The sequence below is a fragment of the Pan troglodytes genome, chromosome 17, assembly GCF_028858775.2.
Source record: "Pan troglodytes isolate AG18354 chromosome 17, NHGRI_mPanTro3-v2.0_pri, whole genome shotgun sequence".
NCBI lineage: Eukaryota > Metazoa > Chordata > Mammalia > Primates > Hominidae > Pan > Pan troglodytes.
Genome location: NC_072415.2, coordinates 73,733,368 through 73,877,546, shown reverse-complemented (window position 1 = coordinate 73,877,546; position 144,179 = coordinate 73,733,368). Strand labels below are relative to the sequence as shown.

The following is a 144,179-nucleotide window of genomic DNA, read 5'->3' as shown; positions in this document are numbered from 1 at the left end:
TGCACACCTGTAATGCCAGCTACTCAGGAGGCTGAGGCAGGAGAATTGCTTGAACCTGGGAGGCAGAGGTTGCGGTGAGCCGAGATCGCACCACTGCACTCCAGACTGGGTGACAGAGTAAGATTCCATCTCAATAAAAGAAATAATAATAATAATAAATTGTGTGTTTGAAAATTCTCTCTCCTCGAATAGCTTGAACCCAGGAGGTGGAGGTTGCAGTGAGCCAAGATCGCGCCACTGCACTCCAGCCTGGGTGACAGAGTGAGACTCCGTCTCAAAAAAGAAAAAAATTTAAAAAAAAAGAAAAAAGAAAATTATCTCTCCTCTCAGTTCCTATATTTTCTAAAAATAGCATATAAGCTGTAACTGAAATGATTTTTCACACAGAAAAAGGATATCTCTTCAGCTAAAATGGAAGTGGTCATAATTACAAAGAAATAGACCACTTTAAGTATAGCCTTTGTGGATAAATGCTTTGAGAAAAGAAGTTTTTACTGGGTTTTCCCACTGATTCCTCTTGTCATACACCTGATTCCACTCAATTCGCTAACTTGGCAAAGGATATGACAATACTGTACTAATATAATATATATAATGTACACATTACACAATAATTTATATAATATACTATAGCAATAGGTAACATCACAAGACTGAATATATGGATTCTTACAGATTCTACTAGAGCATTTTATTAAAAAGAACCACACAAAAATTAAACCATTTATAAACCAGGAATTATCTCTGAAATCTGTATGCTAAAGGATTCATACTGTAGTTTCAAACCTCTTTCCTCACTTCATTAATTAGCATTTTATTAATTCACTGAGAGTTACAACATAATGAAAAGAACATTGTAACTTAAATAAAGGTCCCTAGTCAGTTTGGAAATTAAACGTAAATGCCTGGGTTCTCTCTAAAAGTGAAGATGACAGGCCACCAACCAAGTGCTTTCACCTCCTCAGCGGAGCTGTACAACCCCGGGGTATTTGCTCGTTTCACCCTTCTTATTTTACTTCCTCTGTGTCTCTTCAAAAGACTTACCCAGTTTTAGAAAACTGGTGCCAGCCTCTGATCTAAGCAAATCATGACACAGATGGAATTGTTAATTAAAATCAAAAGCTAATAAATACCATTCCTTTTATTTTTGGTTGATTTTATTATCATTACTGCTTACTCTTATATTCTTATTTATTACCTATACTAGAATTGGTCATTAGTATAATGGTAGAATATGTGGCATGGGTTGTTACAATTCCATATCACAGTTACAGGAGTGGAGGGATGATTTCTAGAAAATTCTATGCTTCATTAGGATAAATGTGAGGTTGCAATAAAAGCCCATCGCTTTTATGACTCTGTTTTAAAAACAATCCTAAATAGACTACTTGTTTCTAGACAATGTACAGTTATTTATTTCACAGATTGTATTATTCCCTCATACAGAAATATATGATTTTCTGCTTCGAATTTTTAATTATTCTCTAAAATTAACTACCAGGGTTTACTCTTGATCCTTCAGGAGTCTCTTGGTCTTTGATAGCACCAGGTGAAGCTTGTGTTAAAGGGTTCAATTTAATGATTGGTTTATTATGTTGGCATCTGTTCTCCCCTCATTCCTTCTTCTCAGTCTTTAAATGTCAAGATCAAAGAGATTAATTCATAAAATATTTCATCTCAAATTTTATCTTTCATCTTATGCCAAAGTTTCTTAAAACTGAGACACTCACAATGATTCAGCATACATCTGCCAGAACAGAGTTGCACACAGAACTGCCCTCAGGCAGCCTCTGGGCGTTACCCCAGCAATAACAGCTGTTTCAGGGAGCTGAGTCTTTCCTTCCGGTGCGATGAAGTCTCCCGGTGCCATGTTGAAGGCTGAGATCCTTGGGTGGCGCCATGTTCCCTAGGAATACTCAAACTACAGGATGTGACTGACTGACTTCCCAACAAACTTCATTCATACTTTTATCTGTCATTGTACAGATCCAGGTACAGTTATACATTCAGAGAGTGAGTCGGGTGCATACAAGATGCAGCACCTATAAAGAGGTCAATGTTGATAAGGCATTTTTATCAAGTGCAACATAAGGAATTTCTTTGAACCACAGGCATGAACTAAAAACATCATGCTGTTATTCTACTTCATAGCTGCTTTTGCCTGGCTGTGTATTTTGTACACATTTTAAACTCTTTTGAAATGTATCTTTTTTTTTTTTCTTTTTCTTTGAGAAGGAGTCTCGGTCTGTCGCCCAGGCTGGAGTGCAGTGGCGTGATCTCAGCTCACTGCAAGCTCCGCCTCCCAGGTTCCAGCCATTCTCCAGCCTCAGCCTCCCAAGTAGCTGGCAATGCAGGCGCCCACCACCACGTCCGGCTAATTTTTTGATTTTTTTAGTAGAGACGGGGTTTCACCATGTCAGCCAGGATGGTCTCGATCTCCCGACCTCGTTATTCGCCCGCCTCAGCCTCCCAAAGTGCTGGGATTACAGGAATGAACCACCGCGCCTGGCCAAAATATATCTTTTTTTATTTGAAGTAAAGACATTTTTCCTTAATCTATGCTATCTATCACACACCACTATTAGTTTTTAAAGAAGCATTTATGTTCAAAAAATCAGTGTTTGTTAGGAGTAATACTAAATAATATTTAGCTTTCTAAATTCTCTGTTTTGCTTTTTTAATGATTGATTTGGGGGTCTGTTCTTTTGCCTTTTACAGATTCTCTCTCTCTCTTTTAATAGCTGGATACGTTCCTTCTGTTTTACTTTACTTGCCCTCATTAGGCAAATTTAATTTACAGAATTCTATTTGCAATTTTAGTCTTTGGACATTAAGAAATTTGGTGTATTCATGTGTGGTGGTTAGCTTATGCGACTTTTGGCATGTCCTGTGTGCAACATTCTTATCTATGCCTGTTTTCAGGAAACAGAAACTGCAGTCTAAATTTTGATTACATTGCATTTCCTTCTAGCAAATGGATTCCGTGCTGTTTAAAACAAAATATATTAATCAAAGATGTTAAACTACTTATATACTCAGCAATGATTTTGTGATTAAAGTTACACTCTACCAGGTTACAGTGAAAGAAAATTTTCTTATTCTTATGTAAAGCAAAATTTCAGTTTGGAGGACAGGTCTATAAGGGAATTAGTGATATTTGAGTAGACACAGAACAATTTCTTTTTCCTCCAAGGAGAAGCAGAAAAAAAAAAAACAAGGCAAAGCAAAGGAAAATGGAAGAGTGGAGGATGGCAGAAGGAGGATAAAAGATGAAGAGTGTGAAAAGGTACTGAGAGGGGTGAAGAGAACCAGAGTTTAGAGGCAGAAGGCAGAGGAACTCGAGGAATAAAATAATGAATGTAAAGACAAAATTACAACCCACGCTGTCCAATTACCATTGAAAAGCAAGTCCAAGGCCAGGCGCAGTGGCTCATGTCTGTAATCCCAAAACTTTGGGAGGCCGAGGCAGGTGGATCACCTGAGGTCTGGAGTTCAAGACCAGCCTGGCCAACATGGTGAAGCACCATCTCTATTAAAAATACAAAAACTAGCCAGGCGTGGTGGCAGGCATCTGTAATTCCAGCTACTTGGGAGGCTGAGTCACAAGAATCACTTCAACCTTTGAGGCAGAGGTTGCAATAAGCTAAGATTGCACCACTGCACTCCAGCCTGGGCAACAGAGTGAGACTCTGTCTCAAAAAAAAGGAAAGAAAAGCAAGTCCAGGAAAAATGTCAGAATGGTTTGAATTTCAGAAGAGAAAAAACTTACTAATGGAATAAGACAGCTGATCAGTTATGTGGTGGCATAGCCCATGTAGAATTCAGATAGAAGATAATCAGTGGATTCATTCAGGGACAAATCTATGCATTTAGGGAATTCATTTATGAATGAAGTACTAAAATTATTTCAAAATCTCTTCTTATTGACAACATTTATGTTTTTGTGACTAGAACCAAAGGCACCACATAAAAAGTCATGGCCAATTAACTTTCATGATTCTACTTGTTGGGAGTAGAAAGGACTGGCATCCTATGAACAACGACGTTCCTTTCAGCAGAACTGGCTGCTTCACCCTCTGGAAACATGAAGGGTGCCCTGGCAATGAAGAGCCTTTGGGAGGAGTATCTAATTTTTCACATCATTCAGTTCTTGGGAATCTGCTTATTCTTTTTCCTTGTTTATTTTGTTTATATTAGAGAAAGAATGGCTTTGTGCTCAGTCTCCGTGTGTTCCATTTGAACTAACCATTAGGCTCCCAGAATTTTATTTTTGCAGGAAGTAGTTTCTATAATTATATGAGTCTCATTTCCCCCAATAACATTTTTCTTTTTTCCTTATTTTCCTACAGACTTGACCAGGGACATAAGTGTAAATTTAAAAAAAAAAAAAAAAGAAAGAAAAAATTTTATCAGCATTAAAATGAAAAAATCAAAAAGTTGCAATATTTCAACGTATTATATACTTTCCCCTTGCTCCCCACTCCTATTTTTTTTATTTTTATATTTTTGATTTCTTGGCTTGATCAGCATTAATTGTCGTCTTGTATCTCTTTGGCTGCTTCTGGAAGTACTTAATTTGGAAACTATGGTGACTCAGATATCAGCTTAAGCACTAGGGGGAATTTACAACAAATTCTGGGACTGTTTTATTAGAGTCTATCAAGTCACTTGTATAGCATGGGGCATGCAAACTTACTCAATGAGAAATACTCTAGGCAACTAGTAAACGTTTAATAGTACAACATTACCAATACTTCCTAAGTAGTCACACAATACAGATTATTGTTTAGTTATGTCAAAATATAATTGCTATATCCCATCGAAAGCCATTAAAATCTAAATATGAGGTAGAGGAAATTGACAAACAATCTCACTGCATTGCACAGGCATCATCAGAATGATTCACCTGACCAAAGTGACCAATGAAATGGATTAAAGGAAGTGGTTAACATTAAATTTATTGTAGCAGTAAATTTAAAGCCAAATGGTAAAAAAAAAACTTCTTTAAAGTTCTGATAGGAGCAAAGAGATTGAACTAGTTGTGCATTGAACTGTGACCACCTCCTGCCCCCGCAACTCACTTAAAAGGAGAGATATAATTCGAATTTTTAAAATCTGGGGCAAATACTCAAAACTATTTCTCTGAATCAATCCCATCAGATAAAATCAGAAATGCAGAATGAAGCAAGATGATATCCCAAGGGTAAGTAAGTAATTGTCATTAGATAATTAAGCCTGAAAACAATATGACACAGGAATAAAATTCTTCCCATAGAGATAGAAAGCAAAGAGGAAAAAGAGGAGAGACACAGCAAAAGAAGGGATGGCCCGAAGAAGATCCTTTGGACTCCTTGCACAGTGCTTCTAGACAGGTGCACATTTTGGCAGAGTATAATTATAAAGTTAACAACTTAGCCAGCATTTTCTTTTATGAGAAAGAAACTTTTGATTCTCCTAACAACCTTGTGAAGGAGGCAATGTTGAATGTCTGTTTTGCGGAGGAGGAAAATCACCTCTGGGAGGTCACTGCCTTGCTCAAGTTTGTCAATTACTAAATGCACCGATTCAGGATTTCAACTTGGATCTGCAGACACTAAATCCAGCGCTTTTCCGATCATGTTTTCAGTGGGACCCCCTGAGAGGAACCACGAGTACCTGAAGGCAAAGGGTAAACAGAGCTGGATGATAAGAAGGTAGGAATTGAGAAGTGGAGAGGAGCACAAGCAAAAAAAGAATGAGCATAAAATAAAAACACATTTTGCCCCTTAAGTGATTTCAAGTATGGAACTTCTTTGTAAACCTGACAATGTTTCACAAATGTATTTGTAAATCGTGTCCAGTCTTATACAAGGAAAACGAGGGCAACCACTCCCCTGCCTTTTTTTTTTTCTGTTTCATCTTCTGCCATAGGAGCCCTGGCTCTGGGCCTCAAAATGAAGATGGGGGAATTGGTGAATAGAACGGGGCAGGATTGTGGTCAAGAGTGGAGGTCTTTTATCCAAACTTCTGAGTTTGAAAATTCAGTCTGACCCTTTCTACTTGTGTGTTAAATTATAAACCTAAGTCTCCGTTTCCTAGCTTTAAAATGAAAAAAAAAAAAAGTTAGTGCCTCTCAGGATTTGGATGATAATTAAATCGGGTCTTTTGTGTGACATCCTTTGCAGAGTGCCTGGTAGACACCATACACCCGGTGAGGGCTAGCTTAGGTAAACAAGTTTTTGTGAACCAACTTGGTGATCTAATCACACAATAGTATTGTTTTATTGGAAAAGCCATTCTAAATTTTGACAACCTATAAATGAGGTTCTGAGTAAGTTGTAAACTGCCTAAGAAATTGTGTTGATCTTAATTTTTAAATAAACGCAATTATTAGTATGCTATAATTTTAACCCCTGGAAACTGAACCAAGGAAAAATGGGAGGGATACCTACATGAGACAGTGGAAAGAAAAACACTGCTGAGAAGTACAGTTTAGACCGAGAGTGGTGGATCATGCCTGTAATCCAAGCACTTTGGGAGGCTGAGGCCAGAGGATCACTTGAGCCCAGGGGTTTGAGACCTGTCTGGGCAACATGGCAAATCCCCGTCTCTACGAAAAAATACAAAAATATCCAGGTATGGTGGCACGCCTGTGGTGCCAGCCACTTGGGAAAGAGATTGCCCTATTTCTCGTCCACTCTCCACATACTATCTTTTCTGGCTTTTCTTCATTCCGTTTATCCTTAGTGGAAGGAGGTTCATGTTTGCAGTGACTCATTTAGACTCTTTTGGGGATGGAATTTATTGGGAGATAGGCATTTAGACATTAACCAATGCAGCATCAAGCAAAAAAAAAAAAAAAACTATTTGCATGGAATTTACATTAACCATATACCAGTGAGTAACCACCTGCAACTCATACTTACTTCAGAAACCAAGGATGACTGTTTTCATTTAGAGTGGTGAATCAATGTTAGGCATTCTAACAGGAAAAAATTAGTTGGTCATAAAGATCTATACTCATCTCCCTGCCCTAATCTTCCCCCTTTAGGATCATTGTATCAAACTGTACTCACACTTGAGAATTTACCTACTTTTCAGAGATCTTAACATTGCTCTAAAGTGTTCCATTTTCATGACTCAACCCAAGGATATTTAAGTACACCCAGAGTGTTGAGAATATAATTATGTAGGTAGTATGAGTTTGTGGCAAAATCGTGCTCAGATTCCAATTCTGCCACCAACAAATTTAGTGTTCCTATAATAACCATGGGAAAGAAGCCTTCAATAGTAATAATCTATCTAACGTTAATAATCATTAATTACCAATAATAACTCAAATATCACTTTGTAAAAGAGGTTTTCCCTGATCGTCCTATGTAAAATAGATGCTTTCCAACCCTGTCACTATCCCATGTCCATCTTTTATTTTCATAGCATATAGCAATGATATTATTTCTACATTTGTTTATTTGCTCATATATAAATGTGTTTATTTACATATAAGAGCTGAGATTTTGATTTTTCAGCCATGGTCTTAGTGATTCTGGGCAGATGTTTTAACACCAAGCCCAGAGTGGGCTGAGAAGCCAGAAACAGGCCTCTAAGATGTCACAGACACTAACTTGCTATGAAAACTTGAGCAAGTCATAGAGTTGCCTGGTCTGCAGGTTTCTTTCTCTGCCAGGTGAGCTAGCAGTGCTGGCCCAGCCTGCCTCGCAGGATCAGCGAGGATCTTGTCACCAAAGATGGAGACAGGGTGGAGGGGAGAATGAGATGTTCCCAGCAGGAGAGAAACAGGTGTGAGCAATGAAGAACCCAGGAGAAGCACAAAAAGCAGAATAAATAAAAGGAAGGCAGGGATTTAAAGAAAGCTGCTGAGGAATGGTTAGGTTGGTCTAGATCACCACTTCCCAGTGCAAGAACACACAATGTGGCACAGCTGGAGCTACATGAGACTCAGAGGAAAGTGTCAGAGAAGCAAGAAAGGAGCAAAGATGAGCATTGCATCTGCATGTTGCAGCCTTGAGTGTTGATGGAAATAGATTCAGTTGGTTGGCAACAGGTCCGAAGGAAATGCCAATATGTAACATGTCAAAAATGCATGTAGAACAACAACAAAAACCTGTGAGGACCAAAAGAGAAAAGCACATGACTATGTTTTGAACACCTAAATTTTGAAAAGTACAAGCAACAAATTCTAATATGTGGGCATTTACTTTATTTGGGGGTTCTGCTTATTTTTGTAAATGGACAGGACACCACAGGAAGTAGGAGTGTACACGGTTACTTTAACCTCAAGCTTTCTGCATGTGTCATTCTCAAGCACAGAGCCTTTCTCTTGTAACTACAGCTGCGGAGGCTCAGTGGTTTATCTGTTCCAAGTGGATGTCCTTGCTGGGTAGGACAATGACCACACTCAGGTGATCCTCTATGTTGGGCATCTCAAGGACTTGTAAGGGAGGGTCCTTAATGGAGCCTCCTTTTAAAGCTAAATGGAGCAAGTATCATCTCCACAGGTCTGCTCTAAGACTACAAAAGTAAAAACAGTGAAATAATAAAGCCAATCTCTTTCTTTTGCTATTTAGGACATAGAACATTTATGTTTATTTTCATCCTCCAAAATTGCCTACAGTTGGTGGCAAAAGAAAACCATCCATCCATCTTTAGAAATATCTACGATTGAACGTTATTTTGATGACATAAAGAGGGGAGGAACGTAAACAAAGCTGCTACTAAAGTCCAAAGTATTCAAGTTCCCCAATATATTAATTTCATTCAGGTGTACTTTTTTGACTTCCAGATGCAGTTAATTCACTTCAAAGGGCTGGGAAATACCCACACCATAAGATCTTACCAGGATAACCATTTTTAAAGGACAAATAGGTCCTTTCAAGAGCATAATTTAGAAGTCTCTCCAGCTCAAGTAAAATCTGACTAATCTTAACTAGTCAGCAGCATTGAGCTGATTCTGATAATTTCTGGAGTTACAAAATAGCTAAGAATGTGACAAAGCACTAGGTGAGTTCTCATAATTGGACTACTTTAAGGAAATTTTGTTATGACCATAATGATACTTTATGTTTTTATCTTTGAAATGCTAGTTAACAGGTATATACACCTGCATTGTGTATATAAGCCAAATGGGAGAGATTTTTCTGTGAAATAAAATATTCTGTTTTGTTAGCTGCTTTCTCTAGCAAATCTATTTGCTGTGGGGTATGCTTACCCCTTTGAGCATCTCTTTATGAATCCTGCTAAAATACCCCATTTTCTACATACTGTGATTCCCCAACTGGGCTGATCCTTGGAAGGACCTAAGGGGCTCTTTGAAAATATGTATACTCAAGTTCATCATGCAAATCAGAATCCCCAGGAAGGTGGCCCTAGAATCTGTATTTTCAAAAATCACAGCCATAACATCTATATAATTTATTGTTCATTTTATAACCTCAAAATGTGAATGTGATGGTAATATTCTTTGTAAGGGCATTACTACATACTTCCAGATATGACTAATGTATTTGGCTAGAGGTTTATGTTTCTCCTTAATTTACTACTTATTTTATATGAAAAGTATTTATTCAGAAATAGAAAGTCTATTCTTACAGTTGACAAGAACAAATTTTAAATTTACCTGTAATTTCAAGCATTCCTTGGTGGGCTGGAATAAATGCGTTTGATAGCACAGTGGCTTAGTTATTATATACAGATCCATTCTTTCTTGTTAAATAACATGTCTTATTTTGGTTGTGGCCTGATATTTGGGACATTTTTGACACTTAGAAAAGTTGGGAAGGCTGAGGGTGCTAAGTAGAAGGGCAGTAAGCCTAGAACCTTCCACCTTGACTGTGCATTTTGTTCACCAGTTCAGCTTGGCTTTGTAGGGAGATCAAACTCATTTTAGAAGTGACCTGCCTGGTGCAGCAAACCACCATGGCACATGTATACCTAGGTAGCAAACCTGCACGTTCTGCACATGTATCCCAGAACTTAAAGTATAATTTTTAAAAAAGTGATTTGCCTGTTAGTTCCTCAGTTGTCTCTTGCTGTTATTTCCTATTGCCTGACCTTATTTCCAGTTAGCAAGAGGTAAGTGGCTTGATAATAGTTTAAGTGGTCTTAACCAAGACTTATTTTAAATACTTTCAAGGTCTATATTTCATAGCATTTTTTAATTGTACAACTGCATTGCTAAAATAGAATTTCTATTTTTATACAGGGTAAAAAACAGTGGAAAATTTTAAAGAAAAGTTCAACAAAAAATTAAATATTTTATAAATCAAAATCTGCTTTTTATTGCAAATGTAGCTAGGATAGCCACTTGGAAATTAATTTGCCTCCCTAAGGCCAGAAATAATTTAGCAATTCTTAAGGACAAAAATTTTGAGGATTACTTTTAAGAGATAAACAAATTAAGCCATAAGACTACATGAGATCACCTCATCCAATGTGAAAGCCATTGCTTTTGTTTGGTCTTTCTGAAGTGCATTTTTCTGGTTCTCTGTGAAGGAGATGGCATTAACCAACACCAGCTGATTGGGAGATATGAGGCTGTGGGGTGATAAGAGATCCTAGATTTCACCCGTGGGAAGTGAAACAAAGCAAGACCATACCTAATCAACAATTGAATATGAATTATTTTCACTGGTTTTGTTTTGACTTTAGATCTGTTTTTAATTGGCATAAATAATTAACACCAGATATCTTCATATGAACCAAAAACAAGACTTTTGAGCAAATATGTAAAGCATTCCCAATTCTATAATGGACAAGGAATGTGGAAGATGCAGACGAAAAGAAAGTGAGTGTATAGCCTATTTATCTATTTTATAGCAACATGCAAAATTGTGGCTGAAATTTTCTTGTCATACTGTTAATAAATGTTATACTGTTAATGTGTCTTTGTTTTTCTACCTTCAGTAAAATCCTTGACTAATAATAATAACATGGAGCAAAAATTCAAATGTAAAATAAAAGACAAAATCTTCTGAGAAAATGTAGCATATTTTCTTACATGTACATTTGCATGTACCCTATGACCCAGCAATTCCACTAGTAGATATTTATTTAACAGGAGTGAAAGAATATGTACACAAAAAGCCTTTTACAGGAATATTCACAGCAGCATTATTCATAATAGCTAAAGAAATACCTGAGACTGGGTAATTTATAAAGAAAAGAGATTAATTGGCTTACAGTTCTGAAGGCTGTACAGGAAGCACAGTGGCTTCTGCTTCTAGGGAGGCCTCAGGAATCTTCCAGTCACGGCAGTAGACAAAGAGGGAGTGAGGTGTCTCACATGGCAGGAGCAGAAGCAAGAGAGAGAGATGGGGGAGGTTCTACTCACTTTTAAATGATCAGATTTCATGAGAACTCACTATCGTGAGAATAGCACCAAGGGGATGGTGCTAAACCATTCATGAGAAACTGCCTCCATGATCCAATCACCTCCCCCCAGGCTGCACCTCCAACGCTGGGGATTACAATTCTACGTGACATTTGGTGGAGACACAGATCAAAACCATATCATAAACTCTGAAAAATTCATGCTTCAGCTGGGTCTGCCTAAAGTATGATCGAAATTGTTACAAACTAGCAACTGAAAGTTAGAATCCTAAACTCTTTTGTATTTTATATGAAACAAAATGCATGTATAAAATATATTTTATATTCTATATTAGCATGTATTTATCTATCTGTAATATCTTTTTAATTTTCCCATAGTTTTGCGTGCATTTATCTATCTGTAATATCTTTCTTATTTTGCCAAAGTTTTGATAGCACAGACAATTCTAGAGTAGATTAAATAAAGACAGAAAGAAAAGGTTTCGACTTTATTGATGGAAACATGTTTTATTCTAACTTACCAAGAGAAGTGGATGAGCTGCTTCTGCAAAAATTCCACTTGCCATGTGGGCTTGATTGCAGCTGGACTTACTGATTTCAGAGAGGAAAGCTTGAATACGTGAATAGACTCTTCTATCTTGATCACATAAGATAGTGTTAGAAAATACTTGAAAATGGGAATTGTGGTATCTGGTACTTTAGTATTAACTGAAGTTGACAAAAAAAGAACCAAATACTATTAATTCCACTATTTGTACATGTTTATTTTATATGAAAAGTATTTATTCAGAAATAGAAACTCTAATTTTACACTTGACAAGAACGCATTTTACATTTACCTATAATTTCAAGCATTTCTTGGTGAGCTAGAATGAACATGCTTGATAGCACAGTGAGTTAGTTATTATATACAGAACAATTCTTTCTTATTAAGTAGCATGTCTTATTTTGGTTGCGGTCTGTTATTTGGGACAATTTCTGGGCACTAAAAATAGAGGTTGGGAAGGCTGAGGGTGATGGAAGGGTGGTAAACCTGGAGTCTTTTGTCCTTATTGTGAATTTCATTGACCAGTTCTGCTTTACTTCTGAAAGAGATAATGCCCATTTTACAGGTGGCCTGCCTGCTAGCTCCCCTCTATATTGTCTATTGCTGTTATTTCTCATTACCTGACTTTATTTCCAGTTTGCAATAAATAACTTAAATTCTTGCTTTTCACCAAAATGTGCAGCCTGACAATCTGAGTGAACGTGGAGAGCAGGCATCAGAGCAACATGTTACAATCACAAAGGAGTAAAGGGTGACTTGGCACATCCCTGCCCAAGTCAGAATTCATCCTATCTTCCCCACCAGCTGGCCCAGAGCAAACAATACTGACGTATTAATTTTAGTACAGTTGACATCAGGAAAATGTATTTGCTGTGTGTTTTAATACGTAAGAATTATGAGCCATAAAATTTGGTCTTAGCAGCCCCACCATGGATGATACTGGGGAAGCCCACATCTTTTATGAAGTGACAGATGGCTGTAGACAAATGAAGGTATACATTATACATTTCCCCCAGAAATGAACATATATCAATTAAACTCATAAAGTCAAACCATCTTCATATAGTTACAATTTCAAAATATGACGTATTTATCTCTTTGTGGTTGACATTCCCATATTCATCTACATTTTTTGATCCTTATATTTGTTGAAAACTCACTATCATCTAGGGACTGTTTGAAGCAATTCTACCCTCTGGGTGGCTTTTGGGATTGCGTTATGAAATATCTGTGAGAATAATCTCCCTTTTGCACTTACTGCTCATGGGAGAGAATAGCTCTTTTTCTTCAAGACACATTGTGTCCAGCTTAACTATTTGAGTTTTTTACTTTGTCACCTCTTATTTCCAAATCTTAACATGATCAATTCTTTTAAAGAAGCATAGTAAGAGTTTGTGTATGTATCTACATTCTAGACGCAAAGGATGTATGGAACAAATACTGTTTATTTCCATAAACATTTAATCCCCATGGATTGAAGATGGACTGCTGTAATAGAAGTAAAAATGAAAACAGAAACAATACCTCCTCATTGGAAGAACTTGAAGTTCTTGTTAATTCATCCAAGTGGAGCACCTGCAATGGAAAACAAAGAACGATTTTCAAAGGCTTTGCAAATGTTATGCCAAAAGACCAGATAGTGACATAGCAGGCCATTTTCTTGCCATAAATGATACACTTTTTACATTTTTATTAATTTTCTGTTATTCATTCTACCTGTCTTTTTTTCTGTTTCTTACTTTTGTTCCTCATCTTTAAAAAATCATATTATTTTAAAGAAGAAAGGTGAGTTTGAAAATAAAACCTTTCAAGTGCTCTTAGGCAGTGTTCTGAGTGTCGGAAAGTTAAGAATGGGGGGTAGGCATTAACTCTTATATATGTATATTCACCATTACAACCCTTGCGTTAGAAAGCAAACTAAAGGTTTAAAAAGGGTTTAAAATAAATTCAGGCTTGCTTAATTGTATTTCACATTGACCTCAGAATTATATGCTGGGTATAAAAAAAACAGGACAGAAGAAAAAGTACTTTCTATATTATTCCATTTATTTGTAATTTTAGAATAGGCCACCCAATCTATGATGGTATAGTAAAAGCAAACTGAAGGTTTAAAAAGATGTTTTAAAACCAATTCAGGCTTGCTTATTTGTGTTTCACTTAAATTTGTTCATCTGTGCTTTGCTAGTTGTAAAACATAGTAGGAACCTCATAAATATTTGTTGAATGAAGGATGAATAAATAGTGAATGGATAAATGAATGCATTTTAATATTATTTGCAGGCAATTAATATTATTTATTATTCTCTGGCCATATACAAATAATGATTTGAATTCACATAATTGGTAATTATTTTCAGGTTGCCTTCACAAATATTATCTGATTTGCTCTGCACAGTATCCCTTTGAGACTCCAGGAGCTGGTACTATTTTTCTTCACTACTATTAACATGTTTCCTGTAGTACTGTAGTCACAAGGCAACTTGATATGGTTTGGATCTCTGTCGCCACCCAGATCTCACGTTAAATTGTAATCCCCAGTGTTGGAGATAGGGCCTGGGGAGAGGTGATTGGATCAACCATGGGGGTGGATTTTCCCCTTTGGTTTTGTTCTTGTGATAGAGTTCTCATGAGATCTGGTTGTTTAAAAGTGTGTTGCCCCTTCCCCTTCACCCTCTCTTCCTTCTGCTCTGGCCATGTGAAGTGCTGGCTTCCCCTTTGCCTCCCACCATAATTGAAGCCATGCAGATGTTGCCATGCTTCCTGTACAGCCTGCAGAACTGTAAGCCAATTAAACCTTTTTTAAAAAATAAATTGCCCAGTCTCAGGTATTTCTTTTCTTTTCTTTTCTTTTCTTTTTTTTTTTTTGAAATGGAGTCTTGCTCTGTCGCCCAGGCTGGAGTGCAGTGGTGCGATCTCAGCTCACTGCAACCTCCAACTCCTGGGTTCAAGTGATTCTCCTGCCTCAGCCTCCTGAGTACCTGGGATTACAGGTGCCCACCACCTCGCCAGGCTAAGTTTTGTATTTTTAGTAGGAGACGAGGTTTCCCCATGTTGGGCCAGGCTGGTCTCGAACTCCTCAGGTGATCCGCCAGCCTTGGCCTCCCAAAGTGCTAGGATTACAGGTGTGAGCCACCACGCCCGGCCCAGTCTCAGGTATTTCTTTACAGCAGTGCGAGAATGGACTAATACACAACTACTTGGCTTACTTGAGGTATAACCATAATTTCCTAAGGTCTCTATCAGATAACAGCTAAATCAAAAACCTGCAGATCTCTTCAGATGTTTAAACGCTGAGTGCTTTTATCATGTTTTGTGTGGTTTTTAAAAGTAGAAATGAAATACACAGGCAGCAGATACAGAACAGATATAATAACCGATATTAAAACAAGGAAGAGAGCTTGTTGTGCATGTGCTTTGAAGAGCAAGAAAATTATAATGGAGCAATGATTATAGAGAGGTAGACTCCAGCTCAATGTGAGGAACAACTTTCTAACCTTTAGAGCTGTCTGAATGTTTTTGAAAGGCTCGTGTTAGAAGACACAACGCTGCTCCATAATCTAGGGAATGCATGAATGGCGCCCCCTGGTGTTGCTTCCATCATCATCCTCATCATCATCATCTCCATTACCGCCATCATCAAAAGAAAAGTGCAATGATTAAGCCTGCAATTCTAAGCATTTGGCTCAATCTCTGAATGTTTTGGGGGAAGAATCATTAAGAGGAAAAATATGAGAATTTTTCTTCATTTTTGTATGGGAAGAAGAGAAAGAAAAGTTTGATTTGATTCTGTTCTTAGTCAGTTTGGCTGTCAGAGACAAATAATTATTTCCACTCCAGACTCTCTGTCTGACTTGTGCCCACAGCACTGCAGTCCACACCATATCTCTGGTTGCAAAACCTGAGGCAGCACAAGTGCAGCCAAGGCAGCCAGCCAGTCTCTCACGTTGAAGAAAGCGGGTGAGGACAGAGGGATTCTACCCTATGTATCCACATCCCAAGATGATTGTAAAGATTCCCACAGCTTCCTCATTCTCAACTATGTTTCCATCTCCACATATATATACTTACCAAACACATATTATGGGTGAGTCACTCAGGAGCTATTCTTCTAATGCACGGAAAGAGAAACAAATGGAACACAACAGCCTTAACATTTAATTTTTTTTTTTTTTTTTTTTGAGACGAAGTCTCGCTTTTGTCCCCCAGGCTGGAGTGCGATGGCACAATCTCGGCTCACTGCAACCTCTGCCTCCCAGATTCAAGCGATTCTCTTGCCTCAGCCTCCTGAGTAGCTGGGATTATAGGCGCCTGCCACCATGCCCGGCTAATTTTTTTATTTTTAGTAAAGACGGGGTTTCACCATGTTGGCCAAGCTGATCTCGAACTCCTGACCTCAAGTGATCCACCTGCCTCAGCCTCCCAAAGTGCTGGGATTACAGGCGTGAGCCACCAGGCCTGGCCAATTTTTCTTGTTTTTAAAAATAACATTAAATTCCGTGTTAGACTACAGCTTCTCAATTAACTTCCAGTTTAAAACCCAAATTGGGAGAAGCCTTGTTCCATTAGTTAATTATCCCCTCTAAAATAGAGAGATAATTAAGGCAAATGGAAAGATCCCTACTAAGAAATATTTTCTCCACTCACCTAAAATTCTCAATTGAGTTGCAGTACTATTTACCCTTAGAAGATTGTAAATTCTTTCATTAGATTATAAGCCTCTTGGGGACAGAAGCCTTATGAAATATTCTTTATGTGATCTATAGTCATTTGTTTATTCATCCAGCAATTATTGAGTCAATGGGCAAAAATAGTTTTGTAAAGCCTCCTTAGCGCTGGGTGCTAGAGGCACTGGTCATTTACTATGCACAGAGCACAATTCAGCACAATCCTGAATATTGTATACTTATCATCTGACTTGAGTTATCCACTTGTGTCTTAAAACACATTAATTTCAGTCCACCTGGCACCTAGATTGTGTTTTGAGAAAACAGATCACATAAGAGGAAGTAGAAGAAAGGAGGTTAAAAGGGCCCGAATTTTAGGAAGCATTTTGGGATGCTGACTTACACCAGGATGGCACTTGGTAGCTAAGAATGTACAGGAAGGGTTGGAGGTGTGGACTCCCAATTTTCCATGGGCCTGGTTGGCATCATTGAGTGTGTCTCCTCCTTCCAGCCTCAGCTATCCCTTCTTTGACTGCTCCACAGAAGAGAGCTATGGACACTGTTTTTTGTTTTTTGTTTTTTGTTTTTCCTGAGACGGAGTCTCGCTGTGTTGCGCAGGCTGAAGTGTAGTGGCACGATCTCGGCTCACTGCAAGCTCCGCCTCCCGGGTTCACGCCATTCTCCTGCCTCAGTCTCCTGAGTAGCTGGGACTACAGGTGCCCACCACCACGCCTGGCTAATTTTTTGTATTTTTAGTAGAGACGGGGTTTCACCATGTTAGCCAGGATGGTCTCAATCTTCTGACCTTGTGATCCACCCACCTCGGCCTCCCAAAGTGCTGGGATTACAGGCGTGAGCCACCGCGCCCGGCCTATGGACACTCTTACCTTTTACACCCTTTTTTGAGGGAGGCAATTTCCTAGGAAACTTTAGGTGAGAGTGGACCTTCTCTTGTGTTTACAGAGTCCAGTATCTATAAAATCTCCATACCATGACAGTGTTTGAAATTGTAACCTGATTGTCCTCTAGACATGACTGAAAGTGTGTTGTGATGCACCTTCTCCATGTGAGATGCACTGTTGCCTCTGGCTCCAAAGATCCCCACAGCCAGGGAGACAGGAGAGTCAAGGGACAAAATAAGAGATTCTCAGTTGTGTGGCCATAGCTAATTTCTTTAAAAGCATCAAAGCAGAATTGTGCATTTGCTGCACTGAAAGAGCCTCTTTCTCTACCTGCATCTGGAATACAAAGGCAAACATCAACAACAACCACAAAAATATAAATTGAAACACCACTATTTAACAGTTTATTTCAAATTAGGGCAAGACTTACTTTTATTTTGTCAACATAAGTGCTCAGAGAGGGGCTTTGGGGAAGCAAAAATAATGCAGATTTTATAACCAAATGCATTTCCTACTCTGCCATATTCTAATTTTATGGCCAGTTACCTAAGATCTTTTGGCTTCTATTTCCTTTTCTGGAAAAGTGCTTAAATAACAGCTTCCTTATAGGATTAGTGCAATGATTAAATCATGTGATGTTTATGGGGTTCCCAGGACAGTGCCTGCAAATGGTGGTCAAGTAATGCCATTTTGTTACTATTGCTGTTGTTATTGTTAGCTTAGTTTAGTTCCCTTTGTCAGGGTAATAACAAAAAAGACAATGTTATAATTTTGATCCCAATAGGCACATGACCTCACTGCATCTTGCAGAAGTACACAAAAGGGGCTGAAGGAGAGGGTAAGTATGCACCAGCCAAAGCCAATTTCCATCCACATTTCCCATTGGAAAAACATCTCAAAGTACACATCCTTTCACAGTGGGTTGGCAGTGCCATCAACATAAATAAAGGAGTATACTATTTTATCTGTATTTTTAAGGTGGGGAAGAATATAACTAAGTGTATTATCATCCTATAGAATGAATATTCTACTTTCTTCTTTGGAGTCATCTTCAAATATTTACTGAGAGACAGAGTTTCCTGTTCTAAGGTTTTTGGAACTGGCAGAGCTCACCTGGGCTTAATGCCTTCTCAAGTGGTTACTCACAGCCACAATAGGGTTTTGGAACTCTGAGTCTCTTCAAAGGAGCTAACATAAAGCCATGTAAGAGAATTCCAGGAAGAACATTCCTTCATTCCTGCCTTCCTTTCTCCTTTCACTAAATCCTCCCTTGCACTGGGAACTGTCTGGAGGAATAAGGCTAGAGAACAACTCGGGAAGTTCAGCATTGCTGCTGCTGCCTGGCACCTGCACTGAAGTCAGTTGCAGGTGGAATCAGGTAATGGGAGCCCATGCGCTGTGTTCTGCATCTCCCTTCCTTGCCTGAGGCTGCTGTGTTAAAAAACCATGGTGGGGTCTATGGCCTCTTGGGATTAGTGCTGGGACTAGGATGAAGGGAGACCCTAGGGTGTCCTCGCTCTACTGTGTGGACTGTGTCCTTGCAGGACCCTGAGATGCTGAGAGTGAGCGTCTCTTTAAGAATGAGCCACATTTTGTATAACATTTAAGGAGGCACTAACACTCAAGGCCATATGAGTACAGGGCTGGTACCTGAGAGTCAGTGTCTCCTTAAGTTTTGCACCATAGCAGCCTCCTTTGCCTCACCCTATTCCTGCCCCTGCTTGAGACACCTGGTCAGATCTTTGGATACAGCAGGTAGCAAGTCTTTTGGTGGCTGTATTGTTGTCTTATATCACATCACAGATGCTCCAGAGAGCTCCTAGAGTATCAGAATTAAAGTGATTCTGCCCTCTGCTATTGATGCAAATGGAGCACCTCAGTCAAGCAAAGTCAAAAAGTCTGAGGAAAACTGAGAAAAATGCCTTGTTCGTCCTGCAGGTTTTAAAAGGGGGAAGACACTCATTATGAAAAGATTCCTTTAAAAAAAACTTGAAAAGGAAAACTTGTGGTTGCTGGGTGTGGATGAGAATATTAATGGGAAAGTCATAATCCTTTCTTCTGAAAGATTTAATTTACGTTGTGTCTTGCCAGAATCCGGAGGCCCTGCAGCAACTCTCTCAGCCTAGGGATGTGATTCCAATAAAACTGGCTTAAGAATTCCTACACAGACAAGAGTCAGCTTAAATAATTTGACTGGCTGACTGGTTGACGTTTCACAGAGACCAGAAATTTTACCACTTGTTTGGAAAGCTAACACTCTCATCACATCAACACAGAAATAAAAGCCTCTAAGACACCATGTATCTCTGTTGCTTAGTTGTCCCAGGACTAGAATGTCACACAACTGGGAAGAAATGGGAGAGGGGAAAAAGTGGGGGTCAGATGGGGTTCAAGTCACAAGAAAATAGAAATAAAGGTAAAAGCATGGCCCTGTTTCTAAGAGCTTGCAAGATACTGACTTATTGGTTTTTCCTCCTCACTCAACTGTTTGAGAAGCCTGCCCCCTGCTAAGTCATATGGATCATTATAATTAGACCCACAGAATCTAAGAAGCATGTTTGCTCTGCTGTAGGGATGATCAGCTGAAATGCCCAATCATAGATCCTTATAATGGAAAGTTTAAATCAGACAAATTTAAGTTCTAATTCAAAACCTGTCTTTTGCTATGAATGTAGCAACTTACTTTTCTGCACCTGTATACATAAACTAGGGATAATATAAGATACCTTACACTTTTACAATGCTTGTTAAATGGTGACTAGAAAGCCTCTAAAGAGAAAAGTCACTCAATAATGTTATCTTCCTTCGCCCTTCTAAGAAATATAGATTTAACCCAAAGAGGAGTCATGGATTTGAAAAGAAAAGTATCTGCCCCCAAATCCTACAAATGGAGAAACTGAAGGGAGGGCTACCTGACTTGCTCAAGTCCACACATCTAGAAAACACCAAATTCAAAATTAAGAGCCAATTTTCCTCTAATTTTCCAGCACCTTTCCCTCTAATTTGACAGATAGAGACAAAATGGCCAGCTAAACGCAGCCAGGAAACATTGCCCCCACTAAGAGAGAACAAAATAGTCGGTAAACCGACATAGTTTGAGGAGACCTCTGGAGTGGCAACACCAACAGTTGATAGAGAAAAGATGCAGACACCAAGCCTGAAGAGGAGGAAGCTAGGAACCCTGTGTGGGGTTGCTGAATGCTAGGGCTAATATCTAGGCCTGAGCAGTTTCTAGGGAAGGGGTGAGTGTAGGGATGGAGGGGCATCCCACTGTTGCCAAAGACCTCTGGGATCTTAGCTACAAGAGATCTCATGCCCCTCATAAACATTTGAGCTGGCAGGAAGATCTCCCTGGAGAGTAGGCAGAGACCCAGCTCCAACCTGGGCAGAATCCAGGGACTTTGGCACATGTCACAGCTGTAGCATCATGCTGTCAGAGGTCCCCATCCCCAAGGGCACCCCATCTCCCTCTGAGTAGCTCTAGCCGCAGCAGACTGCAGGGCCGAGAGAGAGTGGGGCCAGTTTCCCAGCAGGACTGGGATGCTTCTGTTCTGCAGGCTCTCATGCCTGACAGGCCCTCCCAGGGACGCTGCCTGGCCACTCCCACAGAAGTCAGTGCACAACACAGCCTCCACTGCTCAGTATGAGTGCTCTACCAGTGGCTCCACCTGAGTACTTCCCTGTGGCCAGGAAGCACTTCACATCCCCCAGCATAACTGTTGCCTGATTCCAAGAGTCCAGAAGACAGAGCTTCAGTCCAGTCCTGGCACTCCAGGGCTGCAGTGTGCAGCTCAGGAGTGCCAAGCAGAGATCTATGGCTAACACTCAACTGGAGGAGGACACCCCCACTCTCAGAACACTGAGAGGGGTGAGACTCATGGGTTTGCAGGCTGGCATGGGAACAGGATGTGCCTCCCTACATAAGACCAGACCAGGGAGGGTGTGGCCTGTCTCCTAGCCATGATATCTACCTGAGGGAGCCCCGCAGCCCTGTTAACCCAATAAAAGAAACACAGACACAGTGCCAGTCTTTGGAGGGGGCTCTCCTGAGGCCCAGGAGTGAACCTAGTGAGGGGATCATCTCTCTGCATCCCCATCACAGAGCATGGCTACAAATGTGTGGAAATACGAAATAGCCATGCAGCTGAGTAAGGGCCTATCTGCTAGCCATTACTCTTAAGCCACATCGACTGGATCACAGCCCAAATCACATAAAAAATTATTTTTCCAATAAACATTCCTATGACACTCAGGGCAAGAATCCAACCACAAATAAAGATCTTGTACAGAGATTTAGCCCTCTGAAAGCATCCAGAAATAAAGCCAATTGACTATACTCAACTTACGCCATAGTTAAAGAAACACCAGCCCTTTCAGATGAAAAAGAAACAGTCCAAGATCTCTACAACTCAAAAATCCAAAGTATCCCCTTATCTACAAATGATTCCACTAGCTTCCCAACAGTGATTCTTAGGCAGATTGGAATGACTGAAATGACAGACATAGAATTCAGAATATGGCTGGAAAGGCAGTTCATTGAGCTTCAGGAAAAAGTTGAAACCCAAACCAAGGAATCCAAAGAATCCAGTAAAACAATCCAAGAGCTGAAAGACAAAAATAGACATTTTAAGAAAGAACCAAAGTGAACTTCTAGAACTGGACAATTCACTACAAGAATTTCCTAATATAATTAGAAGTGTTAAAAGCAGAATAGAATAGACCATGCCAAGAAAAGAATCTCAGAGCTCAAGGATTAGTTCTTTGAATCAATGGAGCCTGACAAAAATAAAGAAAAATAATTTTAAAAAATGAATAAAACCTCCAAGAAATATGGGATTTTGTAAAGAGATAGAATTTATGACTCACTGGCATTCCTGAAAGAGGGAAGAGGGTAAGCAACTTAGAAAACATATTTGAACATATAGTCCACAAAAATTTCCCCAATCTTGTTAGGTTGACATACAAATTCAAGAAATACAGAGAACCTTGGTGAGATACTATACAAGACCACCATCTCTGAGGCACATAGTCATCAGATTCACCAAGGAAAACATGAAAGAAAAAAAATCTTAAAGGCAGCTAGAGAGAAGGGGCAGGTCATGTACAAAAAGAACTCCATCAGGCTAGAAGCAGAACTCTTAGCAGAAACCTTAATAAGTCAGAAGAGATTGGGGGCCTATTTTCAACATTCCTAAAGAAAAGAAATATCAAGGCCAGGCATGGTGGCTCAAGCCTGTAATTCCGGCACTTTGGGAGACAGAGGCGGGCGGATCATGAGGTCAGGAGATCGAGACCATCCTGGCTAACACAGTGAAACCCCGTCTCTACTAAAAATAAAAAGAAATTAGCCAGGGGTGGTGGTGGTTGCCTGTAGTCCCAGCTACTCGGGAGGCTGAGGCAGGAAAATGGCATGAGCCCAGGAGGTGGAGCTTGCAGTGAGCCAAGATCGTGCCACTGCACTGTAGCCTGGGTGACAGAGCGAGACTCTTGTCTCAAAAAAGAAAAAAAGAAAAAAGAAAAGAAAAGAAAAGAAATTCCAACCAAGAATTTCATATCCCACCAAACTAAACTTCCTAAGTGAAGGAGAAATAGAATCCTTTTCAGACAAGCAAATGCTGAGGGATTTCATTACAACTAGACCAGCCTTACAAGAGGTCCTAAGAGAGTGCTAAACATAGAAATGAAAGAATGACACCTGTTACCATAAAACTACACTTAAACACACAGCCCAGAGACACTATAATGCAACTACCCAATCAAGTCTACAAAACAACCTGATATAAACACAATAACAAAATAAAACTCTCACAAATCAATATTAATTATGAATATAAATGGTCTAAATGCTGCACTTAAAAGGCATAGAATGGCAACTGGATAAAAAGGCAATACCAAACTGTCTGCTGTCTTCAAGAAACCCATCTTACATGTAAGGACACCCAAAGGCTCAGAGTAAAGGGATGGATAAAGATCTACCACGCAAACAGAAAACAAAAAAAAGGAGCAGGAGTCACTACTCTTATATCAGATGAAACAGATTTTAAATCAACAACATTCAGGAAGGACAAAGAAGGGCATTACGTAAAGATAAACGGTTCAAGTCAACAAGAAGAGTTAGCTATCCTAAATATATATTCACCCAACACTGAAGCACCCAGATCTATAACCAGTCCTTCATGACCTATGAAAATATTTAGACAGCCACACAATAATGCTGGGAGACTTCAACATCCCATTGACTCTGTTAGACCAATCATTGACACAGAAAACTAACGACGAAATTCTGTACTTGAACTTGACACTCAACCACTTGGACCTAAAAGACATGCACAGAATGCTCTACCGATCAACCACAAACTATACATTCTTCTCATCTGCACACAGACATATTGTAAGATCAACTACATGCTTGATCATAAAGCAAGTCTCAATAAATTCAAAAAATTGAAATTGTAGCAAGCACAATCTCAGACCACAGTGCATTAAAAACAGAAATCAATAGCAAGAAGATCTTTCAAACATACACATATACATGAAAATTAAACAAGTTGCTTCTGAATAACTCTTTTAAGGCAGAAATAAAGAAATTGTTTGAAATTAATGAAAATAGAGGCACAACTTAACCAACATCCTTGGAATGCAGCTAAAGCAGTGTTAATAGGAAAGTTTATAGCACTAAAATGCCTACATCAAACAGTTAGAAAGATCTCAAACTAACAAACTAAAATGGCACCTAGAGGACAAAGAGGAAAAAAAAAGAGAAAAAAACCCCCAAAGCTAGCCAAAGAAAAGAAGTATCTAAAACTATAGAGGAACTGAATGAAATTGAGATGCAAAAATCCATACAGAAGATCAATAAAACCAAGAGCTGGTTTTTTGAAAGAATAAATAAGATTGCTAGACAACTAGCCAGATTAACACAATGAAGACTGAAGTAAGTACAACCAGAAATGACAAAGATGACATTACAACTCATCCTACAGAAATACAAAAGATCCTCAGGGGCTATTGTGAATGAGTCTATGCACACAAATTAGAAAATCTAGAGGAAACCAATAAATTCCTGGAAACACACAACCTTTCAAGATTAAATCAGAAAGAAAGTGAAAACTTGGACAGACCAAAAACAAGTTCTGAAATTGAATCAGTAATAAAAAACTACCAACTAAAAATAGTCCTGGGCCAGATAGATTCACAACCAAATTCTACCAGATATACAAAGAATAACTGGTACCAATTTTATTGAAACTTTCCCAAAAATTGAGGAGGAGGGGCTCCTCCATAACTCATCCTATGAAGATAGCATCACCCTGATAGCAAAAGCTGGCAGAGACACAATGAAAAAAGAAAACTTCAGTTTAATATCTCTGCTGAACATAGACACAAAAATCCTCAATGAAACATTAGCAACCCAAATCCAGCAAAACATCAAGAAGTTAATACACCACAATCAAGTAGGCTTTATTCCTGGGATGCGAGGCTGTTTCAGCATACACAAATCAATAAATATGATTCATCACATAAACAGAATTATAGCAAAAACAGATAAATCTATTAAAAGTGGGCAAAAGACACGAACAGAGTGCACAAAAGAAGACAAATGGCCAAAAAACATATGAAAAAATGTTAATCCTCACAAATCATCAGAGAAATGCAAATCAAAACAACAATGAGACACCATCTCACACCTGTTAGAATGGCTATTATTAAAAAGTCAAAAAATAGCAGATGCTGACAAGGCTGCAGAGAAAAGGAAACACTTATACACTGTTGGTGAGAATGTAAATTAGTTCAGCCACCGTAGAAAGCATGTTGGAGATTTCTCAAAGAGCTTAAAACACAGCTACCATTACCCAGCCATCCCATGATTGGATACATACTCAAAGGAAAATAAATTGTTCTACCAAAAAGACACACGCACTCAAATGTCCATCACAGTGCTATTCACAAAAGCAAAAACATGGAATCAACCAAGATGAGCAGCAACAGAGGACTGGATAAAGATTCCATGGTATATATACACCATGGAATCCTACACAGCCACAGAAATAAACAAAATCATGTCCTTTGCAGCAACATGGATTCAGCTGGAGGCCATTATCCTAAGTAAGTTAACCCAGAAACAGAAAACTAAATGTCATATGTTCTCACTTATAAGTGGGCACTAAACATTGAGTACACGTGGACATAGATGGGAACAATAGACATCGGGGACTTCTGGGGGTAGTGGGGAGAAGGGGAGAATGGGTTGAAAAACAACCTGTTGAGTACTATGCTCACTACCTGAGTGATGGGATCCATACCCCAAACCTCAGCATCATGCAATATATCCATGTGATAAACCTGTACACATACCCTCTGCATCTAAAATAAAACTTTAAGAGAAAAAAAAAAGAGAATCTAAATTTTGGTACTGCATGGTACAATTTCTCCTTTGGGTATTCATAGGCATTTACAAAATTACTCATTCAGTCTTAGTTCTATCATCCTTTAAATCCTCACATTAACCTGAAAATGAAGATTGGCAACAGGAACAGCTCTGTACAATATTGGAAACCATGACATCAACAAGCTCATTCAGTAACTTGAAAGTGAAGTATGCAGCACTCTTATAAATTTGTGTCTCCCTCTCCACACCTATAGCCCCCCACACCAGGTGCCTCACATTGCCCTTTTCCTTTGATTACAACTAAATATTTTATCCTGTATAAAATCATCACCAGTTACAAAAATCACCTCAAAGAAAGTATAATTTAGTGTTCACATTTTTACTTCATCTTCAAGTTTTCTCAAGTTCTTCTTGGTAAGCCCAGAGTTGAGTCTGAAATACACAGCTACACCAGCACTCAGCTGGCTCCTCCCTTGTCTTCTTAGAATTTGGTTCCACAAGTCTTTTTTCCTTGCATTGTGAAGCGATTTAAAGTATTTATACAACAGGGTAGAGCATGAGCTAGCTGACGCATACATTGTGAGACACACAGTTTCCCTGGGTCAAAACAATGGCCCAAAAGATGTAGAAGAATATTAATGAAACATCTAATGTCATGCATTTTATACAACAAATCAAATGTTATTTTATAATTATAAAATATATTAGGTGTTAAAAATTAAATATGATACATACACACACAGAGACACACACATATTACATTATATACACCCTCTGACTATGACAATAAATTACTGGTGTTTAAAAGCCAGAGAGGAAGCACTTTGTCTTGGGAACTGGTAACAAATTGCTTTCCCTGAAATCTTTGTTGCATAAGGGTTTCAAACATATCTCACAACAAATGTAGGCAGGATTCCCACTTAAAGCAAACTACAAATCAGCTGCAGCCCCAACTCAGAGACCAATACTGTGTCTTCAGATATTAGAACTAAAGGCCTTAGAAAGCATTTCTTCAGGGATTTGGGATTCCAACTAAGAAATTCCAACAGTGATCCAGAATACATATTCAAGTGTTTCACAAAAAAACTTCTGCTAACTACTACTACTAATGCATTCTGATATTTCCTTTTCTACTGTATTATTTTATATTTTTAAAACACTGGTGGCAATTCTCTAAATTGTTTTTACAACCTACAGATAGGTTCCATCCCAACATTACAAAACACTGATATGGCCCAATTAACTCATGTTTTTTCGCTTATTATTATTATTTATTTATTTAAAGATGGTATCTTGCTCTGTCACCCAGGCTGGAGTACAGTGGCATAATCATAGCTCACTGCAGCCTTGAACTCCTGAAAGCAATCCTCCCTCCTCAGCCTCCTGGGTAGCTGGGACTACAGACATATGCCACCATACTCAGAGCACTTTTCAAAATTTTTTTCTTTTTGTGAAGATGAGGTCTCTCTATGTTGCCCAGACTAGTCTCCAACTCCTGGCCTCAAGCAATCCTCCTGCTTGGCCTCCCAAAGTGCTGGGATTATAAGCATGAGACACCATGAACAACTTCATTTTTCAAAAGAAGAATTAAGCACTAGATAAGTCCTTTAACATAGTGCATGGATAGAAAGGATGGCCCGGTGCGGTGGCTCACATCTGTAATCCCAGCATTTTGGGAGTGGATGGATCAACTGAGGTCAGGAGTTCAAGACTAGCCTGGCCAGCATGGTGAAACCCCATCTCTAATAAAAATACAAAAATTAGCCAGGTGTGGTGGCACGTGCCTGTAAGCCCAGCTGAGGTAGGAGAATCACTTGAACCAGAGAGGCAGAGGTTGCAGTGAGCCGACCTTGTGCCACTGCACTCCAGCCTGGATGACAGAGCAAGACTCTGTCTTAATACAAAACCAAAAAAAGAAAAAAAGAAAAAAAAAGATTAGTCTTCTCAAATTGTTCAGTGCATAGCAGTTAACTTCTATAAGGGGTAATTTTGTGTGTTTGTGTCCAATTGACCAACAGAAGATCCTATCTGTGTGTTGATATTAGGCATCTTGATTGAGTTGTTTCATTTCATCTGTATTCCTTAAGAAGTTTTGTCTTTCCTTTGACCCCTGTAAATTAAACAACTATATCCTGAACATATTTTTCTCTAAAATTAAAGATACATATTTTTGACTTTCTCATAAAGAATATCCCCAACAAATTATTAGCTAACACTAATTGGGTGTAATTAAAATCAAAGCCAGGCACTCATATTAACTCCTTTTAATCAAATTGTGCATGTATAAACATATACAGAAAGAAAAGCTTCTACTTTTTAAAAGGGAATCCAAACTATGGACCTCTACAGAGGAAGAAGAGGTTAATTAATGGAAGAAAAAGATTCATGGAAATAAAAAGTAAAGAGAAAAGGCAAGATTTAGATCTTTTGTATTTTCATAAAATGAGCCTGATTTGTATAAATAATGTAAAAATAGGCACAAAGTATAGTTACAAAGGAAACTAACCCAATAGTTTCCTTTATAAAACTTTATGTAACTTGATAGTAAATATTACAAAATTATTGTACACACAAGAGTAAAAGCTTAAGTTATGGTTTTCAGAAAACAGAAATGACAAATGCCTTCCCTCTCAAACAATTAAGCAGTGTTTGGCTTTACCCTAAGGAGTGTGAAAAGAAATGGCACAGAAGCCAGTAGAAAAATGCCTAATGGTTCTGCTTGTTTCTGAAATTTTCAAAAGGGGAAGGGAAAAAAAATGAAACAACCTAATCATTTACGACGTTAGTGAGAGACATCCAGGATGCATGGTCTATATTCTCAAGAAGACCTAGCTCTTTCAGAGAGCCAACTCACCTCACTGAAACACTCCAAATACCAGTACCCACTTCTAGCAAAGGAGCCATTTAAAACAGAGACAGGAGGCATGGGATCACTCGTTGAGGAGATAAGGACTTGTGTGGAAACACTTGAGTGAGAAAAGGGGACAGTATTCATCTTGCTCTGGAGAGAGATGAACTATAAAACAACTATTAAAATCTTCTCTAGGCTCAAAGAAACACACCTTGAATCAGTCCAGCAGTTTGAAGAACCTGACTTCTCTCATCTACAGTCTTAAGGAGGATTTGGATTCAAGGACGAAGAGGGAAAAAAAAGGAATTCATAATGAAAGAATAAATGCTATCAACTTCTCAAAGACCCTGATGCCTCTAGAGACACTGTTCTCTGATAGACCCAAGGAACAGATACTTTTTAAAAGGTTAATATTCACTAAATGTCTAGTCACAGAACCAGAGGTTATTTGCAAAGAGGTGGTTGGGTGTGGTCAATGACATCTATGCTATTATCTTTAATGAAACATTTACCGGTTTCTCTTGCCTATAAAGTCTATTGTCTATAAAGACTCTAATTAATAGTTATGAGTGAAGTGGTGCATCCCTGCCTATTGTGCAGGATGTTTAAAGGCACAGATCATCCTAGAGCCCTAGTCCCATAGAAAGTGCATCTATCTAGTGGTCCATGGCTCTTACACTTCACTTTCTTTGTGCTACGATGGATGGTTCCCATCTGGTATGCCCTAATTTAGGTATAAGTGACAGGGATTTGTAACCTAGGGAATCTATGAATGGGATTCAGGAGCTCTTTGAACTTCTTAAAATTATATACCTAAATTCTTTCTTTGTGCATTTTTGGATACCCCTAAATCTGATTTTCAAAAGGAGTGCTTAGTTCAAAAGTAAAGAACCGTTACAATAACAGCTCCAGTGGCCTTACAGGGATGCCCCTGCCATCCAGCTTCTCCCCTTCTTCTGTCTTCCCCTCCCCTCTGCTCTGGCTGGTGATGTTACGGTTGTTTAAAGATTGTCAAGTTGAATCTTGAGAAGTCCTCCCCTTTTACTGCCACTTTCATCCAGTCATTCACAGAGTCCTGACCAGTCAGGCTGCCTCCCAAATCTGTCACCTTCATTCACTATGTGCATTCCCAAGACCCATCTTCTAGGTTAGGCCACCATCACTTCTCACCTGGACCACTGTCCATTTCTCTCTGTCAAGTCTCGTAACACTCTAACCCCATGCCCACAAATCAGCAAACACAACCCTTCAGAAATTCAAAGCAGAGAGGTTCACTCCTCTCCTTAGAGCCCTTCAATGCCTTTGCAGTCATCTTAGAACCACAGCAAACTCTTCATCCTACTGTCCAAGGCCCTCTGTGGCCTGCCTGCTGCCCCTCTCCAACCCACCTTTCACTGTGCTTATGCCCTCTACATCCTTGCAGGAATCCGAGGAGACTGTATTCTCTCACTATGGGCCCTGGATCATGCTGTTGCACCCACTGGAACCCTCTCTCCTTCTCCTCCCATTCCTCCTACTCCTACTCATTGTTCCACATCTGAGCCACAGCATCCCTTCCTCCAGGAAGTCTTCCCAAACTTCGGGAATAGTGTAGAAACTCCTGTTTCACATGTTCATAGCTCATCTGCCCTCACTCATCACATTTATTTCCCTGCTATGCCTGTGGAAATTGTGACCACTCCTTCTAGCCTAAGACTAAGACTCTTAGTCACACTGAAGAGTATTGTCTGAAGAGGCACAACCATGGGGTGGGAGAATGGTATAATGTAAAATAGATTGTTTTTAAAATATCTAGAAAGAATTTCTGCTCCATCCACACCTCCCTTTCCATTCGGATCACTTTTTCTTTCTTCTCAATGAACTGATAATATAGAGTTATGTTATTTTGCTTTGTTTAAATTATACATCATTCATTAAGAGTCAAACTATTTGTAAAGGTTTAGTCACTTTAGTTTCACTAAAGTATTCTTATATTTCAAGGACAGTGGTATTCTTGTTTTGGTTCACAATGCTATAGGCAAGGAACAAAGAGTAACAAGGAATGTCCAACTATGCAATTAAGTTTTGTTAACCAGGCTGTTACCTGTTTTATTAGGTAAAACTTCTGTGGCTTTCTCTTTTGAAGGTGCTGCTGATATCTAACAGGAGGTTTAGGTTTATAAATACTATTCTAGCCATGGGTTTTCACACATTCTAGTTTTGTCTGCAGGAATAGAAATGAAATATTAGTGTCAAGAAATGTCCAAATGATTAAAGATACATATACTGCCTTTCTCTGGATAAGTAGCATCAATCAGTCAGTGAAGTTGTCTACAATGTGCCAGAGACTAAAAAGGGAGCAGAAGCTGTCTCTTCTCTCAGTGAGTTTATACTTAAGAGTTTATTATTTGGAGAGTTTACAATATTATTCCTGTTATAGAAACTCTCAGGAAGATTATTATAAATAATATCAAGCCAAGGGAAATCACCTAAATGTCTAAACTACCCAAACACGAGAACACATAGCCATTATGGACTTGTCCAAGTTTGTAAGAGGTGTGGTGTTCCAAGAAAATCTGAGGTCATCAACGATGCTTGATCAGTCAGTACGAATGCCAGGGAAGAAGTGAGCCATGTGACATTCTGGGGCATGAAATGAGAGGACTCTGAGCACAGCTGAGGCACAAGTGAGATTTGTAATGAAGTCCACAACAGCATGTTATGATGGAAACAGCACACATGATCCTGGGAAATTGCCTCTCCTCTCTGAACATTATTTTTCTTATGAAATAGGAATAACAATAATAATCATAGTAACTCCCACCTCACACAACTGTACTGACAATTGAGATGAAGCCTGGGAAATTGTTTTGTAAGTGATGAAGCAGGAATGGCAATGAAGAAAATGATTGTGAAGATGATGACAGTAATGCTTCGCCTGGGCATTGAGAGATGAATGAAACACACTTCCTCCTACCCCTCTAATAACAGAAGATCCAGTAGTGCTCCTTCCCCCACCTTAGAGATCAAGATTGTGCCTTCATATGGGCTTTGGCATATAACTAGCAGAACATAGAAAGTTCTCAGGAGCCCCTGGAGGAGGTGGGAATTAGGGCTGGATACAGTCTGCACTTGTGCTCTGATTTTGTTCCTTTCTTAGGACTCTAAGGGAGTTTTTTCATTTGAAATGAGAAAGGGATACCTACCATATGCCATTTTCTGTCCTTAAAGAGTTTGTTAGCTAGCGAGACACCACACAACATACATGCACATACATACGCATATAGACATGCACACACACAAACAACACATAGCAAGAAATCTGAACACAGCTCTCATACAACGATGCACAATGTGTTCTTTGAGTCCAGCTGAGTGAAAAGCTACACAGAGAACATGAACATGGCCAGTTTCTTGAACAATTAAATGAGTCTTATCAAACAGAGAGAGCGTCCCAGTCAGATGGGACAAGCTAAACAATGTGAGAGTAGTGGATTTGGTTTCCAAATAGTACAAGTTACCTCAGGTTAGAGTCTTTGGCAGAGAGTGGCAAAACAAATAGGAAAAGGAAGGGAGAGTAACCTTGTGGGAAGGCTTTGAATGTCATACTAGAAAGTTTAGACTCTATCCTGAGAGGGTGAAGAGCTGTCAGTGTTTTATAAGAATATGAACTTGATCTGATCTGTGTTTTAGGTAGAAAACTGGCATTTATAGATGAAAACATAGAATATCTCGACAACTTTAAAACTGAGAAAAAAGTAAGAGTCACAAGAGACAGGTAGAACAGATACGAGACGAATCCAGAGAAGAAATGCAGCCTAAACAAGGCCAGTGTTGATGAAAAAGACGAAAAGGGGATATATTCAAGAGTCATTTTCATGGTAACACCAATAAACAGTTCCATTGTGAAAAAGGAGGAAGATACAAGGATCATCTTGATGTTTCATGTTTGAGTTTTAGTCAAAGGACCACAATGAGCACCGAAGACTGGATAACAAACTCAAGGAAAGGGGTATGTGTTTCCTCTTAGATTTGTTTAGTTTCACCCTAGGACATTCAGGTGGATTTATCAGGAGGTAATCGTGAATCAAGATGAAGTTAAGCATATAGATAGTTCTCACCAGCAATTATTGAAGCCATGTGACTGGATGGAATTATATATAGAAAGAATTTTGAAAAAGAGGAGAAGAACCCTGCAAATAACTGTGGTTAATAAACAGATTAAAGAATTATGAACCTGAAAGACGAAAAGTCATCTTTGTATAAAAAAGAATCCATTACAAGGTCAGTGACATGTCCTTATACTAAAGTGGTCCCTATGTTCTTCTTTCCAACTCAAATCATGTTCTTGAAACGAATGACTATATTTATTCTAAAGATATACTGAGTGCCTACCATATGTCAAGTATTGCTCTGGGATTGTGAGGATACAAAAACAAATCAGACACGAATCCTGTCCCAGGAAGCATGAACTTCAATGGTAAGAGAGGAGCTGAACAGATGTTACCTTTGCTGCTGTTGAACCTGATGTTTGACAACATTCAACAGAAAAGATCGATGATTCCACAGGCACCACAGTTTCAGAAGCTGTTTCAAGCTTATGAAAGTTCCACTAAACTAAAGCCTAGATCATGACTACACAATATAGCCATTCTCTGAATAAGTTGGGACCCTTAAACATGAGATGGACATATGGGCAGGATCAACTAACCAAAATTGCAGAGAAATTTTGTATTTAGTTTGTCTATAGTGCTATGGTGTGAATGTTTGTGATCTCCCCAAGTCCGTATGTCGATACCTAACCCCCAACACAGTATGGCCACCAGCCGAATGCATGTTCCCATCGCCTATTTCCTGAGGTCATGCTTTGAACAGTAGTAGATTGGAATGGTGATCAGAAAAATCAATTCCTCTCTCAAAACATGCCACTTAAATTCACTCTCCATAAATGTCCTGAAAGCTGTAATAGTTCGGGTGCTACAGGTTAGTGGTTAAATTATTTTGGTCAAGAGATTTTCTACATATTCCAAGTCATGTCATATTTACTCATTTATATCATATTTTTAGATTCCACAATATTTGTTGAAAATTAGGTATCTGCCAGGTCTGGTATTAAGCACTGCAGAGCCATGCAGTAGGCTATCATTGATTTATACAGTTCCTATTCAGGTAAAAGTGTTTTTTGGTGAAAATATAATTCAGTGGACTCATTGTTTACAAACTCATAAGTAAGTTCAGCATGATCTACTGATTCTCAATTTATTTTTCTTCTGTTTATACAATTACAGATGGCTTATTATAAATATTCATATACACAAATCATTTCCCTCATGAATTTAAATACTACTGTTTAAAATTAGTTCATCAGTCTATATATCTGTATAAGAAATTTTATGTGTAATAAATGAGCCACATTGAATCAAATCAAACATATTATAAAAGAATTCTTGCTTGCTTGCTTGCTTGCTTTGCCTAGAAAACAAAGAAAGCCCTAGTTGTCCTACAATTGGTCAGAGGAAAACAATCACACTGTACAGGTATGTTGTATTTCTTTATTCTGATAAATAGAGAAAAAACTTATAAACTACACAGCATATGAAATATGATTCTGTAAATAACAACTGCCAACAGTTAAAAGATCTTTAATATTTGAAAAAACTATGTACATATTGTCTTATCAAAGAAAGACCAACATTTGTCAATTGAAGGCATTAATGAAATATTTTGGTTGGTCCCTAATCCCAATTTCATATTTTTTACCATCTAGATTATACACTGATTTAAAATCAAACATATGAAGGTAAACTCTAATATCTTCATAGGTCAACAAAGAAAATTTATCCTTCACACTTATTTCTAGAAAGCAGCTGGGCTTATTTCCTAGATTGTTTACAATGAAGCTAGAATATCTGCGATAACTGTAGAGTTTCAAAAAGGATCCCTAGGGCTACTTCTATGTTCTCCTTACCAGTTGAGCACTCTCCATAATTTCCAGACGGGTCATGGGGGAGAATGATAGAAATGAGCGTGGGAAGAAAGACAATGAAATTAGAAATGGGTGAGACATATGGTGGTAGAATGCTAAGAGCAGGGATCAGGACAATCAACCAGGTGTCTAGGAAGGGTCAAGTCACCAGTGTCATCTGCTGACCAATGTTAGGAAGAAATAAACTCAAAGGAAACACCACATTTTTCCAATTAAACTCAAATCTATTGACTTGTGGTGGTTCTTTGATGTTGTGGGGACTGCTATAATAGAAACCAATTAGATTTTCAAGGGCAAGAAACTTTGCCACTGAATAAGATGATGTCATCCTTCCTGATAACAAATAGGAATGGGTGGTCAGCTCTAAACAGCGTGGACTGAGGGAGTTGCTTTTCTACGATATTACTTCCTGTGGCAGCAGTAGCCTCGGTGCCCTCCTCAGTGACCTCTATGTAAGATTTGTGCATCATTCTCGATATATACAGACGACCCCCCGAAGCAATCCCAGAGAGATCTGCTTTGGATTCATCAAAGATATCTTTCAGCCCTAGGGCTCTCAAATATTGTTTCATTTCATAATTCTTCTCTATCTTGAACTGAGGAAAAAATACCTCAACATACTTAGAGGTCATTCGCCTTGGATTGGTCCATTCCATTAGATTCTGAAAGGTCAGTTTGTTTTCAATCTGTAAAAATAATTCAGAGATAATTTAGAATCATATGGTTAAGTGATAGATGAAACAATAGCTACAGAGATACATAGTTTTCTATAATTATCACTTCCTGGATATTTGTGTTCAAGTACATGAATGTGTCTTGGGAAGTCTTGAAACAGAACATGAATAAAATGAATAGCTCAAGTACTTTTAAACAAATCCCATGTTTAATTTGCTCTACTATGAGAAGGCATTACTTATTTGCACCTTAGGGCAATTCCACTCTCTGCTCACCCATGAGCAGATACAGCCAACGTGGAGCAATAGACAGGTGAAGGAACCTGGGAATTTAAGACCGTTAGAGGGAGAAAGGAGCCCAGTGGTCATTTAAATCAATATTTCCTAGCCATCTCCTCATCATGAAAGACAGATAAAATAATGTTTGCACAGCTTACTGGAGTAAACCAAAGAAACCCCATGTGGCCTGAGGCAAGGAGGCCAGAGCTCCAGCCTTGAAGGTTTGGGTGACCAATATCTCCCAGTACAGTTACCCATACTGTCTGGGAAGCTTGAATTCAAATCAATTTCTTGTTCTCAACAGATGAGGCAACTGAAGTGCAGGAGGATGTAGCTGGATATGCCTGAAGGCAAAGCAAGCAACCTTAGTTACACAGCTGGAAGAGTCCTTATCTCTCTCTCCAACAGCATCGCTGCCCACAAACAATTCACAAAGCCAATTCACCAGCTCTTGAATACTGAGAATTGATCATAAATTCTCAATTTAGAATAAGAAGATTTTTCATAAACATTGTTTAGAAATCTTACATAAGGACATTTCTTCCTAAATTCAGGCTCAACTTCAATCCTAAACAACTTTTTACTGATATTAAATTTAACTTGTATTCTTATCAAGGACCTAAATTTATACAATCAAATTTAGTCTAATTTGAATTTTTTGTTTCAGTTATCCAGTTTTGTGGTTAATCTGTAATATATTTTTACCCTGTTGGAATTTTTTTTTCATTTAGTGCACTGAGATCCAACTTCCTCATCATTATCTGGTTATGAAAGATTATGCAGGTATTTAAGATTGTATAGTATATAGGTTTATAATAGTCAGATTCAAACATTATTAGGTAAATCTATTACTGAAAAGGAAAATTCAGACAGTAAGTGCAAGAACAAAACTATATTGTTAGCTTGCTTTATCTGGGATACTTTTTCTGTTGCAGATTATTTCAAGTTAAACTAATTGCTGTATGCTAAAATCTGACTGTTTTGAAGATTATCAAGTGAATTATAGGTTTAATATGAGGACCAATATTTTATATGGTCATACTTTAGATTTAATAGTACCAATTTTATGGCATTTCTCTTGCTTCTCATGTCAAAATAATTAAGATGAAAACGTAATGAAAGAAAGTTGTTGCTAAAATTCTGTAATCTTTGTCTATGCGGGAAGTGTCATTCCAAAGCTTTAAAGTCATGTTTTTAAATCATACTCATGCCCCTTGGATGGTAGGCATGTCTGTTTCTTTATATTCATTCTCCTGTCCTGTTATTCCACAGCAAATATTCATTATTTTCCAAGTCAAAACAAAACAAATACTTTTACGTGTATGTAACTTTTCAGTGTAGCTGACATACATATATGTGTGTGCACATATATACACACAAATATGCATATCTATACATATGCATCTATCAGAAAAATTGACTAAATTCTGTCAGCCTCCCTTCCCTATCTCACATGCTTGCTATAAACATCAAACAAGATAATATAAATGAAGCTCAGAGCACATGGCCTGGGATGTAGTCGGTGCTGAATAAATGGCACCTATTATTCCTTTTTAATGAGAGAATAGAGAAGGGAGACGAGTCCAGGCCTCTGAGATTGCAGATCAAATTCAAAGAGCCAAGTTCAGGAGGAGGAAAAGCAGAAAAAGGGCTGAAAAAAGATCAGGCTCTGAGATTCAGTGGCGGTGTCTGGCTTGCACGGCCCCCACCGTCTCCCCATTGCACTGTGTTGGTCCATTTCTCCTGCCACATCAGTCACAGGGCAGTCCCTAAACTGTGCTTTTCACTTGAGACACAGCAGCATGGAGTGATGAAACTGCCTTTGCAAAATTATAACAGTAGGAAATCTGACATAGTTGACTCGATCTTGCTGCTAACCTCCTAACTGTTGTTGGTCATTATTTGGCATAGGCTAAGATAACTTTGGAAGAAATTTAGTTTATAGTTTGAATGTAAAGCAAGGATCATAGTAGCCCTTCCCAAAACTAAACCACCTTTGTAAAACTAATGAAAGACCACATGATTATGATTATGAGAGAGGCCTGAATTCTGCCACGATGTAGGGATAGTAAACATTAACCTATCATTGTTATGGAGGCCATAAAATTTGTAACCTCCTCAATGACTCTTGTAGATAGTATCACTATTGTAGAACCTAAGACTGGCCTTTTGAGATGTCTTTTCAGACTTTTACATTTCTGACACTAACTCCACTTGGACTCATGACTCATGACTAAACCGGTCCTCTGGCCCCCACAGAGTTCAGAGGTGGACTCAGTGCATGAGGACAGTTTTACACACGCTTGTGACTGCATCCCCACACAATCAACAGTGCTCATTCCCTAGACCGCTGCCCACCAAACTATCCTTGAAAACTCCTAACCTCCAAACCTTCAGGGAGATTGATTTGAGTAGTAGTGACCTCATCTCCCATGTGGCATGGTCGGCCTTGCATCAATTAAACTCTCTTTACTACAATGCTGTGCCCTCAGTGAATTGATTTTGTCTGTGCAGCAGGCAGGGAGACCCTCTTGTCCAATTACAGTGAGACCATACATTTTAATTCTAAAAGGCTCAGGACTCTATCATATCATACCTGCCTAAAGATGCTCAGTCTAGCAAAATTTCAATGACATGTAGAAGACTGTATTCATGGCCAAACACCAAAAAGGCCTAAACTCATGTCTTTTTAATTCCATAGCTGATATTTGAGAGGGCTCCAATTTGATCACTACTCAACTAAAATTATGCTAAACTGAGTTAAGTCAATCTCAGCAACTATAATGGTGTCTGGCTCATACTAGGTACTCCTTAAATATTTGTCAAATAAATTAATAAGCAGGTAAGTCTCTAGTATCTCAATACCCTGAAATCTTACAGTTTATCAGTGAAAACTGAATCAACAGTATCCTAAAAGTCTTATTTCCCAATAGTGAAAATGACAGTCGTAACTTACTTCAGAGAGGTCATTCTCAGGCAGCAGAACGTACATGTTTATGCCACCATTGTATCTGAGCTCAAGAATCTTCATTGATGGGTCCTCAATAACAGACAAATTGAACTTCCGTTCCTGATGCATCATGGCCACTGCCTTCCCAGAGCACTGAAAGTCAAGTCACAAAAAATTATTTATAATCCCACCTAATTTTACTTTATTAACCAAATACATATAAGAATATTGTACTTGGTCAATAAATTTTTGCTCAGTTGACCCTGCAGATTTTTTCCTGACATGTTATCAATAGTGGTTGCATTGGTGCAAATCTTAGTGGTAAAGCCAAGACTTCAAATTTGATGCCTTGAGTTTAAAATTTCCTAACTATGTGACCTTGGGTGACTTACTGTTCCTCTCTGTTCCTCCATTTCCTCATCTATAGAATGGGAATGACTATAATCCCTGCTGTACAGGATTGTTGTGAGGATTATGTGAATTAATATAGCTAGCACTTGGAACATTGCCTTGTACTTAGTATTTTAACTGAAAAGTCTCTATAATAAGTAATGAAAATTTACTAAACAACATTAAAATGAAAAATGAATGCTATAGGTTTTTTTTTTCTTCTCAGAAGTAAAATACAGACTAGTACTAACAAAATTACATGATTTAAGACCAGGCGCTGTGGCTCATGCCTGTAATCCCAGCACGTTGGGAGGTCCAGGCAAGAGGACTACTTGAGCCCAGGAGCTCAAGACCAGGCTGAGCAACATGGCGAGACTGCATCTCTACTAAAAATAAAATAAAATAAAAAACAGCTGGGTATGGTGGAACATGCCTGTACTCCCAGCTACTTGGGAGGCTGAGGTGGGAGGACCACCTGAGCCCAAGAGGTCAAGGCTAGAGTGAGCAGTGAGTTCACCACTACACTCCAGCCTGGGCAAGCTTGAGACCCTGTCTCAAAAAAAAAAAAAAAATACACTATTTAAGCATGAGGTCTCAGAAAAATAAAGATTCCTGCAAGGTATTTGATAATGTCCCTCAAATTCACTAGGGCAAAAAATAAGTAGCTCTTATCTTGAGAATATCATTTATAGATTTAGAGACACCACTGAGGTACAATAAATTTTCTCCTAGTAATATTACGATCTGCAAACTTGTCAACATTTCTGTAATATCCCCTTTTAGGAAAAAACATCCTACATGGGGAGGACAGATAATTCTCTGTCCTTGAACCAAAGGTCCTTCTCTCTCTGGAAAGGTTGCCTTTTTTGACTTAGAGTCCAATCCTCAGAAAGAACACATATGAAATCTACCTGCTTAGTGAGACAGGTCCACAGAATTGAGCCTGATACACATGGGGACTGGGATGTGATAGACAGGATGTCTCACTGGAGCAGGGAAAGAATCACACATCTGGGTTATGCTGGAGAGATTATGTCACCAATTTTTAATATGATAGAACTAACATTGATATCAGATATCTAGATTCCACAGCATATTACATTATAAGCTGTCTGCTATAGCTACATTACATAGGGTGTGTGGACTAGCAGGAAGAGTGTTTAAAACAATATTATGATATAGTAATGCTTTTTAAAATCAAAAGAAATTAGGAGAAAAAGAATAACACAGGAAACAGGAATGCAGCTTCTGTGAAGCAAGGCAGGGGCCCCAATACAACATTCCTGACTGCAAGAGCTTTGTTGTTTCTGCTGTACTAAGATTACTGTGTACAAATTGATTTTAAAACCCAAGAATATATGTTTTATAAAGGTTGGTAATAAGATGTTTTAGATCAAAAACAGAACTAAATGAAGAAATACATATGGCTTGTACTTGGAAATGCATAACTTTACTAAATATAACTTTTCCCCTTGCAAAAGAAAACACATTCCCTGCTGTGACTCAGGAAAATCATTGTTGGTAAATGATTTTAAGTATAGACCCCATGGTTAAAATAATGAAAAATGAAAAATACACTTTTGTCATATTTTTTCTTATAGGTCTCCAATTATAATATCTTAAGATACATTCATACCACTTCTTTCAATTTTGAATGTATTTTAAAGAATACCAATTTACAAGACACCTTTGGTGGTGTTTCATAGCCTGCATGACAGGGAAAATAGAAAGTTTGCTTTATAAAGCAACTGACCATACGATATTGGTAATGCAAAAGAAGAAATGGGTTAAAAACGGTGAACCTAGAGTTTACTATGTAACTATCACAGTCCTGCAAAGGAATACGATTGCGGAAAAGTTCTAAATTAAATAGGAAATTGACAACATACCTTGGGAGATTTGAAATGGCAATTTATGGTTTCGCTCTTGGTGAAGGCTGATTGCCACTTGCCTTTGAAGTACACAGCATTCACCAGCACCATTACAGCAGATGAGCTTATGCCACCTTCACCAATCACGTTCTTGATTTTGCCTTTTGAAAAAAAAATTGAGGGAAAAACGTTTATTTTAATATAATTTAAAAAATGATTTAAAAGACCATTAATTGGTATGAAGTTTTTTTCTTAACACATAATAACACCAATAAGAATATTAAGAATAACCTATGAGCAATTAATGTGTCCAGCACTTTCTAAGCCCTTTAGATGCAATCTTTGGTTTAATCCTTACATAATCCCTGTGAGGTAGGCACTATTATTGTTTCCATTTCCTGTTGAGGAAGCTAAGGCACAAAGAGATTAAGACACACAAGAAAGTGATAGCAATAGGATTCCAACCCAGGAAGACAACCCCAGGGTCCCTGCTCATAGGTACCAAAGTGCCTTTACTGCATTGACTAGGCCACCTTTTGCTACTACAGTACTTCAATCCATTGAAAGGTAATGCCCTCCTTCATTCCACATAAATGAAATTTTTGCTGGATGCTATGCACTATTCTGCATATTTGAATTACAAATGTGAAAGACATAGCCTGTGCCATCATTGAGCTCCCAGTCCAGCACAGAAGAGTCAACATCCAAAGAGCAGTTGTAACCCACCAGTAACATAGAGGTCTGATCTCAGTGCACTGTGGGAGCACAGATTAAAGTCACCCAACTTTTTCTGTGGCTATCTGCTTTAGCTGAAGAACAGTGGGGAGCAGGAAGAGCTTCCATAAAGCAGAGACTATTTATTCAAAGGCACAGAAACCTGAAAGAGCAAGGTGTATTTGTCGGGGAGAATAAGGTTGGCAAGATTGGAAGCAAGGGCCTGATAATGAAGAGGCTTGAATGTCTGGTAAGAACTGTGGATTATTTTGAAGATGATGGAAAATAATTGCTCAGGATTCATTGAAAGACAAGAAAGGTCATGGTCATGATGGATCTGATTTGCCTTTCAAAAGGATGGCTCTGGTATTGTGTAGAGGATGTGGGCTTCAACACCTGGGTAGGGTTGTTTAGAATATTGGCAACATTTTAAAGTGCTTCCTCAAATAAATATTGAGTAGATATGCTTAGAAAAATTAGAGTAATTATGCATAGATTTGCATGAGAAAGGAAGAGAAATAAATAACTAGTCTAAATAGAAAAAGTTCTTAGCAATCTGATACCCTTATGTTAAATATTAAATAGAATCCCACCTAGATTTTCGAAGAGTAATAATTACATAGTTTCTCTTGATTTATAAGTGCTATATATGAAACAGGTGATGGCTAAACATCAAAGTAACCCACTATGAATATAATGAGGAATGAATGAATAAAAAGAAAATTTATACACTGCATTCTTAGTCCCAGGACTAAGTGCATGCTGCTGAAAGTTTGCATTTAAAAGTGCAAGATATATTATATCATATTTCTGAGGCACAGCTAGGCTCAGTAAATACAGGTACAATATTTAGAGTACAAATCAAGGCCAACCCTTAGGTAATGAAACAACTACTAGCTTTGGAATTGGTTGATGAACAAAGCAAGGATTAATAAATTTCTTTATTTGCTTTGCACTAAACCAGAACATTAGCTGGAATTACGTTTTTAGTTGTGACAAAGACTTACCAATAAAGAGCTGTACTTTTTCTGGAAGGTACTACCTTTGTTACATAAATTATTTTGGTAAATAAAGAACATTTTAAAATGAGAGATATACTATACATCCTTGGAAAAAGCAATATCATGAAAATACATTTCTTTGACAGTAGAATGTTATAGCTTTAATAAGATTCAGTCCATAAAGCAATTATAAAGTATGAAAATCAGCCCTATCTTTAAAAATAGGTTGATTATTAAATGAAATGTTATGCTGTGGTCATTGAAAATAATAATGTGGTCATTGAAAGTAATAAGAAAATAATAACTCTTAGTTTTTGTTCACTAACTAGGGTGAGATATTGAGGTTAATTTATCAAATTAACTCAGCTTGTTATTCATATATGAAGTGGTCACAATAATATGTTTGTCCTGCAGGGTTTTGCCAATTAAATGAGATAATGTAAAAGACTGAACTTCTGAAAAGTACAAAGCATTCAAATTATTAAGATTATTCAAAACCACATTGCAGACAAATACTAAAGCAATTTTAAGTAGCAGCAATCATTACTTTGAACTAGGAGGAGCTGTTCCTTGTATGTACAAAAGACTCCCAGCTTTTGTTCCCAGTATTCACATATAACTGACAAATCTTGTAGAAAAATAGGGTATTTCAATACTCACCATGTGTTTCATTTTCAACCCACTTATTAATATTACGTCTAGTGTCTTCTAAATGATTCGTAAAGTCAACTCGCTCCACTTTGGCATCGTATAATTTTTCGGCACACTCAATGTAGTCCTATAAAGAAGAATATAGTTCTTGTATTTACAAATCATCACCAACTAAGTATATAAGAAATGTATTTTTGAACTTTTAATTTCAACTGCTTTATTCAAAGGTTCAACTCTGCCTCAAAAATGAGTATGTAAATATAGGGATATATGGAAATGGGACTGGAAGGGGATCTGGTGTATCTGAAGTTGAATTTGTACAGCAAATACTCTGTTTAAACTTAAGTTTATCTGAAATGGATTTGAGGAGGCTAATAGAGAATGGATAAAGCCCACCCTTTTATCACTGCGTTCTCATATTAAATAACTCAATAGCCTCCTAACCAGTCTCCCTGCCTGTGTCATCCCTTCCTGCTGCAAATTTTTCAAGGCTACATTATTGCACTCAAGACAAAGCCCAAGCTCTTGAACCTTGCCGAAAAGACTCTGCTGATCCCCACCCTGCTTACGTCATAGCCACTTTCTCCTTACTCTGCTGTCCCACGATACTACATTCCTGACAGTTGCTCAAAAATGCCATGTTTCCTCTCTCACTAGAGGTGTTTGAACAACATTCCTTCTGCCTGAAATGGCCCATATAGCTCATGATTATGTCTTACCCATTTTCTAGTTCCAAGTATGGCTGTCTCTCCTGGACAGATATCTTCTCTAGGTTCCACCCACATTTTCTTTTCTTTTCTTTTTTTTTTTTTTTTAAATTCTTTTTTTGAGACGATGTCTCACTGTTGTCCCCTTGCAGGCTGGAGTGCAATGGCGTGATGTCAGCTCACTGCAACATCTGCCTCCTAGGTTCAAGTGATTCTCCTGCCTCAGCTTCCCAAGTAGCTGGGATTACAGGTGCCTGCCACCACGCTGGGCTAAATTTTGTATTTTTAGTAGAGATGGGGTTTCACCATGTTGGTCAGGCTGGTCTCAAACTCCTGACCTCAGGTGATCCTCCCACCTCAGCCTCCCAAAGTGCTGGAATTACAGGCATGAGCCACCACGCCTGGTCCCACCTACATTTTCTAACAGTCTGTTTATCTTGATTTCTTTTCTTAACAGCTGTTATCATAATGCATCCTTTTTATCTTTGAGATTGTCTGAGTCCTTCACAAAACAGCAAATTCTGTGAAGTCAAGACTATATATGCCTTGCTTATTATTTTATTCCCAGTACCTAGCACATTGCCTTGGACATAATAGTTGCCTAAGAAATACTTGCTGTTCTTAATACAAAAAAAGTCATAATGATCTAATTTATCAACACATTAGTAATTCAATGAATATACACAAATATATTTTTGTGGAAAGATGTTCAGAATTAGAAGAGAAAGATGTATTACAAACCATGTATTGTTAGTGGATTTCCTGTTAAAGTTTATAGGATTTTCATCCTAATAATGAAGATTCACTAGTTGTCCTTTGTCTATCTGCAGGATAAGACTAGCTCTCTAATGCAAGCTTTGTGTGTGATTTCCTTGGATACAGCTCTTTTCATCTACTGATTAATTCATTCTTCCATCCACACATCCATTCATCCATCCACTTTGACACAAAGGTATTTTTTTTTTGTTTTTTTGTTTATTTGTTTTTTGTTTTTTGAGACAGAGTCTCGCTCTTTCGCCCAGGCCGGAGTGCAGTGGCGCTATCTTGGCTCACTGCAAGCTCCGCCTCCTGGGTTCATGCCATTCTCCTGCCTCAGCCTCCCGAGTAGCTGGGACTACAGGGGCCTGCCACCGCGCCCGGCTAATTTTTTGTATTTTTAGTAGAGACAGGGTTTCACCGTGTTAGCCAGGATGGTCTCAACCTCCTGACCTTGTGATCCGCCCACCTCGGCCTTCCAAAGTGCTGGGATTACAGGCGTGAGCCACCGCACAAAGAGTAGTTTTAAGTAGTCCATGGTCTAGGAAGGTTGATACATGCAAGAGATTGATACATGCAAGATGTCAGCAAGGAATAAAGATAGCAGTGGGGAGGGACAGGATAGTTATATAGATGTTGCTATTCTCTACCACTTCCAAGAAACTCAGGCCAGATGTAGTGGCTCATGCCTGTAATCCCAGCACTTTGGGCGGCTGATGTGGGCAGATCACCTGAGGTCAAGAGTTTGAGACCAGCCAGGCCAACATAGCAAATGCCCATCTCTACTAAAAATACAAAAAAAAAAAAAAATTAGCAGGACGTGGTGGCACATGCCTGTAATCCCAGCTACTTGGGAAGCTGAGGCAGGAGAATCGCTTGAACCCGAGACGCAGAGGTTGCAGTGAGCCGAGATTGCGCCAGTGCACTCCATCCCGGGCAACAGAGCTAGACTCTGTCTAAAAGAGAGAGAGAGAGAAGCTCTAGAAGAGCTAGAAGCCACTAAGCATTTATACTTTTTTAAAAAGTCCAACTAGTATGTCATGTTGATCTCCTTCTAAGACTTGTCTATGTCCTTAAAAAAAATACATAAAACTTAAGTGACATAAAAAATAAAATTTGGCCAGGCAAGATGGCTCATGTCTGTAGTTGCAGCAATTTGGGAGGCTGAAGCAAGAAGATCACTTGAGCCCAGGGGTTCAAGACCAATCTGGGCAACATAGAGAGACCCTTTCTCAACAACAAAAAAATTAGCTGGGCATAGTGGCATGCACCTGTGGTCACAGCGACTCAGGAAGCTGAGGTGGGATTATTGCTTGAGCCCAGAATGTGTTTCCTGCCATGGACACCCCTAAATGGGCTGACTGCTCCTCCATTCCATTTACAGCTCAGCATCCCTACCAATAGACACGTTCTCTTCTGTTTTGAAGCCTATCAGTCTAATGAACCTGAATATGTGGATTAATTGGGTAAAAAGTTGAACTTTGGAAATGGTGATGATATATTCAAGACATCTGAGAACATAATAAGTAGCAATGAGAAACAAAACCATCTTTGTATTGCTCAGTAGAAAGACACAAGCCTTTGTTTAGATAATGGATTTAACAAGATTCAGGTCCTTCTAACAAAGGCAGTTTCACTTACCTTATGAAAGCCATACACTTTTTCAGCAAAAAGCCCATTCACAATGCTGAGATCATAATCCTTGTGGGATGCATTTATATCAGAAAAAACTCTTTTCAGTTGAGACTGGAGCCCTGACTGTTATTAAAAAGATGTATAAAAATTTATTTTTGGACTGCAAAGATATGCATAATCTCACTTACACATAAAACAAAACATGCAAATTATACCATAAAAGAATTTTTTTAAATACTATAAAAATGGCAAACAAGGCCACATACATCTAAATCTTACCCTTTCTCAAAATAGTGTCTGTGATCAAATGAAATAATTTACTAAATACTTGGACTTAAAATTGTTAACATAAGGTAATGATTTTGCATAACATATGTATTAATTAATTTTACCAATGTAAGTTGTCTATGAATATACAAAGAAAAAGGCAAAACATTTAACTTCATCCTTTCTTGCCCAAATATGGCCAATATGCAAATAAAATATTACTAAAGTAATAAATAACAAGTAAATTATCAAAAATTTTACTTGAAAAATTCACAATCTGGAAATCTGAATAAAGCATGTTTCTTTGCTTTGAAAGGATAGTTCCACATTCTCCAACTTCCATCTCTTGGGTTCAAGCTAACCTCCCACCATAGCCCCACAAGTAGCTGGGATTATAAACTAATTTTTGTATATTTTGCAGAGATGGGGTTTTGCCATGTTGCCCAGGCTGGTCTCGAACTCCTGGGCTCCAGTGATCCACCCGCCTCAGCCTTCCAAAGTTCTGGTATTACAGGCATGAGCCCCTGCACCTGGCTCACCTTCTCTTTTTCTAAAAGAACATATTGTCTTTACCTGACTATTAGAAGAGTTTCCATATCCTGAGGCAGTGTTAACATGAAGCAACTGTAAACAGGGCACAAGGAAAGCAATCATTAGAATCAGAGGTCACGAGAACAGTTTGCAAGAGGTTTTAAAAATAAAAATATTCTTTCCCAATAAATGTGTCTAATTGCCATTCCAAGTTCATTAGTATCTTAGAGCAGATTCTCCCCATGACTCTGAATGCACATCAGCAGGCATACTTGGTTTTAATTTTTATTGCATTTTCTTTCTTTACCACAACTTGATTTTCTCTTAGGTTTACTAGGATTTTGGAATTTGTGTCAATTTACATAAATGCTATGGTGACATCGCTTCCAATTAAATCATGCTTGTCTGGTAGTCAGTCCACACACGGATATTAATGCCTCAGTGTACAGCTCTCCCAGTCTGACACTGAATGAAAAGCATATTTCAGCAGCGGAACTCAACAGTTTTCAATATAGTCAGTGAAATGTGACCACCTTCTTCACTATACAATGATGTAACTCAGAATACCTGTGGACTGGCCGGGTGCGGTGGCTCAGGCCTGTAATCTCAGCACTTTGGGAGGCCAAGGCGGGCAGATCACGAGGTCAGGAGATCGAGACCATCCTGGCTAACACAGTGAAACCCCGTCTCTACTAAAAATACAAAAAATTAGCTGGGTGTGGTGGTGGGCGCCTATATTCCCAGCTACTCGGGAGGCTGAGGCAGGAGAATGGCATGAACCCAGGAGGTAGAGCTTGCAGTGAGCCGAGATAGCACCACTGCACTCCAGCCTGGGCAACAGAGTGAGACTCCATCTCAAAAAAAAAATAAAAATAAAAATACCTGTGGACTATTTTGTGATTTATGGAATGAATAAGCCTCTTTCTGAAGTGACTGGGCAGCTATAATTTTAACATTTGGGCCAATACAAATTAGGTCATCAATTCATGTGTTAATTTAATATTTGTTAAGTTTTACCTACCAAATTTTCCTCTTATTTTTTGTAATTTTGGAATCATGGAACCTATCAACATTTCCCACCAATGATTATTCCTAAATTTCTTGAAATGTCATTTTATGCAAAAAAGCACTGTTTTACTTAAATAGGCTCTAAAACTCTATGTCATCACCATTTTTTAAAAATATTTATTTATTTTTATTATTCTTTAAGTTCTGGGATACATGTGTAGAATGTGCAGGTTTTTTACATAGGTATACACGTGCCATGGTGGTTTGCTGCACCCATCAACCCATCATCTACATTAGGTATTTCTCCTAATGCTATCCCTTCCCTAGCACCCCCAACCCACTGACAGGCCCTGGTTTATGATGTACCCCTCCCTGTGTCCATATGTTCTCATTGTTCAACTCCCACTTAAGAGTGAGAATATGCAGTGTTTGGTTTTCTGTTCCTGTGTTAGTTTGCTGAGAATGATGGTTTCCAGCTTCATCCATGTCCCTGCAAAGGACATGAACTCATCCTTTTTATGGCTGTATAGTATTCCATAGTGCATATGTGCCACATTTTCTTTATCCAGTCTATCATTGCTGGGCATTTGGGTTGGTTCCAAGTCTTTGCTATTGTGAATAGCGCTGCAATAAACATACGTGTGCATGCGTCTTTATAGTAGAATGATTTATAATCCTTTGGGTATATACCCAGTAATGGGATGGCTGGGTCAAATCCATATGAACACTTATAACTCTTTCTTTCTCCCCTTCCCTCCCTACCCCATGTTTTACAGTGTTTTCAACATGTAGAGCTTCCCCTAACTTTCAGCTTATTGAGAATACAAACTCATAATTAGAATTTGTACTATCTCTAAAATTCGATATTATCCCTTATATTTCTTTCTTATTGTTTATAACTACACATTGTCTCACACAAAGGAGGCACTATACAAATTGAGTTAAGGTAATCATTTGTACCAACCAAATTTAAAAACTATATTTTGTGTATCAGGCATAATTTTGACCATATTAGTCTGATAGAGGATTTTTCTCATAGCAGTGTATATACAGAATAACAGTGATTAAATGCTTCCTCCCCAAAGCTGACTGTTTTTAACTAATCCCACCATCATTGTTGTCATCAACCTCACCATGGTGGCTTCTGACAAAAGAAGAGAACTTTTCAGCACTTGCCCCCTCTGCTCCTTTAATTCAAAATTATTTTACGGAGGTTTATAAAATTTAAAATGTGTTTAATTTGGGGATTTTTATATTAAGTGGGCTTAGTTTAAAGAAAAATTTGTTAAATTCATAATATAATAAAACTGGAAAGCTTAATATTTTTCAGTTTAGAAACGTCCATACTTACAATAAAGCTCAAGAAGTCATTGCTGTTATTAAGTTGTAGTTTTTATCACCTAATTATTTGCAAGTGATTTTTTATTTCAATAGTGACTATGCATGGCATGTTTTCACCTATGGAAAAATTCAAAATCCAAAATTTTGAACTAGAACCTGCAGTGACTGAGTGACAGAGACCCTTGAACAATTCTGGTTCAACAGCCTGGGAACATCAGCATTTGATTTATAGAAGAGCTTTCTTAGTCTTTAGATAAACTGTCACTGTGAGCGTATGGTACTGAAGGACCTGTCATATCAGTCTACAAAAACATTTATGCATGTTATGATAAAGAAAAGATGATGAAAGCATAAGTCTTTTAATCTTCAACCTTTCACTATATTTTGAGAATCTTGCATCTTTGCAACATCTCTACTTGAAAATAGAATAAGCTCTTGGCCAACGTGGATTTTCAATGCCTTTAAAAATATAGCAGTTATCTCTTCCCAATTGAGAGAAAGAATTCAGAGAGAGAATATACTGGGTACTCTGTATCCTTAATCCTCCCTCAGTTTTTGAGTCAATTTTATTGCAGCTGCGACTTCATTGGTGAGCAGTGGTGAACAGTGGAGTTGGTCACTTGTTACTAGGAAAGGGAGGTTCAACAGGGACCTTCCACTCCATGGAATTATTTATTTGGACTACTATAAGAAAGGAAATAAAAGCATGTATCTTTATACTTTGGACTACATCATTATAATTGTTTCATCCTATGTCAGAAAATAGATGAAGTTTGTCTCTCAGGGCTCCCAAAATGAAAAGTTTCAAATGAAAGTCATTACTGTCCATCATCTCAGTATAAGATGGAGACAGAGATGAGCAGTGGCCAGCTTGAACTTAGGTGGTCCCTTTGTATCCTTCTTTCCTAAAATGAGGGGTCAGGAGTTGATGGGACCAGCCCGCTAATCTTTGAAACAGTTCAAGGAGGAAAGTTTAACCAGTAAAGGCTGAGAACATATTGGAAGTCATATTTGATTATGACATAATGTCTTGAGCAAAATATAAATGGCTATGTACATTTATATAAATATAAGTTATAAAATATAATTTGACTGATGTCTGCTCTTCAAAGTTTTAAACCTTCTACTTATTACAATCATGCATCACTTAACTACACGGATTCTTTCTGAGAAATGTATGGTTAGGTGATTTTGTCATTGTGTGAATGTTACAGTGTGTACTTATGCAAACCTAGATGATATGGCCTACTATACAACTTGGCTACATGGTATAGCCTATTGCTCCCAAATACAAACCTGTATAGCATGTTACTGTACTGAATACTGTAGGTAGTTGTAACACAATAGTAAATATCTGTGTATTGAATACATCTAAGAATAGAAAAGGTATAGTAAAAAACTGTATGAAAGATGAAAAGTGGTAAAACAGTATAGGCACTTCCCATGAATGGCACTTGCAAGACAGGAAGTGGCACTGGGTGAGTCAGCGAGTGACTAATGAGTGAGTGTGAAGGCCTAGGATGTTACTGTACATGGCTGTAGACTTCACAAGCACTGTACACTTAGGCTACACTACATTTATAAAGAATATTTTTGTTTTCAGTAATAAGTTAACTTTGGCTTACTTTAACTTTTTTACTTTATAAACTTCTTATTTTTTAAAAACATTTTGATTCTTTTGTAACAACACTAGTCTTAAAACACAAAGACATCATACAACTGTACAATTATATTTTTTCTTTATATTCTTATCCTATGAGCTGTATTTATTTAATTTTTTAACTTTTTAAACTTTTTTGTGAATAAGTAAGACATAAACACTTTAGCCTAGGCCTACACAGAGTCAGGATTGTCAATATCACTGTCTTTTTCCTTCACGTCTTGTCCCACTGAAAGGTCTTCGGAGCATTAACACGCATGGCACCATCATCTCCTATGATAACAATGCCTCCTTCTGGAATCACTCCTGAAGGGTCTGTCTGAGGCTGTTCCACAGCGAACTTTTATTTTTCATAAGTAGAAGGAGTACACTTTAAAATAACTACTAAAAGTATACTATTGTAAATGCATAAATCAGTAATAGTCACCATTATCAAGCATTACGTACTGTACATCAATGTATGTGTTGGGCTTTTCTACAACTGGCAGTCCAGTAGGTTGGCTTATGCCAGCATCACTACAAACACATGAGTAATGCATTTCGCTATGATATTATGATGGCTGCAACATCACTAGACAATAGTAATACCTCAGTTTCATTATAATTTGACGGTATTGCCCTCATATATGTGGTCCATCATAGACCAAAATGTCATTATGTGGACTGTGACTGTACCTCGTAAAAAGAATGTAGTAATTCATGTGAAGCCTTGCAGAGAAAGGAATCTCCCCTTCTCATTAGCCAAAATTTCTCTTAAGACAGACTGTAACTTTTTAACAACTCCCTGCAATTCTTTTTTGTTTTTTTTGTTTGTTTGTTTGTTTTTTAATAGTCCTAAAGCTACCATTGGAAAGAATTATTTAGGAATATGTGCATGGAACAAAAATATAAAATACCATGTTAAAGTGATTCAAACATACTAACATCTTTTCTGAGATAATGCTTGTGGCACCCAGGCAATAATTTCAAAATTATATAACTATCCAGAAGTCATTCTCCTTAACTTTTTGAATAAAGTTTTACTAAGTTTAAATATTTAACATCATTCTTTGATCATTACTAATATTACTCTCTTTTGATATGAATTTGGTTGATTTTCTGATATTCCTAATTGAATCTTAGTAAACAGAAGTGTCAAATATTGAAATGATACATATGTTTTTATCTTTACAAAAATCCAAGAAATTGTAGATTCAACAGTAAAACTACCACGACTAAAGACGCATAATGATGCTACAGGTGGAGCATCCTAATTCAAAATCCAAAATGCTCCAAATTCTGAAATTTTTGAGCATCAACATGACACAAGTAGAAAATTCCATATGTGACCTCATGTGATGTGTCACAGTCAAAACTTTGTTTCATTAATAAAAAGATTTAAAATGTAGTATAAAATTACCTTCATGCTATATGTATAGGTTGTATGTGAAACATAAATGAATTTCATGTTTATACCTGGGTCTTATCCCATCTCATGTATAAACAAACATGCTGAAATCTAAAAAAATCCCAAATGGGAAAAAATCCAAAATCCAAAACACTTGGTCCCAGGCATTTTAGATAAGGGATATTCAACCTACAGTAAATATTTATGTGTGATAAATATTAGATAAAACTTCAAAGGGCTTGTTTATCACAATTCTTCCTCTTCTTACTTTTCTTATCTAATTCTTTGGTGTTTCTATCTGAAATACAAAGTGTGCTATACTTTCATGTTCCCTCATGTGCTTATGTAGGGAAATCAGAATTTTTCTTTCTGATAAATGGTTAATGAATTCAGATGATGGCAATGAGGAAAATCATGGGTCTATACAGTCTAAGCAATTTCAGGACATTTGGATTAAGGATTTTTTTTTTTAAAAAAGGATACTATGAATCATCCTTGGGCTTCTACCTGTATATTCATGCCAAATTATAAAACTATTATTTCATCTTAGAGAGTGGTAGAATATGTAATATATTATAGTGATTATTTTTAAATGCTTTTTGTAAAACTCAGTTGCACTTTAGAAAATTCAAATTTGTACAACTTTTAAATAATATTGTAATCCAAACATAACTTTAGAAAAATATATATATGTGTGTGTGTATACATATATATTTCATAATGTATTTCAATGGAAACGTTGAGAGAAGGAAGTCCAAACATATGGCTCTCATACATATATAATCCAAACATGTGTAATCCAAACTATATATAATATATAAAATAATGCATTTCAAAGGAAATGTGTGGATGTGTGTGTGTGTGTGTGTATATATATATATATATATATACACGTATGTGCCATGCTGGTGTGTGTGTGCCATGTGCCATGCTGGTGTGTGTGTGTGTGTGTATATATATATACGTATATATATACATATATACGTATATATACACATATATTATATACATATATATGTATGACAATACATATACGTATACTATATATACGTATACTATATATACGTATATATACTTATACGATATATATACATATATACGTATATTATATATGTGTATATATACGTATACTATATATACGTGTATATATAGTATACTATATATGTGTATATATATACGTATATTATATATATACGTGTATATATACGTATATTATATATACGTGTATATGTATATATACGTATATATGTATATTATATATGTATATATACGTATATATGTATATTATATATGTATATATATACGTATATTATATATATATAAAGCATTTCAATGGAAATGTCTTGTGAGAGAAGAGAGGAGTAAGTAGCTTACGAAATAGGAAAATCACTTTTTAATACTTTTATATTCAAACACTATAAGAAAGAACAGCATTATTAGATCTAAATGAAAATAAAAACACACACACACAAAAAAAAAACAACAACAAAAAGAAACCATGAGTCTGAACCCATGACTTTGTCAGTAAATACGCTTTTCCAGCTCTTTCACTCAAATGGTGAGCAGCCTTCATGGCACTTCAACTGCATTGAACCTCAAGCACACTGATTCTTGACTTTAATCAAGTAAACATATATATTTACTCTATACTATATATTTAATAGAGTAAATGAGCCAGAGTTTCATGAGGAATAGCTGAGCTCCTTTTGGAGCTAAGATAACTCAAGACAAGCCCAGAACATCTTGTCAGAAAGCAAAAATATTTTAAAGTTATTGGGAAGGATTGTTTAAAAAGATTGAGTTAAAGAGATATCTACTGGTGAAGCTATGACACTTTGAGCATCAAAAAGAGAAAGAAACACAGATCCATGGGAATGCTTAAAAGAGACACACAGATGGAAGCCATAAATTGAGCTGGGATTCATTTAAAATAGAAATGTGTGATTTATGGTGACAAGGGTCGAGTGTAGTAATGAGAAACCAACTGAAGCAGGGGAGAAGCTGAAAATTAATTTCCTAGAAGACATTTACAGAGGATTAAAAATGTGTGCAGATAAATTAGATGAATGTTTTTGTGTCTGTAGTTGCCTTTTCTCCTCTTACATGTTTTTTCATGCAAGATCATAATAGTAAGAGTTATAAAAAGTCACACATGAGAGTAATTGATGAGGCAGTAAAGAGTACAGAGCAAACTCCAGCAGAACAGCAGCTCTCTCAGTTCACCATGACTCATGAGCTGTTGACCCTGGCCCACCAGGCATGAGGTGCAGGGCAAGGAGACTTCAGAAGGTGTACCAGACAGGAGCTGAAAGATTGCTCCTGACATGAAAGCACACAGTAGGTAAGAGCCGTGTGTCTTCTGTTGCATTAAAATCAAGCTTTAGTCATAGGCATGGTGCCTGTACATCATTGTCTAACACATTGAACAGTGACAACTGTAAGGTTTTTTTCTTTATTCGTTTTATCATCAAATCAGCATCCTCCATGCACAGGTGAGGACACTAGTGCCCACAGAGATGAAATGATTTTCCCAAGGTCAGAACTTCGACCCAATCTTCTAACTCCCAGACCAAGGCTATGTTTCCATGATACCAAATCATCTCACTTGGTTCTGAAACATTATGCATTTTTATGAATGAATAAATTTTTATTTGTTGAATGTTTTTCAAGGGCTTTATATTTATTTATCAAAATACCCACTTTAAAATACTGAAGCTTCACAGTGATGTACTTTGAGCTATATTTCAGTTTGGTGGCTTCAGAGCAGTTCTCAACTGGAGACTGATTTTGCTTTTGAGGGCATTCTTTGGAAATATCTGGAAATGTTTTTGGTTTTCATGATGGGGGAGGGGTATGCTGCTGGTAGTTGTTGATGAGAGGCCAGGGATGCTGCTAAATGATGCATAGGACAGCCCCTCACAACAAAGATTTATCCAGCCGAAAATGTCAATAGTGCCAAAGTTGAGAAGACCAGTTGTAGAAGATCATCCTGAGTTTGAATCTCAGGTCCGCCATCTACCAGCACACAGTATGGTCACCCCTCCATAAAATCAGGGTAATATTCCCACTTCAGTGTGTCAATGTGAATATCAAATAAGATCATATTCTTAGGGCTTATCCCAGATCCTGAACACTGATAAAGTTCTCAGCAGATAGTTGTTACTATCATCTCATTAAAGTGTTGTATCCTATGTACTAGGTTGTAAACCGCTCTAGCGCTTGAAAAAAACAGCAGTCTAAGACTCTGTAGTTGTTCTCTAGCAATTAATATTTACTGAGCTATTCAGATAAAGGAAGGAATTATTCTAGCTTAAATTATCCCACAAATGGTTTTCCATATGACCTGAGGTATGACAGGTTACAACAGGCACCAGATTCCTCTGGCAAGCCCTTCGGAACTAAAATAATGGGAGGAATAGTGGGGCAAGAGGTGGGCACAGGGAGGTGGGGGCAGAAAGGGACAACATCAAGGCCTCTGCATGCAGCCTGGACCTGGCATCTCACCTGCTGTTGAGCTACTGAGTTTCAGTGGCAATTTTCTGAGAAGGGAGGGAAATGACCATTCCACTTCCCTATAAAGTGCTCCCAGAGCTGTGTGCAAGGGTGTGTTAATAAGCACTCCCTGAAGGTGGCGGTGAAGGTGGTGATGATGACAATGTGAAGACTATTCAGGTAGGCTGCTATTATCTGGAATGTACTACGATGTTTTTGTGCCCAGGTAACCAGTGCTTAAACTGGGATGTCATTGGAATCTCCTTCTAACTCTCCTATCTCAACTGTATCTACTCAGGCAGTGGTTCTCAACCTTTCATGTGCACCTGGAGAGCTCATTAAAACCCAGAGTGCTGGGCCCAACACCCATAGTTTCTGATTCAGTACTTCTGGGGTAGAGCCCAAGCATTTGCATTTCTTTCTTTCTTTCTTTCTTTCTTTCTTTCTTTCTTTCTTTCTTTCTTTCTTTCTTTCTTTCTTCTTTCTTTCTTTTTTTTGTTTTGTTTGTTCTTTTGTTTTCTGAGACAGAGTCTCGCTCTGTCGCCCAGGCTGGACTGCAGTAGCGCTATCTCGGCTCACTGCAAGCTCCACCTCCCGGGTTCATGCCATTCTCCTGCCTCAGCCTCCCGAGTAGCTGGGACTACAGGCGCCCGCCACCATGCCAGGCTAATTTTTTGTATTTTTAGTAGAGATGGGGTTTCACCGTGTTAGCCAGGATGGTCTCGATCTCCTGACCTCGTGATCCGCCTGCCTCGGCCTCCCAAAATGCTGGGATTACAGGCATGAGCCACCGCGCCCGGCCAGCATTTGCATTTCTAACAAGTTCTCCAGGCGGTGCTGATGATCCTGGTCTGGGAAACACACTTTGAGAACCACTGCACTAAGGGAAAACATCAAAGCTGCAGTACTTGGAATATTTCTGCTGCCTCTTGGCTCAAAAACAAGTACTGCAAGCTGTGTGCTTTCTTCACACCCAAAGAGGGCCTCGTGGAGATGTGTGAAGATGTGACACCTTGTGCCTCATGATGACCTCCATTAACATGGGGACCATTGCAACGAAATGTTCTCGTGGGAAAAACAATTTGTCCCAATGATTAACTGCAAAAGCTGAGACTGACCTTATCAATCTGAGAGAGAGAGTCATCTTGAGCGCCCAAGCGGACCAGGGCCAGGGCAGCGAAGAGGCTCAGAGAGGAAAAGAACACATTTCCATTTCCTTGATTGTCATCCATCTCTCTGAACAGGTTGAAGCAAAACTCTGCATTTGCTGCAGCAAGGGAGGCCATTGCAAAATGGAGTGCAGCCTAGAGGACAATGAGAAAATGAAATTAGTTCCCAGTACATTTTCTAGGAATATTATATTTTTAGATTTATTTATTTTTTATAATTTAAAGCTTCATTTTTTTCAGCCTTGGAGGTAATCATCAAATAACTCTAACAAAAAGGGAAAAGTTCCCTTGGCCCAGTATCCTTGTCACTAATACCCTAAAACTATCTCTTCTCATTGGTGGACATTTCTGTCCTCAGTGGCCTGTGAGTGGCCTGTTTCCAACCCCCAAGCAGACACATTCATGGGGCTCACTATTTCTCAAATCACCCCAGATTTCTGAACTGAAATAGAGCAAAAGTAAATATTACAATATTAGACAGTCTATTTGAGGCACTACAGCCTTTGCTTTCTAAACCATCTGTAATTCAATACAATGTTAAATTTTTGAGGTTTAACACATCATTTTTAACCCATTCTTTCTATTAAGGCCTCTGTAAATTCTTAGAACAATCATACATTCTATTTTTTTTTTCAAAACTGTCCTAATTTTAAGTATTATGCATCATTGGTCCCATAAGTGCATTAATTTGTTTAAAACCATTTTCTGATTTTTTTGGAATGCAAAGTGTGATTATCAGAGTATGTATCAAGAACATGTACAAGACTTTTCAACACATAGGCCTATTTCTTCCTAGAGAACCCAGGGTGCAGTAACAAAGTGGAGATTATCTTCAAATTCATGATGTTGTTTCTGAAATACAGAGGGCTGCTACCACCATGGAATTCTTCAGGGATCCACTTGGGTAATTTTTTTTGCAGAATTTCTCCTCAACTCAAATTGATCTCAAAATCGCAGTTGGGGTTGTCTCAGACTAAATGAACTTACATGAATTCTCCAAATTATTCCTCATGAATGTCCAATGATATTACATCTGATGGTGTGGCAGGTGCCAGGTGTTGCAGATGCCAGGAGTCACAAACCCTTAGGGGACTTCATCCAAGTCTCAACCCTGTTGTTAATAGTTGTGCGAACTGGGTCAAGTCTTTAATTTCTCTGAACTTCTAAGTTTCATCTTGTTCAGTGAGATGATCTATGTACAGGATCTAGCATAGCGATTCTCAACAGAAAATCATGCTTCCTTGTACCTTTTGCTCCATAAGAAGAGCACACAGAGGCATCTGGGGACTGGCATGTTGTGGGTGAGGAAGGGGGTCACAAGGAGGGAGAGCCATGCAGTCTGAAAGAAGAACATTCTAAAATTGCCGTTGTGTTGGCTTTGTCACAGTTGCAAATACTTAAGTCCTTTTAAAATTGCAAATGAAATTAAAATAAGTTTTTTAACTTTAATTATGTCAAATAGGAGTTTGAGTTAAAAAATTAAAAAAAAAAACTTTTCTAGTACAATGCATGATCCAGAGTAGACGTTCAATGAATTGAAGCTGCTGCATTTACTATTCTCTCTGAAGTGGTAATAGCCTGTTCTCTCCTAAAAGACAGCAAACATTTCCAGAAAGAATGTCCCTGAGGGACCCATACTCTGCTCTTTGGAATTCCAAGCACAGAGAACACCACTGAGGCATGACACCCTACATGATGCTGTTTTTCAGGGTCTAATTCAGCTATATAGAATTCGTTATAAGTCATACTCCTCAGTTACACCCTAGGCACGTAAGGTGAGAAAATCATTCACACCCCACATATCTTTACTCTAAGAAAGAACACCTATGTTCTTTCAAAAGTTACCCAGAAAAAAATGTATGTTGATTTTATATCTAATCCAAGTAATCCCGGGTAAAAAGTTGTGGCAATTGTGATTAAAGCTACAGGAGAAACTCTTTGCAACAAAGGAGACGAGAAACAGTGAAAGTTGGGGCTAGGTATACAGGATGCGAATTGGCAGGAAAAGGGCAGCTTTATACAGTGAGTGATATTAGCAGTGCCAAAGGCCCTCAAATGTTTAATGGATTCAAATCATATTTTTGACCTAAAGATAAGTATTCCTTCTAAAATATGAAAAAATAAGATCAAAATTAACAAGTTTACAATTAAATATATGAAAATGAAATCTATGCTGATTTTTCTATTTAATTTAGTATTCATAAGAATTTCATTAATTTTAGAAGGAAATTGTGTGCTAGATTCTCTCCATCCTAAAGAATTTCCAAGGCTTCATGCTGGTTGCCGAAAATCAGACAGTAGTAAATGAAATGAATTGTTCTTAGGAAAGTAACTTCAAAAGCAAAGACATATTAATCATTTCAAAGTATTTACAGTGAAAAATATATTTAACAGAAGATTGGGTGTATTTTAATGTTTTCATAAAATGTGAGCTAGAGTTTTTAAAATAAGACCTGAAAGGTTTTTAAATGACCCTGTTTAGAAACCTGCTTGCACGGGCCAATGGGGGTCTGGAAGCTATCATTTCCCAAAGTGCAAAAATATACTTTAAGATACATTTTTCTTTGTTCAAGTTCCAATTCTTCTTGTTGTTTTACAAATTATGCCTTACTATTTTATCCTTTGGGGCAAAAAAAAATTATATTTTTGAATAGTATTCTTTAATTACTTTCTAAGCACCAATCACAAATTTTCATTTTCTAAAATTTCAGGCTTCCTATTTCCACGGTAAATTATTGATGAAACTATAATCTTATTGAACAAAAGAGAAGCTACACAAGAATGTATTCATTCAGGATACAGAGTACATAAATGTTTAGCTTAGGTAAGTTTTATGGCAGAGAAACCATACTAGAAAAAAAAATCACGACAGAGAAACATGAGCCAAGACATTCCTAGATAATTATGAATTCTCAAGTCATAACTCTTAAAATGGTAGGTGATACTAAATAGCATATACTTTAACATTCTTGTACAGACATGTTCATGTATGCTTAAAATAAATACAAAAAAGCATGTTCCATTTCACATAATTATTTTTATTATCTTTCTCTATGCAGGTGCACTGTTTAAGTTCCAGGAATAAAAGTAAGATTTGTTTCTCCTCTTCTGATATAAAGTCTGATTCTTATTGTCAAATAAACAATTATATTTAAGACTGAACTGATTGTTTTATACCTCCAAGTTTTCATCAGGTGACACATAAATAAAAATTAGCATGAGACCAAAATTGTGATTTTTCCTTTCCCTATAAATATTTTCAAAGCAACTTAAATAGATAAAACATTAACAAAAATAAACTAAGTTCAGGCAAGCCACCAACAGCCACCAACAGCTACCAATGGACTTGAGTCCCAGTTAAATAACTAAGGAAATTGAAAAGGAAAACAACCACATTAAAGCTACCTAAAGAAGATGTCAGTGTGACACCACCCAGTATTTCATTGTCTGGACATGGCAATGCAGGAAACTTCTTTTCAAATCATAAAAGAACTTGGCTTTATAGTCTGATTTTTCATTTTGCTAAAAATATACTATATTCTTCTGTTTCTTGCATAAATATTTTAGCTTAACAAACAAGCATGCAATTAATTTATAATTTTAAAGTTAACACAAATTAGCACGTACTCATGGATGTTTTTACATCCCAAACTTCAGACTTGAGGGTCTAAAAGTCCATGGCAGCCTGAAGCCTATTTGATTCCTTATGGTCTATTTCAATCTGAGAACTTTTTTATCCCTTTCATCCTTTAGCCAATATATTATTTGCATCAAAACAACAATAAAAATAGATATTTTCTCACTAAAGCTTCTTTTTAAAGTTTAATAAAAAGCAAAAAGTAGTTTTTAAATAAAGCATAAGAAAATTCAGGCACAAAACACATTCAATAAAACATGAAGTTATGATACTGTTTTATAGACCTAAACTTATTACACCTAACTGATAAATTATGTGCCTTAAATGCTTGATAAAAGTATTATCTAGTCTTAGGATACTTTTGCCTGTATATAGAAAATTAATTATAGTTCATGACACATTTTTTTAAAAAGCTTTTATATTTACTGAATTAGGATATACATATAGGAAAGAAATGAATAATCCCTTGAATGTGATTAATTTTTATTCTTATCAATAAGTCAAATACGATGCTATACAGATACTCCTGGAAGAAATATTTTAAAATCTTTGTATTTCTTTTAAAAACATAGTTTCAAATTTTGATAAACCTCTAATCAAATTAGTATATTATGCACTTAAAAGAGTTCAATTCTAATCTCAAAATCTATTATATTCCAACCTATAATGCCTTAAATAAGAACACAGGAAATATAGAATCTAGATTTGCACATAATCCCTACTTATCTCTTCAAAGATAGAGCACAAATTTTTCAGCTGGCATCCGATTCCCATGCCATTCTCCCATGACACCACTTAAATCAGTCATAGACAAGCTGTAAGGTGGAGAAGCAGACAAGAGGACCATTATCCAATCTGGATGTTGTTTGATGAGTTTAATGTCTCAGACACAAAGTAACCAAGATTTATTTCTCTCTCGCTCTCTCTCTCTCTGTGTGTGTGTGTGTGTGTGTGTGTGTGTGTGTGTGTCTTTTTTCAAAGGATCTGGCCAGACTTTAAATTATGGACTTCAGAAGTATTTACCTTACTGTCTTCATAGAGGAAGTTGGCCGCTGGTTGGGTGAGTCTGAAAGAGTTCCTTGCATTACTCTGAAATATAAAGCCTCTGACTCAGACACTCCCTACTTTTTTTTTTTTATGATGGCCATGATAGTTTTAAATAATGTCATTAAAATAAATATGTTCAGATGCTTTATAGAGCAATTTAAAAGAAGTCTGTAGAATATTAGCTATAGCTCTAATTCAAAGTAGTCAAATAGATATTTTTAATGAATCAAATTTTAGCATGAAATATTATTTCATTTGATATTTAATATCACACAGTATTTTTATGTAGTAAATTTAGATATTCTTACATTAAGGCACAACTGGCACTTCTTACATGTGGAAATTTAGTTACTGATTTTTGTTATTGTTTATTTGATTCCTCCCTGCTCTGATTTTGGTATTTGATGACTATGACCGAGCCCCACCTGGAATAATTCATATTCTGACATCTATAAATTCAACTGTCATAGAGGAGTAGCACTACAGTCCCAGAGAGGTGAAGAAAGCAAAGTGCTATAGAATAGAGTGGGCCTTTTCTCATCCATAAAATAAAAATTCACACCAATTACATTTTCATTAGTACACACACACATATATATATGTGTGTGTTGCTATGTATGTGTATAATCACTAACATGGTATTTATGCTGTATTTGGGGAACATTGTATTTAAGGGAGGTAGGTGAGCTGTCCCTCTCAGGAGAAGTAGGGTTGTACTTCACATAGTGTTTCTGACTTTATCTTACACATTATTTCCCACAAGTGTTTGCCCATACTGCCTTTATTTTCATTGTATGATTAATGCTAAAATTGAGTATGCTGACTGTTTGAAGCTCTCTAAGGTGAATATGCTATCAGAGACAGAGATGCGTTAGAAAATATTGAACACATGGAGAGGGATATCTACCCCCATCAGAAAAGAAATACATTAGTGATAGGAACTTAGAAACCAAACAAATATCCAAAAAATGAGCAAATTTGATAATTATTAACTCCAGAGAAAGCTTACATTGTGAAAAGTATATCATAGTACACTTTATAGATCAACTGTGGATAAAATTATCATAGTCTTAATGATTTAAACCCCCCAGTCCTTGTTAGACGTCCATTGGGACCCACTTCTTCCCTTTGTCTACCAGAGCTTCTCACAGACCTTGGTTTATCTAGTATACCCAAAAACTATGCTTCGTACCAGGACATGGTCTTTCAATTCGCACTATCTTAAGGCACACAAGAAGGTTTCTGACCACAAAACTCTACCCTCATCTTCTCAAGACTGTCTGAAATCACCACGGCAGTAGCCATCAGCTCCCACGCCACTGATAGAAGTAAGGTTTAGAAGGCAAATAAATCAGGCACGAAAGAATACACACAGTAAGATGCCCTTCATGAAAAGATCAAACCAGACAAAACTGTTTTTTAATGGATGCTTACATGGGTGGATAGACTAAGCCACGGATATAACTGCTTTAGTTACCCCTAGTGGGAGGGGAGGTTTTGTTGGTGAAAGAATGGACAGGGAGGTTTTAGAGGTTCTGGTGATGTTCTATTATTAAATTGTATGCATCTATTGAATTCATCTTTATGTAGCTACATTATATTTCATTATTTTAAAACTCAACAACAACAACAAAAAAAACATGAAGCCAAATGACCTAATGCCTCTGAGATAGGGTCATGGCGCATTGTGTATAACTGATAATTGATCTATTCCTGATAGCAGGTTTTGATGGACAATGGGCTGGGACACCAAGCCAAGGATACACAGGTATCAGTGAGGTAAAGAATAGGATGCAAAATAAGTCCAAGACTGACTGACATGGCCCAAGGAAGAGACCACGGGTCACAGTGTTCTCTCCAGCAGAATCCAAACCCAAGCACATTTGTGTATGGTGATACAAGCTGCCCCACCAGAAAAGCATCCCTCCAAGGAGGCGACCTGGAGAAATTTCAGGCCTCTGAGCATGATCATTGGCCATTTACATGTTCCTTGAGATTCGTTAGTGAACTTACCTCTTGCCTACAACAGAAGATAAGAGCAATAATGTAAATCAATAATTGGATAAGCAAATCAACAGTGTACTCACGCTAGCATCTGATACCCAGAAGCAGTGATGGGAATCTGGTCTCCTTTCTCTAGGTGATCGGTTCTCACTCACAAAGAAAATGTTTCCACACTTCTTAACACTGTTGAGCCCTAGATATTTTCCCCCATGCACTTAGGAAGGTGATGAAGGAGAGCTTCGAAGGGAGCCTGTTTTACCACTACCTAATGAACCAAAGTCAGCATTTCTAGACAAAAATTTGTTCTAAAATTCTGAGAATTCAGTTTTAAAGGCTGCCCAAAGGTGCAGCCGGCACCCTGCACAGGCAGCTGCTTATTGATGAGTAGACCTGGCTTCTGGGATGGCTTCCCTATGACTCAGAGCACAGCACTGTCTCTCAAGAATCTTATAAGCATTTAGGTTTTGAACCAGGTTTCAAAATAGTATCTGACTAAGGTGGTTGTTATGTAGTTCATTCAGTTTGTATGTGAATCAGATTTCAGGAGGCAATATTCCCATCTCTGTTTCTTATAATGACAATGGTTTTAGCGTAACCAAAAAAACAAATTTCAGAATCAACAATATCTGTCAGCCTGGGTCAAAACATACTCTTCTGTGAGAAACACACAAATAGACTAACTAGACATCAAATCAGCTAAGGCAAGATAGCAGTGACAACAGTGACTTGGTGAGTTTAGGGTGCCATTTTATTGCAACTTGCCACTCATCTTATAGCCTAATTTCTTTCAACCCTATCCTGTGTAAATTTCCCTAGCATAATGACCTAAAATAGAATCTCACACAATGTTTTTTATCATTCTCTAATCTCAGATTTTCATCTGGACCTCTAACCTTTTTAGCTGGCTTCTCTTTGTACTGCTTTCCATCCTTCCCTCTTTTTCTCAATTTTCTCTGGCTTGGAATTTTCCAGAGAAACATTTGCCCTGTTAGTTATTGCAACTGGCTTCTCTAAATGCTTACCTGAACTGAGCAGCTTCAGATAGGAGCTGAAACTTGGTGTGTTCATTCATTCTTGTCATCCTGCCAGCCTCTCCTCCACCCTTCTGATCTGGCAATGGAAAGCCACTTCTGCACCACCCAGATCCTTCCTCCTATAATACAGGCTAGAGTTTGTTAAAGTGGGTTTGCACTTTGAAAAGTGACCAGGTGTAGGGAAAGGTAGGTTGGGCCCAGTTGGTTGCCTACACCTTTGCCATCAGAACATGCCACACAGGGGCAAAAACACATTTCAGTTTCTGGCCGTAGCATCATGAGGTTGAGCTGTATGTTGCACCTACCTTCACCTGCTATGCATGGAAGTGACTGCAAGCCTGGTCCTTCTGCCTGAGTGTTTTCAAAAGTACAGCCAACGTTTATCCAAGTAACTGGGTTCTCTATTGTAAAAAGCTATTGGAATTAGAAGGTACCATCATCTTACAGTTGCTCGCCTCTCAATTTTGTGCAATTTTGCCTCTTTCCCAGGAAGAAGGGGGTCCTGTTAACTTATCCAAAATCGAATAGAGTAGTTATTGCTCACCTTCATGATTGTTTATGAGTAGAATAATCATAGAGAAAAGTAAAGCTGCAGAAAATCCCTGAAATTTAATTTTGATTTAGCAGTTGTGGTGAACTTTCTGAAGGAGAAGGTTGTTGTTAATATAAAAAAAAATGAGCCTACAAATGGATTCCCTGTTCTCCATATTCTAATTGCAGTGTTCATAGGCTGAATATTTTGAATCCCACATCCTTTCTATTTTGTACCTACTGAGGATATAAAGTACTTTCAAGTGGTGAAATGGTCAATAGGTAAAAGGCAAGGGACCCACGTGACACACATACTGGATAATCTTCTTGGAATTACCAAGAGTCATCCATAATTAAGGCTCTACTCACCATTGTTTTCTTCTTCACATTAACTCAGACATCCCTCCCACTACTGTGTTTGCAACAGTTGATTTACAATTAACCAATCCCAAAGTGACATAAGTATGAGAAGAAAGCAGTCATGTGGACTGGCGTGTTACATTAATTATTCTCCCTTGCCATACAATGATAATCCAAATTTCCATTGGCCTTGCCAGTTCATGCATATAGATGAGGAAACATGAACTGTAATAACCTACATTTTACTGTCTCTTGTCCTCACTTACCCACGGCTGAAGAGGGGTTTAAGGAAACTACTAGGGATTAATTCAGGATTACACGAGGTGTCAGTAGAGAAGGCTGTGAACTCTGGTTACATAGAGCTCTGTAGTTAGGCTGAAGATTTAAGAATTCTTTGGTGACCGAATACTAATGGCGAGGGCATGGTAAGGGGTGCTAGATTTAGTGTAGTGCCCAGAAAATGGAAATGACCTGGGTATACTTAATGTTCCAAATTAGGGATATTCTTTGCACATCCTAAAATATATAAACCTATTCCCTGGAAGCTGATGTCATTTGTGTTTTATTTGTTTGCTTGATATGGTTTTTGTTGGTCCAAATTCCAGACATTGAAATTTTTATATAAACTCTGTTTACCAAATCTAACTTTTCTAATATATCTATTTGAAGAAAATCTTGTAGTGGCAAGTTCCATGGCTTAATTGCAGATTCTATCATGTGAATTCATTCTAAGTGATTGCATGTTAGGTCTATTTTTACTTCTTGATGTATTCTTTGTCGTTTTACTGTGGGCAGGACATAAAGGAATTCAGTTACTCTATGTCTCTTGTTTACGTGTAAATATTTACCCTCTCTTCTCTTTTTGCTATAATTCCTCCTCCTTCTTCTGATTCTCTTTTACTTTTGACATGAATAATCTCAGCTTTCACTTGGCAATAAATAACATGATATAATATTGTCCTTATGCATTTAAATGAATGCAGTCAGTGGAACTTCCTATCATCTCTCTGATCAGAATTCCAACTGCAGGAGGCCTTGTTGGTTTCCACTTATTTGTGCTACATCATTTCATCACGTTGTCGTGGCCCCAACCAACATAATAATAAATGGAAAATTCTTGAAGAATCGAGTCTTGAAGAATCACTATTGTTATCAGTGCTACCTTTTCTATTTAAACCTTTTGGTTCTATGAGATTCATGAACAAACACAGGGAGGTTTCCTAAACAAAATCCAAATCTAATTTTAGAAGAAAATTAAAGTTCACTTTCTACCTCAGATTTCAACTTCCCAAAGAAATGCAGTAATTGGTCCCATTTCACCTCCTAAATTATTTTATCAACACGTTTTGAATGTCATTATTTGTCATGAAAAAGTAAATATTCTAAACCTTTAAATTTATTAAGCTTTACCTTGACCAGTTTCAGTGGCAAAGTTAAATATAAATGATGTATTTAATTTTCCTACAAGCCTCTATTTTCTTATCCTTTAAAATTATTGTTGTGTTTGTAGATGGGAGCTTTAAAACCTCTACCTATATTCTTCCATTTGCAGAGTGATGCTTAAATCCTCACTTTAATTTTAATTAAATATGCAAATTCAGTGGCCTTGAAAGTAAATATATATCCAATTTTTCCTTTATTAATAGATAGATAGATAGTAAGCTAAAGGAAACTTCAGACATTATTTAAGTTGAAGTCTCCCATTTTACAAATGAGAAAAGTAGGGCTCAGAAAGTTTGTGTTGTGTCTTTCTCAAATAAGAAGCAGTTGATGCTCTCCCTTCTCCCGCCCTCCACCCTCAAGTATATGCTTATTACCTAAGAGAGGAAATAATCTCTATACAACGTCCCTGCCGACATGCAGTTTACCTATATAACAAACCTGCACATGTACTCCTGAACTTAAAATAAAAGTTAAAAAAAAAAAGAAGCAGCTGAAATAGATCCTAGGGTGCCTACGATTTTTTTTTTTTTCTTTTTGAACCATGAAGCCTTCCTGATCATTTCTGGGCTTGTCTCCCACTACATCCTTTTAAACTTATCCTTAGAAGTCAGAAGACAATATGGCTGCTATCTTGACTTATTCATAAATATCCCCACAAAATCTGCTTAAAAAAATCAGTCCATCTGTTCTCATAAGGGTCTATGAGAAACAGAGAATCCCATATATAACCTTATCAAAAACAAAAGTAAACCCTTTCAACTCAGAGTAGTTTCCTGACTATTTTTGGAGTAATAAATTTCCAACCCGTGCGAACCCTTAGAAGGATGCCTTTAATTTATGGGCAGAGGTTGCAATAGCATGTATCAATTCTGTCTTTAAGAAAAAAACAATATGTTCTGTGTATGTGAAACATATAAGAACACATGAAATAAGTATAAACTAATGGGAAGTCTAATAAGATTAGGAAACTATTAAAAGTTTATCTTATTGTGGTCATTTCATTTACAATTCTATCAATCATTATAAATAAGATATAAAATAAAAGTAAAAACTGAGAATAAAAACTGGGAGCCGCCAGGATCCAGTCTATGCAGGAAACCATATTCAAAGAAAACACAAGTCCCATTTCATTCACTTAGGCTTCCTTAAAGAGACCTCCCTAAGGATTTCACAAAGCATGCCAACATCAAAAGTACTTCCTACATTCTTTTAAAATATTTCTTCCCATCCCCGAACTTTCACTCACATCAGCAACTAAATACCTTCCGTCTCTCTTCAAATGCACTGTTTCCTCACAACAATTATGCCTCCCTTTCCCTTTTGTCTCTTACTTTCTTGTACATGTTCACAGTATCCCCATTCCTAAAGCACCCAGTGCCATGTGACCTACCCACCCCACCACGCAAACTGCATGCACATCTTTTGGAAGTTCGGTTTTTCTTCCACTCTGGCAAGATCTTCTCAGACTATCAGCCCCCTTTGTTCCAACGAAGATGAATAAAATTTTATGGAATCTCTCTGTGTGAGTGAGTGTGTGTGTGTGTGTGTGTGCATGTGCAGACTGGAAATAAAATAAAGTAAGGTTGTAAAAGATTTAAACAACATAATCAGTATGTTAAATATGAATCTATTGAACTCTATACCCTAATAGTAGAGAACACAGTCATCTCAAATGCCCGTGGCTCATGCATAGAAATTCATCACATATAAGTCACAAAGAAAATATCAGTAACTTTAATAAAGGAAGAATATTACAAACAATACTCTCTGATCACATTCAATAAAACTAGAGTTTACTATCAACAACAGCAGAAAAACTCACATGTTCCTTCACATGGATAGTAAAAATCCTGTCATTAATTCCTGAGTAAAAGTTAAATAGAAACTGAAATTACAAGAATTTAATAATAATAATAATAATAATAATGACAATAGCTTCCAGTTTGCGTCAAGATATGAAAAACACACTCCACCATATTCTTTCCTGCTAATTACAACTAAAATTTCTGGACAAAAGCCATAGAGTAACTATGAGAAAACTCTAAAAGGGGAAGAAAAGAAGGAAGATTGGCCAGGAATCTCAGGACTTGAGGGGCCACTTAGTATTACATTTGTTGTTGTTGTTGTTGTTTTCCTTTACATTCCAGCCTAGGTGCTATTGCGAACCACACCCTGCAGCTATAATACTAATAGGGGCAGGGATAAAATCTCTCTAACCAGAGGTCCGGAAAGAAGAAGAATCCTTTGGATGATAATCACCCCACTACAAGCAGATGCCACAAGAGAAGCAACACCCTCTATCCTCCCCACTGGCCTGGTTGCTGTAAAAACTGTAGGGTAGAACCATAATGACAATCCCACTCTACACTAAGCAAACACAAGCAGAAGCGGCAGTGTCCTGCCTCCATCCTTTGATGGTGACTGCAGACACAGATAACAAAGCCCTTCCCCTTCCACTCACACTGTGTGCACAAAGTCGTGAGGTGGGATCCTGTCAACTACCACCCTGAAGAAAGTAGACACTAGCAAAAGTGTAGCACCCCTTCCCCTCCCAGGTAGAGGGTTTGAGGACAATCATAAAGAAGTGAGAGATGGAGAAAAGAATGATTTAAATTTGTATATGAAGTCCTGAGTTCATCACTGTTCCATTAATCTGTGAAAATGAACAGAATCAATAGAGCAAAAGCTTTGTTGACTAAATTATGATATAGTTTCAGATTGACTGCTGGGTAGTGCAAAAACAGGGCAGATGAGAGTAGGACTACAAAGATTTTGACAATTAAATTGCCATTAAAACCAGAACTCACCAATTATCATTAAAACCATTGCTGTCTATTTAAAAAGTAGATTTAAACAGGAACCAGAGTCTCATTATATAATACTCAAAATGTCCAGGACATAATACAAAATACTTGTCAAACCAAAAACCAGGAAAATCTCAATTCATATGGCAAAAGACAATCAGCAGATGTCAACACCAAGATGAGACAGATTTTAGAATTATCTGACAAGGATTTTAAAGCAGCTATTTTAAAAAGGTTCTAACAAGTGGTTTCAGACACTTTTATAATAAGTGGGAAAATAGAAAATAGATAGTAATAGCAAATAGAAATTTTAGAATAAAAAATACAATAATAAAAATCAAAATGTAGTAATGAAAATGATGGAAAAAATAAAGAAACTTTTAGAGAGATCAACAGAAATTTTTCAATCAATTTTTCTTTTTCATTTAATTTCAAATTTTCTGTTCATCTCTCTTCAAGAACTTGTGAGACACCAATAAAACATCTAACATTATGTCATTGAGTTGTAACTCCAAGTTATTTACCCAAGGAAAAAGAAAGATTATTTGCACAAAAGTGCTTGTACATAAGTGTTACAGTAGCTTCATTCATTCACGATAGCTAAAAACTTTAAACAAACCAAATATTCCTCAACAGGTGTTAAATAAAATAAAGATAAATTGTGGTATAGCCAGACAATGGAATACTAGTCCTTTTTTTAAAAGAGCAAATTATTGATACATTCAAAACTGTGGATGAATTTCAAAATCCCTAAAACAAAACCATAATCTGATTTATGATAACAAAGAGCTTAGTAGTAGACTGGGTCCAGGGCTGGAGGGAGGACAGATGGCAAAGGGACCTTGGGGAGTTTTGGGGGTGATGGAAACATTCTATGAATTGATGGTGGCAGTGGTTTCCTGGGTGTGGCAAATTTTTTTGCATTTGTCAGAGCTCATTGAATTACATTTTAAATCTATGCAATTTATTATGCATAATTGTAGTTCAATAAAGCTGACTTTTCAAAATCTTAATAGGAAGAAAGACATGCAAAATGTAACAAAAATATCTAATTATATCACAAATGTATGAAACAAACTCACTGAAAGGGAAAAGGCATGAACCTAAGTGACTTTGGAAATGAGTGGAGTTTGTAAGACTAAAGGCAAAAGACACTGCACATAAGCACTGTGGTCCAGTAATAAAGGTGTTTCTCACAGGAGTATAGGTAAATAATTCTGATATCATTATACATGTATAGTGGAATGGAGTGATGAAATAAATGGATGAAAGATGGTGCGAGTCAAATTTTCTCACTATTGGAGCAGAAGGTTATAGATAAGCAAGAAAAAAAGGGTAGAATGATCTACAGAATAAAAAAAAAGTGAAGAACAGTCTCAAACCAATAATCTATATTTTCACTTAAAGGAACTAGGACAAGAGCAAAATAAACTAAAAACAAACAGAAACAAGAAAATCATAAAGAAAAGAGCAGTAATCCATAAAAACAATACAGAAAATCAATTAATCCAAAAGATAATTTCCTAAATTAATCAATAAGATTTAGCCCCTAACAAGACTGTCACTAAAAAGAAAGAGAACATATAAATTCTCAATATCAGGAAGAAAAGAGACCTTCAGACTTCACAGACCTCACAGATATTAAAAGAATTTTTTTAAAAACACTAGGAATAACTTTAAGCACATAAATTTAACAACTTAGAAAAGCTAGACCAAAGCTGTGGAAAACCTCAAACTACCAAAACTCACCCCATATTAAACAAATCACCTGAATAGTTCTATACCTATCAAAATTAAATATGTAGTTTTAAACTCCAAAATAGAAATCTCAAGTCCCAGATGGTTTTCTTAGAGAATTCTACCAAATATTCAGAGAAGAGATAACACCAATATTACACAATCTTTTCCAGAAAATGAGAAATAACAGTTTCCAGCTCATTTATGAGCTGGAAAATCCAGAATAAAATATTAGTAAATCAAACCCAGCAATATATAAAAATTATAATACATCACAACCAAGAAGGATTTATGTTAGTAATGCAAGGCTGGTTCAATATTAGAAAGCCTGTTAGTATAATCTATTAACACTCCAAGGAAAAGGCGAGGGAGGAAACACAGTCTTTCTTTTATTTCCCACAGACTCAACTATAAGACCTGGACAGAATGTGTAGATGGATATTTGAAAACTCTAAAAAGCAAATATCAACAGATTGATCTGGGAAGAACAGAATTCTAAATACAATCAAGACAATGGTGAGCTTAACTTTTTTCCCCTCTATTATTCCCATCCTGAATAAATACATGTATTTATTTAACTCAGCCCACCCCAGAACTCTGAATTGAGTATTGTGAAGCAGACAGAGTGAAATTCAGGAGAAGCCCTCTGGTTCTGGCTTGAGTAGCAGAAAAGAGAGCTCTAAAAAGTTCGGCGAATGTGTGGGAAATCTCTGCATATTTTTTTTCTCTCCATTGCCTCTATTCTTTCACATCACAGTCCCCAGCTGGACCTGTGTAGGTCCATGGTTATCCAGCAAGAGTGGCCTGGAACGACAGCCTCTACTCTTACTCAGCATAGGACAGGAGAAGGCTAACCATGCTGTGAACAGAGATGTAGCCGTGGAGATGGAGAAAAGTAATGGATTTACGCAAAGTTGAAAGTGTATTTAGCAGAACTTGCTGATTGGATGTGGAAGGTAATGAAAGAAGTAGAAAAAAGAATCACTTCAAGGTTCTTTGGTTTATGTAACTAGTTGCTTTGCTTTTTACCAAAATGCAGATGACTAGAGGGAATTGAAAGTTGTTTTGATAATGGTTTGAGCAGCCTTTAGATGGTAATGTCAGACAGATAGTTTTATCCAGTTCAGGAAAGAAGTCAGGGCTGGGTTGGGAAGGTAGCAATCAGCATATAGATATATCTTTTTAAGTTGGGAGATAATAAGTCATCTTGTTTGCTTTGGGAATCATCTAGTGGAAGAATAATAGATGGTGAAGGAGAAAGGGAAAGATAATTTCAGAAGAACATTCCTGCAAAATGATCCCCAAGGGCATGAGCAAAAGTTTAGCCTTCAAGTGCAAACTAGACCACCTCAACATAGCATCCCTGAACTGGAAAGTTCAGGAAGTGCTATGCCACCATTCTCAGTAAGTTTTATTGTCCAACAATTTATTGAATGCTTACCCAAATGTAGGCCATGGGTATATACATTTTTGGAAAAAATAAAACATGATTTCTTCTTTTAAAAGTTAGGAAAAACAGGAATTTGGTAAACAAACATACACACTGTATCCAAGAATGTTAATACCCAAGGTTCATTCTCCCTCTTTTTCTTTTAAAGGAAACTAAATTTTGTTTAGTTGAAAGAAAACTAATGGGAAACGGGAGAAGCCATTGTGCCCAGTTTAAAAACAAACGAAAGAATTCCCTCCTCCCTTGTAGATGGGGAGGAACATGTGTCTAGATTCTGACAAATAGTCATGCAAGTAGAAGCTTCTGTCTATGGCTTCCAGGAAACTTTTCCAAGAGAGGAGTTACACAGTTGTTAGGTGCCCATTTTATCCTATGCTCTTCACTGCTCTTCCCTGGAATGTAGGATGCAGGAGGTAGAGCAGCATCCTTGTGATTGGGGACAGAGACACTGAAGGAAAGAACAAAGGAATTACAGAGACATCTGTCCTGATAGCCTTGAGCCACTAACGGCAAGACCAGCAACCCCTTACCTAACTCTAAACTTCTAATTACATGAAAAAATGCTGTTTTTCAGCTGCTTGAAACCTGTCAAATTAATCCTAATACATTAAACACATGCTATAAATAATAAGTGCTATGAAGGAAAAAAATCGGTTTCTAGAAAGAGAATAATAGGATGGGAATCACTTATTTAGATTGTAATGTCAATGGAGGCATTTCTAAGGAAATAAATCTAAGTCAGGATCTAAAATATAAGAATGGAGCTGCAGTGTATGAGCAGGAGAGGAAGGGAGAGAGCATTCTAGAAAGAAAGAACAGCAAGAAGAGTGGCATAGGATGAGGAAAACCAGGGACTGTGTAGAGGCTATAGGCCGTCAGAAAGAATTTGAATTTTATCCTAAATGGGAAGGGAAGCTAGTGAAATATTTTAAGCAAGAGATGGCTTATTCTTATCTTACTTTTTAAAAAAATAACACTCTAGCTGCTCTAGAAAACAAATCAGAGATGGACAAGAGTGGAAACAAAACAAACAAAAGACAGGCTATTTGAACAGACTAGGCAAGAAATAATAGTGATGTGGACCACGGAGTGCCATCAGAGATGGAGAAAATGTACTCCAGATAAATTTAGGAAGTAGAATCTTCAGGCTACACTGACGGATTTTATAAGGAAAGGGAAGAAAATGAAAAAAGCAAGATAACATCTGGACTTATGGCTTTGGTAATTGAACAAGAGTTTGTAACATTTTTCTAAGATGTGGAGTATTGCAGAGAATGAGATTTGGGGACTTAAGTTTGAGGTGCTTATTGGCTATTCACACATAGTTGAATCTACAATTGTGGGAGGTGACTATGAAGGAAAAAAACAAAGGAATCACAGAGAGCTCAGAATATTTTATTTGTCATAAACAAATTCTGCAATTTGTTTATGGTCTTTTAAATTTCTGTTGATAATTTTAACATAGATGTAATTTATATTTTACATAGTGAAAAATATATCATTTTTTCTGTGATTTATGTTTAGAAACTCCTTTCCTACTCTGTGATCCAATGCCTAATTACTCACCTCTTCTGGTAATTGATTTTGTTTTATTTTCTTGCCTTCTGTAATCTTTAGATATGAGGTGATGATACACACATGTAATAATAATAATAGTGGTTAATCAAATATACCACTATTATTTCTTTAAGCTCTCTTTTCCCAAAAGATGTGTGATGCCCATGCATCACAAGCTGTTTTAACTTTCTAACAGTCTATTTCTGAGTTACACTCTGCTCCATTCATATGTCCATTTTTTTTGCAAATTAAAATTGTTTAATAAGAGTATATTTCAGTGTTTATTTTTCGAGAGAAATACCTGACTGGAGAGTATAGTGGAATTATTAATTTCTATGATTTTAAAAACACATCGAGTCACCTGTTACCTAAGAATAGCCTTGGTGCTTGGGAACAGCCCCTCCTGAGAGATGAGTGAGAAGTTTCCTCTTGACTCTCCACTCAGCAGCCACATGGATAGGGACAGTCAGAGCTCAAATAAGCAGAAACATGAGTTCCTTCAAGAAAGGGCCAAACCACTTTGTCACTCATATGTTTATTTGAATATGAATTAGTCAGAAAACAATTTGTTTTTGAAATCCCCAGACACAGTAATTGGGCTAAGGCCCACAGAACAGTAGAGTGGTAACACCTTCTTAGTTTAGCAAACCAAATCCCACTGCCCTCACATAATCCTACCCAAGATATTGGGAACCACGGCTGTAAGTGATAGAGAAAAATTCATCCAAGCCTATCAGGTTAATAATCACTTATAAGAATTCAACTCTTGGGAAAATTTGTTTCTTTTCCCTGAAGGTTGAGTAAGCTTCACTCTAGGGCCTGCCTCTAATTTAGCTCATACCATAGAAATGGCATGCAGAGTTTCTGTTTTCATAACTTGGGAAATACTATACAATTGTATTGTAATGCAATTCTCTACAGTGACCCATTTAGTAACACAGGTCGAACTTGTTCTTTTCTGGGTTCATTGGCCTGAAATGCATTCCCAAGTCATGGAATTCTCAAAGAATAGCATGGTGAAATGTTAGGATTTAAGACATTAGAAATTTCCTTGATTTAGTAAAGTAATTAGTTCATGTTCACAGGACATGATTTTTAATAAAGAAAAGTAGCTACAATATTATTTACCCAATGGCCAATAATTTCTGCCTTATTAAACCCAAGTCAAAGGCACCAGTGAAAGCTGAAACTCATTCTTTAGCCTTTAACTTCATTCTCTGACTTTTTATTATTTAAGGTACTCTTTGTAAGTGCTTCATATTTCCATAACAGTTTAACATCAGATATTTAATTTTTGGATTAGTATCATCCTTTAGGCAGCACATGATGAATTTGACCACTACCAAATTTAGCTTCTGGCTGTGACTTCATCAGAATTATTTTAAAAGAAGACAAACCTATTTTTAGATTGTCTCATAAATGAAAGGTGGATTACTTACCAATTTTTTAAATATTACAATATTTAGACCAGCTCCAACATAAAACCATGTTAGATTGAAAATTATTAAATAGTTACATAATAACAGCAGAAATTCTAAGAACAGTTTATTCTAGTAACTAAATTACTTTCTGGACGATATATTAGTTGTTTCCATTGGTTAGCATACTATTTCTGCTTGTTAAAAAAATAGTAGCAGGAAAGTTGAAGCACAAAACATGGTAGAGATATAGAATTTTCAACAATTTCCTGTAATAACTCAGAAAAATTATGTCAGCACTTTGATTACGAAAAGCAGAGGCTCATATGTTATCAGCAATGGTGCCCAATCTCAGTCCAGAGCAAGATTTTCATCTACCTTGTAGTCTAACCCCAATTCACCCAAATCCACAGTTAAAGGAGTATGTTTTATGCTACACTATAGTAGCTGAAACCCCCCTTTTACTGAGGTAATCTAAAAATAGGAATATGACCTAACCTCAAGGCAAATGTCATCTACGTCTTAATCCACTATTATCTGCTAATATTAAGAACATGCAGGTAATTAAATTTAATGTTTACTTTAAAATATTATCTTGTTATATTTATATAACTCCTGTTTTATGATCAAATAGTGGTGATTGAGAAATAAAAATGAATCCAGAAGGCATTGCTGACTCTCATGAAAGATGTCATCACATTAAATGACTCTTCTCATAAACATTTGTACATGGAAAGTCAAAGATTAAAAAACTGCTCAAAACCACCGAACAAGTGAGTATCAAATGTGTCAGCAAAGATCAGGCCTTCTAACTCTTGTTAGTTTTCTGCTCTCGTCACTCCCCCAGAGCTATCATGGGGGGGAAATAAGGCAAATCAGATCCTTGGCATATGCAGTTCTCCTGACTGTGCCTGCAGCTAGAATCCTCAATACATATAATCTCGTCCCATTTCCTTTCATCTCATAAGCATATCCAGGAGGCCTCAGTGTCTTCAAGCACCTGATATGCATACCAATGCAGTAAGCTGTAAATCAGACTCAATAATAGTGGAATGTTCTGGGCAAGTGAGTTCTGAATCAACCTACAAAGACTGTCTCTGCAGAGATAAGAAAAATATGACAATCTTATTTTAGAGACCAGCCTGCACATTAAACCAAAGAAGATAAGTGTAGTGGAATTAATTTTAATAAATTTGCCCTTTGAAATCCTTCATCCAGTGGCCTTTTCCCCCTCCAGTCAATAGATTCATTCATCCACTCATTGACTGAATGAATTTTCTTCACAGACCTTGTGGGTGCTGGGCTTGGCACCACATTGCAGGGTTACTGTGGAGCAGAAGACCCAGTTCTTGCCCTCCATGGGCCCACAGTCCACTAAGGGAAACAACTCACAAGTAATTACGAGGTGGCATGAAAACTACCATAAGTGATGCTGTTTGGACAACATGGAAGTAGACGTCACTGAGTCCTAGAAGAATTAGGAACTGTTTTCCACAGAAATGTAGACCTGAAAGATAAGTTGGATCGGGTCAGGCCTAGAAGACAGAGAGGTGGCCCCAGCAGTACATGCCAGGTGTATTAGTCTGTTTTTGCACGGCTGATAAAGACATACCTGAGATTGGGAAGAAAAAGAAAAAAAGGTTTAATTGAACTTACAGTTCCACATAGCTTGGGAGGCCTCATAATCATGGCAGGAGGTGAAAGGCACTTCTTACATGGCGGCAGCAAGAGAAAATGAGGAAGAAGCAAAAGCGGAAACCCCTGATAAATCCATCAGATCTTGTGAGACTTATTCACTATCACGAGAATAGCACAGGAAAGACTGGCCTCCATGATTCAATTACCTCTCCCTGGGTCCCTCCCACAACATGTGGGAATTCTGGGAGATAAAATTTGAGTTGAGATTTGGATGGGGACACAGTCAAACCATATCATTTAGTCCCTGGCCCCTCCAAATCTCATGTCCTCACATTTTAAAACCAATCACGCCTTCCCAACAGTCCCCCAAAGTCTTAACTCATTTCAGCATTAACCCAAAAGTTCACAGTCCAAAGTCTCACTTGAGACAAGGCAAGTCCCTTCTGTCTATGAGCCTGTAAAATCAAAAGCAAGTTAGTTACTTCCTAGATACAATGGTGGCACAGGAATTGGGTAAATACAGCCATTCCAAATGGGAGAAATTGGACAAAACAAAGGGATTACAGGGCCCATGCAAGTTTGAAATCCAGCAGGGCAGTCAAATTTTAAAGCTCCAAAATAATCTCCTTTGCCTCCAGGTCTCACATCCAGGTCATGCTGATGCAAGAGGTGGGTTTCCATGGTCTTGGACAGCTCTGCCCCTGTGGCTTTGCAGGATACAGCCTGCCTCCCAGCTGCTTTCATGGCCTGGTGTTGAGTGTGTGTGGCTTTTCCAGGCGCAAAGTACAAGCTGTCAGTGGATCTTCCCATTCTGGGGTCTGAAGGACAGTGGCCCTCTTCTCACAGCCCCACTAGGCAGTACCCTAGTAGGGACTCTGTGTGAGGGCTTCAACCCCACATTTCCCTTCTGCACTGCCCTAGCAAAGGTTCTCCATGAGAGGACCGCTCCTACAGCAAACTTTTGCCTGGGCATCCAGGAATTTCTATACATCTTCTGAAATCTAGGCAGAGGTTCCCAAACCTCAATTCTTGACTTCTGTGAACCTGCAGGCTCAACACCACATGGAAGCTGCCAAGGCTTGGGTCTTCCACCCTCCGAAGCCACAGCCCGAGCTGTACATTGGCCCCTTTCAGCCACTGCTGGAGCAGCTGGGACAGAGGGCACCAAGTCCCTAGGCTGCACACAACACAAGGACCCTGGGCCCAGCCCACAAAACCACTTTTTCCTCCTGGGTCTCCAGGCCTGCAATGGGAGGGGCCACCATGAAGGTCTCTGACATGGTCTGGAGACATTTTCCCTATGATCTTGGGGATTAACATTAGGCTCCTTGCTACTTATGCAAATTTCTGCAGCCAGCTTGAATTTCTCCCCAGAAAATAGGTTTTTCTTTTCTATCACATAGTCAGGCTGCAAATTTTCCAAACTTTTTGCTCCGCTTCCCTTATAAAACAGAATGCCTTTAACAATACCCAAGTCACCTCTCGAATGCTTTGCTCCTTAGAAATTTCTTCCACCAGATATCCTAAATCATCATTTTCAAGTTCAAAGTTTCACAAATCTCTAGGGCAGGGGCAAAATGCCACCAGTCTCTTTGCTAAAACATAATAAGAGTCACCTTTGCTCCAGTTCCCAACAAGTTCCTCATCTCCATCAGAGATCACCTCAGCCTGGACTTTATTGTCCATATTGCTATCAGCATTTTGGGCAAAGCCATTCATCAAGTCTCTAGGAAGTTCCAAACTTTCCCACATTTTCCTGTCTTCTGAGCCCTCCAAACTATTTCAACCTCTGCCTGTTACCCAGTTCCAAAGTCACTTCCACATTTTTGGGTATTTTTTCAGCAACACCCCACTCCTGGTACCAATTTACTGTATTAGTCTGTTTTCACACTGCTGATAAAGACATACCTGAGACTGGGAAGAAAAAGAGGTTTCACTGGACTTACAGTTCCACATGGCTGTGGAGGCCTCAGAATCATGGGGGGACGTGAGAAGCACTTCTTACATGGTGGTGACAAGAGAAAATGAGGAAGAAGCAAGAGTGGAAACCCCTGATAAACTCATACGATCTCGTGAGACTTATTCACTATGACAAGAATAGCATGGGAAAGACCAACCACCTTGATTCAATTACCTCCCTCTGGGTCCTTCCACAACACATGGGAATTCTGGGAGATACAATTCAAGGTGAGAATTTGGGTGGGGACACAGCCAAACCCCACTTCAGGGGTAGGAGAGAGCATGGGAGCCCTTCCAGTTACCAGATGAGCTACTGGTAAAAGGCAGAGAGGGAGAAAACAAATAGAAAGAAAAAAATAATAATGGAAGAGGAAAGCCTGGTACTACAATAAAAAAGAAAAGAAGGATTCTTAAAAATTGGTTTTGGAAGGAAAAAAACCTACATATGCACCCAGAGAGGCCTGTGTGCTCTCAGTTAAGCTCCTTTGTCATGTTCTTCTGTGAAGGAAAATAGACATTATTTTCCAATTGTCAATTTTAATTGGAAAATTTTTGAACAATTTTAATTCTTTAAACAACAATGCTCCAGGTAATGGCATTACTGACCCTTGCCTACTCACTGTTTTTTTTTAATTCAGATTACAAATCACTTGGAAAAACACAATACATTTAGTAGTTAAACACTAGCTTTAAAAAACAAAAATGAGATGCATTAAAATATAAGATAGGATAGGATACATCAGAAGAGTAGAATAGAATAGGATAGATCATGAAGCCTACTCATAGCAGGAGCAAATATTCTTTTGTGTGTATGCACCCATGCATATGATCAAGTAGAAACGTATTAGGGGGTCATTATCAAAATTAGTTGACAGCCACTCACCAAGAAGTGGGTCCACATTTAGTGATGATTCCACTCAAGGCTTGACATCCCTTTAAATTTCTTCTTAAATATTTAAGGCTTAATATGAAAACTCTTGGACCCCACCACTCAGCACAGTTCTTGCTCTTCACGCTTTAGTACACTTGGACTCTGTGAGGATGCCTGTGGTGAGCTGGGCTTTCTGCCAAAGCAAAGAGTATAACTCTCTGAGTATTCATTCTTCTTGGTGAGGGGGTAGAGGGCTAGAAGGAGGTGGGACCATCACATGCTATCACCAAGATTGTCCTGAGGATTTCCTTTTTAAGCTTTATAGCAGAGACCCAGATAATATGACCTTCTGGTCATTGGAGGGAGCAGGGCCTAAAGAATTCTTTTCTTATTATAAAAAATATCCCTGAAATATCTTTCTACAGTCAACTGCTACCTCTCCAGGGGCCAGATACAGAGGATTTGAGACCAGCTGATAATAGACACATTATTCTTATTTAGAACCAGTTTCTACATGTGGGTAGATTTCCCAGTGCTTCAGTGAATCAGAGAGCATCTTTAAGAAAAGAGTTCATGAATTTTTGCTTCACTTTATATTACCTGATCTTTTCTAGACAGTAAAAAATTCAGTCACTATAAAATTGAAGTCCTATCAGGCAGAAAGTGAACAAGCATCTGAGGAAAAAGATATCTGTTCCATTGCTGTTGTTGATGTCTGCTTCTGGCCATAATTGGTTATTGGGATAAGTCATGGTAACAACGCTACTAAAAATTTCTGGAGGTTTATATCTTTTAACATTTTAAGATCACATTGATCATGCCTTTGTTATCTGCTATATAGGCCAAAGTTGGCAATGACAATGATACAGTATGTGTGTTTGTGCATGCATGCATGTACTTTAGAGAGAGAAAGAGGGAGAGCAGGAGTGATAGAGAGAGAGACACAGAGAGATACAGAGAAGCTACGCACCATGAGAATGTGGCAATGCGATAGTAACACAAAGTATGAAGAAATGCTTATTAAAATGGAAGGACAACACACCCTTCTGATCCTCCTGATGAAGCTACTTGTACTTGAGGGAGCAGATTAGGGATTCATAGGTAATCAAGAAAGGAACCCTTGGCAAAACCTAGGAAGGTAAACTAGATTCTGGACTTGAAGGGGTGCTCTGCTATTATTTTGTTTAGCATACTGCCAGTGCTTACAGTTAAATGAAAGATTAAGCAATGCACTGTAGAAGGTTACAGAATGTATTTCATTAGGAACTCCCAAGAGCAGAGATTGGTCAACTTTTTCTGCAAGATGCCAAATAGTAAATATGTCTGGCTTTGTGGGCCATGCATTCATCCAGCACAACTCAATTTTTCAGCAGTGACATTAAAGCAGACATAGGACATATGTAAGCAAATAGACATGGCTGTGTTTCAATAAAATTTTATTTATAAAATCAGGTGTCCAGCCAGTTTTGGACCAATGACCAGAGTTTGCCAACCCCTACCCTAAAGTCCTTGGCAAACAACACAGTTAAATATTGACAGATCTGTAACTGACCTTACAACTTTATTGCACCAGCTAAATCCAGCAACAGATAATAGCAAATTAGCATCTCTCTTGATTTTCACAAGCTTTGATATTATTAATACTACTTAGTTTTTGATTCCCATTTTGCAGCTGAGGATTGAGATTTCAAGTTATTCAATTGCTTTTCCAGGGCTATACATGTTATAATGGATGAGAGAGGATTTACACACCATTTTTTGGCTTTATAAGAATCAGAAAACCTGAGCTAAATTTTCATTTTGTGGCTGATTGAATTTCCTAGACAAAGAATGTGAAACTCAGAGTGAGAGAAAATTTTTGCAATCTATCCATCTTACAAAGGTCTCATATCCAGAAACCACAAGGGACTTTAACAAATTTACAAGAAAAAAAACAAACAACTCTATTAAACAGTGGGCTAAGCACATGAACAGATACTTCTCAAAAGAAGACATTCATGTACTACTAACTCTTAACATGGAATGGAAACTTTCAAAAATGGTGATAGCAATTGAAATAGGAAAAGGTATAGAATTTGAGTGAAAGAAGGCTTTTAATTCACTTTATTGCCAACTACAAAGAAATTAGAGTCTTTATAAGTTTCTTCATTTCTACTCACAGAACACACACACACACACACACACACACACACACACACACTAGCTACCCCAAGACCCTGGAAACAACTGGCAAAACCCAAAATACACGATAGAAATATGGGAGGAAAATAAAGTGCCAGGCCTTCCCACCCTAGATGATCCAGATGCTTATTAATGCCCTCTAATCTCACAGAATCTTCTTCTCAAGCTCCTCAAATAATGCCGAGCATGAAGGTGGGAACCTCTACCTATCCTCCACCCTGATCTCTACCAGGATGGAGTGGAGACCTGGGCCCACTCTGTTGGATAAGAGTGAATGGCTGTGTGGCTTTAAAAAACCTTTAATAAGAGACTGGTTTGGGCTTATTGATGCATTGCTGTGTCCTCACTTGATCCCTCTGCTGAGTCCTGCACATGAGTCTGGAACTAAACCACTCACAAATTGGTATTCCGTGTTCCATGGACAGAAAGACAAGTTACTCTGTGATGTCCAGGAAAATCCATTCCAGTTTGCCCAAACATTTTACACACCCACACAGTCTAATGATTTTCTGGTATCTGGTACATGGTAGAGTTTACAATTTCAGATTGAAACAGGTAAAAACATGTGGAAGAAAACATTTCTGGCCTTGGCTTTGTATCTGCTAAGGCATGTTCTTGTTAGTTAATACCTGTGTACACTGAGGAAAAGCACCTACTTTTAAACCTCAAAAGTTCATGTGTAAACACTAAATATATTACATATATGAGTGTGTGTGTGTGTAAACCCTATATATAATATTTATATTATATTGTATTATGCTGTAAGTGATGTATATGTATATATATTTATATATCAATGAACATTGTTACTATTTGTTTCCACCGTTCTTGACTCACTGTAATGACCTTATATAAGAACTTTATACTTTTTATTCACGAAATGATTCATTTAATGTCAACAGTTGAATAGAAGTTTTTGTTTTAGAGACAGGGTCTCGCTTTGTTACCTAGGCTGGGGCACAGTGGCATCATCACAGCTCATTGCTGCCTCAAACTTCTGGGTTCAAGCAATTCTCACACCTCAGCCTTCCAAGCAGCTGGGACTACAAGTATACACCACCATATCTAGCTATTTTTCTTTAATTTTTGTAGAGACAGGGTCTTGCTATGTTGTCCAGGCTGGTCTCCAATTCCCGGGCTCAAGCAATCCTCCCACCTCAGTCTCCCAAAGTGCTGTGGTTACAGGAATGAGTCACTGAACCTGGCCTAAATAGGGACTTAAAATATTCTTCAAATTGCAGATCTGTTAAGCATAGCTTGCCTCACTAATTCACCTTTTAAAATGATACTTTTTTAAGCGAATTTTGCTCAGCTAAACCTCAAACTTCAGTGTCTGCTACTGAAACAAGCTAGTTACAAAAAAAGAAGGCCAGTAGAAAGAAACTAAGCTCAGTTTCATGTTTGTCTTTAATTTTTGTCCCTATTCATGCCTCCTGCAATCCAAAAATTGCTCTTGACTTCTCATAAAGAAAAGCTGAAAACAAGGAGGACACGAAATGAAAAGGATCCATGAAAAATGTATTTTTCATCCATTTCAGAAGAAATAGAAGAAAAAAAAAGTAAAGGCCTCTAACTATAGCCTGAAACACCACCTCAACTTAAGACCTCAGTTTAAACAATGCTGGGCACTAGAAAATTGTTAGGACATTTTCCCTGCCTGTCCCTTCAAAGTCCGTGATCTAGAAATAAATTTGAAAATCAGACTACAGTGTGAAAACAGTGATGGTGGAAGTATTTCTAAAGTGCTTGAAGAAGTGGAGGAGTTACAGAAAGCTTTGGAGTGGAAATGATGCTGAAACTCCATCTGGCAGAGGGAAGGAGAGAGACTAGCAAGGTCTGCTGGGTGGAGGGTGGGGCTCCAAGGGAGGGACTGATACCTGCGTGTCCTGCCCACCCTCCTAACCTGAGTCTCTCTCGGGACCACCCTAATGACTAGTGTTACCTCTGACCAGCGTCTTTGCTCCTCTAGGGAACACCCTTAGACGACAGGGCTCGTACCTACTAAATGCCTCTTATGATTATCTCTTTGCCGGTGTTCTCCTCAGCGTTACCTATGGCAACGAGACCAAGTTCAGACAGGAAAACATAATCTGATTAGTTCTCCAAGAATGAAGAAGACAATCTGTTTTCATTTTGTAACAAACCCGAACCCAGCCTTCATTCATTCAACATAAATGAAACTACATATTCCCTTGGCGTGAAATTTATTTCTTCCTAATTCTATCCTCTATCAATCTCTAAACCACATTTCAGACAAATGGTAGACTTCACAACTCTTTAAAAAATCTTCCAGAATAGATTTATTTAAACTCCGTCAAGAAATCAATGCGATTTTATTTATTAACATAAGTAAACTACTATGCTTATATATTAGCATTAAAAACCCTGCCAAAGACTTTGGATGAAAATCTTCCAGATATAACTATGATTAAATACAAGATGTCCTGCTGTTACCATTTCTGTTCCATCAGCCACAGGTTTTAGAATCCTTTCCCTTCCCATGAGCAGCCCACACTCTAGTTTGTTTATATTGAGGGCAAAAATATTAGCAGAGATGTCAAGGTTGTAAGTCATTGTAGAAGACAATTATAAGATGGAGTTATTCTAAAGCTCAGCTATACATAGTTTGGGATTTGTTGGAGAACCTCTGATTCTGAATCATTCTATCAAGTACTCAAAAGTGCCTCATATTACTAAAAAATTTTTTTGAAACCTCAAACCTCTCAAAATTGTTGCTAAAGTTGCCAAATATCATTGCTAAAAATATAATCAACAAGGAATGTCCAACACATAGCAGACCTTTTAGGGAATTATCATCATGGTTGTATTGTGATCGACCTGGGAGTTGGCATGTAACTTGTCACCTGGGTTCTGGATCATTTGCTTAACAAAAAAGTAAAACTAGCTTGTAAATATCAATTCATTCACTCACATATATTTAATCAGTAGGTCTGTGACACCAGAGATAGAAAGCCCAGACACAGGTAGTAGATATAGTTGGTGTATGAGCTATCTTTTATAAGCTTAGGGGTCTATTCAGCAGTCGGTAGGCATTTTTTTTTTTCGTAAGGTAAGGAATAAAGCTGAATTTTCTCTATTAAATATGTTGGCCAATGTTATAGATGCGGCCGTCAATTGTCATTCTAATCCCCAAGATTAGTCTACAACAACCATGTGGAGAACAGAGATTGGCTGTGGTTACCCTGGAAAGGGGTATGTGTCTGCCAGAATCCCAGATGCCAGAGGTAAAGCTGTTACTTTGACAGCAGGTAAATGCTCAGGGCATGCAGCACCTCAAGCACTAGGGGCTGTCCATCCATCTTAGGGAATCTAAGCATACTCAGAAGCCTAGAATAACCCAGCATAAGCACTCACCTCCTCTCACTGCAGTCTGCGGCCTTCACAGCTGGGCTTCAGTTCCTTCTGCCTCCTACCTCCTAAGACTTCTCACTCCTCCCAGCACACCTATACCAAGGTTCAGGGAAAATTCCCAAGACTTCCCTTTGGCTCAGCTCCCAAGGGAGAGGTTGATGACAGCAGCAGCACTGGTGACAGCACTGAATGAAAAGTCCCTCCTTCATCCCAGACTGCACAAAGAGGAAAATCATGGAGGGAACATCAGGAAGGGACTCCACAGGGGCTTTCCTGTCCAGCTCAGAAAGGCACTTGTCATCTCCCGACTCTGCAGGAAGCACAGAGGAGTGCCCCCATGGTGTCGTGTTGCTCATCCTTCCATTGACCAACAAACCAGAGAAGCAAACATTCTAAAGATTGTCCTTTCACATTCCCTTTCCAACTGTGTGTGCCTGGACATATGGCAGGTTGTAGCCTTAGAGTCAGGAATCAGGGCCAGCAGGTTAGAACCAGGGAAGGACCCAGGAGGGAGCCAGAGCCAGGAGAACAGACTTTGGACAATCCAATCCTCCACCGAGGACCAAGGTTAGATGCCTGGGTTTTATCTATTTCCATGGCAGTCATTGACTAGGGTTCAAATGGTCTCCCCAAAAGAGGAGGTGACTCAAGTCACAGATCTCATGATAAGTTTGCAACATACAGATGGTTTTTACCAATATCAAGTGGCAATATACAGCTCTGGAGAAGCACTGACAGCCCACATACACAGCAGAGACCAGATATTCTGAGACAGACTCAAGATATACCTTCCAGAAAGTATGCCCTTGGATGCAAAATACATGAGGTGGGGTGTCACAGCTAAGGCTTAGAGCCACGCAAACCTGGGTTCCAATTCCAGCCCCACATCTTGGACCCATGTGACCTTTGAGAGGCTCTTCAACCTGTCTGTATCTTGCTTCACTTGTTTGAAAAATGGGGAAATTTTTCATAAAGTCATGGTTAAGAGTATTATAGGTAACATGTAAAGTACTTAGTACACAGTAAGCACTTGATAAATGTAGCTATTATTATAATAATAAGTTGAGACAGGAAAATCCAGGATGTATGAGTACTCCACCTACCCATATATTGCCTATTACTCAAGGCCACCCAAAGTTCCACCATTTCCATCATCTTCCATATTATTATGAGCCTATATTGAGTTCTTTATTTCTTAATAATATTCTTTTATCATATGATTTTGCTAAATATTTCCACTGCTGTATAATTTTAGATTGTCACTCATAAGTCACTACTTATATCACTTATAAGTCATTTCGTACAAAATCCTTTCCTAAGCACAAAAACCAAGCCATGCTGTTTTAAAATCTACATTGTGTTGAACATTACTACAAGAAACCTGGTAAGCACTTGATAAGTAGGTGCTTAATTAATTGCATTTTAGGTACTATTTTGGGTTGGTCATGATGATAAATATCCGTTGTAAACACCTTAACAGTTCCTGCATTACCTTTCAGAAAAAGATCTTTCATTTTTTGTACTGCTCCATCATCTTATGGAAAATACAAATTTTATCTATCTTATTAAAATATTGCCATTTTAACTTTGATATTGAATACAGTCATGGCTTCGTGAGTATGGAGACATAAATATAAATCACTATACTCTCATATATTCACTAGTAAAACCATTTCAATCTGTGGGGGGAAGGTGAGTTTGGGAAACACAAATGTAATTCTCACCCACCTCATCCTATTCTTGATATAATGTTATTAGAAATGACATAAAATTTGTAATAAGGGAAACTTCCATCACTGTTGATAAGGGAATAATGTCAGTACCAGAAATTTCACGGAAAGATAATTAGAGTTCACTTGCAAATCACCGTTACAGTAAGCAATGACCTTGAGGGAGCAGGCGATGGAAGCCCTGCCCTCCACACCTGAACATGAAAACAGAAGGATGGGCATGTGGGATGGTGCAGGCAGCAAGACCGACCGAGAATAGCTTCATATGGAATCTCTTTTGCTTATAAAGTGATGAGATTTGAAGGCAGAGTGACAAGGGATCCTAGAAATTCAGATAGATATAAGGGCAAAAAGCCCCTGAAGAGGGATTTCCTGAGATGACAAGACATGTCTTTATAGTGAGTAGTTGACTGACAAAAGTGGCCTTGAAAACCAGATGCGCAAAGAAATTCATCATTGACAAAGTTTTGGAAGAATGAATTCCCAATGTGGCTTGTTATAAATTAGTGAATAAAGCAGGGTTGTTACAGCCAAAAGTGAACTGGATGCCTAGCTACAGAGGACTCTGCACCTAGATCAAGGGTTTGGAAAACAACCAACACCACAAGAAAAAAAGGAAAATAAAACAAAAACAATCAAAACAGAGAAGTGACTGCACAGAAACAAATTCTCCTCCCTACTAGGCTTGCCCATGACCCTGAATCTCTTCTTCTGTCCTGACATTTGCAACAGTGAATTAGTAAAGTTTAATTACTTATGACATTTATAAAGGGATCAAAAAAAAATCAAAGTATGTGAGAGACCAGAAAAAAAATTGAAGAATATAATTAACAGGAAGAAATGAAGGAACACTTAAACAGCAGGATAGATATATCATGATTATGGAATGGAACACTCAATATTATAAACATGTCAATTCTCCCAAATTTTCCAACTTTTTTTTTTTTTTTTTTTTTTGCTATTCCAATCAAAATTTAGCAGGTTTTTTTGTGTATATGTGTTGTAAATTGCCAGGTTGATTCTAAAATTTTTATCAAAAGAAAGAAGGCCAAGAATAATGAAGACAATCTTGAAGTTTAAAAATGAAATTGGAGTCTTACATTAGCAGATGCCAACTATAAGGCTACAGTAATTAAGACTATGATATTGGTGCAAAGATAGGCAAACAGAGCAGCAGAATAGAAGAGGGCGGCCAAAAACAGACCAGCCAATTTCATGTTGCTTTCAAACAAAGTCACCATTAAGTAAAGGAAGAGGGACAGAGAGTCTTTTCAGTAAATGGTCTGGATCTACTGGATATCCATACCTTTTTCAAAAAATGAAGTTTAACCCATATTTTACAGGGGTCACAAAAATAAATTTCAGATGGCTTACAGATCTAAAGTAAAATGATTAAACAAAAAGACTTCTAGAAGATAACAAAGGGGAATATCTTCATCAACTTGGTTTAGACAAAAATGTTAATGGATCACAAAAAGCATTAACTATAAAGAAAAAGATTAATAAACTGACTTCATTAAAATTAAGAACCTCTGGTCATCATAAAAATCTCCTTTAAGAAAAGAAAAAGACATACCACAGAGTGGTAGAAAATATTTGTAGAGCTCCCAGATAGCTTCTAGATGGTGGAGGTTCCAGGAGGTTGGCATGCCCAGGGAGGACATGGAAGCTCCGTGACCCTTCCTATAAATAAATACATAAATAAATAAATAATTGGCAATAAATATTTCTGAAAAAGATCTATTACCCAGAATGTATCAAGTACTTCCACAAATCAATAATAAAAGAAAAGATAGCCCAGTAGAAAATGTCAAGCAGGAACTTCACAAACAATTTGAATAGAAACTTCACAAATGAGAAAATCCAAATGTCCAAAAGCTTATGAAAAAATTCTCAACATCATTAGTCACCAGAAAAATGCAAATTAAGACCACAGTAAGGTACCACTGCACACCCATTAAAGTGAGTATTTTTAGTAAGACTGGTAATACAAGTGTTGCTGAGGATGTAGAGGAACTGGAACTCTCATATATTGCTGATAGAAGTATAAATTACAGCAACTACTTTGGACTACTCTTGAGAAGTATTTTCTAGAGCCAACCTTAGGTCTATGTTATAATCCAGTTGTTTCAGTTCTCAATAGAAATGCGTACCAAATTAGCTGCATATTCTGCTTCTTTCATGGTTTGCACCTGTATACTGAGTGTCAAATTTCAGAAATGGGAAGAACCTAGTCTCCTTAAAATTCAGTATGTGCAAGCAAAATCTTGACTTTCTTTTTTTTAAAATTATACTTTAAGTTCTGAGATACATATGCAGAATGTGTAGGTTTGTTACATAGGTATACATGTGCCATGGTGGTTTGCTGCACCCCTCAACCCGTCATCTAGGTTTTAAGCCCCACATGCATTAAGTATCTCTCCCAAAGTTATCCCTCCCCTTGCTCCCCACCCCCCAACAGGCTCCAATGAGTGGTGTTCCCCTCCCTGTGCCCAGGTGTTCTTATTGTTCAACTCCCACTTGTGAGTGAGAACATGGCGGTGTTTGCTTTTCTGATCCTGTGTTAGTTTGCTGAGAATGATGGTTTCCAGCTTCATCCACGTCCCTGCAAAGGACATGAACTCATTCTTTTTTATGGCTGCATAGTATTCCACAGTGTATATGTGCCACATTTTCTTTATCCAGTCTATTATTGGTGGGCATTTCGGTTGGTTTCAAGTCTTTGCTATTGTAAATAGTGCTTCAATAAACATACATTATATGTGCATGTGTCTTTATAGTAGAATGATTTATAATCCTTTGGGTATATACTCAGTAATGGGTTTTCTGGGTCAAATGGTATTTCTAGTTCTAGATCCTTGAAGAATCACTACACTGTCTTCCACAATGGTTGAACTAATTTATACTCCCACCAATAATGTAAAAGCATTCCTATTTCTCCACATCCTCTCCAGCATCAGTTGTTTCCTGACTTTTTAATGATCACCATTCTAACTGGCGTGAGATGGTATCTCATTGTGATTTTGATTTGCATTTCTCTAATGACCAGTAATGATGAGCTTTTTTTTCATGTTTGTTGGCTGCATACAAAAATGTCTTGTTTTGAGAAGTGTCTGTTCGTATCCTTTGCCCACTTTGTGATGGGGTTGTTTGTTATTGTCTTGGAAATCTGTTTAAGTTCCTTGTAGATTCTAGATATTAGACCTTTGTCAAGACTTCCAAGACTATTGACATGACTGTGAGTCTAGAAAATTGATTAAGAAACCTCAGTAGTGTCTCTGTTCCAGATCCTATACACCTTCTTCATGAAGACAGTGTACATTGAAAGCCTAGAAGGTGGATATGAAGAATCAAGGAAGTAAGTAACCCTCAAATATTATTCCTAAATTTTGTCTCCTGCATTTCAATTTTAAAAATTAAGCAAATAATAAATATACATTAATAAGGAATTATTTATATAAATCCTGCTGTATCCTGTAAATGAATACAGTACAGCACTTAATAATTATTTTATAGAGAATGCTTATTGAGAGAGATATGCTCAGAATATGTTAAATACAAAAAGAAACTTAACATGGTATATATAATATGATCCTTTCTAAAATACAAATTTAGATATATGTGAATATACACATAGGAAAATTCTGGGAGAATATTTGCATAATTTTAACAAAGTTTAGAGTTGAGGGAAGAATTATTAATAAGCTATTTCTTTGAGGTTTTCTGTATTTTTACATGTTTATACCACTGTATAAATTTTTGTAAATAGGCCTCTTTATATTTTCAATGAAATTAAGAGTGTAGAACCTATTCCATTAATTATTGTTGGCATTTTCTCCCAGTATTTTCAGAGCATAGCTTCTCACTTTAGAAATATTAAAACTGAGGTGAAGAAAGCTTTGGTCTGGGAAAATAATTAGCCATCAGTAAACAATATTATATCTAAAACTGGTCAACAGATAGTAGATGTAGAGTAGATGTACATTCTTGATCATCTAAGAATGAAAAATGAAGCCAGCAGAATAGCAATTTGGCCAAATAGGTAACACAGCATAATTATAGAGCAAAAATAGAACCTGAAGTTTGAGGGCAAGAGGAAAAGCAGAATTAGCATTGTCTCAGAGAATCTCCTCAAAGGTATTTATTAACTACAAAGTTGGTGGGAAGTAACTTGGCACTGGAGAAATCAGCAATCATCAAACTGACCAAGTGATCGAGGTAAACATCACCCACCATGAGACACACCAACATTGTAAATACCTTGATGCGGTGCACTGAGGACACAATATTATGTCCTGAGTTTTTACCAAAAATGCATACCCTCATTTATAATTGGATAAGTCAATACTAATGGACAATCTATAAAGTGCCTAATCAGTACTCTTCAGACTTGTCAAGGTGACAAAACACAAAGACCAAGGAACTGTTAGAAAATGGAGGAGACTCAGAAGAAATAGTAACTAAATGTAACGGGAAATTCTGGGTAAGATCCCAGAACCAGAAAGGCGGCATCAGTTGGTGGGTAGGGGGCACAAATGGGTACGATTCAAATAAGGTGTTTAGTTAAGTTAATACAGTTGTACCAGTAGTATTTTTTACTCTAGATATTTGTACTATGGTTATGTAAGATGTTAATGTTTTGGTTAATGGGCTGAAAGATATAAGGCCACACTTCGTACCATGTTTGCTTTTTTGTACGACAAAGACTCTTCAAATTAAATAGCCTTTTAAAAATGATGTGCTCAGAACATGAAAAAATAAAGCGAATAAAATTTCAAATATCTTTGGGCCCCTACTGTAGGCCAGATACTGTTCTAGATGCAGTCATGAATGAGGTGGCCAAATTTCCTACTCTGTAATGTATACTCCTTTTATAGATTTGGCAGACAATGAATATATAAAGGGGAAAAATGGAGCTCTTACATTCATACTGAAAGAAAATTTAATCAGTAGAAATTTGTAATGATAGATATTTATAATGCCTAAGTGAAATACCCCATAAACTATTTTACCAGGAGAATCCAAGATAAGATTTAGAAATTAAATACCATATGCCTATCACATCCTCCTACCCCTCCTACAACTGATTCTGCTATCTAGTGTTTGGATGGTAAACTGCCATCCATAGTTCACTAGAATCTGTACAAAATCTTTCCACGTGTTTTGACCTGCCAGTTAGCATGTATGAATTAAATATGTTCATTTTCTTAATCAGAAATATCAAGTGTTCTCTACAGCTTTCAAATAACATTCAAATTTATCGATGTGGGATTCAAATGAGTACACAATCTGGTCTCTGTCTATCGAGTGTAAAGAAATAAGAACTCTGGGCCGGGCGCGGTGGCTCATGCCTGTAATCCCAGCACTTTTGGAGGACGAAGTGGGCAGATCATCTGAGGTCAGGAGTTCGAGACTAGCCTGGCCAGTATGGTGAAACCTCACCTCTACTAAAAATACAAAAAAAATTAGCCAGGTGTGGTGGCGGGTGTCAGTAACCCCAGCTACTTGGGAGGCTGAGGCAGGAGAATCGCTTGAACCCGGGAGGTAGATGTTGCAGTGAGCCAAGATCGTGCCATTGCACTCCAGCCTGGGCAACGAGAGCAAAACTCCAGAAAGAAAAGAAAGAAAGAAAGAAAGAGAGAGAGAGAGAGAGAGAGAAAGAAAGGAAGGAAGGAAGGAAGGAAGGAAGGAAGGGAAAGAAAGAAAGAAAGAAAGAAAGAAAGAAAGAAAGAAAGAAAGAAAGAAAGAGAGAGAGAGAGAGAAAGAGAGGAAGGAAGGAAGGGAAAGAAAGAAAAGAAAGGAAAGAAAGAAAGAAGGAAAGAAGGAAGGAAGGAAGGAAAGAAAGAAAAAGAAAGCAGGAGGAAGGAAGGAGAGAGAAAGGAAAGAAGAAAAAAGAAAGGAAGGAAGGAATGAAGGAAGGAAGGAACGAAGAAAGGAAGGAGAAAGAGACAGTGAGAAAGGAAGAATTGTGGAGTTTCTTCACCATTATATTTATTAACTTCCTATGTGATCTTGGACAAATCTTTCAAATTTGTTGGGTTTCAGATGATTTATGTCTAAACAAAGATGCTTAGACCAAATGATCTCAAAGAACTGTCATGGCCATAAGTATGATAAGCCCATATCTCTCTGAGCCCTTTTTCTCCTTCCCTAAGATCCTCCATTTGGGGTCTGATGCCCTCAACACCATCATCCCCTGTCCTAATGATGTCCTGCTATGTTTGACCTCCTAATCCTCCTCATGCATCAAAACTAGCTAAAGTCCTAACCCCTCTACAAAGCCTTTCCTGACAAAAACTTCTTTTTCATCTAAATTCCTATACTTACCTTGACTATATCGTCTAAACCCAAAAGTAAGAAACATGAATTTGCAAAGAATTCTTACTTGTAAATATTATATAAAATATTTTAAAGGGCTAAGAAAGAACAACTTTTGGTTATACAGTTAACCAATTACTTTAACTTCATTAAAAAATACTATGATACATCAAAGCTAGAAAAATCAGTGTGTGGCTCCTGATGCCCCTTCAGGAAAATGATACAGACTGGAGGTTATGTACCTAGGCTTTGGACTCAAAAGATCTGTAGTAGATGTATTTTTCAAAGATATTCACAACAAAATTTCCTATCCTACACAGTTTTCTAGAATTCTGCCACTTGCCCTTAAGAGTTAGAGTCTAATTAACCTCCCCTTCAATCTGAGCAGGTTTGGGATTTATTTATAACCCATAGAATGTTGTAGAATTGGAGCTGCTGCATGATTTCATATATATATGAAATATATATGAAATATGTATATATGAAATATGCATATATGAAATATATATGAAATATGTATATGTGAAATATATATGAAATATGTATATATGAAATATATATGAAATGTATATGTGAAATATATGTATGAAATATATATTTCATACATATATTTCATATGTGAAATACATATTTATTTTATATATATTATTTTATATATTATATATATTTTATATATATTATATATATTTCATATATATTTCATATATACATATTTTATATATAAAATATCCCTAGCCAGAACAACCAATCAAGCCCTTCACAAAAAAAAAAAAAGAGAGAGATAATGAAATGACTGCTGCTCTCTTAAACCACTAAGGTTTGGGGTAGTTTGATTTGCAGCAATAGTAACTGAAACGAAACTTGAGTTTAGATTCTGGTTCTTCGACTTACTGTGTGTCCTCAGGTAAATTGCTTAATCTCTCTGAGCCTGCATTGTCTAAACTTTAAAATATGGTTGATTGTATCACCTACCCTGTTGGTTGCGTTGCAGAACAAATGACAAATAACTATAAAACACTTAACACAAGCCAAGCACAGAGTAAAACCTCAATAAGTATCAACTATTATTATTAATAATTGGTATTTTTTATTATTCTCTGATGTAGCCCTTAGGATATTTGAGAACCTATGTTTTCCTTGCTTTATTTGGCCAAAAGCTTAAGTGACAACTGTAAGTTATACAGCTATGATCTCCTACTGAGCAATAGGCACATGTCTTTGGCAATTGCTGTTACTTCCTCACTGTATCTTTTCTTTTATTTTAAATACAAATAAAATTTTATTTGTATATCAAAGACTCTATGAAATGATGACATAATGTTAACAGAGTTGATGTCAAAACACAAATAGGTTTGAAGTTATAGATGATAAATCACTTTGTTTCATTCAACCTTCCCTCGATTACATTAGAGAGCATCCCTGGTATGCTCCCAGTTGAATCTTAAGTATGATGTATCTCACTTTATCTTTTCTACCCTGCTGCTGGGGAACTTATTTCCAAGGCATCAACCTCTGCAGCCACCTGCACAAAAGGGCCAGAATGGTTGTAATTTCTTTGAGGAAGCCTGTCCCTGGAGCTAAGGTGTAGCTGTTGTTCTCATCAGCCCAAGCCACGGCTAATGGTGTTCTTGCCTGTCCTCTCTCCTAGGGCCCTTTCCCTTGGAGCTGTCTACATAATGTGGAAATAAAAATCTTCAAAGGGAGCTATCCCATTTGGCTTGGTATAGCTAAGCAAACAGGTTTCAGGGTACATTACAGGCTCCCCACCTTCTCAGAGACTATTTAAATCCTATCCCATTCCTGACTTGCTTGTAGACTAAGTCCTCCCCAGATCTACCCCAGAAGACTCCAATTCCAACTTCATCCTATAATAAAATATAGATGTAATAATGTTAAATGGGACTTGTCTCATTTCTGAGTTTGTCTGCTGGTCCAAGGCAGATATTAGCAGGTAATAAGCATGCATCATGCTGTAAAGAAGGCTACCAGGGCATCCACTCAAGATAGGCCAAGACACCATGGGCCTGGTCTGATGACCCTGACCTCAAGGCTCACATCCAAGATACTGGAGAGGATGCTGAGGATTTTCCCCTGGAGGTTAGAGAATGGGGGTTTCTTTGGAGGAAAAGGGGAAAGGGATGCTGCTTCTCTCCGCGTGAAGGAGAGGGGGATAAATTCCCCATACCTTATACCATAGGTGGGGGAGCTGGATTTAAGAGAAAGAAAACACACATAGAGAGGGAGGTACTTGCCACTAGGAGAAATCGACATCTCCCAGGCAACTGGATGTTTGCTGGGATGCAGAAACCTTGAGCCTTGTGAAATAAGGAGATCAGGGCCGGGCACGGTGGCTCACACCTGTAATCCCAGCACTTTAGAAGGGCAAGGTGGGCAGATCGCTTGAGGTCATGAGTTCAAGACCAGCCTGGCCAACATGGCGAAACCCCGTCTCTACTAAAAATACACAAATTAGCCGGGCATGGTGGTCAGTGCCTATAATCTCAGCTATTCGGGAGGCTGAGGTACGAGAATCCCTTGAACCCAGGAGGCAAAGATTGCAGTGATCTGAGATCATGCCACTGCACTCCAGCCTGGGTGACAGCAAGACTCCATCTCAAAAAAAAAAAGAAAAAAAAAAAGACAGAGAGAGAAAAGAAAGAAAGAGACAAGCACTAAGTCAACAATGACCTCCCAGCACAAAGGCTAGAGGAGTACTATCAGACACAAAAGCTGAAACAGAGAGGATGCATCTGTATGGTGGGTGAGAAAGTTTGTAAAAGTCAAAGGTTCTAGGACCCGAGCCAGGAAAAAGCTTAGCCACAGGGAGGAGCTGATTTCTGCCGTGAGCAGTGCAGTGCTCCATCTAAACTAGTGTCGTTCATCTCAAAGGCTTAGTTGTGGGACTGAAGGAGAAGCTATAGAGAATCAGAATTAGAACTCAGGTCTCTAAACTGCAAATTTAACCCCACCCACAAATGTACTGGGTGTTACTACAGCAATAGCATGGAGGACGGGACATTGACTCTGAAGCTGGGGCTTCCTAGGCTCAAATCTTGGCTCTGCAACTAACACTGTGATCTAGGCAAACCACTGATATTGTCCAATTCTCTGTCTTCTCATCTTGGACTGAAAATAGCAATAAGACATGCCACGCAGAGTTACGGGACCAAATTAGTGAGATATGTACAACGGTGCCTGGCATGAAGTTATAATACTGCAATAAATGTTAGCTCTTGTTTCTGTTGTCATCCTGGGCTTCCACAAGGACAGATTGTATTTTTTATTCATCCCGTGTTACTGTCTCATCCACAAGGAGGAGCTCAATACACACTGGTTGACAAAAGGATTATAACTTTAATGTAAAAGCTGAATAAAATTTCAATGAATAATGGGCAAAACTCGTTACCTTATTTAATATTAGGAAACTTCGTTTTGGAGATGTCAGAAGATTCTTGATCATCCCTAACAATTCTTTTTTTTTTTTTTTTTTTTTTTTTGAGACAGGGTCTTGCTGTGTCACCCAGGCTGGAATGCAGTGGTGGGATCTCGGCTCACTACAACCTCTGCCTCCTGGGTTCAAGCAATTCTCCTGCCTCAGCCTCCCGAGAAGCTGGGATTACAGGCGCCCGCCACCATGCCCGGCTAATTTTTGTATTTTTAGTAGAGACAGGGTTTCACCATGTTGGTCAGGCTGGTCTCGATCTCCTGACCTCGTGATCTGCCTGTCTTGGCCTCCCAAAGTGCTGAGATTAAAGGCATGAGCCACAACGCTTGGCCAATCATCCCTAACAATTTTACAAGATTTGAATCGTATCCTAACGAATCAGCAACCACTAAACAGATAAGCTCTCTGTTATCAACACCTTGAATTCAGTTAGACAGTCTGGGCTTCCCCTTTCTAAACTGTAGCTTAGATCTTCTGGGAAACCAGCTCAACACAAGTTGTATTTTAAACCATCTGATATATGTAGTACACAGCCTTTTTCATCTCCTTGCTAAGAAGAGAATGTGTATGTAGAAATAAAACATTTTTTTCTACACTGTAACCTGAAGCCACCTTAACTTGCTTTTAGAACAATCTTATTAGAATTGTCAGTGGAGCTCTGTCATGGGCCAAGTTCAATGCACTAACTCCACCCAGCTTATCTCACTCAGGCCATTGCTCTTCACTTTGCAATTCTACAACATAGTAGGTACTAAAAGCATCAAAACAGTTAAAGAATGAATTCTGTCGTTCATTCAACTGATATTTATTGAAGATCTACCATGCTCCCGGAATTGTTGTTGCTGAGACAACACAAAAATATAAAACCCCTGCCCTCATGAAACTTACATTCTAGTAGGGAGAGATTGCCAGGAAACAAGATAAATAAGTAAAGTGTATGTCAAGAGAGAAGTAAATGCTAATGAGAAAAGTAAAACAGCAAAGAGGGATTGAGGGTGTGTACTGAGGTTGCAATTTAGATAGAAGCTGAAGCTCAGAGTCTGATATCTCTAAGTGGGAATTATGAGCATGGCCAGGGTCCCAGATGGACCCCTGTGATTATGCTGGAATTCGGGTGGCATGGAAGCACATGAAGAAGTGGTGAGGGAGCCTAATGGAGATTATTTGCATGAGGAAACAAGAAACATCCTGGAAAGAATTTATGCTCAAGTGAAGAGTCAGAGTCAGGATGTCCATGACCAAAGGACATGGTTCAGGCTGGGAGATGAGGGGTGATTATGCAAGCAGCCCACCTGTCTGCTCAGGTCATGTTCCTCTCCCCACCACAGTCTGAATCTCAGGGAGAAAAGGCACCATGGAACAGTTCAAAGAACTTCTGCAACATCTGAACAAGACTGGGAGGTCAAGTCAGCCCTGATTAGAATGACAGAATGGGATTACAGACAACAGATGGTGAGAGTCTTGCCACCCCAGCTTCTACAACCAGCCCAGACATACCTGACAACATCAAATTCTCAAGCCCTGTGGGCAGGAGCAGCAGCTCCAGGAACTCAGGGACATTTGGCCAGAAGCAGTTGTAGACATGGCAACATCAGGAGGGTCAGACCTTCATGAACCTGTCAGCTAAGTCATAGGCTTCACCATTGTTCTGTGAGCTCCGGACATGGGAGCAGATTTTACACTGAGTAAAGCATGAGGAGTTCAGGAAGAGTGGTGAATCTCAGAGAGGGTTTGGGGGAACCAGAAGAAGGAGGAGTGGGATTCAGAAAAACACACAGTTATCAGTGGGATCTAATCCAGACTATTAGTTTGTTGTCATCTGGAAGACACAGGCTGTAAGGGTGATACAAAGATTTAATCAACAAAAAGCAGAATTTGCAAAAACAAATCTCTGGCTCAAATATAGAACCTGGAGTCTCTAAATACTGCATGTTCTCTTATAAGTGGGAACTAAACAATGGGTCCACGTGAATGTAAAGATGGAAATAAAAGACACTGGGGACTCCAGAAAGGTGGGAGGGTAAGGGGGCAATGATTGAAAAATTACCTATCAGGTACAATGTTCACTGTATGGGTCATGGGTACATAGAAGCCCAATCCCCAATAATTGGCAATATACTCTTTTAACCCCTGAATCTGAAATAAATTTTTAAGAGAAAAAACCTGGAAACCCTGCCAAATCCCAGTCTGGTAAATTCCCACTCAACAGTTTGCTTTTTTGTTTTGTTTTTGTTTGTTTGTTTGTTTGTTTGTTCTGAGACAGAGTCTCACTCTGTCATCCAAGCTGGAGTGCACTGGTGCTATCTCGGCTCACTGCAAGCCCCACCTCCCAGGTTCATGCCATTCTCCTGCCTCAGCCTCCTGAGTAGCTGGGACTACAGGCGCCCACCACCACCCCGGCTAATTTTTTGTATTTTTAGTACATACAGGTTTCACCGTGTTAGCCAGAATCGTCTCGATCTCCTGACCTCATGATCTGCCCGCCTCAGCCTCCCAAAGTGCTGGGATTACAGGTGTGAGCCACCGTGCCCGGCCCCCCAACAGTCTTATTACCTCTTAACAAAGAGACTTTTTAACAATGATGGTCAAAGATTCTCCAAGACCGTGCTGGGGATTTCTTGGCATGGTCATTTCATGGTTATTGTGGGTGACTATGACTCATGTCCAAATTACTGGACAATTCCATCACCCAGTTAAGCACCTAATGGTGCCTGTCACTGTGACACCCAAATTGTCAGAGATGCTGTCTACACATAACCAAAATAAACCATGAATAGGTATTTTATCCCCACCTTCAAAATGTTCTAGTTCTGCCAAACTGATTACTAGCATGTAAAATGCTCCTCTGTGATTTATTTCATGTAGTTTATAATGTACCTTTCCCATTATAAATATGAGCATCTGGAAGCCCAAATGACTTTTCTAGAATGCAAATCTGACCAAGTCCCTATCTTAGGAAGAGAACCCTCACTCTTTGAAATTGGGTCTACTAAAAGGACCCTGCCTATAACAGTCTTCTCATGACACCGATTACCCTATGTCATTACTACCCTAAAGCTCTCTTCTCTGCCAAAATATAAATCCTCGCCTTATAAAGACAAGGACTGAGGCTTTGTGTTATTCACTGTATATCTCTGTGACTTAACATGGTATCTGGGCCAGAATTGGTGCTCAATAAATGTTTGTTGAAGAAATTAATCTGCTGGGTAGGGTGGTGCACACCTGTAATCAGAGCTACTTGGGAGAATGAAGCAGGAGGATAGCTTGAGCCCAGTAGTTTAAGACCAGCCTTGACAAAATAGTGAGCTTTTGTCTCAAAAAATAAATGAAATTGAATAAGGGTGTCAATGAATTTTTAAAATGAGAATCTTTTAAAGTCATTTACTCTTGAGCAGTAAATCTATTGTTGGCTAGAGGTGTATGTTCCTTTTTGGGTCCTGTTGAGGCCAAGCTGGGTACCTCATTGATCTCTGCTTTCTCTGTTGACACAAAGAAGGAACAAGTGCCATCAGTGGATAGGATAAAAGGGGAAGTTTCCTCTACAAAACTAAGGTACCAGAGGAAGAAGACAGAGGTCAAGAGAGTGTGATGTGTAAAACTACATCAGTTTTCTGCATAAAGTGTTTCAAAACATGGAAGAAAATAATAAAAGTGGAGAAAAATTAGAAAATCACTCATGTGTATAGATGCTACTGGCCTGAGTTTATGACAAAATGAGGTGGAGAACTGAGAAAATAAAGACTCCTAAATATCCTCACTTGTGTTATTGAGTTAAAGGGAAGTTGGAAAAGATTCAGAATAGCCAAGATAATATTGAAGAAGAGCAAAGTCAGAGGATGCCACAACCTGATTTCGAAACTTACTATAAAGCTTCCTTATAAACACTGGCGTAGAATTGGGTGACTAGTAGAGTGTCAGGGGGTTGCTGTTGCCAAGATAAGTAGGGCTTCTAACTAGCAGCCCTTTTTCCTGCTGCCTTTTGTAACCGATGGTCAATAGATACAGCAGCCTCCAACCATGGCTCAATATCCAGTAGTATTTAGGTAAGGTGACCATATCATTTATCCTCCAAATATTGATCTCCTCCAAATATATTGATCTCCTTTCTTTTGGGTAAATACCCACTAGTGGAATTGTTGAGTCATATGGTAGCTCAATTTTTAGTTTTTTGAGGAACCTCCAAACAGTTCTCCATTGTTGTACTAACTTACATTCCCACCAACAGTGTATGAGGATTCCCTTTTCTCCATATCCTTGCCAGCATTTGTTATTGCCAGAATTTCACTTTTGAGAGTGAAATGGGAAGCTATTTATCATTACACCAGGACAACAGGAGTAGACCAGGACGGAGGCAGGAATCCCAGGCATATAGTCACCTGTTAATTCAGGTATTTCAAGGGACAACATGTGGGGAAGTAACTAGATTTTCCAAAGGCAGGAATTTCTGAGGTCTTAGTCCCCAGAAAGTTCTCCCCATTAAGTCCTCACTTTTGCCATTCTATTCTGCTCCTGAAAATTTCTGAGAAAAAAAAAAAGATGACAGATCTAGAAGAAGTAGAAGGAAACAACTAGACTGAGCAGTAAGTACACAGACACTGTGCCACTGCCCAAATGGTGATTTCTTTTCCCTTTGTCTTTTAAATTTACATCAAGTTACCCTGGAGGAGCCTCTGAGCAGAAACACCTCATTAAAGTTACCTTTTGTGTGCACCATGCCCTTTCCATGCCCCACTGGTGCCCTGTGACTAAGAATCTGGTTTGATGCTGCTGACTGCCTGTGGGAAAACACAGTGCTTCCTGTCCATTAGAGGTGTGAGTATGAGTGCTGTCACAGGGAAGCAGCAATTTTCCTGAGTCACTATAATATCATAGGTACCAAACATGGATTTGGGGGCTCAGTGTTTGTCCAGGAAGAAGGAAAAAAAATTTATTAATCAACTCAAAAACTTTAGGTGTCAGAAGAAGTAAAACAATAGAGATAAAAAACAAATACTATTCATGAACTATGAGAAAAAAATAAAGACTTGTCTTTTGTTTTTTGAAATCCAGGTCAAGGAGACCTTCTCTCCACTTTCTCTCCAACTTCCTTTTCTAAATTTAAAAAAAAATTGTGGGTACACAGTAGTCATACGTTTTTATAGGGTACATGTGATATTTTGGTACAGGCATGCAGTATGTAAAAATCACATCATGAAAAATTGGGTATCTGTCCCCTCAAGCATTTATCCCCTGAATGCATAATGGATAAATGCACTACAAAAATCCAGTTATATTATTTTAGTTATTATAAAATATACAATGTAATTATTATTGACTATAGTCCCCCTGTTGTGCTTTCAAATACTAGGTCCTATCTGTTTCTTCTAACTATATATTTTTGTACCTATTAACCATTCCACCTCCTCCCCAACCCCCTACTACCCTTCCCAGCCTTTGGTCACCATCCTTCTATTCTCTATCTCCATAAGTTCAATTGTTTTGACATTTAGATTCCACAAGTAATTGAGAACATGCAATGTTTGTCTTTCTGTGCCTGGCTTATTTCACTGAACATAGTAACCTCCTGTTCTATTCATGTTGCTGCAAGTGACAGAATCTCATCCTTTTTTATAGCTGAATGGTACTCCATTGTGTGTAAGTATCACATTTTCTTTGTCCATTTATCTGTTGATGAATGCTTAGGTAGCTTCCAAATCTTGGCTACTGTGAACAGTACTGCAACAAACATGAGAGTGGAGATATCTCTTAGATACATTGATCTCCTTTCTTTTGGGTAAATACCCAGTAGTGGGATTGTTGAGTCATAAGGTAGCTCAACTTTTAGTTTTTTGAGGAACCTCCAAACTGTTCTCCATTGTTGTACTAACTTACATTCCCACCAACAGTGTATGAGGATTCCCTTTTCTCCATATCCTTGCCAGTATTTGTTATTGCCTGAATTTTTAATAAAAGCAATTTTAACGGGAATGAGATTTGATTTGCATTTCCCTGATGATCAGTGATGTTGAGCACCTTTTCACATGTCTGTTTGCCATTTGTATGTCTTCTTTTGAGAAATATCTGTTCGATTCTTTTACCCATTTTTAATCAGAGTATTAGATTTTTTTCCTATAGAGCTGTTGGAGCTTCCTATATATTCTGGTTATCAATCCCTTGTCAGGTGGGTAGTTTGCAAACATTTTCTCCCATTCTGTAGCTTATCTCTTCACTTTGTTGATAGTTTCTCTGGCTGTGCAGTAGTTTTTTTAAGTTGATATGATCCCATTTGTCCATTTTTGCTTTGGTTGCCTGTAGTTGTAGAGTATTAATCAAGAAATTTTTGCCCACACAAATGTCCTGGAACATTTCCCCAACGTTTTCTTGTAGTAGTTTCATAGGAGCATATTGTTTAATTTCCATGTGTTTGAATAGTTTCCAAAATTTCTCTTATTATTGATTTCTAGTTTTATTTCATTGTGGTTAGAGGAGATGCTTGATATTATTTCAATTTTTTTGAATGTTTTAAGACTTGTTTTGTGACCTAACACATGGTCTGTCCTTGAGAATAATCCACGTGCTGAGAAGAAGAAAAATGTCCTGAAGCCATTGGAAAAAGTGTTCTCTAAATATTTATTAGGTCCATTTGGTCTGTAGTGCAGATTAAGTCAGATATTTCTTTGTTTATTTTCTGTCTGATAGTCTGTCCGTGCTGAAAGTGGGGTGTTGAAGTCTCCAGCTATTATTGTATTGGAGTCTATGTTTCTCTTCAGCTTTATATATCTGGGTGCTCCAGTGTTGGATGCATGTATATATTTATAGTTGTTATATCTTCTTGCTGAATTGATCCCTTTACCATTATATAATAAGCTTCTTTGTCTCTTCTTAAAGTTTTTGTCTTGAAGTCTATTTTGTCTGATATAAGTAGAGCTACTTCTGCTCTTTCTTGGTTTTCATTGGCATGGAATATCTTTTTCCATTCCTTTATTTTCGGTCTATATGTATCTTTATAGGTGAAGTGTGTTTCTTGTAGGTGACAGATCATTGGGTCTTGTTTTTCATCCATTCATCCACTCTTTTGATTGAAGAGTTTGGTTCTTTTACATTCAATGTTATTATTGATAAGTAGAGACTTAACTCCCACCATTTTGTTACTTATTTTTGGGTTGTTTTGTGCTCTTCTCTTCCTTCTTTCTTTCCTTCCTGTCTTCTTTTAATGAAGATGATTTTCTCCTGTGGTATGCTTTAATTTCCTGATTTTTATTTTTTGTGTATTCATTGTATTTTTTTGAGGTTACCATGAGGCTTGCAAATACTATCTTTTTTTTTAATTATACTTTAAGTTTTAGGGTACATGTGCACAATGTGCAGGTTAGTTACATATGCATACATGTGCCATGCTGGTGCGCTGCACCCACTAACTCGTCATCTAGCATTAGGTATATCTCCCAATGCTATCCCTCCCCCCTCACCCCACCCCACAACAGTCCCCAGAGTGTGATGTTCCCCTTCCTGTGTCCATGTGTTCTCATTGTTCAATTCCCACCTATGAGTGAGAACATGCAGTGTTTGGTTTTTTGTTCTTGCGATAGTTTACTGAGAATGATGATTTCCAATTTCATCCATGTCCCTACAAACGACATGAACTCATCATTTTTTATGGCTGCATAGTATTCCATGGTGTATATGTGCCACATTTTCTTAATCCAGTCTATCATTGTTGGACATTTGGGTTGGTTCCAAGTCTTTGCTATTGTGAATAACGCAAATACTATCTTATAACTCATTATTTTAAATTGATGACAAGTCAACACTGGTTGCATAAACAAACACCCACAAAAAAAACTAATAAAACTCTACACTTTCACTTTGTCCTCCTGCTTTTTAACTTTTTGTTGTTTCTATTTATGTCTTATTGTACCACCTATGTCTTGAAAAGTTATTATTTTTGATTGTTTGATCATTTGATCTTTCTACTTAAGAGAAAAGTGGTATACACACGACAATTACAGTGCTTTACTATTTTGGTTTTTTTTTTCTTCTTTTTCCTTTCTTTTCTTTTTTGAGACAGAATCTTGCTCTGTTGCCCAGGCTGGAGTGCAGTGGCACAATCTCAGCTCACTGCAACCTCTGCCTCCCAGATTCAAGTGATTTTTTTGTCTCAGCCTCCCAAGTAGCCGGGACTACAGGCATGTGCCACCACCCTCAACTGATTTTTTATATTTTTAGTGGAGACAGCGTTTCACCGTGTTAGCCAGGATGGTCTCAATCTCCTGACCTCCTGATCCTCCTACCTCAGCCTCCCAGACTGGTGGGATTACAGGTGTGAGCCACTATGCAGGGCACTATTCTGTTTTTCTTTGTGGTTACTATCACCAGTGAGTTTTGTGCCTTCAGATGATTTCTTCTTGCTCATTAACATCCATTTCTTTCAGATTGAAGAACGGCCTTTAGTATTTCTTGTAGAACAGGTTGGGTCTTGATGAAATCCCTCAGCTTTTGTTTGTCTAGGTAGGTCTTTATTTCTCCTTCATGCTTGAAGGACATTTTCATTGGATATATTATTCTAGAATAAAAGATTTTTTTCCTTCAGCACTTTACATATGTCATGCCACTCTCTCCTGGCCGGTAATGTTTCCATTGAAAAGTCTGCTGCCAGACATTTTGGAGCTCCATTGTATGTTATTTGTTTCTTTACTCTTGCTGCTTTTAAGATTCTTTCTTTATCCTTGACATTTGGGAGTTTGATTATTAAATGCTTTGAGATAGTTTCCTTTGGGTTAAATCTGCTTGGTGTCTTTAACTTTGTACTTGAATGTTGCTATCTTTCTGTAGATTTGAGAAGTTTTCTGATATTATCCCTTTGAATAAACCCCTATCTCTTTCTCTACCTTTTCTTTAAGGTTAATAACTCTTAGATTTGCCCTTTTGAGGCTATTTTCTAGATTGGTATGCATGCTTCATTCTTTTTTACTCTTTTTTTTTATGTCCTCTGACTGTGTATTTTCAAGAAGCCTGTCTTCAAGCTCACCAATTCTTTCTTCTATTAAATTGATCAATTCTACTAAAAGGCTCTGATGCATTCTTCATGATGGCAATTGCATTTCTCGACTCAAGAATTTCTGCTTGATTCTTTTTCATAATTTCAATCTCTTTGTTAAATTTATTGGATAGAATTCTTAATTCCTTTTCTAGACTATCTTGGATTTCTTTGAGTTTCCTCAAAACAACTATTTTGAATTATCTCTCTGAAAGGTCACATATGTCTCTTTCTCTAGAATTGGTCCCTGGTTCATTATTTAGTTCATTTGGTGAGGTTATGCTTTCCTGGATGGTCTTGATGCTTATAGATATTTGTCAGTGTCTAAGCAATGAAAAGCTAGGTATTTACTGTAGTCTTTAGAGTCTGGTCTTATTTCTGGTTGTCCTTGAGGAGGCTTTCAGGGTATTTGAAGGGATCGGACCTGAAGCCCCATAATGCTGTCAGTTTTGCAGACTCATAGAGGTACCACTCTGGCAGTCTTGGATAAGACCTGGAAGAATTCTCTGAATTACCAGACAGAGGCTCTTTTTCTTTTCCCTTACGTTCTCCCAAACAAACAGAGTCTCTCTGTGTGTGTGTCTCTCTGTCTGTCTCTCTCTATCTACCTATCTATCTGTCTCTCTCTCTGTTTCTTTCTCTCGCTCTCTTTCTCTCTCTCTCTGTACTGAGCCATCTTAAACTGAGGGTGTGGTGATGCAAGCATCCCTGTGGCCACCACCACTGAGACCGTGGTGGGTCAGCACCTGAAGCCAACATAGCACTGGGTATTGCCCAAGGCCCTTTCCTTCACAGCAACAAGTTCCTCCAAGCTGCAGGCATGTCCATGGATGCTGTCTGAGAGCCAGAGATTGGAGTGAAAAACCTTAGCAACTTACTTGATATTCTACTGCTGCTAAGCTGTCATTCAAATCACAATACAAAGACTTTCTTGCTCTTCCCTCCCCTTTCCACAGGCAGAGGAGGAGCCTCTCCCTGTGGTGACCACCACCACTGATCCACACAGGTTCTGCAAGGCCACTGCTGATGTTCACTTAAAGCCCAAGGGCTCATTTGTCCACTTGTGATAAATGCTGCCAAGCCTGGGACTCATCTTTCAGGGCAGTCAAGTCCTGCCTGTCCTAGGGTAGATCCAGAAATGGTGTCCAAGAGCTTAGGCCTGGACTCAGGGACCCCAAGAGCCTACTTGTTGTTCTACTCCACTGTGGCCAAGCTGGTACCTAAGGTGCAAGACAAAGTCCCCCTTTACTTTCCCCTCTGCTTCTCAAAAAGATGGAGCCTTTCACTATAGCCACCACAGCTGAACGTGCTTGGGCTCACCTGAAGTCAGCACATTTCAGAGCCCAAGGCCCACAGCGTACTACCTGAGTATTGCTGCTGGTTATTCAGGAACCAAGGGCTCCTTAGTCAGCAGATTATGAATTCTGCCAGGCACTGGTCCTTCCCTTCAAGGTAGCAGGTTTCCTTTTGGCTCAGGTTGTCTCTAGAAATGTCCAGGAGCCAGGTCCTGGAACGGGGGCCTCACAACTCTGCCTGGTGCCCTATCTTACTGTGGCTGAGCTGGTATCCAAGATGCAACACAAAGTCCTCTTTGCTCTTTGTTCTCCTCTTGTTAAATAGAAGGAAAGAATCACTTTTATTGCTGTGAGCTTCACTGCCTGGGGTCGGGGGAGGGGTGACACCAGCACTCCCTTAGAAGCTAGTGTCTCCCTAGGTCACGTGCCACTCTAGAACTCTGGCTCTGAGCCCAGCTTAGCACTAGGAATTTCCTAGGAATTGCAGTCCTTGTGTCCTACATTGTCTTTCAAGCTTATCTAAAACCCCAAAGCACTTCAGCCTGTGGTGGCAAGGCTTTGCCAAGAAACTCAAGTTCCAACCACTGGGATGGGCGAATCCCCTCTGGCTAGGCCTGTTCCAAATGCTCACTTCGGGCAAGGGTGAGCTGGCTGAGCCCAGCACGGCCTTATTCTCTGCTCAGCTTTATTCTCTACTGTGATAGAGCAGTACTGAATTCAATGTAAAATCCCAAGTTGCTGCACTCTCCCTCCCTCAAGGGCATAGACTCTTTCTCCATGTTGCATGGGGAAAGGGTGGCATCGACAATTCAAGATTGTCTCTCCTGCCCCCCTCAATTCCTCTTTCCAGGACATGAAGTTAAAACCAGTTACTGTGATTGCTCACCTGATTTTTGGTTCTTGTGACACTGCTTTTTTTTTTTTTTTTTAGACTAAATTTCACTCATGTCACCCAGGCTGGAGTGCAATGGCGCAATCTTGGCTAACTGCAACCTCTACCTCCCAGATTCAAGAGATTCTCCTGCCTCAGCCTCACGAGTAGCTGGGATTACAGGTGCCCACTACTATACCCAGCTGATTTTGTGTATTTTTAGTAGAGATGGGGTTTCACCGTATTGGCCAGGCTGGTCTCGAACTCCTGACCTCCGGTGATCCACCAGCCTCAGCCTCCCAAAGTACTGGGATTGCAGTTGTAAGCCACCACACCCAGCCATGATAGTGCTTTTCTATGTGCAGATAGTTATTAAAATCTGGTGTTCCAGCAGGGGAAACAAGTGGTATAGGCTTCTATTCTGACATCTTGCTCTGCCCACACAAAACTCCCAATTTCCTTCTTTAAAAATCAGTGTTCTTGGCCAGACACGGTGGCTCACACCTGTAATCCCAGCGCTTTGGGAGGCCAAGAAGTGTGGATCATTTGAGGTCAGGAGTTTGAGACCAGCCTGACCAAGATGGTGAAACCCCGTCTCTACTAAAAATACAGAAAAATTAGCCAGGCATGGTGGCACACTCCTGTAATCCCAGCTACTTGGAGGCTGAGGCAGGAGAATCACTTGAACCTGGGAGACGGAGGTTGCAGTGAGCCAAGAATCACGCCACTGCACTCCAGCCTGGGTGACAGAGTGAGTTCCATCGCAAAAAAAAGAAAAGAAAAGAAAAGAAAAAATTAGTATTCTTAATTTTTTTGAAGACGTTTTAGGTTTAAAGAAAAATAGAGCAGAGAGTATAGGGTTCCCATATACTCCCTTAGTCCTTCCCTCCCAGTTTTTCCTGCTATTAACATTTTGCATTAGTGTTGTACATTTGTTATAATTGATGAACTAATATTATTATTAATTTAGATAGCTATTAACTAAATACAGTATTGTTGACTAAATTCTATAGTTCACATTAGAGTTCAATCTTTCTGTTGTATATCTATGGGTTTTAACAAATGTGCAATGGCATGCATTTTCCATTACAATATCATAGAAAATAGTTTCACTGCCCTATAAATCCTCTGTGCTTCACCTATTCATCCCTCCCTTCCTCTCCCTAGTCCCCTGACAACCACTAATCTTTATATTGTCTCCATAGTTTTGTCCTTCCCGAATGTTTTAAGTTGGGATCATATAGTATGCAGCTTTTCAGACTGGCTTCTTTTACTTAGTAATATGCATTTAAGTTCCTCCATGTCTTTTCATGGCTAGGTAGTTCATTTCTTTTCACTGCTGAATAATATTCCATTGCATAAATGTACCACAGTTTTTTAATCATTCATGTATTGAAGGACATTTGGTTGCTTCCAAGTTTTTGGCAATAATGAATAAAGCTGCTATAAACATTTGTGTGCAGGTTTTTGTGTAGACATAAATTTTCAGGTCGTTTGGGTAAATACCAAAGAGTGAAACTGCTGGATTGTATGGCAATAGCATGTTTAGTTTTATAAGATACTGACCCAAAATACCACCTTTTATACCCATAAGCAATGAGTGACATAGTTTCGGTTGCTCCACATGCTCATCAGCATTTGATGTTGTCAGTACTTCAGATTTTAGCCATGCTAATAGGTTTTAATTCGCAATTCTCTAATGACAGATAATGTACAGCATGTTTTCATTTGTTTATTTGCCATCTATGTACCTTCTCTGGTATGGTGTCCATATATTTTGCCCATTTTTAACTAACTGTTTTCTTATTGTTAATTGTGTGTGTGTGTGTGTGTGTGTGTGTGTGGTTAGGGAGACAGTGTCTTTCTCTGTATCCTGGGCTGAAGTGCAGTGCTGTGATCTTAGTTCACTGCAGCCCCTACCTCCTGGGCTCAACTCATCCTCCCACCTCAGTCCTCCAAGCAGCTAGGACTAAGGCAGGTGCCACAATGCCTGGCTAATTTTTTTTGGTGGGGGGCGGGGGATGGGAGACAGCATTTTTCTGCTTGCCCAGGCTGGTCTCAAACTCCTGAGCTCAAGCAATTTGCCTGCCTTAACCTCCCAAAGTGCTGAGATTATAGGCATAAGCCACCATGCCTGTCCTCTTATTGTTGAATTTTAAGAATTCTTTGTATATTTTAAATATCAACTTTGTTTTTATTAGACATATGTTTTGTAAATATTTTTTCCACTCTGTTGCTTGTGTTTTTATTCTCACGGTGTCTTTTGAGAGCAGAAGTTTTTAATTTTAATTAAGTCCAAATTATCCATTTTTTTATGAATCATACCTTTGGTATTGTATCTAAAAAGGCATTGCTAAACCAAAGGTCACCTAGATTTTCTCCCATGTCATCTTCTAGAAGTTTTGTAGTTTTGCATGTTATACTTAGGTGAATAATCAATTTTGAGATAATTTTTGTGAGGCATGTAAAATCAGATTCTAGATTATTTTTGACATGTGGAGATCCAGTTTTTCTACCACCATTTGTTGAAAAGATTATTCTTTCTCCATTGAATTGGCTTTGCACCTTTACCAAAGACCAATTGATTGTATTTGTGTGGGTCTCTTTCTGGGTTCCTTATTCTGTTCCACTGACCTATTTGTTATTCTTTCAACAATATGACACTGTCTTGATTACTGTGGCTTTATGTAAGTCTTGAAATCAGGTGGTAGCCATCCTCTGACTTTATTCTTCTTCTTCAATATTGTGCAGGCTATTCTGAATCTTTCCCAGCTTCCTTTTAACTCAATAACGCAAGTGAGGATATTTAGAAGTCTCTTTTCTCAGTCCTCCACTTCTCTTGTCATGAACTCAGGCCAGTGGCATCTATACACATGAGTGATTTCTTAATTTTTCCCCATTTCTATCATTTTTCTTCCATATTTTAAAAGATTGTATCCACAAAACTGCCTTTGTTTCACAGATTTGCTTCATCAAAGATATCTATAACTTCTGGTCAGAGATTCCAATCAGCATGAGATATCATTGTTACTGACGATTTTGATATGTCTGCCACAGAAGTAAACAGCATTATGCAACCTAATGCCAAGTCTAACGTGATGCCAAATTAAGTTTAAGTGAGGCACCAAAATAAATTAGGCGCTGGCTTCCGAATGAGACATTAGACTATATGTAGGTAATCCAACAAAACTTGGTATGAGACTCCTTAAAACTTGTGCAGGTCATAAGGCAAAACGTACTTCAATAAACTCTTACCTTGTCCCTCCCCGTTTGCCCATAGGCCATCTTGGGAGGTGACCCACTTTGTGCCCAGCTGCCACCAGCTGGAAACATTTTTGGAATGAAGAATGACCTGCCCAAGGAGTAGGGACCAGGTGGGCCAAGTAGGCAGGTGGGAAGGGGTGCGACCACCTGGGTCAGTTTCTCTCTCAGCCCCAACAACATTCAGATCTTTTCTCCTCCTGGAGGGTGTGGCTGCCTCTGGTAAGTCACAGGTTCATAGACTGAGATTCTGCCACATAATGTGGTTCCTGAGGAAGCAGGCACTGGGGATGGGGAGCAGAGAGGAGAACTGAGAGTGGAGGGAACACCAGAGTGTGTCTTAGCAGCTCACAGTGCTATTCCTTCCAAGTGCTGACCACTGGCCACACAAAACCAGTGGTAGCTTCAAAACCATACAAAACTAGGTGGAAGGCAGGACTTGGCCCTCAGGCTGCAGTGTGCTGGCCACAGCCCTCGAATAACAGCTGATCTAGATCCACCCTAGCAAAGCCCCAGAACCATGCTTCCATGGGATCAGGCTCTGTCACCAGTAAAATATTTTTAAAAAGAAAAATGTACTTAAGTTGGTGCAAAAGTAATCTTGGTTTTTGACTTTAGCAAAAACATACGTACATACACACACATGAATATATTTAAAGAAATAATGACTGAATGCTCTATAAATCTGATGAAAAATATTAACCAATTATGCCAAGAAATTCAAAAAACCTCAAGCCAGAGGAAGAGATCCTGCCAAAAAGAGAAGGGAACTTAATCATTACGGTTGTGGGGAATGTTACTGGGGCCAGCAGCTCACCAGCAGGAAGAGAGCAGAGAGGCCCTCTGTCCAGGGAACCCACAACAGCTCCTGCAGGCAAAATGTCAGGTCCAGAGCATAACACCAGCTTGTAAATCTGCAGGACTGTCTCATTCCCTTGTCAATTTCTCCCTTACTGCTTATCCTTAGGAGTCAGAAATAGCAGGTGGGTGAGGGAACAACCACCCCTCTCTTCTAGATCCCAGGCTTCTCCCTGCACCTGTTGCAGTTGGTGGGAGGGAAGAAGATACACTATTAAATTAGGCTTGCAGTTAAGATCAGTGCTTCTCAAACTGTCATGTGCACACAAATCAACTGGGGAGCTTGTTAAACTGCAGGCTCTGATTCCTTCTGTGGGTTTGGGTTGGAGCCAGAGATTTTGCCTTTCCATTTCTAACAAGTTCCCATGAGACCAGCATTATGGTCCCCAGACCACCCGGGGAATGGTAAGGGTTTAGATTACTATCTGGGCCCAAATCTTTTAATCCCTGAATCTCATTATGTTTGTGATATGGAACAATCACAGATTTTCTAGATTTTAGGTGTAACCAGAAAGCCATGAGGACTGCCAGAGTTTTCATGCTGGGGCTAGGGATGGGTCTCCCTCTAAGCAGCTTTATAGGGACAATAGGAGGGGAATGCAAAGTTGCTTTTGTGGCTTATTTCCATGAGTCTTGCTGGTTTGTTACATTGTTTATACTGGCAGAGGCAGAGCTTCTGTTAGCTCTTTGAAGGGTGAAAATTCACCTCCCTGCCCCCTTGGTGCCTGTGATGGTTAATTGCATGTGTCAACTTGGCTAGGTCCACAGGTATTTGGTCAAACACCAGTCTGGATGTTGCTGTGAAGGCAATTTTAGATAAAATTAACATTTAAATCAGTATACTTTGAGTAAAGCAGATTACCCTCCATAGTGTGGGTAGACCTCATGCAATCAGTTGAAGGCCTTAAGAGAAGATAGATTAAGGTCTCTTGAGGAAGAGGGCACTCTGCCTCCAGACTGCCTTCAGACTCAAGCTGCAGGATCAATTCTTCCCTGGGTATCAAGACTGCCCTGCAGATTTTGCACTTGCCAACCTCCACAATTGCATGAGCCATTTCCTTTAATTAAACTCTCTCTCTGTCTGTCTCTCCCCACCCCTAATATATGGAGAGAGAGAGAGAGAGAGAGAGATGAAGATATATAGATATAGATTATATAAAGATATATATATGTTTTATAATTGACAATGGTGAACATACATATAGTGGGAACTTTAAGAAAAAGTCTGACATAATAAAAACCACAACACAGGACTATATGGGCTGTTTTCCAGTCAGGACAACCCACATCTCTCTTAGTGTGTACTCTCATTCAATAAACTCTCTGGTCTCTTAGCTAAATTGTCTCTTGGCCAAATTCTTTCTCTCAAAAAAGACAGAAACGGAGGACCCCCACACTTCCAGGTGACATCCTCACGATGTTTAGGGTGAAAAGTAGATATCAAAAACCATTCTTACTTTTCCTACACCCATCATTGTTGCTTCGTGTCTCTCCATGTTACCACAGTTAAACCCACTGTGCCTGTGGACTCTTGGATTATCCTGTGATGTTAGCCAAGACAGCTTCTTGTCTTTATGCCATGTGACAAATGGGCCTGGTAGACAATCACTGGGACAACCACATGCAACAAGACAGCCATTCAGTGCAGCAAGGAAGTTGCATGCTATTATAAGTAGGTACTCTTCAGTCTTACACTTTGCTGAGATTGTTGCTTGCTTGCAATTTTATAATATTTTTATTGAAGATTAAAGTAAGCCATATTCTTCAATGCCCCAAGGAGAAAGGAAAAGATTTCATTAGCTGTCACCACTGTCTATCCTAAAAGAATGTTGCCCTGTCACCTAGGAGGGAAGCAATGGCTGACCTCCAGCCACCTCTTCTAAGATGGGGCTAGGGAAGGTAGAAGTGGGGGACTCCTGCTCTACTCAGACTTCTGAGGAAGTTCCAGGAGAAAATATTCACAAAGAAGGCACTGAGAAGGCAGTAAATGTTTAATAGCCACTCTTATCTGATTACTGCTCCATGATATCCTGAGTATAAAAGGAGGCTTCCTTTAAAACAAAAATCTTCTGATTGACTTATGCCTTTTTCTGTTTTGAACCTTTACTTGCTGAAGAAGAAGATGGGTAGGAGAAGGAGGGAGAGAAGGAGGAGCAGAAGGATGAGGAGGATTGGGGAGAAGAGGAAGAAGAAGAAGAAGAGGAAGAAGAAGAGGACAGAGGAGGAGGAGGATGAGGAGGAAGGGGAGAAGAAGAAGAAGGAGGAGGAGGAGGAGAAGAAGAAGAGGAAGAGGGAGGAGGAGAAAGAGGAGGAGAAGAGGAAGAAGAAGAAGAGGGGGAGGAGGAAGAGAAGGAAGAAGGAAGAAGAAGAAGGGGGATGAGGAGGAAGAGGAGAAGAAGAAGGAGGAGGAGGAGAAGAAGAAGAAAAGGAAGAGGGAGGAGGAGTAAGAGGAGGAGAAGAGGAAGAAGAAGAAGAGGAGGAGGAGGAAGAGAAGGAAGAAGGAAGGGGAGAAGGGGGAGGAGAAAATCTATTATTCAATTGAGTAGTATAATTCAATTCAATTCAAGCAATTGGCCAAAAATTCCACTGAAATATTGACTGAATTCGATTTATCCACATTCAAAGTATCCTTTTATAAGCCATTTGATTGCTGCCATGTTACAAGTCTTCACAGAGCTTTAAGGTATTTCATGCATTTATTATTCTCAACAGAGAATTTTGAACTAAAACTCACCACATTCTATTTACATATGCAAGGAAAATATTTAAAAATCCAAGCAAAGTTGAAGCCCTTCAGCTGGTTTTCTTTAAGCAGAGATGTCAGGTCACTTATTCAAGATCTCACAGATACATACAAGTCAAGAAAATCTAATCCCTTAAAATTCTACTCATTGACTTGATCATGTCACTGGACAGCACTCAAATGAGACACCACAGATAAGAAAGCCAGAAAGGCTTTCTGCATAAATCTACCTTTTTCCATGATTAACAAAGCCTTAGCTTCACAACTCATGAAATGGTTGGAAGAAATCCTAGACCTATTTTGCAGATGAGCAAACTGAGACACAGAGGTGTGTGAGGTGTGAACAGCTTTTTGGCTGTGGGAAAGTCACAGGATTGTCTCTGCACCTCATCTGCAACTCTGAGCCTTGCTCAACCCCATCTGATTAGGGAGAGGCAAGCTTGCCGCAGAATAGGATCGTGTTGGTATGAGTGTGCCTTATAAAGAACAGGAAGGGGTGGTTCGCCTTGAACTGAGCTCGCATGGGTAGGCTTTTTACAGCGATGCTGTCCCCAGTGGCTGCTGCTGCCTCCGTGCCCTCTTCGCTGACATCCAGGTATGACTTGTGGATGGCTTTTGATAAATATAGGCCCTTGGTTGATGACATTCCAGAAAGATCAGCTTTGACCTGGTTGAAGAGATCTGTCACCCCTAGAGATTTTAACAGGGAATTTAGCTCATACTTAATTTCAAGTTTGAATCGGGGGAGGTGTACTTCAACTTCTCTTTCCATCATGTTAGAAGAGCTTGTCCACTCATGAAACGTCCCCGAATTCAGCTGCTTTTCTATCTAAGAGACAAAACACAGACAAGCCCACATGAGTCAAACACACGACCTCTACATTAAATGTCATATGTTTTTATAATTCTCAGTGTGAGTGGTTCAACTTCATCACTTTTTCTACCTTTAATACAGTCTACTTACCTGGGAACAAAATCATACCATTAGCCACATTTTCCCTTTTCTGTCGTCTGTTTCTCGTCTAAATTTCATAATTAAGCTTCTCAAGTAGGTATCCTACAGTCTTTTCCCTCAATTCCCTCAGCATACATGCTTCACTGCACTTCTCCCACTATCGCCTGTGAAGTTGTCATGGTCCTGTTTCGTGGATGGACTCAACCATTTCTTCTGGGTTCTCATATCTGAAACATTTCATGATACCCTCCTTTATGAACGTGATTCTTGTTTGGCATCCCTGATGCCAGGATCCCCGTGCACTCTGATAGCTTTCATCCTCTCGTGCCCTTCTCTGTCACTGTTTCTGGTAGCTGCTCCTGAAGCTGAACTCTGGGCCACTTGTGCCTCTGCCCAGCATGTCAGCTCCCACATCAATGCTCAGCTTTCCCAAAGCAGCCTCAGCACGCTGACTTCTCATTCTCCATCCAGTTTCATCATTTGTTTGTAAACCTTTCAAACGCCCCCCTCGGGCATTGAACTCTCCAGCCAGCCCTGTCCACAGCTCCAAACCACCATGCTGTGTCACATCCCATCTTTTTAATCTGAGAATTTAAAACAATTTTGACAACTACTGCCTACCATGACAATATAAAATCCACCATAAAATAAAGGTGGTTTTTCTTCCAAAGTATCTTTTCCTTTTGTCCTTTTCTGCCCGCATCCAAGAGACTATGACTTCATGCCACAGCTCATGCTGCCTTGCTTCTAAGGCATTTGCACTGCTCTTTGCTCGGCTCAGTTTAGCAGGGCCCCTGTGATTCTCCTATTCATCCAGCAAGGCTCGGACTGAAATTGCTGTACTAGGAAATCCCTTCTGACCCATTCATTCTAATCCCATAGTCTACTTCCAGAAAACTTTCTGCAGAGTCTAAACTGCTCCCAAACTGCATTATGCCTCCAAATGTCTTTCACTCCAGTCAACCACAGGCCCTTAGGGACCTGATTCCCTCTGACTTGACCACAACCGTAAGCATACCTGTTATGGCCACAGCTGCACTTCTGTTACTACAGCTCCTTCTCACTTGGCACCCGTCTCACTTCTTAATCCAAATGCGTACGTCCCGACCCTGCTCTTTCAAGAAGCCTTCCCTACCACCCGACACACACACACACCTTGCTCACCTGTGCCACAGTGTTTTCATCTCAAGCCAGCACTCCCTGGCTTAGAAGCCCCTAACTGTTGGGCTATATCACCCATATGTGTGTCAGCTTCTGCAGGCTTCCAGACTTTCAGCTGTGAGAAGCACAGCCTGCTCTATGCTGGGCAGCTTTGGCTGCAGCTGAGGAAAGGGGGTTGGATCCAAACTCCTTTCACGGCCATGACCACTTCTTAATGGGTGTGGTGCCCATTTCTCCACAAAACTGAGATGTTAAAAATGGTTAGCCTGTGAAAGTACAATTGGCTCAGAAATACTGCCCCTCAGAGTAAAATGGCTTAATCAGATTTCTGCACACTAGGAGCCCAAATAGCATTATAACTTCATTACTATAGAAAGATGTCCCCCGACTATCAACCAACCAGTACTTGTGTGTATTTGTACAAAATATCACTTCTGCTTCCATGTGCCTTTCTCATGTAAGAATAGCTTGTTCTCCATAAACACACTGTCCTGAAAGGCAGAGGCCATGTGTCTCCCTGCTACTTTCACACCCCCGGGACAATCCTACTGAGGCTTAGATTGTGAATCAATGACTACACTAATGTCATGAGATACACAGTGTGTCTGTGTGTGTGTGTTAACATGCACACATGCTTTAACTGCATTATAGCATTCTTATAATTTTACCTGTTTCAGATTAGCTGTACCTACTGGAAGCAGAATAATCATGCTTAATTTGTTGTTAACGTAGGGCAGCTCAAGAACTTGCATCTGCAGCTCCTTTACAAAGGCCAGTTTAAATGTTCCAATTTGATACATCATATCCACAGTTACATTTTTACCCTGTTAAGAAGAAAAAGATTATAGTATACTTACATATGTGAGTGCACATGTGTGTATACTGATTACCTTGCATAACATGGATATCTGCATGAACACTCTAAAGGCATGGGTAAAATGGAAACTACAAAGTAGATTCCTTATTACTTCCCTTTGCAAAGGTTATCCATTTTTTTAATTTAAAATAAGTCATGGTTAGAGACTGAATTGTTCTAATAATATATAGAGATAGCTTGGTCTACCAAAAACAAAGTCAGGATTTTTAGCTAACATGATTTTGGTGGGAAAAAAAAGGATATATCATTAAATCATTTTCTTTTTAATCTTTCCTCAAGAAACTCTCTAGAAAAAAAAAATAACACAGATAGCCTTAGTGTGCTGCTGGAGAACATAACCACAGTATATATGGAAAGAATAAGCCAAGAGAACATTAATAAAAGAATGGGTTTTCTTCTCTGCCAGAGAATCTTAGTATCCCAAGTCTCCAGTTAGGTGCTCTGTGATAAAAGTTATTGTCATTTAATAAAGGAAAAATGAAAATCTGTAGAAAATACAATAAAAAGAACCAACAGAAACCTAGACCAATATTTTCACTAAATCACTAAATCTTTCTAAATTGTCCTTAAATGATTATTGTATTCTCCAACATTTGTCATGAGTCTGAAAATAAAATACTTACCTCACTTAGCTGAAAAGGACTTTTAACTGTCTCTCTTTCTTGAAATTTATTTTGCCATTGTCCTTTGAAATATATGGCATTCACTAGGACCATTACAGATGAAGGGTCAATTGTGCCCTTTCCAAAGAGATTTGCCACTTTTCCTTGTATAAAAAATAAGATAATTGTATTTGGATTTGAACTCCTGATAATAGAGAGGTAAAGAGTCATGAGAAATTTAGAGCCATTTCTTTTTTAAGACTAATTGTAAATTTGAGATACCAGAAGAACTCCTTTCATCTCCTGGCCATGGAGCCTTCTTTGTCAAATGAAGTTTATTTCAGGGAATATTTAATGCTTTATTATTTAATCAGAAGATGGCACCCAGGAAGTAGCCAGTATATTCGTGATGGATCAATTTGTCTTATGCCTAGTTACATCGAGTGGTTTCTTACACATTACTGCTTATTTAGATACTATGTAATCATTTCTTGTGGCTTACTTTTAATATTTACAAGACTTTATACTTACCAGCACTTCACTACACGCAAATATAGTAAGTATTTTAAAATATTTATTCTTTCAATGCACTAGAATTAGTGTATTACAAATATATATACAAAAGCACTTGAAGTAAACACATATCTGAAAATCAAGATTCATAAATTTATGCCAGGAATTGCTTTGTAAATAAAACTGATCAAAATTAAACATCCAGCCCTCTTGGTGCATTTTGGTACACTGCAATTTATAAAACCTTTTTGGAATGGAATCTGTTATACAATATGAAACATAGGAATATCTGAACATCAGCTTTAAGCTTCATGAAGGTTTTAATTTTCATTGAAATTCTAGGCCTAACACAATCCTAGCATGTGATAGCAATACCTAAACTTAAGCGTACAATGTATATTTTTGGATGAAACAGTAAATAAAGATATAAACAAAAGATGAAATAACATTAACATTCTACATAAATATATAACATGTGGATCCCTAATGCACACCCATGACAGACAACACTAATCATCTTTTCATTCATGCCAAAAAAATTTTAGGCATTTTCTAAATGCTGGGCACTGTTCTAGGCACTGTAGCACTAAACTCAGACTATAACACAAAACTAAACAGACAAAAATCTCTACTGTCACAGAGTTAGTGTCTACTGGCTCAATTGTGGGCTTTTTCAAGTAACCTAAGTTTAAGTCTCAGACTCTCAATACAGATTTCCCAAGCAGTCACTACCAGTGGATTAGAGTTAGCACAAGACAGAGGCATATTTTTACACCACTGTGCTAAGTAAATTAACAGATATGAAAAAATATATACACCTTTCAAAGCATTTTATGACTTAATACAAATAATAGAATGGATATATATTTTAATCTGGTCACCTATTACTAAACTTGACATCTGTCAGTTCCTCAATCAAAAAGATACTATTGAGAGCTCATCACTGTTAAGTGATATAATGGGAGAAAAATATATTAGAAAGCGTTGTCTTTATGCTAAAAGAAATCTAAAATAATATAAAGCTAAACTAGAATTATTAAGTGAATTCAGCAATGTTAATATACAAAAGTAAAGTATATACTTATACATCAACAACAAATAAACCAAAATAATAGATACCAGCTAAAATTCACCAAACACCTCAAATACCACCTAGGGTCAGTTTATCAAAAAATGTATAAAACTTCAACATAGGAAAATACAAAATGTTATTGAAAGAAAAAATTAAGGAAGACTTGTATAGAGGTAAATTTCATGGTCATGGATTAGAATTTGAATAGAGATGTATTTTCTCTTCAAATCTATAGATTCTATATAAATCCTATTAACATTTCAACTGATATATTCTGTGGAAGTTAACAAGCTAATTTTAAAACGTATATGGAAATACACAGGATCAAGATTTGGCAAGGCAACCCTAGAAGAGATCAACATTGGAGGGATTACACTTCCAGCTTCCAAGAGTTATTATAAAGCTACTATAATTGTGGCATCATCATGAGAATAAACAAATTGACGAATGAAAGAGAATGGAAAACCTAGGAGCAGATTCACACATATATGGTCATCTAATTTATGATAAAATTTACATTGCAGTGCAATAATGAAAGGATTCTTTGTTCAATCAGTAGTGCCATAGCAATTAGACATCCACATGGAATGAAACTAATTTTAAAATGAATCCTGACTTTAATAAAACAATAAAACTTCTAGAAAATAACATATGAAAATATTTTCACGAACTAGAAAATATTTTCACGACAAGATTTCTTTAAAATCGTCCAAAAAATGTGTGCAAAAACACTAACTATAAAGGAAAAGATCATAAATTTTATTCCTTTGAAATTAGAAACTTCCATTCATCTAAGACACCACTAAGAGATGGGAAAGATAAGATGCAAAATAGTAGAAGTTACTTGCAACATAGGTATCCAGTATGTGCAAAGAACTCCTAAAAATTTATCAGAAAAAAAAAACAGACAAACCATTCTTACAGGTGGGCAAAAGATTTAAACAGAAACTTCACAAAGGAGGATATGCAGCTGATGAAAAATTGTTCAACCATATAATTCATGAAGGAAATGCAAATTAAAATTAAAATAACTACAGTGGCTAAAGTTAACAAGCCTTACACTACCAAGTGTTGGCAAGGAGGAGGGACAAATGAAATTCTCATTTCTTGTTTGGGCAAATAAATTGACACAACCACTTAAGAAAATTGCTTGGCATCTACTACAATTGAATGTATATATGCCTTATGACTAGCAATTCCATCCCAAGGTATACACCCAATAAAAGTGCATACATATATGTACCAGGGATATGTATCAAAAATATTCACAGCAACACTATTTATAAGAGATCCAGACTAAAAATGTCCTAAGTATTTACTAACAGTAAAATGGATAAGTATATTTGGAATATTCTGAGAATGAAATGCATATTAATAAAAATGAACAAACCATGCAATGTGTAACTACATGGATGACTCTCACAAAGTATTGACCAAAAAAAAACCCACATAATTTATGATTCCAATTACATGAGATTTAAAAACAGGCAGAACTAATAAGTGGTAACAGAAGTCAGAGAAGCCTTAACATTTGGGGAAAAAGGGGCTTATTTCTAGAAGAGGATTTAAGGGGGACCTTGCAGTGCCTCTTTCTCATAACTAATGTCTTATTTTGCTGACCTGAGTCATGAGTATATTCACTTTGTGATAATTTATCAAATAGCACACATACAATAATTTACTTTTCTAAATGTATGTATATTTAAATCATAAAGTTTATTTTTAAAATCAAGATTTAAGGGATGTATTAACTAATTGTGATATGTCAATGTTGTTTGGTTCCTGATTCAAACAAAAAAAAGAGCCAACTGGGGAAAAATGAAAACACACTGAATATTTAACATTAAAGGATTATTTTTAATTTTTCAGAAGTAATGAGATTGTAGTGGTTGTATTAAAATTGTCCATATTTTTAGAAAAACAAAGTGAAATATATGTAGGAAAATGATAGAATATCTAGAATTTGCTGCAATATAATCTTAAAGAAGTGTTGGAGAAAGGGTGAGAGATTACATGAATAAAGCCAGCCATTAGTGAGAAATGTTGCAATTGAGTGATGGATAAATAGGGTTCATTATATATTCTCTCTACTTTTGTATATCCTTAAATTTTTCCTTAACCAAATGTTTCTAAGAAACATTTAAGAAATATTTAGCAATATATATGGGTTTTTAATTGTGAAAAGTAAATTTAAATTTAATTAATTTTAATTGCAGAATGCACCACACATTTATGAAATAGAAATGGTGTTCATTCGCAGAGTCACTTTGTATAGCTTCTAGAACAACTGATTGTAAGGGTATTCCAAAATATGGTCCCATTCCTTTCTTGCTGATCTGCCTATGTCAGGTGCAGACTTCAGCCAGCTTCCTCGTTAGCAAGCGGACTCAGGTTGCTTATCAACACAACACAGAGTTTAGAGACATGTATTGACTTATCCTTACCATTAGTTTTATTTTCAACCCAAGCATTAATCGTTTTCCTCGTTTCTTCTGTAGACTGTTCAAAATCCACAGTTTGCAGCCTGGCTTGATACCATTTCTCAGAACAGCTTAAATATTGCTATGAAAGACATGATAATTGAACAACATTTCAAAAGCAGTGTAAGGAAAACAAAAATCTACAGCTCAATGTATTCTAAAATTCTAATGCAGAGAAAAAAGCAGTTCCTATAAACAAGTCTGAGAGGAAGCAGGATCCATATGTACTTATTTTTAATAAAACAAATAAATTTAACAAAATCTGAAACCCTTCCAAAAGGAATGTTCAGAAATGTTTTGTTGTTACTTCTGTCATATGATTGGCTTTCTTAGTTTTAAAGTGTTCAAAGCAAAATGACAAATTGCAATACATGAGCACCTTCTGACTCTATTCCTACTCTTTCCTCTTCAAAGTAGACATGGAAGTTACTTGTCTCAGATTATAGACAGGAAAACTGAAAAGCAGAGCGGTTAAGTGACTTGCTTTTCCGAGGTCTAACAGAAGGTTGCTTCCATGATATATATCAATCTCCTCACAAGCTGCCATAAATATAATTAATAATAAAAACATTCTGTGATGTAGATAGTTGGCATTTCTGTCAAATTTATGTAAAGTGTGAACAAAAATATCTTAAGAATGTATTATTTCATTCACCTATAACATATTATCTAGTGAAAGTGGTGTGCAAACTCAGTATAAAGAACTTACCCTTTCTTTTAACCAAAAATTTTTACTCCGAAGCCCCTCCTGTGTAGCATTCTGGAGCAACGATTGATGACCACCCATGGCCCTAGATTTCTATAGAACTGGAGACTTTCCATTGTCTTTCTGCCAAGACAACAGTGATATCTTCATGGACCCAAATGTGTTTACCATGATGCAATTCCTGAGACCTAAGGAGCATACCTCCACAGCCCAGTGGGACCCAATGCCCCAACATGAACTGAATAGAACAATACAAGACTTTGAAATATGGAAGATGTGCCTAGCGTAGAAGAAAAACAAAGCTTAACTAATGTTGCGGGAAGTCAGGGACCCTGAACGGAGGGACCGACCTGCTGAAGCCGTGACAGAAGAACATAAATTGTGAAGAATTCATGGGCATTTGTTAGTTCCCCAAATTAATACTTTTATAATTTCTTACACCTGTCTTTACTGCAATCTCTGAACATAAATTGTGAAGATTTCATGGACATTTATCACTTCCCTAATCAATACTCTTGTGATTTCCTATGCCTGTCTTCTTTAATCTCTTAATCCCATCATCTTCGTAAGCTGAGGATGTATATCACCTCAGGACCCTGTGATGATTGTGTTAACTGCACAAATTGTTCGTAAAGCATGTGTGTTTAAACAATATGAAATCTGGGCAACTTGAAAAAAGAACAGGATAACAGCGATGTTCAGGGAACAAGGGAGATAACCATTAGGTCGGGCTGCCTGAGAACCAGGCAGAACAGAGCCATATTTCTCTTCTTTCAAAAACAAATAGGAGAAATATCATTGAATTCTTTTTCTCAGCAAGGAACAGCCCTGAGAAAGAGAATGCGTTCCTAGGGGGAGGTCTCTGAAATGGCTGCTCTGGGAATGTCTGTCTTATACAGTTGTAGATAAGGGATGAAATAAGCCCTGGTCTTCCGTAGCGCTCCCAGGCCTATCAGGACGAGGAAATTCCTGCCTAGTAAATTTTAGTCAGACTGGTTGTCTGCTCTCAAACCCTGTCTCCTCGTAAGATATTATCAATGACAATGCATGCCCGAAACTTCGTTAGCAATTTTAATTTCGCCCCGATGCTCTGCCCCATTTGCCTTGTGATATTTTATTGCCTTGTGAAGCATGTGATCTCTGTGACCCACACCCTATTCGTACACTCCCTCCCCTTTGAAAATCACTAATAAAAAATTGCTGGTTTTGCGGTTTGGGGGGCTTCATGGAACCTGCCGACATGTGATGTCCCCCCTGGACACCCAGCTTTAAAATTTCTCTCTTTTGTACTCTTTCCCTTTATTTCTCAGACCAGCCGACACATAGGGAAAACAGAAAAGAACCTACATAGAATTATCGGGGCAGGTTCCCCCAATAAACTAAGAGCAAAATCTGGGCCTCAGAATGAATCTTCTCCTGAGCTGGATCCAATTGTGGTTGAAACAACCTTAAGTAACTCTCCATAGCCCAGGAGATGGACTTTTTCCCAGCCAGAATCCTGAAATAACAAGGTCCCTCTCATGACATAGTTCAAGACAATCTTCATGATGCTAATGATGTTCTCACTTCTGGAACAGATGTCATCATGATCATCCCAAATCCACATTTATCTACTGTTATGTCTGGGTCACTGTTTTGAGAAGGCAAAGTCAAGAGAGTGGGCATCCCAGCTCAAAGGACCATGATTGTTAATCCCTGCCACTCTAGACACTCTCCATACATCATTCCCTATATGCTTCCAGGGCAGTAAAAGAAAATACTCTCTGAATGTCTATAATACCTACCCCAAGTTGCAAATATTCTGACTATCAGAAGCTCATCACATAGGTTATCCAGACATAACCTGATCTACCAGGCCAGGGAAGAACATTAGAAACTCATGTTTCATCCAGCTTCACCCAGATAGCATTTAAATAACCCCGGTCAAACAAAAGCTTGCATTTCACCTCAATCACAACAAGATGATGTAGCAATTAAAACCAGGAAAACAGATTTGGATAGGGGTTAAATCCAGGTTTTGCCATTTAAATATCTCTGTGACCCTTATCAGCCTGACTTTTCAGAATCTGCTTCACAGTCTGTAGAATTAATGGAAATTTTATACCCATATCTTAGCACAGTGTGAGGATTATAGGAGATAATGCTTGTAATGAGCTAAGCAGAATGACTGGCACAGAGTAAACACTCAATAAAATTACATAGGACCATGGTGTTGGGAAAAGGCATAAATGGTGTTAGAATATTGGAGCTACAAAGAACTAAGCCTAATCCTCTCATTTTAAAGATAGAAGTGACTTGCCCAAAGTTATATATTCTAAATGGAAACAGAACTCCTGTCTCTTGGCTCACAGTCCAATGTAATTTCAACTACTTCTTGATACTCCACTATTAAGAACCTCTGAAAAAGATATGAAAAATTGATTTTGTTTTTCTTCTGGTCCACAGGGATGATTCTTACCTACTTTGTTTTGTGCTTCATCCCTGACCTTGGTTCTTAGACAGCATTAGGGATCTTGAAGAAGTCATTTTTATGTGATATTTTGGAACTTTACATGAGAGTTTCAATAAATCCATTTCACTGAAACTGTAAGTTAGCACAAAGTCAATCTCTTAATGATAAATGTCATGTGACTCTTCTCACTCTTCATCAATTTTGTGGTATGAAATTCAGAGGACCCCAAGAAAGTTGTTGATCACTCTTCCAAATGGACTTACCTGATGAAATGTCATCGTCTTTGTCCCGTAGAGCCTGTTGGCAATGCTGAGGGTACAGTTAGAGTCTGGCTGGTTGATTTGAGAGAATAAGACACCAAACTCGGAATGAATTCTTCCAGCTTGGCTGCACTGAAGCATCAGTAAACAAAGAATGATGTATTAAATTGCTTGATTTTTGCCATTGGAGAATGATAACTATCTAGAGAGCAAGGTGTTTGCCTCTGAATAAAAGGGCTGTGAATACAAGGAAATTAGTTTAAAGCATTTTCTTCCTTGGATTTTTGCTAGCACATTAATTTCACCACTCTGTAACTTTAGTTGCAGTCTGTGTGCAGAATTGTAAGTTACCGCATAATACATGTGTACTTGTTGGTCCTAATGATTTAATTCAAAGGCAGTTTTCATAAATAAAGAGATCCTAGTGGGGTATTCAGGGCAATAATTCCAGTGTTATTGCTGCCTTTGTACTTACAGAATCGTTTCTCTTTTCTTTCACACTTTTTTCTACATCTCCATTTTTCATGTGGTCATTTAATCAAATACCTCAGCCCTTCACTGAACTGACTTCACACACTAATTTGCTTCTCAGTGGTAGCAATTCTGCTAAGCTGCAGCTTTGTTGCATTTGAAAAATGGCTAAGAATTTATGGACATTATAGGCAATATTCCTATATTCCCTAAAGCAGTCCCTAAAGCAAATGGTTCCTAAACTATGGACTTTGAACTTTTAGTAGTAAGTTGGGTTCCATGAAGCTGGTATTCTGTGAGTCTATATGCATTTATGTATTTTCTCAACCAATCATAATCAAACAGAACTATTTTCATGTAGGAGTTCTATATAATTTTGATGTCAAAATGAATCCTTCTACTGGAAAAAACTAGAGACCATAGTCCCAGAGCATGTGGATTGGGCAATATTAGGCCATGTTTTCCCAGTACATAATTATATGGCCAAGCATCAGGGTCCTTTCTCAGTCCCCACTCTAGACAGAAAAGTCTAACACCACATAGACAAGACTGGCAAACTCAACACAGGGCACCGTCCATAAAGGAACAAAAAGGTTTGAGTAAAGATGGCAATAAATCAGGTAATAAAATCTAAGAAACTTTACTATTGTTATTATTATCATTATTATATTAAACTCTACAGGCTGTAGTTATCATCAGGAAGGTTAAAGGGGGACACATAGCTGGTTCCCTCACGGGCAAAAGAAGGAGCTCTTCTACTCAACACCCAGACTATTATTTCATCCTTCTCTTAGGTTAAAGAGCATTTGACAACTCAGCAACATTATCGTACCTTAGGTGAGTCCTTGAACCCTGGTTTTAATGAGTCTACAGTATGACTAAAATGAAGCACCTAGAAAAGAAAAAAAAAAGGATCTTTTGGCATCAGAAGCAATGTACAGTCTATAAAGGTTGACAGTTGTATCTATTTTTTTATTTTAGATCAAGATCCATAGTGATAGCTAACATTTAATAATGTGTTCCAAGTCCTGAACTAAGTCTTTACATATCTTATTTAACCTTCCCAACAACTTTATGAGTAGATACTATTACCCTCATTTTATGTTAGGGAAACTATAAGTTTAAGAGAGATCAAGCAGCTTGCCTCAGACCATTGTCAGTTTCCAGGGACTAATCTCTTATCCCCTGGACACTTCTGTCCCTACTGTGCTTAGGCTGTTAACTAAGACAGTACCCATCTGGGGCTGCATAAGACCTTACATGGTTTCCCAGCACGAACAATAATAAGATTTGCAAGTATCCTAAGAGTTGTTAAGTGATATTCTTCTAGACTTTCCACTGCAATGAAAATATAGGTAATGGGAAAATCTCTAATGTTAGCCTATATAACCTAAAAAGTCACCTTTCCTTTCTGAGTCTCAGTTTTCAATCTGTAAAGTGTGGATAACAATTCCTAACTGTTATGAAGTTCAAACATAATCATGAAAATTTTTTTAACTTGGTAATGTCTAAAATAGCATTATGTTTATTATAAATTTAACCTTCTAGAAGACAATAATAGTACCTTTGTCGCATTTAAATCACTGAATGAAGGGACTCTAAAAGTAAACTGCAGAGATTTATTTGTGATACCACTGATAGTAAAAAAGAGACCACACGTTGCTTGTATTACATTGTTTGCATTACAGCATACTCCATTAATCAAACCATTATCAATTTTTAAGAAATACGATTTATTCAATGTGTTTTTTTCTCTCTCAAGATGGCAATTTTATTGGTATAAAGATGGAATTAATTTTGCTGACCCAGAGTGGGCGCATGAAAGACTTCTGGGTCCTGAACAAATCTCTGGGGAATTCCATACCTTCTCCAATTGCTCTGCAGTCTCTCCCCTGGCACCAAGGAGGACCATGCTTAGAGCATAAAGCAGACTCAGCGAAGAAAAGAAGATGTTATCTCCTATGTTGTTACTGTTCAGCTCTTTGAACACATCAAGGCAAAATTCAACGTTAGCTGTGCTGAGAGAACGCATTTTTATGCCAACTGCCTGAGAACAGAAGGGAAAAAAATCTCAGAACATCACTTGAAGTTAAAGATAGTATCTGGAGTTCAGTTATTGTATTTCATGAGTTTAAGTATCAGAGCACACTGCTTCATGAAAAATTACATACCCTTATCACAATTTCTGAGAAATTAGTAAATGCTAGAGAGGGGAATTCACATTAGTTTTACATTCCAATGAACAGAAGATTTACTATTCCTTCAGCCAATGGTTAAAATCTATCTTACTATCATTTGTGTATATTTTTAAATAATCTATAATTGTTCTGGAGCAAAAGATTAAAAGGAATTGAATCTTTGTATTCTGAATTTCCATGCTTTAAGACATTCCTCATCCTGGAATTTGTGCAGAAAAAAGTCTTGAGCTACACACGATCAGCCAGTCGAGATACTTTCCCACTAGACTACCCACTTTTGCAGTGTCACAGGAGGACATCTCCATCTCAGTCATTTTTGCACAAACAAGTTGACAGCACTCGCAAAATTTCCAGCACGTTTTTTATTTTTATTTTTATGTTATTTTATTTTATTTTATTTTATTTTTGAGACAGAATCTCGCTCTGTCGCCCAGACTGGAGTGCAGTGGTGCAATCTCAGCTCACTGCAAGCTCCGCCTCCTGGGTTCACGCCATTCTCCTGCCTCAGCCTCCCGAGTAGCTGGGACTACAGGCGCCCGCCACCATGCCAGGCTAATTTTTGTATTTTTTAGTAGAGACGGGGTTTCACCGTGTTAGCCAGGATGGTCTCGATCTCCTGACCTCGTGATCCACCCGCCTCGGCCTCCCAAAGTGCTGGGATTACAGGCGTGAGCCACCATGCCCGCCCTTCCAGCACATTTTTATCTCCTCAGTGGGACCTCATTCCCTGTATCCCTCCATGAAAGTAAGACAATACTAACAAGTAGGACCTGCCATAAGAAAGTGGTCAGAGATCTCAGCCTGGAGGCCACAGCCATCATGTTTATGAAAATAGAAATGGAAACGGAAAATCCAAGAGAAGAAAAGATGATGCTGGAATATGTGTTATCTTAGGACAAGAATATGTCAGGAAAGAAGAGTTCATTCTATTCAGTTCCACAAACATTGTTTGAGCACCGCTAACTGTAGAGGGCTATGGATATAAAAACATTCAAGAATAGTTTCTGCTCTCAGGGAGACGTCATTCTTCAGGAGCCTCATTGCCATCAAACACTTCCTTCCTTTAACTTCTGAGTCATCATTCTGTCTCAGTTCATGGCCTGCCTCCTTGACTGCTCCTTCTCAGTCTCTTCTGCAGAATCGTTCTCAATTCTCAACCTCTAGACATCACAATAAAACAGAATTCAGATCTTGAGCCTCTTCTCTATGAACAGTCATATCCGGGGTGATCTCATCCAACCTCATTCCTCCAATGTCACTAATATGCTATTAGCTCCTGCATTTATGCTGACCTTGAATTCCAAACCCACATATCCAACTGCTTACTCAACATCCCCACTTGGATGTCTAATATATATCTCAAACTTAACATGTCCAAAAGCAAATGCTTGATTTTCTAACTCCTCTCTCCAGCCTGTGTCCCTCACAGCCTTCTTTGCCTCTGTAAATGGCAATTCCATTCTTCTATTCTTTCTCAAGCTAAAAACCTTGGGATCATCCTTAAGTACTTTCTCGTTCTTATTCTTATTCTCGTTCTTACTCAATCAATGAAAAAATCCTGTTCTCCCCATCTTTGGAAATATTCCCCATCTGCACATTTCTCATGCTCCCCAGTTTTAACAGCATGAACGGTGCTCCTGAATTACTGAAATAATCTCCTATCTTCTTTCTACTCCAGTCTTTATCCTCCTCCATAATATCTTTGATAGACTAGTATTTTTTTAAAATATCAGTTAGTTAGGTACTCCTCTGCTCAAAAACTCCACTGTCTTCCCTTTTACTCAGAGAAGAAGACAAAGTCCTTACTGTGACCAACAAGACCCTCTGTGATCTGGCCCTGGCCACCTGTCAGACCTCATCTCCTACCACTCTCCCACAAGCTCACTCCAATTTAGCCATGTAACCTCCTTGCGTACCTTCAACATAACAAGTACATTCAACCTCAGGGCATTTGCACTTTCTATTCCTCTTCCATGAAGTTCTTCCAGAAGATATTTGAATGGCTCATTCCAGCAGTTTAATCATCTCTGTTCCGATAGCATCTCATTACTAAGGCTCTCCCTGACCATTAATTCTGTTTAAAATCTCAGCCCACATCCCTCCATTCCATTACCATAGCACATACCACCACCTGGCTTACTACATATGTATTTATTATCTGATTCCCTTCCCTCTATAGCACATTACACCAAGGACTTTGTTTTGTTTTTATGTTTTATTCCAGCATCTAGACAAGCTCTACCCATACAGTAGTGACCCAGTACATGTTTGCAGAAGGAAGAAATGAAGAAGAGAATTTCAATCCAATAAGTACTGTGTGATATGCTGGTATGCACATAATCAAGTAGAGAGGAGAGACACAGAACCAAACTGAGAATTATAGTTAGCCTTCCTGGAGGAGATAATATCCCTGCTGCTTCTAGAAGAATGAAATAAGCATCACCTAGGTATATACATGTAAGAAGAGCACTCCTGTCAGAAGGAATAGCATGAGCAGAGACTCAAACACCTGAAAGATAAATTTTATATTACAAATGCATGAAATAAGAGTCCAAAAGTGGTGGGCAGTGGGATTGAAGATGGGCAGGACTGTGGCCTTAGAAGCCTTGCATGTCCCTTGATGAGAAATCAGAGATCACACCCCACATAGCTCATGGTGGAGTTGGGTCTTCATGTCACCTAGTCAGAAGTTCATATCATCTTTCTGATAATCAATTTCTAAATCTCTCTCCTTCTCTTCTTCTCTCTCCCCAGAAGCATATTTTAAAAAGTTGGTAGCCCAGCATTCAGCCCTTCCCTTTCACTCCCTTGTTTTGGGCTAAGAGAACTTGCTTTAATGCAGATTTCATGCAGTCATGTGCTTCAGAGGAGGCTTCACCCTTCTCAGGCCCCAAGAGCAAGCCTGGATTAGTCTAAGCCAATTGAGGAAATTCTATGTCCCAAGTTTCTAGTGTAGGAGTCAGAAAGTGCCGTAATTCTTACAAGAAAGACAGGAGAGGTTGCTGGAGGGCTTCTAGAAAAGACTTCTAATAAGAAGAGATCCACAAGAGGAAACCAGCCCTCTTCTTCCTCTCACACTTGGGTTATCTGCATGTGTCTACTACTGCAGCTGCTATTTTGTGTCCGTGAGGTAGCTAGTCTAAGAGGATAAGCCAGGATTTCAGAGAGGAAGGACAGGCAGAACTTGCGTCCTCGATAACACACCATTGAGTGAATTGATTACCCAATCCTGGATCTGCCCTAGCTTGAGATTTCTTTTCATGTGAAATAATAATTTTTTCTTATTGTTTAAGCCATTCTGGTTGAGTCTTCTGTTACTTGCAGCTAAAAGAATTCTAACTCACTTCAAGGGTTTTTCTATACACCCTTGTTCACTAGAGCCAATTAGCCCACTTACTCCACATTCACCTTTCTGTAGCATAGTTACATTATTCCCTTGTTTAGTCCACCTGGAATACAGAAATATGTGATTCTTTTACCTCCTATCTTCTAGATTACAGCTTTGCCCTCTTTTAGAATCCAAGTCTAAGCATATATGCTATAGGACACTGTGACAAAGGCCAATACATATCCCTGCCAATACATATTTATCCTAGTTACCAATGTATCTTATTTCCAGTCAGTACATATCTGAGCTGAGCTTTCTGGAGATGTGTTCGCTGGGATATGTCCTTGTTTGTCATCAATTTAGGCATTTATGTCATGCTTTTAGTCCTTTATCAGGCAGAGACAGACCAAAAGGGAATATATGTCACTTGTGGACTTTCAAAATAATGACCCATGACATTTATATAGGAAAATTCACAAATCCTGTAATCAAAACCAGTTGCCCTAAAATAATCATTAAGGAGTAGATGCTGTGCGTTCCAGTTCTCAGAAAGCCCAGCACAGTGTAATAGGACCCAGCAGTTATACAGCACCAAGCCTGGACCACACTTTTCTTTGCTCTTGACAGTTTTTAAAAAATATAACAGAAGCGTTTTACTCATCTTATTTTGCTAAAATACAATTATGTACCTTTGACAGGATGTTTTCCTTCAAGGTGATTTTAATACAGCTCTCTGTATTATGTGTGGTAATAACAATGTCTTTGACAGCCCTTTGTTTAGCTATTTTAATAATGAAAGCACTTCCAATCGTGAAGTATATCCAAGTCAGTTGCTCTTCATGCTATGTTCTGCATTTTAGTGAATTAAGAAAGCTAGCGGAGTTGCATTCTGGAAAGTAACATAAATTTATTTATCTTAAATTTATGTCATGTTGTTGTTATAAAATCGCCTATTCACATATCATAACTATTGTGGCCCTGCAGTTACTAGAGCACCTAAGAAAAGAGTTTGGAATACACTGATAGGCCACTTATTGTGTGCCAGACACTTTTATTAGTCTGTTTATTTGTTTGTTTCTTCTTTTATAACCACAAGTATACAAGGTTGAGGTCATCACATGCTCTGGTTCTTGGCATAAGCCATCACTGGATTAGAAGGCCATTCTCTTCTTTACTTATGGTCTTTGACCCAGTTCATTTCCTTTCTTCTCCACCACCATAGACACCACTTATAATTTGTTTAAAGCATATTCTTTTATGTATATGTGCTCCTGTAAAACATTGATTTCTTTATCTTAAGCATTTTTAAATTTTCATAAATGAAGTTATGTTAGATAATACTTAACATCAGCTTTGGGAGGCGGAGGCAGGTGGATCCCTTGAGCCCAGGAGTTTGAAGCCAGCCTGGGCAATGTGGCGAAAACCCCATCTCTACAAAAAAATTAAAAACATCGCCAGTCACAGTGGCACACACTTGCAGTCTCAGCTACTCAGGAGGCTATGGTGGGAGGATTGCTTCAGCCCAGGAGGTCAAGGCTGCTGTGAGCAGTGACTGCACCACCGTACTCTAGGCTGGGAGACAGAGTAAGACCCTGTCTCAAAACAAAACAAAGCAAAACAAAAAAATACAAGTTTTCACATACTTTTCACCTAGTACTATATTTTTAAGATTCATCCATGTTATTCTGGGAATATAGTCCGTACCTTCTAACTGTTGCATTCTTCTGCTTCCACCATATTAATTTGCCCATTCATTTGCCAATGGCAGATGCCCAAATGGTTTCCTTCCTCATGCCACCACAAACAGTGCCATGATGAATATCAGCACACCTACTCCCTTACACAGCTCTGTGAGAATTTCTTTGTAAAGGAAATGGCTAACTTACAGGATTCATGTATGTGCCAGTACTATATATGTATTATTCAGAATCTTGAGTCTTGCAGGGTGAGTGATGATGTTCGCCTCACTTCACAGTTGGATCTTACAGCTCTTCAAGCATTGAACTCATAGTACCAAGAAAGAATACTTCAGGTTCAGGTTTTTCTCAAAAATCATTGGCAATACATAATTATAGTTAATTCAAATGAACTTTGTATTAATGATAGTTTGAATTAGAATAATTCAAATTCTAATCAATAATATTAAAACTCTGTCTTGCCAATAGACATGCTAAATATCAAATGAACTTTGTTTCTTGGCAAGACAGAGTTTTAACTGTATTATTAATGTAGTGCCAAAGTGCATGGGCTTTCCTCATTCATTTTCCAAAATTCTACCTTTCTGTTTGCAGAGATCTTTCACGATGCAGTTTCTATGTTAACCATATATTTAACTAGTTTTATTGACAATTCCCTCTACATCTGGGTGATTGTCTTTGCATGTGCAGAGGTGTGTATGGATGGATTTATAGATTTTGGTTCATTTAATATGTTGGTATTCCTCACTACACTGAACATTCTTTAAGGGCAGAGAAAATTCATCTGTGAAATTGTCAGTGTCTTCCACATTCACCCAGGAATCAATACTTATTAGGGAAACCAATATTCTGGATATTTTACAGCTAGTCTAATTAATGTTGCCTAGTCCATTTCAGGGAAGCAGAACTTACGGAAGGCAGAAGTCCCAAGTCACCCAGAATTTTATCAAAGATGCATATGGACCCCCAAAACAGCCCACTCACGTGGTAAGGGAACATTGGCTGTGTCTTGGAAAAAAAAAATCTTCTTCAAGCAAATGAGGTGTGTCATCTGGAAGTTGTTATGACAGAAACGAAGAAAAGAAGGATATCTGTCACTGTAGCCCTTCGAGGTTGAGAAGAGGGATTTCCAGAAGAGACAACTCTATTTGGGATATGTGTGGAAGGGAACACATCTTATCTTATCTGAAGGGATACTGACACTAGAGGACTGCAACAGACGGAGGGTCTGGCTCTGTCCTTTTGGGGGAAATACATCTCCAAGGGTGGCTAAGACAACAGTATCTTACAATATGTACCATACCCTGTGTACATTCTTCCCCTTTCACAAGACTCTTCTCTCATGACCACTTATCTAGCACCTACCTCTCTTTCCCTAAATCAGAGCTATTCTTTTACTCTTACTCTCTGCCCTACAACTTTGTGAATTTCACATATGCTCATTCCTAAAAATAGTAGGAATTTCAGAATGTTCACATAAACATAAACCATTATATTTTAGCTGCATGTACAGAATACACATATTACTTAGGAGACTAATTTTAAAGCTATAAGACGAAACTGAGAGGCAGCAAAAGAAAGAAATTGTCTCCAACACATAGCAATTAATAAGGCTAGCATAGTAAGTTAAGATCTTCTAAGGAGCTAAGAAGTGTGTCAATACAGAGGCCACAGCATGCATGACTAGCTTGTGTTTTGAATGAAGATTAGTAAGTAGAAAATATCAACGGAGTTCCGTTTTACTAAACAAAGATCTGAAATCAAGTCAGCCTGCCTCAAAGATTTTTCAATGCACACCATCGATGGCATCCAAGTATGCTAATGTATTTATCAAGGGGTCAGCAAAAGTCATACTCAATTAAATAATAAGTTGCCCCTTCATTTGGTTCATTATGCAACCTGTCCAAATGCCACAGTTTACTCTTACTTATTGTCCCCTTTGACAACAAGCACAGCTGAGATAATAACGTACAGAAACATTTCTCTTACCTTTGTTGCTTTCCAGTAGTGAAGTTCACAGAGTGGCAAGTTAGACTGGAGCTGCGTCCCTCAAAAGGAAATATAAAGCCTTCATATTTTGCCCCTCCCTTTTCATTTGTGTCCTTAGTGATTCAGCTCTTCACCTGCTGGTTGGAAAGTACAGCCCTGAAAATGAAGTCCATCAAGAGCTTCTTTAAATCCCCAGAGCCCAGCATGGTGGCTCATTCCTGTAATCCCAGCACTTTGGAAGGCCGAGGTGGGAGGGTTACTTGAGGCTAGGAGTTTGAGGCCAGCCTGGGCAACATAGTGAGACCCTGATCTCTATTTAAAAAATTAAAAAATAAAAATAAAATTTTTAATGAGATCCCCAGAGACTCCCAAGATGACCAGTGCTTTTCAGAGAAGTGCTCAGTTCTTTTTCTATTTATTTATTTTGAGATGGAGTCTCACAGGCTGGAGTGCGGTGGTGTGATCTCAGCTCACTGCAACCTCCGCCTCCTGGGTTTAAGCAATTCTCCTGCCTCAGCCTCCTGAGTAGCTGGGATTATAGGTGTGCACCACCACACCCAGCTGATTTTTGTATTTTTAGTGGAGACAGGGTTTCATCATGTTGGTCAGGCTGGTCTCAAACTCCTGACCTCATGATCCACCCGCCTCAGCCTCCTAAAGTGCTGGGATTATAGGCGTGAACGACCATGCCCAGCCCTGCACCCAGTTCTTAACCTCCTTCTGTTTTACTAAGGGAAAACCTCAACAAGCCTGGCCTCTATTCAAGAAAAACACGCTGTCTGTCAAAGAGATTGCCATCAACCCAACAAGTTGGCAGTGCCATATGCAAAATTCCAGGGATCTCCAGTGTCGGTGCACATGGTGCAAAGCTACTCAGTAGGAAAGATCCCAGCTGTGGCAGATGCTTCCTGGCCTGAGGAACACTCATCCCAAGATCTTCTGGGCTCTCTTGCATGCAGCATATGTTTTTATGTGGAGCTTCAGCAATCTACTAGCAGGTAAATCCTGTTCCACAAAAAAACACAAGAGTTATCGAGTTAGTAATAACTCAAGCAAGAGTTATTCTGTGGTTTCAGTTTAAAAGCTTGGTGGGAGCAACAAGCCAGCCCTACCTAAAGTGAATTCAGAGGCTGAGTAATGATTCAGGAGCCGGGAAGAAAAATTACAGATTAGAGGTAGGAATGAGAGTTAGAGACAGATCATGTTTGGGGTGTGCAGTAGGCAGAATCAGCATTACGAGAAAAGCCCAGCTTCCCAAAGACCAGTCTTGACCATGCAATCCACAGTCCAGCCTCCCCAGGTTGTTACCCCTGCCAACCAATGATGGCAGACTGTACCGCACTCAAGACAGAAGAAATTCCTTTATGGCCAGTGATTTTCTCTTCATTTTCAGTGCACAATATTTCTTCTCTTAGTTCAAACTAAACCGTTCTACAAGACAAGAGAACCAGAAAACATGGTTCTAAAATTATAGTCCTAATACCCATTTTTCCCACAAGGTTCTCATAAAAATAACTGTACACAACCAATCACACAGAACTAAAAGGGATCCCAAATCTGTCCAGTCTTTTTCTGCTCAGAGCACATGTTTTCTGACATGAATCAATTCCAGCTGGGGGCTTTCAGAGCTTAAAAACCTCATATCTACCATTAGGGCTGATCTTCTACCTTTCGACTTTGTTTTCATCTCTTTTTAGATTCCATAAAAAGGGGATTGAATTTCTTAGCTTTTTTTTTTTTCTGTCTAAGCATTGGGGTCATCAAAGAAGGTCTTTTTATGCCTTTGATCTAGATTGTATTCCTGTTATTTTCCCTGTCGCAGAGGAAGTATTTATTTCTGATTTTTCCTTCCAGTTGGAAGGACATCCATCAGCATAACACTCTTTGCCTCTCTTTACCCTCAAATTTACTCCTGCTCCCCAATGTCTTAGCCTGGATTCCCTGAAAGCAGAGCCCTAGATAAAGGCTCACATGCATGTAGTTTATTTAGGAAGTGGTGTCAGGGAATAAAAGCAGAAGAGAAAGAGGGGTGGAACAGAGATGGAAAGAAACTTAATACAATTCTTACAAAATTGGCCACTGGTATCTGAATCCATGGACTTTCGGAGGAATCTTACAAAATGTGCATCAGAGCTGTCCACCGAGAGGAAGAAGAGGGGAAGCATGTATCTACAGGCTTGTATCCCCATAGGTCAAGGAAGGTCCCATGGGTGTTAACTCGGATCACACTTGAGTGTCAATTATGCACATTCACACCAAAGCATCATCACAAAGCCCTGGAACTGGAAGCAAGGTGTGAGAGGAAGTGCTGCCAGATTGCAATGCACAAAGTTATTTAAAGCCTATGCAGAACTGGTGGCCTCAGCAGCAGCTAGATTAAGAGGTAGGGTGGCAGAATATGAAGTGACTAACAAAAGGCGTCTAACACATCTAACCTATGTTGGTGGGTTTGGAGAGGAAATGCCCTCAAGTTTTGTTTTGTTTTTTTTTGTTTTGTTTTGTTTTCACAGGTTGCCAAGCATCCAAAGGAAGTATGGATTCTCATCTATTCCTTCTGCCCTAAGTTTTCCCAGGGCCAAGCCCAATTTTGAAACTCCAGTAATCCCTGTGACTAGACTGTACACCAAAGAATTAGAAAACCTATTATTGGCTCATGCCTAATCCCCAGCCTCCAACCTATCATTATGTAATGTATATTTTTATTCTCTATCTGTCTGATTTATTTGACTTTATATTCATTTTTTCAGGACTCAGGAGAGGTGAGGGGAGTTATTTATTAGGGACTTCATAACCTAGGACAGTGATCATGGGCTGGAGAGCAGAGGATGGACTAAATACTGCCCCCAGCCACCCGCCTTGTCTTGGGTAGGACACTTACATCACCTGTAACTGATGGCCCTTGTCACAAGTTAGAGGAGGAGGAGGATTTCAAGGAAGAACCTGGAGGCAATCTGGGGGAATAAGTAATCTTAGCAGAAGTTGCTTTAGTAGAGTACTGAGGGAAAAATCTAGGCTGCAGTGCATCATAGAACACGCTAGAGAAGAACACACCCTTTCCCAGAGTTTAGCAGTAAAGTCGTGACATAGGTGATGTTAGAGGAAGCCAAGTTGAAGAATCCTGTTAAGCATGACTTTACCCTACTCTGACAGGGAAAAGAAATGGACAATGTGTATTGACAATGTGACTCCTTCCCCTGCCCTCTCAGAGGAAGGAGATCACAAGAGCTGAAGATCCAAGATCACCTCTGTGGTTTCGTTAGTGATATGGTTTGGCTCTGTGTCCCCACCAAAATCTCCTCTCGAATTGTAATCCCCATAATCCCCATGTGTTGAGGAAGAGACCAGGTGGGAGGTGATTGGATCATGGGGATGGTTTCCCCTGTGCTGTTCTCACAATAGTGAGTGAGTTCTCATGAGATCTGATGACTTTATAAGGGGCCCTTCCTGCTTCGCTCTCTCTCTCTGTCTCTCTAACCAGCCTCCATGTAAGATGTTCCTGCTTCTCCTTCTGCCATGATTGTGTTTCCTGAGGTCTCCCCAACCATGTGGAACTATGACTCAACTAAACCTCTTTCCTTTATAAATTACCAAGTCTCAGGTAGTATTCTTTACGGCAATGTGAAAATGAACTAATACAATTAGGGGTGATGGGTAAAGGGAAGGTGTGGGTACAAAAGGGAAAAGAAAAAAAATTACTGTAGAATCAAGATATTCTAGCAGATTGTTTAAGAATAAAATTGGACAAAGAGGAATCTGTTTAGACAGCATTAGCTGTTCTTGGGAGCTTGGGGTGGGAGTGAGGATAAAGAAGACTCTGGGAGCATCTGCCCTATGTGTGGGAGATAGAAAAGGGTAGAGAATGATGACTTTCAGGAGTTTTTACTTGCATTATGGATGTCATCCTTCTTTGTAGGATTGCAAAATTTAGCAAATAAAAATACAGGATGACCAGTTAAATTTGAATTTCAGGCAAATGATGAATATTTTTATAAGTATATACCAAATATTGTATGGGACAGATTTATACTACATATGGGGCATATTTACATGAAAAAAGTATTCATTGTTTATCTGAAATTCAAATTTAACTGGGTGGTCTGTATTTTATCTGACAACCATACCTCTTCGGCATTTTCTTGAGAGATTGTGATAAATACTTATATTTGCTTACATTTTTTTTATCCAAACACAAGAATTAAGAAAAGTCTATAAGGCATCTCAACGTTAAGCTCTATGCTAAATTTGTATGAGGAAGGGAAGAAAATGGACCACAGGTGCCTGCTGTTATAGATAAGAAATGGGACAACTGATGGAGAAAAGCTTCCCAAAGAGACTAAGGGAGAAAGAACAGTGCAGGTTGAAGAACCAACTTTCCCCAAAATGAAAGACAACTCTTTCCAAATATAAGAGTAGAGAAGTTTGGATACATATTTAAATACATTTTTATATAGGAGATTTCAAAGTTTTGCCTGGGTTGTCAGTTTCTCATGGACAATTATCGTGCTTTTTGCTAAGTTTCTGGCATTTAGTAAGCACTTAATTATCATTTGCTAAACTGAACTGCGCATCTTTTTATGAGGTTAGGGGTTGTGTTTTAGGTTGGGATGAGGCAAGAGATGAAGATTTAGAACGGCAATTGGGAAAATTCAAAAGGAACTGATCAAGAACAGACAAAAGGTTTCCTCACTGACTACCTGCAAAGGCTGGAGCCACACATTATCAGTAATGTAAAGTGAAAAGGATATGCTAGCAACTGCGTTTTGCTGTGATTTGCAACATTCCCACCTACAAGGATTCTCAGATCCTTGGAATGTGATTGCTGCAACCAAGTTCCATTTTTTGCAAAAGTTTCACAATTTTCTGACAGCAAATTTTCAAAAACACATTATTTTTCAATAAGATGCCGTAATTCTTACTTTCCCAGACATAAAGCAATTCTTCCAAAAGCAGTCGTGTCCTGTGAAAACCAAGAATTTTTCAAACAATACCCAGAGCACTTTCCATTAGTCAGACTAGCTCTTGATAGAGACCCAGATATGCAATGAAATGGAAAACGTGAAGCACAGACCCAAGAAAAACCATCAACAATGCTTCTTTTTTATTTTTCAGGAGGTAGAGAGAGAGCCTTTCAACTACAATGAACAATTCTAAGTACAGGAAGCATGGATGCTCCAGGTCTTGTGTAGACATCTTTACTTTAGTCTATTCACTTGGAAAATTTTCCTCAGGTAAGTCAAAAGGAATCTGCTACTTGAAACAAACTAAAAGAAAACGGGCTATTTATTTAAAAAAAAAAAACTATAAAACTCATCAAGAGATGCAGTTAAGAAACTAAGCAAGCCACAGGCTGCGAGAAAATATTCACAATGCAGGCCTAAAAAAAGTATTTGTATACAGAATACACAAAAAACTACAACTCAAAAAGTTAAATATAAATAGGCAAAATATTTATACAGTCACTTCACTAAAGAATGCATATAAATGGTCAATAAGCACATAACAATGTGTCCAACATCATTAGTCAGCAGAGATGTGCGAATTAAAAAAACACAGACATTCCACTTCACAACCATTAGAATGAGGAAAGAAGAAAGATTGACTACACCAAATGCAGACAAAGATATCGACCAACCAGAATGCTACTACAGTGTTCAGCCACTTTGGAAAACTGCCAGATTCTTAAAAGGTGAAATATACATCTACCCTATGACCTAGCAATTCCTTCAAAGAGCCTTTCAACTACAATGAACAATTCTAAGTACGGGAAGGGCGGATGCTTCAAGACTTGCATAGGCCTCGTTACTAGAGTTGCATAGGCCTCGTTGTCTACACAGTTGGAGAATTTTCCTCAGGGAAGTCAAGAGGAATCTGCTACTTGAAACAAACTAAAAGAAAAAGGGCTATTTATTTTAAAAAAAACTATAAAACTCATCAAGAGATGCAGTTAAGAAACTAAGCAAGCCACAGGCTAAGAGAAATGGCATATGTCCACGATAAGCCTTCTACAAGAATTATGATAGACATAAGGGCCACACATTGGATATCCATCAAGAGGAAAAAGCATCCGTACAATGGAACACACACAGCATTAAAAAGCCCCAAACTACTGATGCACACAACAACACAGACAAGTATAAAAAGCATCATGCTGAGTGAGAGAGGCCAGGACCCAAAGAAGTAGACAGTTCTTAGCAAAAATAATACATGAATATGAAAACCAGATTGGCGGTCATTGCTCTTCAGGGAGGGTTGACTGGAAATGGTTAGAAGAAGCTTTCTGTAGCAATAGAAATGTTTCATTTTCTGGTAGGGAAATGGGTTACATGCATGCATGTATTAGTGTCAAAATTGACTGAACTGATTGATTTGAGCATTTCAATCAATTATATGTCAGTATGGCGGGGTTTTTTTTTCCTTTTTTTTCCAGAGGATCTTATGGAGAAAGGTGTTTTATTTTAAATTAAGCTTTTTATTTTGAGGTAAAATTGAAGATACGCTCAGGTGCCATTGCGAAAATTAATACAGAGATGCTGTGTACTGTTTAGTCAGTTTCTCACAATGGTAACATGTTGCAAAGCTGTAGTACATAGTCACAACCAGGATATCGACATTAACAAAGTCAAGATACACAGTCAAGAAGCTCCTGGGGAAAAGCTTGCAAGTCTTAGCTCTCTGAGCATGGGGAGGATTTGGAGGTTGGCCCTAGTCTTTTTAGATTCCATCCACAAAGCCTTCCTCTGCTCACACTAAAATTTACTTTAAATATTTCTTGTAGGACTGAAGTCAGCACCTCACAGTTAGACAATGAATGGAAGGAGGTTCTTGTGGTTCTTTAATAGTCTTGTGTGTATAAATTACCTCTCCAATTTGGTGGTCTCCTCCATTTGTGGATCCCAATGAACCTCTGAATATTTATACCTTTTGCAGTGTCCTTACCTGTTTTAAACATTAGAATGTGTCAAAAATAATGTTTTGTCAATATACAAAAGTCAATTGCTTTCCTGTATACTAGCAATGTACAACTGGAATTTGAAATTGAAAACATAGCACTGTTTATATCAGCATCCCCAAAAAGAACTACTTAGATACAAATCTAACAAAGTATGTGTAAGACCTAGATGAAGAAAACTGCAAAATTCTGATCAAAGAAATCAAAGAAGATCTAAATAAATGGAATGATATTTTATGTTCATGGATAAGAACATTCAATCATGTTACGATGTCATCTCTTTCCAACTTGTTTATAGATTCAACATATTCCCAATCAGGGTCCCAGCAAATTGTTTTGTGGATATCTGAGAGCTAATTCTAAAATTTATATAGAAAGGCAAAAAACTCGGACTAACCAACATAATATTATAGAAAAAAGGAAAGTATTTTTTGGTAGAGGGCAGATACTACCTGACTTCAAAACATACTATAAAGCTATATTAATCAAGACATGTGTGTTATTGGTGAAGGAATGGACAAATGGATCAATAGAATAGAAAAAAATCCCAGAAATAGATCTGATATGGTTTGGCTCTGTGTCCCCACCCAAATCTCATGTTGAACTGTAATCCCCCATTGTTAGAGGTGAAGTCTAGAGGGAGGTGATTGGATCGTGGGGGTGTTTTCTAATGGCTTAGCACCATTCCTCTAGTGCTATCTCATGATAGAGTTCTCATGAAATCTGTTTTTTTGTTTGTTTGTTTGTTTTTAGTATGTAT

General features: G+C 38.3%; 2 protein-coding genes across 4 annotated transcripts; both read right to left on the bottom strand.

Annotated features, from left to right (window-relative positions):
* Positions 1 to 34,198: 34,198 nt before the first annotated feature.
* On the bottom strand, positions 34,199 to 86,240 carry SERPINB7 (serpin family B member 7). 3 transcript variants are annotated; one of them, XM_063795817.1, is made up of 8 exons: positions 86,176 to 86,240; positions 57,079 to 57,264; positions 47,115 to 47,165; positions 46,281 to 46,397; positions 43,186 to 43,303; positions 40,829 to 40,971; positions 38,556 to 38,702; positions 34,199 to 35,332 (listed from the first exon to the last, which is right to left on the bottom strand). In XM_063795817.1, exons 2-8 carry the CDS (start codon positions 57,244 to 57,246, stop codon positions 34,934 to 34,936), a joined length of 1,143 nt encoding a protein of 380 aa, XP_063651887.1. In that variant the 5' UTR covers positions 57,247 to 57,264; positions 86,176 to 86,240; the 3' UTR covers positions 34,199 to 34,933. The 3 variants fall into 3 exon arrangements, with proteins under 3 accessions (XP_063651887.1, XP_016789331.1, XP_016789332.1); XM_016933842.4 differs by lacking the exon at positions 86,176 to 86,240 and adding an exon at positions 63,901 to 64,199; XM_016933843.3 differs by lacking the exon at positions 86,176 to 86,240 and adding an exon at positions 61,790 to 61,834.
* Positions 86,241 to 115,572: 29,332 nt separating this feature from the next.
* On the bottom strand, positions 115,573 to 136,626 carry SERPINB11 (serpin family B member 11). Its single transcript, XM_523958.8, has 8 exons — positions 136,471 to 136,626; positions 129,123 to 129,305; positions 128,091 to 128,150; positions 126,791 to 126,919; positions 123,334 to 123,451; positions 119,326 to 119,468; positions 118,494 to 118,649; positions 115,573 to 116,538 (listed from the first exon to the last, which is right to left on the bottom strand). Exons 2-8 carry the CDS (start codon positions 129,288 to 129,290, stop codon positions 116,134 to 116,136), a joined length of 1,179 nt encoding a protein of 392 aa, XP_523958.7. The 5' UTR covers positions 129,291 to 129,305; positions 136,471 to 136,626; the 3' UTR covers positions 115,573 to 116,133.
* Positions 136,627 to 144,179: the final 7,553 nt, after the last annotated feature.

What these genes read in the sequence shown, in the direction of transcription:
- SERPINB11 (XM_523958.8), bottom strand. Translation starts at nt 129,290, where the DNA reads ATGCGTTCTCTCAGCACAGCTAACGTTGAATTTTGCCTTGATGTGTTC. An exon ending in GGTTGAAAATAAAACTAATG is followed by an intron (nt 119,469 to 123,333) that starts GTAAGGATAAGT and finishes TTTTTATACAAG; the next exon opens with GAAAAGTGGCAAATCTCTTT. An exon ending in GTCCTTTTCAGCTAAGTGAG is followed by an intron (nt 118,650 to 119,325) that starts GTAAGTATTTTA and finishes TCTTCTTAACAG; the next exon opens with GGTAAAAATGTAACTGTGGA.
- SERPINB7 (XM_063795817.1), bottom strand. Translation starts at nt 57,246, where the DNA reads ATGGCCTCCCTTGCTGCAGCAAATGCAGAGTTTTGCTTCAACCTGTTC. An exon ending in GAAACTCTTCTAATAGTCAG is followed by an intron (nt 46,398 to 47,114) that starts GTAAAGACAATA and finishes TTTTAATAACAG; the next exon opens with TCAGGGCTCCAGTCTCAACT. An exon ending in AAGTGTATGGCTTTCATAAG is followed by an intron (nt 43,304 to 46,280) that starts GTAAGTGAAACT and finishes TCTTCTTTATAG; the next exon opens with GACTACATTGAGTGTGCCGA.